General features: G+C 39.8%; 3 protein-coding genes across 4 annotated transcripts; 1 reads left to right on the top strand and 2 right to left on the bottom strand.

Annotated features, from left to right (window-relative positions):
• Positions 1 to 52976: 52976 nt before the first annotated feature.
• Positions 52977 to 82920, bottom strand: TMEM168 (transmembrane protein 168). Of its 2 annotated transcripts, XM_041002109.1 has the most exons (5): positions 82716 to 82920; positions 75467 to 76714; positions 60723 to 60865; positions 58105 to 58379; positions 52977 to 54957 (listed from the first exon to the last, which is right to left on the bottom strand). In XM_041002109.1, the coding sequence occupies exons 2-5, from the start codon at positions 76592 to 76594 to the stop codon at positions 54410 to 54412; spliced, it is 2094 nt and encodes a 697-aa protein (XP_040858043.1). In that variant the 5' UTR covers positions 76595 to 76714; positions 82716 to 82920; the 3' UTR covers positions 52977 to 54409. The 2 variants fall into 2 exon arrangements, with proteins under 2 accessions (XP_040858043.1, XP_040858044.1); XM_041002110.1 differs by lacking the exons at positions 75467 to 76714; positions 82716 to 82920 and adding an exon at positions 62096 to 62237.
• LOC121170676 (basic proline-rich protein-like) lies at positions 82059 to 83156 on the top strand. Its single transcript, XM_041001922.1, has 2 exons — positions 82059 to 82104; positions 82273 to 83156. The coding sequence occupies exons 1-2, from the start codon at positions 82059 to 82061 to the stop codon at positions 83154 to 83156; spliced, it is 930 nt and encodes a 309-aa protein (XP_040857856.1).
• Positions 83157 to 86634: 3478 nt separating this feature from the next.
• BMT2 (base methyltransferase of 25S rRNA 2 homolog) lies at positions 86635 to 117044 on the bottom strand. Its single transcript, XM_041002022.1, has 5 exons — positions 116772 to 117044; positions 104741 to 104882; positions 95063 to 95233; positions 92638 to 92752; positions 86635 to 89802 (listed from the first exon to the last, which is right to left on the bottom strand). The coding sequence occupies exons 1-5, from the start codon at positions 116929 to 116931 to the stop codon at positions 89173 to 89175; spliced, it is 1218 nt and encodes a 405-aa protein (XP_040857956.1). The 5' UTR covers positions 116932 to 117044; the 3' UTR covers positions 86635 to 89172.
• Between the last annotated feature and the right edge of the window lie 27135 nt (positions 117045 to 144179).

Genomic DNA, 144179 nt, shown 5'->3' with positions numbered 1-144179 from the left:
TCTTCCACATCTGCTCAATTGCATATATCATAATGCTGGTAAAAGAGTATGAAGTTATTAAAATGATAACTGAGTTGCTTTTTAAAGTCAGTATTTCATCAAATTTAGAATAGTCACGCACCACATAATTATGCTTTGGACATTTTAAAGGCTTATTTTTATTTGCAATATACATTTACACAGAGAAGGAAAGACAGATCTACCCAGTCGTTCACTTCTGAGATGGCTGCAATGGTCAGAGCTGAGCGAATCCAAAGCCAGGAGGCAGGAGGCTCTTCTGAGTTTCTCACATGGGTGTAGGGGTTTAAGGACCTTGAGTCATCCTCTGCTACTTTCTCAGTCTGTATGCGGGGAGCTAGATCAGAAGTGGAGTAGTTGGAACTAGAACCGGTGCCCACTTGAGATGGTAATGCTTCAAGTGAAGGATTAGTGTGTTTAGCCACCACCTTGGCCCTATTTCTGAATTTAAAAAATATTTAATTTATTTGAAGCAGGGTTACACAGAGAGAGAGAGAGAGAGAGAGAGAGAGAGAGAGATATTTATCTACTGGTTCACTTCTCAAGTGGCTACAACAGCCAGGACAAAGTCAGGAACCTAGAATTCCCTCCTCTATGTCTTCCATGTGGATGTTAGGGTCCCAAGCACTTGGAATGTCTTCCGTTGCTAGGAAGCATATCACCTGGGAGTTGGAAGTTGAGCAGCTGGGTCTCAAACTGGCACCTATATGAGATGCTAGTGTTCAGTGATGGTGGACAATTAGAACTCAAAATGCCTTCTCCAGGAATAAGGTGTTGTGGGAGCCTCATGCAACTAAGTGTTAGACTTGTGCAGCTTTCCAAGTAAGGGAGGGATAAAGTATTCCCAGGGGTGGGAGTTGTACGCAAGTTGTAATAATGAACTTGTGGTTCAGGTAAGTCTTGGGGTAATAAATCTACTGCTAAAAACATTTAGAGCTCAAAAAGAGACCATCTATACACGACAGTAAGTTGATAAGTGAAAAATCACTGCTTTATTCTCTTGCAGGAATTCGTTACCTGGTCTGGGTTTTCTGGAGAGAGAATCAATAACTTTCATTAAATTCTCAAAGTGGTATTTGACTCCCAGAGGAGTACCAATCATTGGCTTACATGATCAATCAAACATTGAGTTTCTTCTTTTCTGAGTTAATTGAAATGCAGACTGAATTTCCTGAGCTTTTTGTCATCCATGGGATACGAACCTTAATCTTTGTTTCATATAATTGAGTTTTCTGCGAGCTCTTATTACAGTGTAATGAGAAATAGTATACAGAAGAAATTTGGTAATTTTCCATAATTGCTAAGAGAGCCTTTGCAACATATTGCTCTCCATAAATCAGTGAGTAAATAAACAAGGAGACATGGCGAACAGACAAGGGCGCGCCATCCTTGTGAATACTCTGGACTGTATAAATACAAGGTAGTTATGAACTACAAGGGAAGTGCATTAATGGCTTGGCTAGCACTCTGCAGGGCAAGCAAACAGCTCATTAACAGGCTCCACTGGAAACACTGACAATTCTGACCTGCAGAAAGAGTTCATATTTGCATTAAGACAAATGCATTTGATATGAATATTAGTTCCTTATTTACTAAAGGAAGAAGATGACTCACTGAGCGAAATCCAACAGGCTGTTTCTAAGTGTCTGGAAAAACGATCTTTATAGCTTTTGAATAATACCAAGGCCTGTGTTAATGACAGAGCTTATTTGCTTATTGAAGAATCCATGAGCACTTTCCTTTATTTCTATTTGTTTACTCTTGAGCAATTCCTAAGGACCACAGCCCTGCCTCAGTGTCATGTCGGTCAGAGGCAGGAGGCCCAGATGTGCTTGCCCTTGCTGCAGTCATGACATGCTTTATACCAGCCAACCTTGCCCACCACTCACTTGGCCCTCAAATACACCAGTGGGAACTGCATCCTAATCAGAACAACCCCCAATAGCCTCTACCACACCTCCCCCAGCCTGGTTCCTGTGTATGCCAGCATATGCATCAGACTGGCCCAGTGTGTCCCATATGCCACTCAGCTCTCAGACATGTCAATGGGCACTGAAGCCTAGTCCAACCCAATTGACCCCACTATTTAGCTCACGCTTATGCCAGTGGGGGCCACTGCCTATCTACCTAGGCCCACCCTGTGGCCCTAACATACTCCATGGCAATAAATTTACCATTACACCATGCACATTGGCTTGGCTGGAAAAGGCAGGCTTTATGTAAATGCGGCAAATTTCTCACAGGTTGAACAACGTGATTGTTAGAAATGTCATTTTAGAAAAGAGGCTACTGAAAAGAAGGTTGCTGATGAATATGAAGGAGACATGGCTTGGACCAGGTAAGAAATATATTGATAAAAAAACAAAGGGTTGTGCAGTGTTGCTCCAGATAACTAAGGTGCAACAGAACTTGGGGTGAATCATGCAAGTCACAGTGACTGCTGGATACACAGAGACTGCTCTATCTGACCACACCTCAGACATGTTGCAGGTGTTCCTCTTCAATGCTTTGCAGACTTTTTAAAGGACAGTTTGTTTTTGAATGACATGAATTGTTGTGCAGTTTCAGAATAAGAAATAAAGCCAGTGTGGTGGTGTGGTGAGCTGATCCTCTACCTGTGGACACCAGCATCCCATGGGAGTGCTGGGTCAAGCTTTGGCTGCCCACTTCCAATCCAGCTCTGTGCTTACGGCCTAGGAAGGCACTGAAGGATGGCCAGAGTCCTTGGATATTTGAACCCATGTAGAAGGTCAGGGAGAGATTCCTGGATCCCAGCTTCAGATAAGTTCAGGCCTGGCCATTACAGGCCTGCAGAAGGTGTCTAGTACCACAGAGGGCAGAACAAATCAGTCAACTACCCCAGCCAAGCATTGACAGCAAATATCTAAATGAATCAAGATTCTAAGGTGGACTATATCAGCCAATGGAGCTTTGGGAAGATTTCCTAAACCTTGGAACAACAAAATCAACAGCATGTCAGAACTGTCAAACTACTTGAGCAGTATTCTCAAAACATGCTCTACATCAGGGACTCTTGGTTACTTTCGGGTAGTCTTCCTCTCATTCCTGGGCACTGATGCAGTTGGGTTGCTGGGAATGGCCCTCTCCCTTCTGCTCCACTTTCCCCAGATACCAGAAAAAAAAGAAGATTGGAGGCAGTTATCTCATCCACTTTCCTCCATTCCTAGACCCTCCCCACCCTAATTGGAGGACCACATGGGCCTACATCCATCTCAACTTTGCAAACATCATTAAAGAGAAAATAAATTTATTAAAAAAAAAAGAAATCTACTTGGTCAAAGTTAAAGCCTAGTCATGATAAAACTCTCAGTAAATTAAGAATAGGTGGGATTTTCCTGTGTTGGGTAAAGAGCATTTGTGAAAAGCCTCCAACAACTTGGCATTCACCACATCAGACAAATTAAAATTTTGAGATCACAGGCCTTATTTTACATACAAGTTCTATCCATGACTCCTTCTGAGAATAATTTTGTGATCGATAAGAAGAGAGGACAAGGTTTTTAATGCTGGGAGACAAAAGTTCACCATACTGAGAAAAAAGTAGCTAGAGTGAAACTCATAAATACAGTTTTTCTTCTTAATTTAGGTTAATTAGGTCTGTGACTTAGAGACATAGGCAATTGCTTAGAGATCAACTGTTCTTACAGAATTAATAGATGCTGGAAGAATTTATAATTTGTCCTATTTCCCCATGTTGGTAGAGTCTATATTCCTATAACTTTTATTCTTTTGTTTGCATGGATTTTGTTAACAAAAATGTATTTGAAAGACGCATGCAATATTATGTACTACATATTAAGTGAACAAATGAAGTACATGATTTTGTAACCACCTTGGATACTTGAGTGTTTAGGTTCGTTTATTTAGCAGTTATTCATTAAGTGTATACGCTGTGCTGGTTGTTATTCTGGAGACTGTGTTTACACACGGAAGCAACAGTGAGCAAGTTTCTGCCTTTGTGGTCCTCATATCCTGGAGTACTGGAGTATCCCTGATGGAGAGTTTAAGCAACTTCAGGCAAAGTTTTAGCACATCACACATACTAACTAGCTGAACTGTGCCAGGGGCTCTGTAAGATGGGTGTTCCTCTCTCCATCCTAGTTAATCAGAAGAGGAAGTAGAGCTCAGAGACATGAAAGCATGTGCCCTTTGTCACAGAGTTAACAAGAGTTGACAGGTTCAAAATCCGAAACTTGCAGTTCTAGAGCAGTGTTTGTAACTGGGAGAATGTAAGATAGGAATAAGGCTTGTGATTCCAAACAGTCAACTCTTATACTGATGGGTATAAGTTATATAGTTATTTAGTGCCCATTGGCAGTCAAAGATCTTTGAACGTGTCTCACTTGGACAACAGAGTGGCTTTTACTGCGTGTTAGGTAAAAGGTTTTGCACTAGTCAATAAGATTCTCAGACTGTAGTTTCTCTTTTTGGATTATTATGGCAAAAAATTATTACTGTTGCAATCACATTATTTTAAAACAGAAGCATTACCCCACATTCTGTGTACATCTTTTGCTTTCATATTTAAGGATTTAAAAACAAAGGGCTCAATAAACAGGAAAACTGAAGGCTATAAAATCATGGTAGATATTTCTGAGCAACAAGAGTGAGAGAGGTACCTTTCAGATTTATTTCCAAAGTAGCTACATATAAATTAATTTGTTAAAGCAAGCATCTGATACAACATTCCAGTTGCTGCTTGCAAAGCTTCCATTCCATGTTAGAATGCCTGGATTAGTCCTAGGTCCTCTGTTTCTGATCTAGCTTCCTTTTAATGTGTACCCTGGGAGGCATCAAATGATGTCCCAAATATTTGGGTTTCTAACACTCACACGTGTCCCAAATAATTGAGTTTCTTACACACACATGAGAGACTCAAATTGAATTCCAGGTTCCAGGCTGAGTCAGTTTTAGCTGCTGTGGGTATGTGAACCAGTAGATGGAAGCCCTCTCGCTCTCCCCCTTCCTCCTGACTTGCCCTTTAAATTATTTAAACTAAAAATAAATACAAATTTGAAATTTGAAAAATTAATTTGTTGTACTGTAATGCAAAGAAATCGGATTACTTGTTTATTTTTCACACCTTGACCTGAGCTTGAGATTGTTCATTCATGTAACTATAAATAAATTCTGTTTCAGAGCTAAAATGTGACACTAGTATTTGATTAGAGAAATGAGGATGGATGGGATTTGGCTCTTTTATTGATGTCTAGGTAGCCAATCCGAGCAGGTTAGGAGAGAAGAGAGGATTCTGATTATTTTGAAAAAGAATATGGAAACCTCGAAGGACCTTTGTGAAAATGTGTGAAATAAAGTATTGAGGAGTTAATATCACCTTAGCAACCTTTCAGAGCTGATGTCGCTGCAGTGAGAAGAGGGGACATATGATCAGGTTTTTTTTTCCTGGTTTCAAACTTTCAGATTATTCCCTGGTGAACAAAACATTGCTGTAGCAAGAAGACCCATGCCCTATTTATATCCTCACTGACCAGCAGAATGGATACTGACCAACCTCTTTCTCATGCTAGAGGCATTGGGACAGCTGGTAAATGGGTAGGAGGGCTCTAAATGGATTCACAGGAGCCCTGTCCAAATTGTATTTTTCTGTGAGTGTCTGGGATAGAATTCAAAGTCCTTCAGGTTGGACACTATTTAGCCTTGAGTAGATTTTCAACTGGATGACCTTTAAAGTGTCAGCCCTTCCTCTTGTTTTTCCATGATTGGGCATATTTATGAGGACAACTGCAACTTTAAATCTCCCACTTTCATTGCCAGGAAAAGCGGCAGAAATGACAGCAATAAAAAGTCTTGGCTTCTGTTACTGAGTCAGTGAACAATCTTTTCACATCCAAGTGAGTACATGTGACATTAAGCAATGGTCTGTAACATCATTATCACTAAGGGCCAGCCAGCAATTTTGTTATAAAATCTTCCAAGACAGCTTGTAATTTGGCTGTTTTAATTAAACCTTACCAACCCAAACTGCAGGAGGAAAGTTCTGGGAATTTTCCATTGAGCTGTCACTCTAAAACCATGTTCTACAATGAATTTAATGTCAGAATCATAACAATATTTAAAGCCAGATAATTGGCATATCAGTGAACTTGAGTGACAGCTTGAGCTTTTGGAAAGTTAAATCAAAATTGATATGCTTGTTTTGCTCTAAACTGTGCAGTCAATTCATGGACTTTTTTTTTGTTATAGTTACGTTTGTGGGGGGGCAGTTGGCTGCAATCTGTAGTTAGTTCTATACATTAGCAGGGATGTTAGATTTGATCCCATTTCTTTATTCTAAAAATTCTAGATGGGAATAATGAGAATAATGGTAATAGTAAATTTATAAATCCAAACTAAAGCCATAAAAACGCAAATGTCTAAAAGAAGGTGTGTGTTTGGGAGCTTAGGATGCAGCTCGTAATGCAACAGGCTACCCTGTGCTGATTATTCTCTGCTAGATCTTGGGCTGGAACTTTACCATTCCCTCAGCTAAATCTTAGTATCACCCTACAGAGGTGACACAGAGGTTTATGACAACATAAAACTCTGCTACAACCTGCTGCTTTTTTTTTTCAAATAAAAGTTTGAATTTTATGGTACAATTCAATAGGGTCTGGGATTCCCCCTCTCCCAAATTCCCACTCCTCCCACTGATTTTCCCTACATAATTATAGTAGAATAGTCCTTCATAAGGAGTCATGATTCTATCAGTCTGTTATTTAAGTGTGTCCTGATTTTCCTGGTACAATGTCAGACAGTCCAGCATCCCATTGTCTAGACCAACAGTTTCATTGGAAATTCATCTTTGTTTGGAAGTAGGGATGCACATTGCATTGTGTCTTCACCTCTGAATATGGTGTTGTGTACTACGCCCATCACTATACATTCCCTTAAATGAGAAGCCATGAAACAAAGTCAACAACAGGTATGAAGTTAAAACCACCACCACAACAGCATTTGGAGCTGCAAACCCAGGAGCGTCGAACCCAATTCAGATCTCCCACATGAATAATAGGAGCCCAACTACTTAGGCAATCATCTGCTATCTTCCAGGGTGTGCATTAGCACAAAGCTGGAATCATGTGGAGTCAGGACTCAAACCTGGGTACTCTGATGTGGAATGTGAGCACCCTGAATGGTGGTATAACTGTTGAAAGCCTGCCCCTAAGCTTCCTTCTAACTCTAGGTTCTGTCTGAACTATTCTCCCTTCCTGGAACACTCTCTTGTGTTTTTCTACTCTATCACTTACCATACTGCTTAATATTTGTGTATTAGTAACACTACTCTGCGGACATCATGAGAGCAAGGGCTGTTTCTTCTTTGTCATCAAATCCACAGGGTCTGATACAGTGCCTGGCACATGATAGATTCTCATGGGATAGCAATGGGAAGAACTCTACTCACTTGAGCTTATCCTAAAGTCTGTTCTAACTAGAATATGATTTCATTGGTAACCAAATAAGAAAACTGGGGACTGCTTGAATAATTCAGAAAGGCAAATTCAGCTCCTGAGTAAGCAGTGGCACAATATACAATTTGCTGCATTTCAAGAGCACCTGATTTGCTACAAAACTGTGAAGAAGCTACTAGTGCATTTTGGATTAGATGCCACTCAGAATCCCTTCAAATTACTTATCACAGTGATCAAAGCCAGATTTTTCATATCCAAGATCTATTGAGTCAGCACTCCTGGGACTGGGGGCTGAGGGTTGCCATGTTTTGAGATCCTGTCCCCTTCATCCCCAGGGTGTGGCTTTGGAGCACACTCGGGCAAGAGAGGTTTGCTTGACTCCGGCAAGGTCTCACAACTCCCTAGGGACTTGTGATTTTTGCCGTGGGGATGAGTCATCAACCTCCTTAAGTTGTAAATAATATTTGTAAATATTCACAGATTTGTGTTTTAATTTTTTGTGACTTGTAGGCTCTCTCCTGGGGAGATGTTTAATTTTCTTGTGCTGTTTTGTGTGGCAGGGTCTTATGCACTTGATTAATTTTTAATCGGTGACTCATGCTGAGCTATTTCCACACTGAATGGTGGCAGCTCTGTGCTGTATTCCCTCTGGATTTCTCATTAGTAGATTCCTCTGCAGCCCCAGTGGGCCACTAATTTCCCCATCCTCCAGTTATATTGAGTCTCTTCTCATGTTTATTCTGTTGAGAGGAAGGCAGAAAATTAGGGAAACACAAACACAACTGAGCAATGTTGAGATGTGTTCAGTGTCAAAGTGCTAAAAGCTACTTTGCCAGTAGATACGGATTTACATGTGTTCCTATGAAACCAACCAATGTAGTTCCATTTTTCTGTTTTAGTGATCAATTGATTTTATTGGAAAATTGTTTGCTTTCAAGGTAAGCATATGACTCCATCATAGAGCTCTGCTAAAGCTTTCTAATTTGCCAGCCGATCCAAGAAAAAGTCACTGCTGGTCATGTTTGTTACATGGTGCTGCTGATTCTTCTTTTTAGGCCTGCTACTCAGGGCAAGAAAATAATTTTTTTTCCTAAAACAAGTGATTGTAATTTAAAAAATATGGAATGGTCAGCAGATGTTCCTGCTGGTGACCTGATGGACTTGCTGCTTTTCCTTATGTGTCAAAAGTTGAATCTTTGCACAAGGGGCATGAAAATATGAGATATAAAGGAGGAGTGATACGTAAATTTCCAGAATAGTCTATTGCCTTTACTGATTGGTTTATGTTATGTTTAAAACTGTAAGCCTTAAGTGAAAAGAAGTTCCTTTCCCAATCATTTCAGTTGAGTACACTTGATCAAAGTACTTAAACTTCTTGTTAAATATGTACACATATATGCATACATGTACACGTGTATATATAGATACAGATACATACATTTATGTATTTTTTCCTTCATAACACTGAGTATGCTAAAGGGATTCATTTAGGATGATGTAATTTAAATTGAGAGAAAATAGTTCTTTGTTAATGAGTAAGAATACGACAACTGGGTCAAAGATTAGGCATGTCTAGTTGAACTTTGGAGTCACAGTTCTTGTTGGGACCTTGAATAAAAGTGCTAGCAAAGTGTGCAAAGAAGGGAATGAGACGCAGAGTGCCCAGGGGTTGATGAAGTAAGTTCTGCAAACTGGACAAGAAGAAATTGTCCTCCTGAACCTGGGTATACTGTGATTCCCAAATCTGAATCAGCCAAGGTGAAGGAGTCAGCCAGGTGATAATGGATACTTGAGACTGACCTGTGGTTCTTAAACTGTAGCAGAAGCTCCTGGTTTCCTTCCTCAGAAAACTGCACCTGCCAAGCTTTCTACTGAATTCTGGACTGTACAGGGACTGGGATTCCATGTAGATATTTAAAGCCACAGCCTCCCTATAGGGGCTCTGGGATTTGGAGGCAGAACCAGAATGAAGGAACCAGCTCTGAAACAGCTGAGAGAAACAGAAAGGGGCAGGAACCAGCAGCAGGCACTGGGAGCCTTGATTTTGAAGTAAACACCTTTCCACCAAGGACTTCCTTATATCCTGGGTGGTCAGAGACAACTCTTACAGGGTGACCTTAGAAACTTTAGAAAAAGGCTGTTTGAGGCAGTCCTTGTCCTTTTTGGTGCTATGCTATCTGCATTTCCAATAAAAAATAAAGAAATCATTTTAAAAGAAAGATCTTGTAGAACTCACTAGTAAAATAATCTGGGATTGATGCTTTTTGTTTGTGTGGTATTTTACTGGTCAATTTCTTTTGCTATTACAATGAAATACCTAAGACTAGCTGTTTATGATGGAAAGAGGATTCCTTTAAGTTATGGTATTGGAACTTCACACTTCAAGATTGGAAAGCCTCGCTAGTGCAGCATTGCTGATAATGTTGTTTCTAGCTCAGACTCCAGGCAGTATGGGCTGTCTCATGATTAGGAGGGTGGGTGCATGTATGGCTCCATCTCTATCAAGTCTGCATGACTTTATCATGAGTCCCAACAACCCAATCTAATCATCCCCGAAGCCCCATCCTCACACATCAGTCCTATTTCTGCCATCAACAAAAGATTGCGGATCGAGGCTTTAATACATGGGCCTATGAGGGACACACAAACTAATACCCAACTATAGCAGGTATATTTTTAAAATTATATCTTTTATTTATCTGTGGTTATGTGTCTATTTTGTTTTACATGTTCTCTAGCATTATTTTTAAAGATTTCTTTATTTGCATTTTATAGACAGATTACAGAGACAAAGAGAGACAGGGAGAGAAAGATCTTCCATTCTCTAGTTCACTTGTAAAATGGTCACAACAGCCAGAACAGAGCAGATCTGAAAGGCAGGAGCAGCCTCAGAGTTTCCTACACAGATGCAGGGTCCCAAAGCCTTGGGTCATCCTCCACTGCCCTCTCAGACAGCAGTGAGCTGGATAGGAAGTGGAGCACACAGAGAGACCTGTTCAAGCCACCATCTGCCTCTCTCAGGCATTTCCACAGTTGCCAGTCTTAGGAGTGCAACTGGCCTTTCATTGTGCTAACATTTGGACTTTTTCTAATCACTGGTGAAGTTGAGCATCTTTTGTATATGGCCTTCCAATCTCTCCTTTTTGCAAGTAGCTAATTCATACTACTTCACATTTTCCTATTCTGTTATTTATCTTTCTCTTAACACTTTGCAGTTCTGTATATTAATATGCATGTGCTAGGCACCACCCCTCTGCTGTCATATGTGTTACAGACTCTCAGTTGCTGACTTATCTGGGTTTTGTAGTGTCTGTTGTACAAAAGACTTCACTGTTAATCCACATTGTTTATATATCTGCATATATATATTATATGTATATTTTAGAAAGAAGTGAAATTGACTGAGGATGCCCTATCTTCGCTGCCTCCAATTCTAAAAAAAAAAAATGTTGAAAGGGGAAAATTGATGATTCACTTTTTTGACCATGATAATAAATAATAGGTGATACTAATAAGAAAAAACCTGGGCTGCCTTAACATTTTTATACCAAAGCTTTAAAAAGCTGCTTAAATGTCAATTTGTATTATATGGCAGGTTTTAAAAGAGGTCTGCAAAATTAACTGTCAAGGTTATAAATTCTCAGAAAAACCTGAGTGTTAGGCCACAGGAACGTCTGCCAGGACTAGGTAATTTTCACTTTAACCACTTTTCAGTTGACAGGAGTAATCTGTACATGTCAAAACTTTATTATTTGCAGGACAGAGTGGCTGAGTCATCTTGATGTTCCAAGGTGAGTGTGTGAATGCATTGTGGATCATCTTCAGGGAGAGAGACACAGGAGGAAAGGAGTTGAAAGCAATCATCCAGAAAATGACTACACCCACTGCGATGCTTAGACAGAGGGGCCCCTGGTCCCCGTGGGAACTGTTTTTGTATGAATGCTCATTAGTCACATCAGGATACCAGTAGATGATAAACAACGAGGATGCCAAATTTGACATTTCAGAAAACAAAAGAGAATCTGCTTGCACAAGACATATTTCCATGATTATACGCCCTCTGGTGCTTCCTCTTCACCCTAACCAGCATATTTAACCTCAGTTGGGAGCATGTGTGTGTTTCTGGCTAATTCATTTTGAAAACCTGCTGATGACATTTTAAATAATTTAACTTAGTAGCTTTTGGCAATTATTAGCATTCATTATTTTTTATGCCAAGGCATGACGGGCGGTGGGGAAGACTCATAATCAACTTCCAGATGAATAATTTAAGCAACTTATTTTGGTGATCTCTTAAAAGCAATCCTCTGCAAGTAAGTTTTTTCTTCTTCCCAATTGTCAAGGACAAGCTGAAGCCTACGTCATGAGACTGGGCTTTCTCACTCAGGCAGTGCTCTACGGGTCCCGGGCAGGAGGAGGCAGCAGAGTGGGCACCCTGGGCTTGCTTTGCCATCACCTGCAATGCTCCTGGATATTGATCTGGAATTTGATTCTGGTTGATTCTGATCGCAGTTTCAACTTCTAATGTTTGGATGAAACTCAGGCATTTGTTGGCTCTGTGAAATACTTGAATTGTGATTCAGACCCTGGGTGGAAACGTGGGTGAAGAGGTGGGAGTGGCGTCTTGGTTCATCTCCAGGTCTTTCTTGTTTTCTCAATATAGCCATAATTATAACCAGCTCTTAAACCTGTTTTAGATGGTTATTGACAGTAACTTTAACTCTTTAGATGGATGTTCTTCCTTGTAAGTGATTCTTTTTAATAATAATAATAAGCCAACCATAATAATAACAATAAAACCAATGTATTGATAGGAACAGCTGCGGCCAACAGGTGTCTGCCATTCCAGTTTTCTGTTTCCCTTGGGTGGCTGTTCTTACCTCCTTCAGTGCCAGAAGCTGTTTTCCCCAGATAGTCTAGCTCCGGGGGTCTCTGACTACAAGTCCAGTGCTCCTCATTCTCCCTGAGAGTGTGGGAAACTTGGAATTCTACATTAAGCCCAAGCTACTCTCTTAGGAGGGAAAAGAAAAAAGTCAACCTTTGAGAAGGGCCAGAATTAAAAGAAGTTGGAGTGAGGTACCCTTCGCAGAGTCCCTCAGTGGAACAAAAATATAGTCAGACTATTGTCAGTGATATAACTGGTAAAATTTTCTGATGACCAGCAAGAAAGGTGCTTTTCCTATTCAGAATGGTACTTTAGTTTCCAATAACACAGCAGTCCGTAGCTGTTACATTTCTAGGGACTTGAGCGGCAGGACCTTACTCATAACCACTCCGTGACCCATGAGTGGCTGCCATCACCATGCTCGTTTCATAGATAAAGGCGTCCAGGTTCAGAGAGGCTTCAGGATGGCTAATGTTGCTAGGAGCCGATGCCACTGTAGTTTAGTACAAGTCCCTCACAGAAGAATCCAGAGGCCATGTTCTCGCCCCAGGACCCTGCCTTACATTCTGCTGTGTGCTCTGTGTGGAACCCTCTTCCTTGCCAGCCGAATCTGGCCTGCTGGCACGTTCCTCCTTCTCCAAGGGAAATTGTTTCCTAAGAATCCACCTAGGGGCCCGGAACGGTAGCCTAGCAGCTAAAGTCCTCACCTTGTATGGCTCCAGGAGCCCATATGAGTGCCAATTCTAATCCTGGCTGCCCTGTTTCCCATCCAGCTTCCTGTTTGTGGTCTGGGAAAGCTGTGGAGGTCGGCCCAAGGCTTTGGGACACTGCACCCATGTAGGAGACCCAGAAGAAGACCCTTTCCCAGGTCTTGCAGTTCAATTGCAGATGTTCCTGGGAGGTAATGAGCTGGGAATTCATGTTTCAGAACTAGAGGATGCAGTGGAGCTCTTACCTAGCTCTCATAGTTCATATACACGTGATCTAGGGGTTTGTGTCCAGGAAAGCACGGGCATGGACCAGTGGAATGCAGGTGGGGTCCTTAGTACCGAGGGGTAACTCAGGTGAGGATGGGATAAAGCCACAACAATCACACCCTCTGCTTAGGGAGGACCCTGACTAGGTGATATGTGGTAATCACTGGTTGTCCTGCAAACTTCAGGCAAGCCCACACAGGACTGCAATAGAAGAATGCAGGTAGGGCCTCTCTCAAGCCCCCAGGGATGTACAGGTGTTCCCGGGCTTTACAGAATCAGCAGTCACAGTTCCCAGAGCTGCAAGAAGCAGTGAGGTCCTCACCTACCACTCATGGGTTAGTGCTGGCTGTGTGGGTGTTGGTGGACTGACAGCCATTGGCCTGAAGACGAGGAATGCTTTTAGGGCCTACCAAGTCCCACTGTTGCTATTTCTCCTGGGATTGGGTCACCAATATACAGACCCAGAAGTCACTATCCCTCAGTTCCACATGGCATACCAGGGTCATGCTGGGGCTTGGACTATGAGGTGCAGCAGAGGACTTGCTCACCTCTGGGCCTGTGTAATGGCTGCCACCAGTGCTGAGCCCTACTCTAGGTGTGTGGAGTGAGCAGACGTGGCACTGGGGTTTGTGCCTAGCAGTGCCACAGTTGCAGAAAGCAGAGGGGCATTCTCTCTGCCAGACGGGACTATTTTCTTAATGTCCACATGCCCTTTCTTCTTATCTTTTCCTTTCTGCTACACATTCGCTTCAAATTAGTGCATAATAAATGACTAAATTTGTTTAGATTACATCTCCAGACAGTCCATGGAAAATGCGCAATATGAAAAAAGGCTATACATGAAGATAAACTATTTCATAATAAAATAAACTCATCTTTTAATTTTATTAAATTGTGACCTTAATGCAATACCCTCCCATGTAATATTTCTTTTGTCAATATCCCTTGTTAAATGTTTTTAGCCTATCAGCTACCATACATTGGTTTGGAAACACATTTGGGATGTAAAATTGCAGTTTATCACAGATATAAATTTGGAAGATACATTTCAGAAATACAATGAGATTTTGCTATAGAGCACTTCCACACATTTACTTCCTTATCTGATGGCCAAATTGCCATTCTACTTACAACAAATTTCAGAGCGCCCCAAAACTATTCAATTCAGAATTGAAGATTTTCATCTTGACAAATCTGACGATTTAATTCTATTTTGGCATGTCTCTCATCCATCTTTTGTATTTTAAAATCACTGTAAAAAATGTCTAAATCACTACCAGCCTATACAAAGGAAGGCATTTCTCTCCTCTTCATCTGAGGAAATGGAAAATGAACAATGTGCATTGTGTAGCTGTAAGGTGAGATTGGCTGCTTCACAGAGAGAAGCCTGGAAAGCTTGTAAAAGTTGGAGGGATTGTGGTGTTGGGAAAGATGCTCCATTTTTCATTTCAAGGAAGGAGATAGTGTTAGACACTGTGATCTCAAATGTAAGCTTAATAACAAATTTAATAACCTGTGCACACTTCTCAAAGCTGCAATTATTCTGTGTGTTTTCTCATGCACCTGACATTGAGCTTCTGATGTGTGAGACGTCTTTATAAATTCCCAGTGACACAAGAGTAATAGCGAATGATACTCCATTGCACCTCAGGATATTGCTTCTGGTTTGGCAGAGATATACCTTGAGTAGTTTGTTTAAACCTCTTAGGTAAACATAAATACATGCTAGGTCATCATATCAATAGCCTTCCCTCTGTCTCTGCCAAGGGCAACACAAGACAATGTAAATGAGGATCCTAATTGTCACCTTCTTTAATAATTAGAACAAATGTTTATTTATTGAGTGCCCAAACCTTTTCAGATATCATTTCTGTTATCATTGCATTTTTTATCAATATAAAGGAATTTCATATAGTTTATAAGCACAATTCTGACAATAGAATAATACTTAGTTTTATATTTCTGTGGCAACTTTTAAAATCTACTTTAATAGTCAAAGACTGCTCCACTAAATAGAGTTCAACAAACAAAACATTGAACGACTATTGTTCAGTAGGGATTTGGACAAGAGCTCTGAGCAATAATCCAATCCCAAAATGTCAGCTACACTTATATCCACTAAAATTTTTTTGTACTCTGTATATTAGCTACCACAAATCAAAGAAAATATGTTAGATCGGTCTTTTTTTTTTTTTTTGGACCTGGTTTATTGCCCTAAGCCTAGTGATCTCTAACTGGTGCTGATGCCATTGCTTAGATTATGAAACTGTGGCCCCTTCAAACACCTAAGTTGAAGTTCTAAGTCCCAGTATCTCAGGGTAGTTGCAGATGCAATGAGTTGAGATTAGGCCACACCGGAGCAGGGTGGACCCTAGCTCCAATGTGACTGATATCCTGAAGAAACACCCCACATAGAGAACAAATGGCCCTGCGATGCCAGAGGCACAGGCTCCTGGGATGCATCTGCAAGCCAAGGAGCACCAAGGCTTGGCAATCTGCACAGGCTAGGAGATACAAGGGAAAGCTCTGCCTTACAGGGATCTGCCTGGCACAACCCCGTCGGTGACTTACTGAGTTCAGACTTTATATATACCATTTTTTTTAGTTCAGAAAAACTACCTAGGGGGAGGAAATTTCAGGATAGAGTGAATCTGTTACATGGGATGCCCATTGGGTTGATTTAGAACCATTTAGAGTGCTGGTTCAAGTCCCCGATACACCTCTCCCAACCCAGCTTCTTATTAACAATGCATGCTGGCAGGCACCAGATGATGGCTTAGTTGCCGGGGCCCCTACCACCCATGCAGCAGACTCCATGATGGAGCTCTACGCTCCAGGTTTTGGCCTGTCTTGCCTATTGAGGGACTCTGAGAAATGAATCAGAAGATGAACGGTCTCTCTCCATCTTTCTCTCGGCCTTTCTGTTGCTGGACTTTCAAACAGTTGGAGATACAAACTAAGCACTTAATAAAATCACTGGGGACTGCAGCCTATTTTTTTTAGGATGGAGGCCTAAAACGGAGGAAGTATGTCCCTTTTCACAACTCTGCCTCACTGATGACAACAAAGAGATCATTGGATTTGCAGTGTGAGGGTATCTAACTGGGCTTATAGGATTGCTCATGTGTTGAGTGTGATGGAGCAATGGCAGAGGGAGCCTGATGATTGGGGAGTTTATCTCTAGACTTTGTGAGAGCCTAGCTGGGTGGTTTATCTCTAGGTTTTATGAGAGAAGAACAGTTTCTCATGGTAATTATAATTCCACCTGACACAGGTACAGTGGAGACACCTTTTCACTCCTAGTGTGAGAGCAGTTCTTACCATATAACTGTCCACATCTTCTTCCCACCATCTCCATTAGTCTATCTGGTTTAACTTCTGCTACCCTCCCAGCAAATTAAATGTAGCTGTCTCTAAGTCTTTAGGATGACCAAGCCTTGGAATTGGTTCACACCTTACAGGAAGTACAAGGGCATTTTGTATAGGACAGGGAGGTTCTGACCTTAGTAAGAAGAGTTTGGTACTGATCTCCTGTGTCTATTGTGAAGTCATTTGGAGAGGGTGGCGGTCATAAGAGGATGCTCTCTGACTCACTTGCCTCTAGGGTGACTTTTACATTGAGATGACGATTTGTTTGCACTACTATTTTGAGTGCAAAAGGATGGCTGTGCCTTTTCCTTCGTGACGTCTTTTTGTGCTGAAGGTCCCTAGGCTTTCTGGCTTTTTGGCCTGATTCTGACTCTCCAGTTTTGCCCAGCCTTTTGACCCCATGATTTCTTATTTCTTCCATACAGTTTCCCCCTGTGGCACAGATATTCAGCATAGAGGGGATCTGTATATCCTTAAGACATAGTTTGAGGAAGCGAGAGGCTGTGAAACATGGAGTTTTTAATGGACATGTGCCTGGCCTCGTATTTTGTTAAGGTCTGAAGGGGATTTCATCACTATAAAAAGTTAAAATTTTTCAGTATGGAGAATCTTTATGGGACTAGCGTCATGGCTCAATGGGTTAAATCACTCCCTGCAACACTGGCATCCCATATTAAGTGCCATTCCATTCTTGGCTGCACCACTTCCCTTACAGCTCCCTGCTGATGTGCCTGTGGAAGGCAGTAGAAGACGACCCAGGTACTTGGGCCCCTGACACCTAAGAGGAAGCCTTCAATTGGCTCCTGGCTTCTGCCTGGTCTAGTCCCAGCCATGGTAGCTATTTGGGGAGTGAGTTGGCCCGTGGAAAATCTCTCTCTCTGCTTTTCAAATAAACAAACAAATCTTAAAACAAAACAAAGACCCTTCATGATCCTAAACACTTAGAGAGCTGTAAACATGGGCCATATTATTTGACATCATCTGGTCTATTTTAAATTGCTTTTGGACAATATACCATCTGTTTCCACTGAGCGGTGTTATAATCAATATCTGTAAGAAACATGCTATTGTATTTATTATAAGCAAATTCATTGTTTCCATCTCACACATTGACCTTTCCAAGATGCCCCATGGGAGAAATTATATGTCATTGTCTGTACCTGGAAAACTGCCAGCTCTCTTTGTCCTTAGTAGTGGATATACTTTATGATATACTCCATGACTTTGGTAACTTTAAATCTCTCTTTTTTGTTCACTGAAAGAAACTTAGCCAAAATTTGTGGTCCATCTCTGCCTTGCCTATGCTTTTATCTTAATTCTTTTCTGGCCCAATTTATAATGCCATTTTAAATCCCATGGGCCTTTATTAAGTAAATTGCCTCCAGTGTTTTTAAAGAAATATTTATGATAAAAATATATACTCACCATTTGTCTGAATGACTCATCACAACCATGTGTAAGAGGCTGTTATATCAACTATAGTCTTTGTTATCTATAAATGAACAGTTAATGTTCTCAGCTGTTTACAGGAATGTTTGGATGCACAGGGCTCCAGAATGATACGAGCAATGATCTGAGGTCTGCCTACTGGGGGTCCACTAAGTGGGAAGGCAATCCAGTCGACCTGGAAAAAGATAATAGTGGGATATAAGTGGGAAGTCCAGGTGCCCATATGGAATGCTGGGATTGCAGCAAGAGGCTTAGCCTGATGCACCAAGTCTGATGGGCGATGGTGCCAGCACTAGGAAGACCACTTTTTTTGGGCCATCTTTCACCACTTTCTCAGGCCACTGTGGGCAGGGAACTGGTTCTAGGAATGAGGAAAGTCTTGAGTAATCTTCATGAAGCATGCAGGGGCAGGGGGTAGTTTCGATATGAACAATCAGTAGGAAGTCAATGAAAGAGTCACCAAAAATAAGACCAAACAACATATACACACATAGAGTAAGGAAAAGGGTAATCAATCCAGTAGTTCTAGAAGTTTCCAGGAGCATTGATTATGTTGATATGCTATACTGCACACAGGACTGGAGAATATACAATCCCTTCCTCAGGGAACTTCCACTCAGTGGAAGAGCAGCTGTATGAACCAACTGAAAAGCAACTGAAAGAAGAATATTAGCACAATCAAGTTAGAAATCTTTGAAGTACTGGGGGGAGCTGAGGTTAAGCTTTGCTTGTGGCTGCCTGAGATAGTGTAGGATGAAATGAATCAGCAAAAGGAGCTGTGAAGATGTAATAAGGGTTTACACGTGTCATAATGTGGGCTACACTAAGTATATAAGCTTGGAGGGGCGTTGGGTCCCCACAAATCTGAGAGAGACTAAGGCATGAAAGGTGTCATTCACCCATGAATGTCTCTGAATACGTTAGTTCCAATACCTGCATTGACGGTGGCTTATCTTTCTTTGAGACAAGCTGTTGTTTCAGAGCTCCCTTGCCATGAAGATTCGTTACCTTGTCCTAGCTCTCCTCTTCTTTGGCTTGCTGTCGGTTGCAGGTAAGACTTGAGCGAAGGAGGGCCTGAAGCAAATCAGAGGACGTAGACTGTGTGAAAAGGACAACTGTCTGTGGACAAGGTTACTTAGTAGGTGCTCAATGAACACTGGAGGGATGAGTTTGTTGAATGGATGAATTCGCTTTTTTACGAGCAACTTGAGAACACAAACTTGGAGAATTTCAGGATTATCTTTGTATTTCGTATAAAATTTCTCAGCTATGGGGTAGAGTCTTAGATTATTTCCAAGAAAGGGAACTGTCTTGATGATTATTTTCTCTGTGTCCTCATTTTACAAGTAATGATTTTAAGACCTTAAGTTCAGGCCTTCTAGCCCTCAGTATGTTATGCAAATAGTATTTCTTCTCTCTGGCTGGCCTAACAAGGCACAAATCATATCCACTTCATTAGGTTCTACTGAGAGCTTTAGAAGTTTTAATTCATTTATGTAAAAGGCTTCTTAAAAGTACCTAACAAACAGTGACAGCTCAAGAAATATTAACTGTTATAATGGCCGTTGTTACTGATTTACTTTTTTGGTTTATCCCCTTTAGTTATAACTCTGCTCAGGTTAGGGTACCCTTCATCAGAATTGGCCTGGAGAAAAGCTAGCAAAATGTCAAGTTCTTGGAGTTTATCTTTAAAACCTCAGGCACCTTTCAAATAAAAATAAAATTAAATAAGTAAAAACAAAAACCTAAAACTTCAGGTGCCCATGAAGTGGTAAGGGCCTATATAAGACAACTTTCATGCAAAATATAGGAAAAAAAATTAATATATGGGTGAACAAGTATGTATATACTTAAGTTCTCACAGATGAACTGTATAATGGGGGTTGGCATAGCATCTCTACTCCTGAATAAAAGGAGAATTCCCAATGAAACTTAAATATACCTTGATAATATACTAGATTTTTTGCCTTTGTCTACAACTACAATGCCATGTAGCATTTATATAGCAGAATGTTAATTCTGTAAATGTTACTAAAGGACTATACTGTTAGCAATGGGAGAAAATCACAAAGGGATTTTGGGAAGGGGGAAAGGATAGACAAAGGGTGGGGATCCCTATACCTACAAAACTGTATCATGGAAAATAATAACTGTAAACAGTTTTTTAAAGAAAGGGATGGGGAGAGAGCTGTTAGTGAAGGAGAGGGAGAATTTGATGATGGAACGGGAAGGGTTGGGCTAAGTGACACAGGAAGTTGTGCCATAATTAGACATGAAAAACCAAAGGAAAGGAGCTAATCTAGGGGAGAAGCCAGTGAGTTTTAGAAACAGGTGCTCTGAAGGGACTGATGTCCAAGTGGAGATAGTCAACGGAGCTTTGAGAGTAGGAAAAAGCCGTGTGATGGTTGAAATTCTACCAGCCGACTACCACTCGCCCTCCCTCCTTTCTCTTTGTCTCTGGCATTTTAAGTCCTGCACATGGAGATGATAATAAGCACCCATTATCTTTTCTTCTTCTTTGTCCTTTCTTCCTATCTTCTTAGTCTTTTCCTTTTTACCTAAGTCTATTTACCTCTTGTTCCTGGACATAGAAGTAAGCTTATATTTATTAAAACAAAACAAAACAAAACAAAACAAAACTAACAGTAGAAGAATTCGGGGAGAAGAACATTGGTTTAGAAAACAGTAACTGGGACCAATGGTGGCTTATGTGCCGTAAGTGGAAGTAGGGGTACAGGATGAACTTGACATGGCTTTCAGGTAGTAATGGAGAGGTGCAGGTGACCTCCCAAGAAACTGCCCCTGAGCTTTAAGCACCTATGATCCTCAGCTGCCTACAATGGTAGGACATGAAGCTTTGATGATTCTCCCTGGACTGTCTATAATGCTGGGTTTATTCAGTTCCAAGGGAGACCAGTTAATGTTTTATGCCAAGTCAGGTACACCTGCAGTCCTTTCTTACTATATTTTGATATCTATTTAAGTGGGACACTCTTACAAATACCAAGCTTTGTATTTGAAATCTCAACTAGGACTCTATGAGTATATTCACAAATAAGTGTATTCATGTTTTTGTTTGATCACATTTCTGTCTATTTCTAGGAACTGAAGATGCTCATGAAATCAGGAGTGTCCCAGAGTGTAAAAATCAAACATTGTGTGTTTCTCAAAATGAAACTGGACGCTGCTCAGACTTGAAGGAGGTTGAAGTATGTGTCTTGCGTCTTAGGAAGAAACCAAAGGAAATAACCAGTATGAAATAGAAACGTAGGAAGACAGGATGCTTGACTCCTTTGTCTTATTAAGAAAATAAAATCTTCATTCTTTTCTCTCTCATTATTTCTCTTGTGCCATCTTCATTTATTTGGTGACCGCTGAGACTTTTGCTCAATAAATATAAATCACCGTAAGAATCAGCACACCCTCTTTAGGTCAGAGAACTGAAGATCTGAGAAATCAAGACTTGTTCTGTGTGGGAAGTGGAGGAACGTTTTTGGGACTGCGAGGTGGGAGAAAAGAGGACCTGGGAGAAACTGTTTTGTAGAGCTGAAAGCCAGGGCATTTGGGAGTGGAAACTTTGTTAACTACCAAGGGAATTTCTGCTCCGTAATTTACAGAAGAACTTGCCTAAATAAATAAATAAAACCTTTGGTTGCAAGATGTTTGTGTTTTCATCACAACTTGTTCTTTCCTTTCCCTGACTTTATACTACTCCCCACCTATTCCCCAGACCAGGCCTGGAACAGGAGGAATAGGTTTCTTGGAGCCGAGGTTTCTGTCTATTGCCCAGTATGGGTGATGAGCATCTGCACCTGCAACCAAGTGCTTTCTCCTCCAAGGGCCCCTGAAGCATCTACATCTGCTTCCCTCGGAATCCACTCTTGGCGTAATTTAAAGAAAACAAAGCATTGAACAATGCTGATTTGAGTAGAAAGGATTGTGAACACGGGCAGAAATACTTGTGTTTTAAGTGGGAAACTTAGTAGCTAGCAGATGAATTTCGGACTATAATTTTCGGAATATTCGTCCAGAGTGAAGAATGTCAGGCAAAAACTGTGTCCATCAGTCAGGACTGTGGAGGGAAACCGCCAGACTTTGGATCAAGTTCACAAGGCAGGGCAGGGCTGCGGGGTGGCTGACAAAAACGCCCTAATGGCAAAGCACTCAGCAAGGAGCTAGGCAGGGAAGGCTCGAAGGCCAGTGGCTACATCATGCTTGCACCAGAATGCAGGCAGGCTCTCAGTCCTGGGGAGACCCCGGCACTCCCACGAGGGAAACGCATAGCAGAAAGTCACAGTTTGTCTTTTGTTAGTAGAAGGAAGGGGCAGCTTGAAGCCAAGCAACGAACAAGGTTGACAACTGTTGTGCATAGAGTTCGCCTGTTTGAAGCATTCAGGATGGCAGTGGCGGGCCCTGCCTCTGGCCTGCCGCCCAGCCCCTTCCCTGGGCCCTGGCTGGTGCAGGTGAGCTGGGTCGGGTTGCTTTGTGATGCTGATGAAGCAGCAGGTAGTGGTTGAGGTAGTGTGGCCCTCTCAACCCACCAGGACTTCTCCACTCCAGCCCGGGGTTTTCCCTACTCCCAAACTCTGCGCTAGACCTAAGCTCCAAGGCCAAGCAATCAGAAGTTCGGTTCCAGCAGGCGGAGGGCTCCGGGTTGTAGACACGTGAACGTGGACCTCGTGTTGCTGAGCTGCTATGTCAGTGTGGCGACAGCAGCTTCTGGATGAAGGTGATCTGCTCAGGGACACTCAGTGCCCAGCTGGCTGGAGCGCCCATTCTAGGGATCCCAGAGCTCTGGTCTCTTCTTTTTTTTTTCTTTTTCTTCCTCTTCTTTGTTTCTTTCTTTCTCTCTCTCTCTCTCTCTCTCTCTCTCTCTCTCTCTCTCTCTCTCTTCCTTCCTTCCTTCCTTCCTCTCCCTCACATGTCACCTGGGATATGTGTATCCCAAATTGGAGTGTCTGACTTTGAGTCCTAGCTCCATTTCAGATTTTAGCTTTCTGCACATACACATTCTGTTAGCTAAAAGTTGCTGGGCCCATGGCACACACCAGATAGACCTGTAGTTCCTAGCTCCTGGTTTCTGCCTGGCCAAGCATCAATGGTTGTAGCCACTTGGATAGTAAACTAATGGATGGGAGTTATCTCTATGTGTGTCTACCTTTTGAATAAATAAGTAGATAGACAGGCAAATAAATAAAACTTTAAATATTAGCTATTGTGCTTAATGACCTCCATGTTTTCCAAGTTGTACACTGTCTTGGAGCACTTGGGTGCAATTCATGTAAAAGAAAAAGCTAAAAGAGCTATTTATGATATGAGTTGTAGCCTCAGGCTAAATCTTTCTCACATTTATACTTTGCTTTTAACAGGGGCCATCATCAAGTCTATCACAGATGAAAATGAGCAACTCAAAGAGAATGAAGATCAGGCAAAAGAAAAAGCAATTTTCAAAAAGTTTTTGACATAATGAATTTTAAATTAATGTGTGTTCTTTCTATTATATAAAGCTTTAACACTAATGAAAAATATGATGTGAAAGGTACTAAATTAGTCATAAATTCTGGAACTTAGAAGTCATTGTATTATGACAGTGCCAACCTAGCTAAAAAAAAATCATATGTAAAATAAGAATGCCTTTTGTAGGTGTATCCCATAACCATCCAAAGTCCCACCAGAGGCTGTTCCCAGACACCCTCCCATCCTACTGGAGCACTAGAGTCAAAGGGTGAAGGGAAAGAGGGGATAGCAGCGTTTTGTGGTATATTTCAACGGAAACCTTTTAACTGTACTTTGTTGCTTCCTTATCTGCACACAAGAGCTTGAGCTAAGTGACCAGCTGGACCCTCTAAAGTAGAACTTTCCTCTCAACTGCCTTATATTTCTAAGGTCAGTCCCAGCTTCTTCCCAAAGCAGGCACCTGCCTGCCTCTTTTCTGGGCAGAGGTGGGATACTGTCCTTCTGCTCTCAGCCAGCAGCTGAGAATTCAGGAGGAGTATTGAAGGGGCGCAGTTAGTAATCCCCTTGCCCAGTCCATCCTTGTGACTGTTGCTGCTCGAGGCTCTGTACCTCTTAGAGGTGACAGCGGAGAGCTCAGTCTTCAGATCTGCAGAATCTCACCTCTGGGACCTTCCAGGGGTGGGGCATGGCACAAGGTCATGACCTTCTGCAGGAAGAGTCCCAAGAGTCACCTTAGCATCCTCTGTTCCTCTTCCTCACATGAACATGTCAACTGTCTTTTCTGTCCCTTAGAGTGAGAGACTACCACACTGGCATGCTTAATCTGTTCAGAAGCTGGATTTTTTCACTTCAACATAGTGTGTATAAATAATTTAGCTAATTAAAATAAGTCTTGGCAGTTTATTAAAGAACTGGAAGAACATCTGTTGGGAAATATTCCACTTTGGAGGGGTGAAAGATTGCAGCTCCCATACCTTCTCTGGAGAAATAAAGAATATTAAATTGTATTTATTACTTTTCATGTATCGAGACTGGAGTCTTGTCTCAGATAGAACACATTATTTTGCATTGTAAGACTTTTATTAGAGACTTGATGCCTGTAGTCACCTTGTGTTTGCCTAGCATCAGCTAAGGATTGGCAGAATGTATATACCCTAAATACTCATAATATGTATAATAGACTTCATTTCCCACATATCAAATGGCCTTTTGGATTACAGACTGGATTCTCAAGTACCTGCAAAGATAAGCATGATTGTCCAGAGAGGCCTGGGAATTAGAAGCTTATCTTCCTATATTTACATTTTGGTAGGGTTGGTTTTCTTAATCCCCAGAATTGCAAAGGAAGAGATTTATGAACTTGATGGCCTCCCAATGCATGCTGTATGTTAAATGTTATATAATTACATATAATTCCACACTAAGAGATGTAGAAAAGACTTCTCCTAAATTACACAGTTTTTCTTGACATGAAGAACTCACTTGTATGTGAGGAGACCACAAAGGTCCTGGCCCTGCGGAGTACCTGTCCTTGACTACAGGGCACCTGTCCTTGACTACAGGACACCTGTCCTTGACTATGGGGCACCTGTCCTTGACTATGGGGCATAATCGTAGCCACAAATGATCCCTGTGCGCTGGTGGCTCGTGGTCCACTGAGAGGAGACAGAAAAGGCAGTTATATGCATCTGCAGTCATGTCAATGAACTGAGTGGAAAATTTTCAAATTGCTTCATTTTCTAGGATTCAGCAATGGTGAGAGTGGAAAGAGAGGTTCATAAAAACTTTATATTTTCCCCCTACAGATGAAGGGAACAGATTGATAATTATTTTTTTCTTAGAAACAACAAAATAAAATGTGTTTTAAATTTTGCCTGAAATTTAAATGAAAATTTCTCTTGGGGTTTCTAGGCTTCAGAGACAAAAAAACAGATATAATCATTTGGCAGCCTAAATGTCTTTCGTGTGATTAGACATCTTTTGATGTCTCATAGGTAAAAGACATTAAGGTAAAAGATTCTCCCCATTTGTCCAAAAGGAAAAGTTTCATTGAATTCAACAGCTATATTTTCTGTTTTGGGCCACTTTTTTTATTTTCCCTTGATTCTTTGAAAACAAATGTGTGGAAAAACTACTAGATCTGTGTGCTAAGGTATGTTCATAGAGGTACAGTGTCAAATTGTTAAAATGTGTTCTACCTAAATAGCTCTCCCATCAGCAAAAAAAAAAAAAAAGTAAATTCTGCCATTTTATTTACTAAGCCAAGAAAATGGCTATGTTTACTTAGACTCAATTTCTTCTGGAGTTATATTCCTAATATCAAGATTTTTGCAAAAGAAAATTCAAGTTCTGTGTTGTTTTTAAGGCCAGTGTTCTCCATTTCTGTTTTTATTGCATTCTATTTTCAGTTCATGCACCTGCTCATCCCACTTTATGTGAAAGTACAGGTTCATATTGAAATTAATGGCGGTTTTTGTTCTTCGTTGCTTGCTTGAAATGTGCTGTGCACCCATATTTCTAGATACGTGCTCTGGCATGTAGTGAAGTTAGCGGAGTTTTGACTTGGTAAAATTATATTTTGGATTGCAGAGTACTCTCTGCTTGCTTTGATTTCTGCCAATGACCTATTGATCACAGTTCTAGTTGCTGTTTGATAATGAGCATGTAATGTTAGAGAATTGATGAGTTCTAAGCTAACTGTATGGATGTAAGAGTTATGTGGAAAGGAGTCCTAGATTATATGAGCGCTGTGGGTAGGAACTAGAGGCGCCTTCTTGTTTTAGAATCTCACCTACTCAATGATCACTTCTTGATATTAGCCTGTAAAGCGAAGCAGAGCCTTGTGACCTTGGCAGGCAACTGTTAGACATATAATGGAGATGGCAGGTGCCGCCTGGCATTGTGCAGTGCCTGATCCACAGCCCCGGGCCTCAAGCACCTATTAAAATAATTCTGTCCCTGCTTCCCCTTTTGTGAATGGAGGAAATTACTGCCTAACTTCTAGGATTGGTAAGAGTTCAAAATTACTCCATATTCAGGACCTATTGGGAACAAAAGTTGGCAAAAGCTGAATATCCCCGGAATGCCATATTGTTAAGTTTTCTTTGTAATGAAAACAAAGAGGTAGTAGAGATTTCCACAAAAGAGGCTTTTTTTTTTTTGTAGCTGTGGGAAGAGCTATGGATTAAAAGAGATTTACAGAGGAAAAAAACCAGTGAAATACACCCTATCACAAACACAGCTCTGCTCCTAAGTAGGGCATTCCGTGGATAATGATGATGAGTTGACAATGTGCAGGTGTGATTCTCAGCCTCTGTGGTCCTCAGAAAGCTCCTTTCTTTGGAAAAGGCTTCTCAGAGTTATGACTTACTACTGTGCTCCTAGAATGTTTTTGGCCATGGATCAATGAGCTGGATGTGTGAAGGGGTTTAAGGAACACTTGCTAATCCCATCTCTGTCACTTTATCCTGCTTAGTGAAGATGGGTGTCTTTGTTCTTGAATGCACTGCTGGGCAGGTGATGGACCCTGGCAGATGGGGCTACAGTGCTCAAGCTACTGCTTCACCTTTGAGGGGATTCAGAGCTACAGTGACTACTTAGAAGGTGCTTCCCTCCCTGCCTCCTCTTTCTCTACTAATTCATGTATTTGTCTGAATGTGATTTCCGTGTATATATGCCTTTCTGTAAGAACAGGTTCCTTTATGAAAAAGGAAAGGCGCACGTTGTACATTGAGGTTTAAAATCATAGTGTTTGTCAACCTCTCTACCATTTTTCACTTTTTCTAGGTGTAAACCTTATAGTCCTCTTTTCCCCTCCTTGCATTCTTGAATTCTTTGTAACTGTTCCCTTCTCTCCTTTGTCCCCGGTACTTCCCCTATGGTCTAAGCTTCTACCTTATGGGCTTAGATTCCAATGATATGTTTTTTTTTTAAGACTTACTTGTTTTTATTGAAGGGCGGATATACAGAGAGGAGGAGAGACAGAGAAGACAGAGAATGTGAAGTGGACCCCAGGGCTATCAACTGTAAGTGACTTGGTCACATCATATGAGAGAGTATCTCCAGTGCATGGGATCCCCTAATCCCAGATCTCAAGAAGAGTTAGAAATTCTGTTTCAATTCAATTGAGTCCTTAGCTATAGACCTATTTGCATCCTTTTAAGACCTAGTGTTGAAGGTCTCAAAATTTATCTACATTAAATGTATATAACATCCTTCAGCTTGCTGCCTGGTGGCGTGAAGAACATTGCATCAGCTTTTAAGCCAATATTCAGAAAAATGTTTTGACTGCAGGCTGAAAATCATGCAAGGTTATGATTTTCTTACATAAATCCCTGGAGTTAATGCTTTAGTTGTCAGTAGAAGAAATTCATAATACACCGTTCCCTGTAAGCTTTTCTGAAGCCCAGAAACGCTGGAGTCTAATTCATATACTTGTACCCAGCAAACTTTTATTTTGCATTTCCCCCCCACGAGGGGTCATTTAGCTCTAAAACTCTCATTAACTGTTTTCATAAAGGTATCATACTATTCTGAAGGGATGCTCAAAAGATTTAAATCATCCTGATAACTCATTTTATGTTGATTGTACCCCTGACTCACTATGTTTATAACATATTCCATTCTAAATTAGTCCAGAAGGCATTAGAAACATATAAGGAAAGACAGAAAAAGAATAATGATGTGAGGAAAATGGAAACACACTACAGTAAATCGATGGAAAATGGGCATAGGTATCGCTCCAAACAAATGCAGATACGTTGGGTCCCTCGGTAAAACTAAATGGGGCGTGACTCCCCGCCCAATGGTCTCCCTGTCAGTATGGTTTGACTGTTGCTCTGTTGAGTTGTTTTTGGAAAAGATATCCATTTCCCCCTAGTTTTAGCATTTTTTAAACCTTTTGAATGGCATTTATTCCTTCTGTGTTGAACCAAAATATAAGGAATTTGTATCATACTAGAAATAGCCAAGAAAATATAGAAATGTTTGAGAATAGAGTTAGATTGGTTTACTAAAAATGTCTCCCTGGCTGTGGTCCTTTGGGGCAGTAGTTAAGTCACTGCCTAGGACACTAACATACCTTATCAGAGTTCTTGGGTTTGAATTCTAACTGCACTCCCCCATTCCAGCTTCCTGCTTGTGCTAGGAACCTAGGAGGTAAAAAGTACTCAGTCAAGTACTTGGGTCCTTGCCATCCAGGTGGCTGACCTGAATGGAATCCTGGGCTCCTGGCTTTGACCTGGTACAGGCTTGGCTATTGAAGGTGTTTGAAGAGTGAACCAGCAAACGGGAGATTCCTTTCTTTTAAGTAAAACAAAATACATTTAAACATTTTTAAAGAGAAAACATATTTAAAGTAAAAAATATCTTTCTTCTAGATACTTGTGGTCTCTGGATGCTCGTCACTTTATAGCAGTGGTGGGAACTTTGAAGAATGTGCTCCTTATCATGCCTCAAGCCAGAGGCAAATGTGCTGATTTTTAAAGCACTAAAATGTACGATGCCTAAATTACAAAAACTACAAACATTCAGAACAAGCTTGAGTTCTAGCTGAGTATAAGGGCAATGATTAGTGTCAGATGATTTTTGAAAATTAAGTCAAGTCATAAAAGTAAGTGAAGCTATAATTTGATAGGAACACTTTTTTTTTTACCTTGTTCCTAGTTAATTTTATGTTGCTTCTATGTAACACTTGTGTTGGTAAATGACACAATAATTGGAAGTATAGCATGATGATTGTTAAGTTGGTGGGAAGGAAGGCATTCCCATCTTGATATCTGGGAATAATTTGCTATCACACCACTACCACATGCAATATCCAATCTCTAGACTGTAGTGGCTGCAAAATTCATTCATCCTGACACAGACATTTAGTGTAGCAGTTAAGGTGCCTGTTCATGTTCCACATTGTAGTGCCTAGATTCCAAGTCTGGCTCCAGACTCCAGCTTCTTGCTAATGCAACCCTGAGAGGCAGCTGATGTGCCATTGGAGGCCTGAATGGTGTTCCTGGATCCCAGCTTCAGCTCACCCATGTCCACCGGTGGCACTTAAGGAAGTAAACCAGCAGATGAGAGCTCTCTCAGTAGGTCTTCTTCCTCTATTAAATACATAAATGGATGGATGGATGGATGCATCTGGTAATGGTGGGTTAAAGGCAAGACCAAATACTTAAGACAGCAAGCCATATTTTATCTCCAGGGTGTTGGATTCATTTCCTGGAGGGCTGGTAAGCAGTAAACTAGTGGTCCTATCTTAGGCGACGGGACCCACTGGATGGCTAGCTCCCATTACCAGCACTGTTAGTGCAAATACCAAAAGGAGCTCCCCAGCTGTTCCAAGAATACAAAGCTGGAGAACAAGAAGGAGACAAAGAAGGAGAACAAGTTACCGTGAGTCTAACAGAGGAGGAAAGGTACCTTGTCTAAAGGAAGAACTGCATGTTCAGACTGAAATGTTTACCAAGTTCCTGGATGAATTCTAAGGATTAATAGAAAAATATTCAAAGCCACCTTTCAAAAAGATCCAGATAACAATAAAAGGAAAAATATATATATATAGTGAGTTTGAATTTCTCATTGTGAATGCTAGTCAGAAGTCTAGAGGATGATCGAGGGAAAAGAATTTTATTTTGACAATCTTACATAAAGCCAAGAAATTACTCAAATGTCAGAGCACAATAAAGATATTTGAGGATGTGCAAGTATTCAGAGAGGAATATTTTCAGAAAAGGATTAAAGAAAGCCAATGGTAAATGCCACAAATCACAAAAGAGTCTTTAGGATGGAAGAATTGAAGACATGAGAGAACAACAATGAGCAAATGTTTCTATATTAAATATACGCATTAAATCAATACCACTGATTCAGCTGACACCCAAGTGGACAGGAACACAGCATATATACAGAAAGTACTGAGCAAAAACCCTAGAAACATAGGATCCAATAAAAGAAAAATGGGGGGGGGGTAACTACTTTTTGACTGATAGGCTGAGTCACGATTTTTTGATATAAATCTGTCTAGGGTTATAATCAGTCCAGCATAATTTCCAAGCGGAAATATTAACATATGCAAAGGTCTTATGGCAGGGAACTGGATAAGGCATGGAGTAGCTGGGACTAGAACTGGCACCCGCATGGGATGTCAATGCCACCGACAGAAGCTTAGCCTATTGCACTACAGTGCTGGCCCCCACATATTTATGTTCAAACTTCACAATGTACAAATGAAAAGACATTTGTGATTTCTGTATAAATGATAAGAAATCTGAGCCTAACTTAGAGAGGCTGAATAATTTGTGCAACAGCATACAGTTTGCAAGTACAGTACCATGACCTAGATTACAAGTTGTCTCTGAAGTCTTTACATCTAAATTTTCTCTCTCCCTTCCTTTCTCTCTCAAAGCAAACAGACCTTAGTTTAGTGAGAATACAGATGACAGCTATAAACAATAATTAATTAGAAATACAAATTATAAGCACAGCTTATTAAAAATGTAGTAGTATAATATTCTTTTTTTAAAAAAGATTTATTTGGGCCCGGCGCGGTGGCGCAAGTGGTTAAAGGTCCTCGCCTTGCACGCCCGGGATCCCATATGGGCGCCGGTTCTAATCCCGGCAGCCCCGCTTCCCTTCCAGCTCCCTGCCTTTCCAATAAAAAAATAATAAAAATAAATCTTTAAAAAATAAATAAATAAAAAAGATTTATTTTATTTATTGGAAAGTCAGCTATACAGAGAGGAGGAGAGACAGAGAGGAAGATCTTCCGTCCGATGATTCACTCCCCAAGTGAGCGCAACGGCCGGTGCTATGCCGATCTGAAGCCAGGAGCCAGGAACTTCTTCTGGGTATCCCGCACAGGTGCAGGGTCCCAATAATTAGTTTTTAAATAAACTTCATATTCCCCCAAACAATATAAATAAAATTTACAAACTATTTAGAAAGCAATGAACAAAGTCACTTATTTTTTACACGCATTTCTAACCTGTTCTTCGTATTAGTACTGGCTTTATGTAGTCTTTTCTTCAAGTCCAGTTTTAATAAATTAATAACTGGTTGTTTCCTTCCAGAGCACTGATAGATTTTCTTCTTTGCCTTCTTCAATCTTTGCCTGAAACTAAAATCCTACTCAAAACAAATACACTTTTTGGTCTGACTTCTCCTGTTATCCAACTTACAAAACTTTACAAGATGTAATTAGAGACTGGTGAATCAGTGGGTGCTCGCCTTTCTGTCCTGATTTTTTATCAGCTGTCTTCTTTTTGCCCTTCTTATTTTGTGGATGTTATGTTTGTCCATTAAATTATGCTTCAATTTGAGAAAAGTTGTCTTTCCTGTTACTCAAGTTCTCAGTGCTATCTCGTCTTCATTTTATTTTTGGAAAATAGTAGCAAGATGGTAATATCTTTAGTGTGAAAGACTAATGAATGTTCTGCAATTGAGAAATAAAATTAGACATATGAGGAATAACATAGCTTTTGCTTAAATTAAAGCAGTATCTAGAAATTCAACCTGTCAAATCCATATTATATAACCATCAGGAAGAAAAAAGAATCTTAAATAGAAATGCTATGACCTCATTTTTTCTGTAGGAATTTCAGCTAAATGTTAAACATCAAATGCATAAATGCAAGTTTGAAACTGTTTAAATGATTCTTCTAAAATTTGTCTCTAAAAATCAAGTCACTTTGTTACACGATAACAGCAAATGTGTGCTAATGACGTAATGAGTTAGCTGACTGATTCAAATGGCCAGGAACATATCTCTGTAGAGGGACCAAAACAATAAAAAAAAATCCCAAAACAAATTTCTTCAAAACGTGAAAGATTTCAACATCTGGCCTTTTTATACCCATTTTTAACATTCAAAAATATTCAGGAGTTGGGTATGGAAATGAACAAATTGCTCTAATCAGAATATCATAACGTCCTTGTCTGCTATGACTTACCAGGGAACTAGTTTATTTATTATATGATGTAAAATGAATCTCAAGCTGTAAATCTTGGCTCAGGCTTTTCAGTCTGTCTTACAATGACAAATGAGAGAAATTAACCATTACTGAATGTTCCTAAAAAAAAGCATGACGGGGCCCGGCGCGGTGGCGCAGTGGTTAAGGTCCTCGCCTTGCACGCCCGGGATCCCATATGGGCGCCGGTTCTAATCCCGGCAGCCCCGCTTCCCTTCCAGCTCCCTGCCTGTGGCCTGGGAAAGCAGTCGAGGACGGCCCAAAGCTTTGGGACCCTGCACCCGCGTGGGAGACCCGGAAGAGGCTCCTGGCTTCAGATCGGCATAGTATCGGCCCGTTGCGCTCACTTGGGGAGTGAATCATCGGATGGAAGATCTTCCTCTCTGTCTCTCCTCTCTGTATATCTGCCTTTCCAATGAAAAAAATAATAAAAATAAATCTTTAAAAAAAAAAAAAGCATGACGCCTAATTCCCAAGCGTTCAGAGTGTTTTAAGGGGCTACATTTCACCCTCAAACTTCCACATTGGTTCACTGTATCCTGCTTTCCGAATAGTCCCGGTTCCTTTCTTTTCAGTTTCCTCTCTTTTCTTCCTTCCTTGAATTCATTGTCAAAACAGAATTCTATCCTCATTAAAAAATCTGCTTTACAAGTAAAGTAGGAGCAGGTACTTGGCCTAGTGGCTAATACAACCACATGATGGGGGCACAGTGGCTCAACAGGCTAATCCTCCACCCTGTATTGCTGACATCCCATATGGCTACCGGCTCATGTTCAGGCTGCTCCATTTCCCATCCAGCTCCCTGCTTATAGCCTAGAAAAGCATTAGAGGATGACCCAAGGCCTTAGGACCCTGCACCCACATGGAAGACCTGGAAAAAGTTCCTGGCTATAGATCAGCTCAGCAATGGCCATTGAGGCCATTCGGGGCATAAACTAGCAGATGGAAGATTTTCTCTGTCTCTCCTTCTTTCTGTAAAATCTGCCTTTCAAATAAAAATAAAATAATTAAACAAAAATATCCATGTCACCTAGGTTTGAGTCCTGGCTCTGACTCTTAACTTGAACTGCCTGCTCTAGCGGCCCTGTGGAGGCTTTCACAATGGCTCAAGTAATTGAGTTTCTGCCAAATAAGTGGATAATTTGGAGTGAATTTCTGGCTTCTGGATTTTGGACCCAGCCTACCCCTGCACACTGCAAACATTTGGGGAGTGAATTATATCTAGAAGATATTTCTCTCTTTCTCTCGCTCTCTCTTTCTCTTTCACTGTCTCTGCCACCCCTACTCCCTCCCTTCCTTCATCTCCCCCTCTCTAAAATAAAACAATTTTTAAAAGAAAATCCCACAAAATATGGTAAGAATACAAACATTTCCAAAGGTTGCACACTGAATCTGCTACAATATAAAGTGTGCTAAAGAATGTTCTTCAGGATACAAGAATGTGGAGCAGACAGAAAATCAAATTTTGTAAGGGAATAAATGCAACAGAAATTTAAAGAAAACTAAAAATGGATAAGTTTCTTCTCACAGTGTTTCATAAAATGACAAATTGTTGGAAGTCAAACAAATGCTAAAAAGTAAAAATGACAAAAGTAATGAAAGTAAAAATATATATGTACATATATATATTTATATAAATAAATAAAAGCTGGCATTTATAATGAGAGTGAGTGAGATCTAGTGCCTTTCCTGACCTGTAAAGAACTTGGCGGCCACTAATCTTGCCTTTATTCCAGGGGGCAGAACAGACGAACAGCCTGGACATCAGACATTTGGAGTCACAAAGAAAACCGTTGTCTGCAAAACAGGAAAGACAGGTCAACACAGAGTCTGAATTGACAGACTGAGAAACTTGCTCCTGGGTCTTGGTAGTATCACACATGGCAGTTAAATAATGGCTAGCAAGGGAACATGGACTAGCTTGAAACATTATAATTCCTAGGGACCCAACCCAGTCTTCTCAGAGCTCCCACATACAAAGAAGCTTCATGAAGGTTTTAGGAAATGGCTTTATGAAAAACACTAAGCTTGGATTCCAAGATTGTTTGGCACCAAAATAAATGTATTTCTCAATTCCATTTAATTCCATGAGCAGGAATCTCGTCCAGAGGTAGAGGAGCTAACCCTTCAACCAGCATCTTGATATGGTAGGTTGGCATCACAAGTCATGCCTTCACAAACAACACTACAGAGCTTTCCCCTGTAAAGTGTTTAAGATTGTCTAATTCCTTGAGCTTTATGAAGGTATAACTGGCATCTTAAAAAAAAATATCATGTATGATTCTGCGAGTTTGGCTCTCCACGTATAGCCCTGTGACTGTCAGCCCAATCAAGGTAATAGATTGGTACGTAAATTTTCCTTGTGTGCCTCTGTGCTGTTGTTTGACGCTAAGAGCACTTCACACGGGACCTGCCCTATCTACAAAAGGGTGAGCTCATGGTGCTTCCCATTGGCTTTGAACTACGCTGCAGATCTCCTGACCGCAGTCACTCTGTTGATCTGTGACTGTACAGCCTGGGAGCTTCTTTAAGGTGGAGAAGTAGGCGGGACTAGTGCTTTTCCAGGGGGGGATGGAGGGAGATGCGGGCAGTTGTACAGTGCAAAGTTGTGGAGGTCACATACACCTCTAGGACCCCTAAGCCTCCTTACTCTTTTTTTTTAACCTTGTTCTGTTCCTCTCCCCGTCCCTTTTCTCCTCTCCCTGCTGCTTCTTGGCAGGGAGTTTGTCCCCTTGTGATCTGCTTTCTCCTATGCTTGGCTGCCTCTCTTAACTCCACCCTCTCTAAATATGTATGCCAATCTCCTAAGTCAAAAAAACAGCACCTTGAAGGAGGGGCAGGGGAGGAAGCCCTGACAGTCCTGGTTATATTCTAGTCTTGGTTCATCCGTTGTGTCCTAAACAGGTTTCCTGCAATTTGTGCTCACAGCGGCTTCATGTATGCCCCCTGGTATCCCACTCCGAGGATTGGCAAGTGTTGGTGGAGGACGGCCTAGCTCAGAAAAGACCATGCCAGCTGGCCCGAGGGATTTCGCATGCTTATCACTCCCGCATCACATACTGAAAACTTCATAATGAAACCCAAAAATCACAGAAGCATAAACACAGCTGCCTCTGCCTATAAAGTAAGTGGTTTACAAGGGAAAGCATAATCAGGAGAATCGAGTGTTTGGTCAATTACATTAACAACAGACAAATAGCAATCATATGAATTTGACAGGAGGCCATTTGCAGAAACTTTATATGCTGCAAATGCAATGAGATCTCTTAAAGGAGATGTCATCCATTATTCATGAATTTGGATAAAATACAAAGGGCTCTTCTGAAAAAAAATTCAGAAAATTAAAATTCTCTTAATGATGTGAGGGATTTGATTTTAGTAGCTGATTTTATTTTGTAAATCGGCTGAGATTTTTTTTGGTCTATAAGAAGCAAATTCCATTGTGATGACAACCAAAAAGGAGATAATATATTTTAAGTATGTGGACAGTTTCAGGAAATGCTGTATATTTGCAAATTCTCCTTGATGTAAAAAACTCAATTTTCATCAGAACCTGAGTTGGGTTGGGCAAATAGTACAGAGAATACTTAGACCCAGACAAGTGGGGCAAGTCATTCTCAACACCTGAGAAGTTCATCAGTGGAAACAGGTGGACCGGGGCTGGCTCCTGTAGCAGGCAGAGGTCAGAGGTCAAGCCAGGAGCTCAAAAAGCCTGTGGCCGGCTCGGCTCCTTGCCTGAGTTTTGGCTCTTATGATTCTAGAATGCAGGATGATGACTGGTGACCTTGGAAGGAAATCTGGAAAGCCCTCTGAGCCTGGAACAGGCCACCAGGATCCTGCCCCTGGAGCTTGGTGTGCGACTCTCTCCAGGACTGCTAGAACCGAGGTATTTGTTTCTAAAATGCTTTTTGTTTGGGCCTCGTTCGTTCAGAGAGCCTGAAGGGGGCCTGTGTGTTCTGGAGCCCTGTCCTGGTGAGAAGGTCGGTGGGGGAGGGCGGAAGGTGAACACAAATCATGTCTTGCTAATCCACAGCAACTGCAGTGGTGACAAATCTGCAAGATTCCAGTGTGAACAGCTAGAAATTACAAACTGCACAGGCATTCTGACAGCGTTTCTACCTCGCACGTATTGTGAAACTAGAAGCCTGCATTAGCAGATAAGGCATTGGTTGTGTACTTAGCATATCAACAGATGCCCAGGCCACTCAGCAGCATCCACTTCCAGGAGACTCACCTGGTGGGGCTTTAAGACTGATACGTCTAGGGAGGGCCTCAGTTGGTCTCAGGAATCCAGTGTAAGCTTTCCAGGGAGCCCCTGGCAGCCATGACCACCCCCCCACCCCCCGACAGCCCTATCTGATTTAATCCACAGGGAACGCATTAAGTGTACAGGATCTAAGACTGTGAGGCCTCTGTTCTGTCCATTTCTCTGTTTCTTTCCCATCATGTGGATAAACACAGCTCCTTGTTATGCCCTCAAATGCAGATTTAGCTCAGGACTCCCTTGAGTGATTAAGTCTTTTTATTTATTAAATCTGAATTAATGAAGCTTTCATTCCACGAAACTATCTCCCTAAAGTCTTCCTGTGCAACTATAACCCCCACCAATCGAGAAATCTCTTCTTGCAGAAACAAGGGCCTTGGAACAGTTTCCACTGGATAGCTGGGGTATGTTTAAGTTCTCTGCTCTAGGCTGTGAGGCTGGAGTTGATTTTTGCCTGTTGTAGAAGTCATAATCTGGATCAGAACAGCACGTGTAAAGACTCTGCATCACCCTAATTGTTGCCAGGTGGGAGAGAGAGCGAGTAAGAGGGAGAAAGACAAGTCTTTGACTCCTGAGTGTATTTCCTACCTAAGTGTTTGTCTAGGCTACTCCTTTTATGCAGTTGAGAACACTGCTTTGTCTATAAATCCTTGTCACGGTTTCGGCATGCGAGGTGGGCCTTCTGGAGAACTGAATTTGGGTTTTGCTTCCACTAGTGTGGCTTCAGCAAAGCGTGTGGGCAGGTGTGAGGCCTTGAGCAAACAGCCTCCTCACTCTGGGTTCGATGTGCTTGTGCAGTGGTAAGAGCCATGGTTTGTCTTAAACTCCTACTGTTGATGTCATGGTAGGTGATTCCTTGATGTCTGGGGTTTCAGGCTCCTCGTTTAGAAAGCAAAGGGAATAGAAGGACTCAGACCTGTTGTGACCGTTTACTTAAATGTCATATATTAAGTACTTAACACAGTGCCCCACACAAAATGAGTTTCTGTAAAGGTCAGCAATGATTATATTTAGGGAGAAGCGGAATAATAGACGTGAAATGTGAGAATATTTTGATGTGGCTCGAAGTCAGATGTATGTGTTAAAGGGGGATAAAGATATCATATTGGGCATGAACAAATTGTCCCAAGACACAGCAGTTAAAAATGCCAGGTGCTTCACATGATGTCTGAATTGGAGTGATTTGGGCTTGGAGTCTGTCACCGATGTAGGAGCTCGGGAGAGCCAGAGGTGTCAGAGCAGGTGGTGGACGGAAGAAGACGAGCCTGGAGGAAGCAGGGTCCTTTCCTCACCTGTCACAAAGAGGAGACTGTGATGGGAGAAAGCTGGTCCACTTTTCCCCACGCCGTAGTGCTACTCCAAGGCCAGGTGACTGCTGCTCTGGTGAGGGAGCCCTAGGCAAAAGAAGACTGCATTCTTCCAGTGAGGAAGAGGTTAAGACTAGAAAACCACTGGGGACTCATTCCAGGCTCCTCCATCTGCCAGGGGGAGGACTTGGCCAAGGACTTGTGGAAGACCCTAGCCAAATGCTTCCAGGGCATAGAGATTTAAGCATCCCCAAGAGGCTGGCTGGCAGAGGTGCCTCACTTCTTGACTACAATTTCCCTACACATTGGCGAGGCACCAGGTCTGCTAGGGTTTGGGGAGAGGCAGCTCTCCTGTAGCATTTGCCAAGTGAGGCATGCATAACTGACTAGGGTTGAGCCTGCAAAACTCATGTGCAAGGATTTGGTTACAAGCCAAGCCCCTAGGCGGCCACAGCTGTGATTTGCTGGGGCGAAGGAGGAGGGTGGGTGTATAAGTTAGGCCTCAGGGATGTAGCAGCTGAAGCCAGGACCTGTGGCCAAGTTAGACGAAGGCTTGCAGGCAAATGGGGAGCAGGGCCAAACAGATCAGTGCCAAGAGAGGTGCATGTGGTAGGAGGTGAAGCAGGGGAGCCAGCAGAACCCACAGTCAGCCAGAACACACAATGCTGAGTTGTCATATGAGTAGCTTCCCACATGCCACGTATCTATTTGTATTCTCACTCATTTTTAAAAGACTTATTTATTTTTATTGGAAAGATAGATTTACAGGGAGAAGGAGAGTCAGAGAGAAAGATCTTCCATTTGATGGTTCATTCCCCAAATGGCCACAATGACCAGAGCTGAACTGATCTGAAGCCAGGAGCCAGGAGCGCCTTCCAGCTCTCCCATGCAGGTATAGGGGCCCAAGGCTTTGGGCTATCCTCGACTGCTTTCCTAGGCCACAAGCAGGGAGCTGGATGGGAAGTGGAGCAGCCAAGACACGAACTGGCACTCACAAGGGACCCCAGCGCATACAAGGCTAGGATTTACCCACTAGGCTATTGCACCGAAGCCCCTCACTCGTTTTAAGGTGGAGGCAGGATATTATTAAACATCCTGAGTATGTCCTGCTCCAATACATTTCCATATGCAACCACTTGGGAGCCAATATACAGAAAGATGAAAATGGAGTGATGGAAATGACCAGAGAGGCCTGACAGCGGCTGGGTCGGGTGTCAATCACCGAGAACCAATGCATGCTCTACTTGTTGTTCTCTTCCCTACACAGAATTTAATGTTTGCCTAGGCTTCCCTGGAAACACACAGGGGAAAGTAATTAGGAACAGCTTCACACAGTATCATGGCTTCGTAATTAAAAACAGGTGTGGCAATTGACGATGGTGCTATTGCTAGCACTGCTATTGCTAGCACTGCTCCCAAGTACCAGGGCTGAACTTGGCTGTCGTGGATTCTCACACATCATTGGCATCCCTTGTGGAAAGCAGAGAATTATTTAGTGTGACTTAATGTATCTGGTTCCACCTCAATAGGGATATTCAAGTAGCACCTGTGTGCTGTGAAGGTTGTATGTGGCGATGGTAACCACCAGCTGAATTTCAGTGTTCCTCGCATGGAGGTCTTTGTTTCAGCGAGGCAGTGATTGTAACCACTGATACTGATGATGAACTGTGTGTAGCTAATAAAGCATGCAACTCGGACTGAGCAGTGGCTCTCTGAGCAAGATGTCTACATCTGGAGCCTACTGGGGAGAATTACAGAGCTGGGAAATTTATGCCTCTTGTTATGGGTAACACGCTACAGCATCACAATCTTTGGTTGTCTGTCACCTACACTGGCTGCAATCAACGGTCAAGAAATACCTGGAAAGAGTATATACAAATTTGTAGATATTCTTAGGTTATGCCTTTGGGATTTTTAAGATCCTAAGAAGTATGTGTGAATTTTCTATCTCTACCAATGGCTTTCAGACCTATTGTTGGCCCTCTGGGGCTCTAGTTTAGTGAGGAGAAATGTCTCCTTCATAAGACTTAGTAATTCCGAGTACTGTAAGTCACATATTTTGTGAAGCCTTGCTGCCTAAGATCCTGAACAAGAAGCCCTTAAAAAGTGGCTGAGGGGCCAGCAAGTGGCTCAGCATGTTAAGTTACCACCTGCAAAGCCAGCTTTGCACATGGACACGCCAGCTTCTCTGCTTCTAGTCAGCTGCCTGCTAATGCACCCAGAAAGGCAGAAGTGTCTTTCCTGCCATCTGTACGGGAGACCCGGAACAGAGTTCCTGGGTCCAGCGTGGCACAGTCCTAATGGTGTGGCCATGAGGCAAGTGACCCAGCAGGTGGAAATTCTCCTTGAACTCTAAAAGAAAGTTAGCAACAGCCAAAAGATGAAGCTGAACAGAGAGCAGGGCTGGGAGTGAACGGAGAAGCCCAGCTACCCCAGAGCAAACACAGATACCTTGAGTCTGGAACCCGGGGCTGATTGTGGCTAAGGCAATGAAAGGGGGAAATGTACCAGGCCTCTCCAGGACTAGGAACTATGTAGGATACAACTGCAAGGTCAGGACCCTTGACGGGTTTGACCTCAGGAATATATCAGAAAAATCGATAACTCTAAAGGTAGCTGGTGGGGAGGGGAATCTGGCTGTAGCACTGGGAGAGAAACAGCAACAGCAGTGAAAAATCACAGTATTGGTCCCCTCTGAATGTTTAACTTCCTCACTCCTTTGTGATTTTGAAGGTTTAATTTATGCCGTTCACAGATTCAGAAACATTCCACATTGAGAAAATAAAATAGTCCCAGGTTGGCAGTACTTCTGGTGTCTGGCAAGAGCAAATAAAATCCTGGAGACAGCATCTCCAGCCTGAGCCCTTTGGGCTTCCTATGTTAAAGCAAATACAAATCCAATGCAAAATTACTAAACAGGAAAATAAACTATGATGATGGCAGGCTAGCACATACAACAAACAATACAGTTGGACCCTATGGAATTCAGATAATGAAATCTTCCCGTATTGAATATAAAGTAACTAGAGAAGATGAACATTTAGAAAGACCTACAGTACAAAAATAAAATGTTAGCAAATACATTCGAATGCCACATTAAGAAAACAATAATGACCAAGCAAGAATTATTCTTAGAATGCAGAACTGGATTAATATTAGAAAATTGAGAAAGATTGCATCGTTAAAAATGTTTGGAACCAGGTGTTCATTTTTTAACAGCTTGACTGCGATGGTACTAAGTACATATTTAAAATGGACAGTGAGCTTTTTTAAAAAAAATAAATCTTTCTTTGAAAAGCACAGTGATGGAGGGACGAAGATATTCCATCTCCTAGTTCACTCCCTAAATGGCTGTAAACAGCCAGTGGTAGGCCAGAGGTGATTCCAGGAGCTAACAACTCCATCACTGGGGGGCCGGGCAAGGGTCCAGATACTTGACTCATCATCAACCCGCCTTCCTAGGTGCATTGGTAGGGACTTAGACTGGAAGCAGAGTAAACCAAGACTCTAACAAGTACTCATTTGGGATGCTGGCATTGTTGATGCTGGTTTAACCTGGCACACCCCTGCACGGGTTCCTCTCTTTGATAGCATCTGTGTACAGCTGGCTTCCAATCTCTGTTTTGAGCTAACCTCATTTCACTGCTTATTCAGTTTCTCCATTCAAGCCTCTCCCAAAACAAGGATGCAGCAGTGCGCAGGCTGAGAAAACCTGTGTCTGTGTCAAACACACACACTAGTCATATATGGCTCACACTGAATTCATACATCCCGAGTCTGTCCTTCCACCCAATTGTTTTGGTTGGAAACCACATCTTCGTAGCTTTAATTCTCAGGTTTTGTCTTTGTCCCTTGGTGCTAACACAATAATTCTTGAAATCCATCATTTCTCTCTTGCACATTTATGATTGAAGACTCCTAATTTCCTTTTCTTCACATTCTCTAATTTGAGTCTAAAGCATTACTTTATTTAGTTTTCAAAGAGTGGTCTTTAAAAAACAAAAATTGTTTAAAAGGCAGCATGACAGAGAATTTCCAACCCATTGGTTCACTCCCCAAATGCCTTCTGGAGATCTTGTGTCAGTCTAAAGCCAGGTATCTTTGGGGTGCAGGGGCCCAAGCATATGAGCCTTCCTCAGCTGCTTTCCCAGGCCATGAGCAGGGAGCTCCATCAGAAGTGGTGTGTCCTAGTGGCTTTGCCCACTAAGCCACAGTGCCAGCCCCAAGAGTGATCCTTTTGAAGTGCAGGCCTGAGAATGACATACCCTGCTTAAACATTCTTCAGCTCGAAAGAAACTCGGTGCCCACTGTGCCAGCATGAGCCTCCCCTCACTCTGCATTCCTGTCAGTGACATTCAGAGAGTCCGTAACTGTGCCAAACCTCACACGGGTGAAATTTGACCCCAAGTTACATTCAGAGTTCAACCTGAGTGTTTTTTTTCTAGCCTACAATTCTTGCCAGTGCATATTGGGTTCCTTATTCATTCCTGTTATATTCGTGGGTATTTTAATACATATGTAGAGCATACAATGTAAAAATGCTTATTAGTACAATAATTTTTTGAAAAACTGAGAGGTCTTTAAAAAGTTCACGAAAAAATATAAACTGTTTTACTCCCCAGGTGCCTGTAACATCTGGGATGAGGCTGGGCCCATGTGAGTGAAGTATCATGGCAAGGATTTCCCATCACTAGTTCAGGCAGATTGCGTGGCTGTACTAGGCAGCATCTTGCTTTTTCATGTAAGTGAACGTAATGAGAGGCATAGCTATGTCCATTGTGGCCACTAAGCTCATGCCAGGATATAGCACTGACCCTAGTTATCTAACCCGGAGGATGTAAGAGAGTCATCCATTCGGTATGAAGCTGTCAATTAGATGTCTAGAAAGGCAGGGAACAGGAGACAGCAGCCTCAGGAAGCTGCTATCCTCCTCCGGCTGGGAGAACAAAAGGAAGAGGTTGGCCAGATGAAATTTTAGAGGTTCTGCAGAGAAGTCCCAGAGAGCTGAATGTCAGGTGTGGGCAGGGGCATCAGCAGGCAGCTGGTGCTGGAGTCTGAGGAGATGTAGCAGGCTGGTTCTGTCAGTGCTGTGCTGGGGTGTCAGAGGAGGGCAGCATCACAAGCTGATGTTCCCAGGAATGGAGCACAGACAGAAGAAGAAGAAGGCAGGTATTCCTTTCTCCTTCCACCAGGTGCCCCAGGGCTAAACCACACCACCTAAATACACACAAACACAGTGGCAGAATTTAGGAGGGAGCCGTCGTGCCAAGTGGAAGTGTGGTTTGCCAAGCCCCAGCTCCAGCAGTAGGAGGAAGGGTGGATTTGGGCAGAGATATCAAAAACAGAACTTCCATTTAGTTCTAAATCAAACAGGAAAAGAATGGGTATTTTGTGTAGACACCTGTGTCTATATGACAGAATCCAGTTTGTTCCCAGCTCTGGCTCCCGATTCTAATCTCCTGTGAAGACTCGGGCATCAGGGGGAGGTTAGTGGTGATGTCAGGTGGTTGGATTCTTACTCCCAACATGGGAGAGCTGTTAGGGTTTTCCAGCTCCTGGATTTTGCCTCCAATCCAGTCTAATTTCAATAGTGACACTAGATGATGGGAATGCTTGCTCCCACGCATTCTCTCTCTCTCTTAAATAACTTTCCCCCTCACCTTTCTTGCCACACTGCTTCCTATGTTGCTTGAGATATTCAGACCCTTTCATATAAAATATTGTGATTTTTCTATCATTTTTAACCAGAGTTTAATCAAACCTTTTACTTTTCTTTCTAGTTTAGTAGGGTTTGGAAGAAGACACACAGGAATCAGCAGGTACAAGGATAAATACTAGTTTTATAAAAAAATTCATTTGACAGGGAAGAGGGGTGGAGGTGAGAGAGAGGCCTCCCATCTGCTGGTTCAAGTTTCAAATACCTACAGCTGCCAGGAGGGGGCTGGATCAAGCTGGAGCCACGCAACAAACTCAATCTAGGTGTCCTATTGATCACAGGCCATCACCATTGCTTCTCAAGGTCTATACTAACACTAAGGTACAGTTAAGAGCTAGAACTGGATTCTAACTCAGGTCCTCTGGTATAGAATGTGGACTTCTTATTAAAAAAAAAAAATACCAGAGTTACAGAGAGAAAGGAAGAGACAGAGAAGAGCTTTCATCCTGTGATTTATTCCCCAAATGGTGGCAACAGCCAGAGCTGGGTCAGGTCAAAGCCAGGAGCCTGGAACTTCATCCAGTTCTCCCAGTGGGTGGCAGGGCCAAAGTACATGAGCTATCATCCACAGATTTTTCAGGTGCATTAGCAGGAAGCTGGATCCTAAGTGGGAACAGCTGGGACAGGAATCGGCACCCCGATACAGGATCCCCTTATTGCAAGCAATGGCTTTACCCATGAGTCACACGGACGTGTTAACCACTAGACTAACCTGCCCTTAGCGCTCCTATTTTAACTGTTGACTACCTCAAGAATACTGAGCCTGTGCGCAATATAAATTATGAAAAGATTAAAGTCAGCCGTACTAACAACTAACCCAAGTGACACACCACGGTTCTTAGTGATTGAAATTGGAGGAGAAGGAAGTCTGACTGCTGGGTATTCCAAGTCTGAGCACAGGGGATGCAGGTAGAAGGATGTAGCTTTAAGTGAGATGCAGTACTTGCTCAGAATCTGCTGCACTTCTCATTCATCCGACGCTTACCAACCCACGGGGAGTACCTCCTTCTGAATAAAAACGCTTCATAGGAGATGAAGAACAAAGGATAAGCATGTTCAAAGTAAAATCCTAGCTAAGATTCTCTTAAAAGCAAGATGGAAATAGTTTTATTTTGAGAACATTAAGAAAAGCCTATGGAGCATCTATGGCATGTGAACAGGAGGAATCTTCGTTTCTGTTCCTTAACTGCTATCTAAAAACTAATGATATCCTTGTCAATTTAGGTAGGAAAATAACTTTAAAATGACTGAAAAAAAAAATACTGATGATGCTTAGTATAAAACAGGATGTATTACCCAGGCCAAGAAAATGTTAGACAAGTGCTTTCAATCACACATATATCCTCTGTGTTTTTTTTTTTTTTCTTGTTCCTAAGAGTTTTGAAATATTGACTAGGAATTTTAAGGAATTGGGGAAATTTAGGTTGTATGGTGATTTTCAATGTAGCATAATCTTGAGAAGGATAGGTGGGGGTCTGAGTCAGTTAGAAACTGTTCTAAGGGTGTCATGGTGTAGCAGGTTGGGCAGCTGGCACCTTTAAGCCCAGCATCCTATGTAATTGCTGACTTGAATCTCAGCTGCTTCATTACTGATCCAGCTTGAAAAGCTGTGAGAAGATGGCCCAAGTGGCAGGTGCTTACCACCTCTGTGGAAGACCTGGATAGAGTTCCAGGCTCCTGGCTTCAACCTGGCCCCGCTCTGGATGTTGTGGTCAATTGAGGGGTGAACCAGCAGACGACATTTCTCTGTCTCCTCTTACTCCCCCTCCATTTCTCTCTGACTCTGCCTTTCATATAAATAACTTTGAAAAAAACTTTTGTAGAAAGGGCATAAGCTAGCTGTTAAGATGCCATGTCCACACACATCACATTCCACAGGTGCAGGTCCTGGCTCTGGTTCCCAATTCCAGCTTCCTGTTCACGTGTGCCCTGGGAGATGGCAGTGATAGCTCAAGTGATTGGGTTTCTCCTCCCTTTGTGGGAAACCTGGTTTCAGTTCCAGACTCCTGGCTCTGGCTAAATTTTTTGATGTATTTATTTATTTGAAAGGCATATTTACAGAGAGGAGAGATGGAGATATCTTCCATCTGCTGGCTCACTCCCCAAATGGTCATAATGGCCAAAGCTCAGATCAACTGAAGCCAGGATCCAGAGTTTCATACATGAATGCAGGGGGCCCAAGGGCTTGAGCCTTTCTCCATTGCTTTCCCAGGCTATATATAGGAAGCTGAATTGGAAGTGGAGCAGCTGAGACTAGAATTGGTGTCCATATAGGATGCTGGGATTACAAGATAGAGGATTAGTCTATTGAATCACCACTTTGGTCTCTGGCTAATTCTGTCATGGGTATTTGGAGGAGTGAACTAATGGATGGGAACTCTTTCTCTCGTTGTTAAAGTCCGTATCATGTTAGCTTAAGTGACAAAGTTGAGATTCACTTTGTCTAGGAGAACATAAGTGTTCAGAGAAAGCACAGTGCACTGAGCATCAGTTTAAATGTCAGGGGCTGAGAGGTTGCAGGTGCAGGGTGAGTCTTGTTGTCAGGGACAGAAGAACCCAGTGAAAGCCCATTAAAGCTAATGAATGATTTGCTCAATTTTGAAGTTTGTTCATGGCTTTCAGTATATGCTAAAATTCCTCCGAATATTCTGTGATTTTAATGAAAACTGACCTTTTATAGTCAATTTTGAATTTTAGTTGGGGGAGACAGTTTAGCCTAATGGTTGGAGTTGGGCTTCAGAACAGACTGCCAGGGTCTGCACGTCCCTCTCCTACATACAACCTTCTGTGAGTTAATTTTCACTTCATTTTACATCTCTGCCTCTTTTTTTTTTTCATCCTTGAAACTGGGATAATAATAGCACCTCTCTCATAGGTTTATTAAGAAGATTAAATGAGTTAACTCAATGTCAAGTGCTTACAACAAAGTTGGCTGTTAGCTGAGGTTAACTAAATCCCTAGTGCTCAATTTAAAAACATTTCTCAAACTATTCCAATTTCTGAAAATCTCTTTTTAACCACGTTCCAGGAACAATGTAGCTAACTGTCATGGTTTTGCTCCCCACTATTTATTCAAATGTTTATAAATCTGTATTTGAAACTGAACTATACTTCAGTTTTAAATAACCTTCCTATTTTATTACAGAAGCATTTTTAGCAGGCAACCCTACAAATGCCGATGCGTTGTTTGCTGATGGAGCTGTCACTTCCAGAACCAACTCTGAAAACTAATGTGTTGGGTTCACTTCAGTCTTCTTGGCTTTGACAGGGCGCCGTTTCCAGCTCTGTGATGCAGATGGCCTAACTCCATATGACTCCGAACCTGGGCTCAAAATCCCATAGAAATACAATAAGAGAAAACATTGTGGTCTTGATTTTCCAGAATCATACCTCAGAATATGTTGGCAATTTTTAGGTAACTTCAGACAAAGTGGCAATTATAGCTGCCACATTTTACATTTAATAATTAGTCATTTGCATCACAAAGCAACACTGGCTCATCAGCTGCCTGGTTCTGTGAATTAGTGGTTGAGATGCTTTATATAGAAGATGCACTAAGCATCATTCATCTTAAAAAGCTTAATTTAAAATGCACGTAAAGAGTACTAGAAGCCACAAAATGATGAACATAGGCATTAAAAATCATTTACTGATAGAAATTGAGTATAAAGTTAATGAAGCAATTCATGTTTCCTGATAACTTTTCATCTCTTGCATGGGATTTTCCATTAAAAACACCATTTAAGGACCATTGTGTCATCTATTTATCTTCTATCGTGATCATTTTTTTTAATTCTCCAACTTGCTATCTTGTAATGGTCTTGGGACAAACTCTGCTTCAGCATCGTGTTTAATAACACTGAGATACAGTTAACAAAACAGTAGAGAAGGCATTGGGATTCAAGCAATAGAAAGTAAAGGAAATAAAAGCAAATGTACCTGGAAATACGTAATCTTCAAGGATGAAATGCAAGTGCTCTATTTTTATAGTTTGGATAGCAAAGCTTCTCATTTTGTGGTAAATAGATAATGCAACCCTCATTTCTGAAAATGTAGAAATAGACTGAAGAATTTTAAAAGGCAATATGATAACTGCTGGATGGAGAATAAATCAACACCAGTTTTCTTCCTGAAAGAAATTAAAACAGAACTGATTAGCAGGTTCACTATTCTTTAGCATAAATTAGATTTTATTTTGCACAAATCTTGGTTGGAAATGAATTTTCAAATTGAAATGTCTTCTAACATAATTATATTGTCTTGTATTATAAATCACTTCAGAAAGGAAAACTCTACTTTTGCCCAGAAATGAATTCAAGTTTTTAGCAGAATTAAAATTAAGCTTGAAGTACATATGCAGGGTGGGTGACAATAGGGAAAATTGGATGCTTGGTACCTCCATAAAACATTTGAGTGCATTCAGAATTGCAGGCTAAGTTTAGTGCATCTGTTTTGGAGATCTATTTTGTAACTTGAAAAATCTCAGGAACCTTACTATTTTTTTTAATGAAGAATGTAATTTTGTTGGAAAATGTTTGCCCATCTGTTTCTTCTAGATAATTAAGAACTTGGGATATATTTGAACACTATGACTAAACTACATGTTGTTAAGTGCATAGTTTTCATGGTGGGGAGTGTGTTGGAGATGGGATGAGTTAAGACTTGATCCAAATCCTGTTGGTAACATTATCTAAATGGCATTGGGTGATGCTCACCTCAAAGATGGCGACACAAACCTACCTTGAAGATTCATCACTGAGACCAAGGTGCCTTTCTGGTGCTCTTGGCACCTCAATGAAGTGTCCAAGAAATAGCAATTAGTAAACTTTCATTTATGTAAATTTCTCCAAGAGGAACTCTTTGCACAGAACAATTTGATTCATAAATTGGTTCAACTCTTGTCTATCTTGCTGCCTTATACTGCCTGTGAAAGTTCTGAAATGGTGAAAGTAGAATTAATTCTCCCTCCTCACTATGCCTTTTATCTTTAATTTTCAAGGGCCTTTTTTGGCTTCTTATGAGGTTATTCTTTTAAATTCTGCTTTTTCCTCTTTTGGTCTGAAAGCAATGAAAGTTTTTGCTTCCAAAATGACAATTCAAACTGTAACCTTCCCCCCCGCACCCCCTCGGGAAATAAAATTCATAGACTGTGATTTAACATATGCTCTTTTAAAAAATATTTTTATTTTAAATTTTGAATTATGTAGTACAATTTCATATAGGCTGGGATTTCCCCCCCCCAAACTCCCACCCCCTCAACAAATTCTCCCCATTTTACTACAATGGTGTAGTCCTGCATAAGGAATCATAATTCTATCATTCTCTTATTTAAGTGTACCCTGACATTGTTGGTACAGACAATGTCAGGCAGTCCAGCATCCCATTGTCTACACGTGTCCAACAGTTTCATTAAATCCATCTTTTATCTGGAAATAGGGATGCATGTTCCATTATACCCCCACATCTTATATGACAGACCCCAGTACTCCATCACTATACATTTCCATAATTAAGAAGCCATGAAAAAACACGCCACTGAGTAACCAACACATGAGGGACAAAAAGGAAACACAAAAGTCTTTTGGGAAAAATGATGCCACTGTGTAATCCATGAGCCAATGATGAATTCAAGAGAAAAATTATTTGGAATAAACAAAACTGAAATAAAAAAAAAATCAAAACACATGGGATACAGCCAAACAAACAAACAAACAAAAAAAAACCCAGCATGGATTGGATTGTTTCCTTATATGAGAGAACATATGTATTTGTTATTTTGTGATTGACTCATTTCACTGAGCGTAATGGTCTTTAGGTTGGGACCACCTAGTTATAAATAGTATAATTTCATTCTTCTTAATAGCTGAATAATATTCCATGGAGTAGATGTGTCAGTTTTATTAACCACTCTTCTTTGGACTCACATCTGGATCTTTTCCATGTCTTTGCTATTGTAGATTGTGCTGCTGCAAATATAGGATTACAGATTCCTTCTCATATGCAGATTTCACTTCTATTGGGTCTATTCCTAGGAGCGGGATAGCTGGGTCATATGGCAGATTTGCAATTCTCCAAGCACTCTCCATACTGATTTTTCACAGTGGTTGTACTAGCTTACACTCCCACCAGCAGTGAAAGAGGGTGCCTTTCTCCCCACATCCAGGCCAGCAGGTGTTGTTAGTTGAGTTCTGAATGTAGGCAGTCTCACTGTAGTTAGGTGGTACCTCAACGTGGCTTTCATTTGTATCTCTCTGATGGCTAGGGAGCCTGAGCATTTTCTATGTTTGTTAGCCATTTGAATCTGTTTGTTTCAAAAAATGTCTGTTCATCTCCTTTGCCCATTTTGTTACAGGGTTCTTGTTTGTTTGGTTGGTTTTTTTTTCTGTCCCAGGGTTTCTGAAGCTCTTTGTAAATCCTGGATATTAGTCCCCTATCACTTGTGTATTGTGCAAAAATTTCCCCCCATTCTGTTGGTTGCTTCTTCACTTTGTTAATTGTTTCCTTTGCTGTACACAAGCTTTTTAGTTTGATGTAGTCCCATTTGTTCATTTTGGCTTTGACTGCCTGTGCAGTCAAAAGATATTAAGATATTAGCATCCAAATATAAAGAGGAATGTGCAGTATCTGTATTTCTGTGTATCATTCATGTCATTCAACATGCTATCCTCCAGCTGTCTCCATTCTAATGCAAATGGAGGAAATGCAAATGTCTTGTTGATCTCATCTTTTTACATTATCTCCAGGAATTTATTCATGTCTGCAAGGTTTTACTGTAAGTTTTTTCACAGCAGTTGTTTTTCTGATCTTTTGTATTTTAGGAGCATCGGGTGTAATTTCTCATTTACCATCTCCAATTCTATTTATCAAAGGCTTTTCTCTTTTTTCCCCTTGCTTTCTGGGTAGAGGGTTATCAACTTCATCTTCTCCAAGAACAAACTGTTTTGCTGATACTGTGTATTTATTTTTATGCTCAATTTCCCTTATTTCTGCTGTAATCCTTAACATTTCTCCCCTCTGGCTGATTTTGGGTTTTGTCCTTGTTTTTCTGAGTTTTCAGTATGCCTCATTAGTTCTTTAATTTGAAACATTTATCTTTTTAAGTATAAACCTCCCTCCTACTTTTGCTGTATCCCACAAGTTTCGATATATTGTGATTTCATTTTCATGTATTTCAAGAACTGTATTTTCTTTTTAGTTGATTTATTTTCTGGGTTTTTTTTCTTTTACTTTTGATGATGTTTACATAGTTGATCAAGGTGGAAAGGGTCGAGGATCAGGGCATAGTGGATGAGACCATTGTTTACACATTTTCTTTTTCTTCTTCTTGTATATGTGGGAGGGGGAGATATAAAAGGAGAAGCTACACCCAGCCTGCCACTGATGTCAGCCAGGGTCCCCTCTACGGAGCATTTTCTGAGGGTTCTGCTCATGTGCTTTCGATAGTTCTGAGATGCTGCCGTTATCACTGCTCCAGGATGAGGAAATCCTTCCAGGGTTGATTGGCTGTCTTAGTCTACCTCCAAGTCTTCCTCCACCCGATACTTGCTGTCAAGCTTCATTGGGATAGTTGATCAGTTTTTTTTCTGCTCTCCATCCTCAGCCAACCAATGGGTGCTGCAAAGAACCACTCACTACTATGTTGTTCAATTTCCAAGTATTTACAGATTTCTATTAATTATTTTTGTAGTTTTATTCCTTTGTGATCCAAGAAGAAACATGGTATAATTTCAATATTTTTAAATTTGCGGCCCAATATAGGGTCTATTCTATAGTAAAGTTCCATGTGCCATTGAGAAGAATGTATATTCTATAGCTTTGTGGTAAAATGTCCTGCAAATGTGTGTTAAGCCCATTTATTTGGCAATATATTTTAACTCTGTTGAATATATATTTTTTTTCTCTTTTGAGTGAGTCTGTTGGTGAGATTGGAGTACTGAAATCACTCAGTATTAATACGTTAGGGTTTATCTCTTTAAGTCTAACAGCTTCTGCTGTATGTATTTGGATGGTCCTGTGTTAGGTTTATATAATCTATACGCTAGGTCTTGTCACTGAACCAAACCTTTTCTCAAAATATGTCTTTATCTCTTTTTATAGTATTGACTTAGTCTATTTTAGCTGGGGCCCAGCACGGTGGCGCAGTGGTTAAGGTCCTCACCTTGCACGCCCAGGATCCCATATGGGCGCCGGTTCTATCCTGGCAGCCCCGCTTCCCTTCCAGCTCCCTGCCTGTGGCCCGGGAAAGCAGTCAAAATTTTTGATTTTTGATAATTTGGGGGCAGTATGTATTGGAGACCTTTTTTTGGTTGAGTCTGCTTGGGGTCCTTTGAGCTTGTTATATCTAGATGCCCAAGTCTCTTTCAAGACCTGGAAAACTTTCACTCTTGTCTTTTGGCTGCAAATACATGTTATGAATGTAATTTTTGGTGCTGATTTAGGTTATATAAAGAATTTAGATGTAATATTTTTTATTTGGCTTTCTCAGAGTGAAGACATTTGCTTTAGTTAAGGCAAATTTGTTCAACTCTAGCCAAGAAACTGAAGATTCTACTTAACAGGAGTTTGACTGGTTTTTGAAGCTATAAAGTCATATTTTGAGCATTTGGCTTATCCACTGTGCAATGTCTGAATATACCTGTAAGAAAACATACTACTGCAGTCAGGCTATGCTAATATAAATACTTAAAATTTAAAATCAACCTGCACCAAATGTGAACTCTTAAAACATGGGCATTTTTGTAACTTCTGCATTAAAAAAAATTTGTTCAGTTTTATTACAAAGTCAGATATACAGAGAAGAGGAGAGACAGAGAGGAAGATCTTCCATCCACTGATTTACTCCCCAAGTGACCACAATGGCTGAGCTGAGCTGGTCCAAAGCCAGGAGGTAGGAGCCTCTTCCGAGTCTCCCACTTTGATGCAGGATCCCAAGGCCTTGGACCATCCTTGACTGCTTTCCCAGGCCGCAAGCAGGAAGCTAGATGGGAAGTGGGGCTGCGCCAATTAGAACCAGCACCCATATGGGATCCTGGTGCGTGTAAGGGGAGAACTTTAGCCACTAGGTTATCATGCTGGGGTCCAACTTGCACTTTTAATATTCTAAACTAACAGAAGCTATAATTTACACATTAAATGGAAAACTAATTTTTAACAAAATTTTATTCAAAACATTAGGAAAGTCATATTCGATTACATAGAAATACCAGACTCTAACAATGATGCACAGATAGTGTATAGAAGTTCCCTGACCCTAAGTGACTTCCAGCTAAAAGTTGAATTTTCAAGTCACCAGGTAGAAAATAGTGGAGGGATTATTTCCTTTCTTTGAAGATAGAAAATGGCTTCCATGGTGAGAAGCTACACCATTTTAATAACAAAGATTAGATTATCTCTCAATTTAATTGTTCCCCTCTTGTTAATTCTCAAAGATAATAACTTAGAATGTAAGGATTATTGGAAGGGAATATGAAATGAATTACCACTTGAGAGATACCCTGAACAGTACCTGCCTTAAACAGAACACTGAATTAAGTTTAAAAAATTACAACACCATTATGCTGAACTAAAATTACCAACGTGAATCCTTTTTTTTTTTTTTTTTTTACATAATACAACACACGTACACTAGAAAGAAACTGACCAGTTTCCTATCTTTTGGCCTTCAGTAGAAAAAATGTCAATCAAGAAAAGGGAACTTGAAAAATACTTTTCCTATTAGAGCATTAACTCTGATATCAAAATCTTTTCTGAATATTTAAAATTAAAATGGACTGTTACTGAGATATTGCTAAGTTTCCTTTATCAGTACTTTTTGCAAAAAAGAATCTATTTAAAAGCAATTTCTGGCTGAAAACATTGTTCTTTAGTAAAACATCATTACCTGAGACTCCCCGGATTGCCAGCGTTCCTAGAGGCCCCCACCAATGGCGTGAGGGAGAAACCCACAGGGGTTAGCCCCTTAGGAGTCAGCTGCATGAAGACCGCTCTGACTTGAAAAATAATCTTGGCTTCCCAGCTGCATTGGTACCAGGTCACGCCAAGGCCCTGGAATGTGATGAGTGTAAGGGAAGCCTACGGTTGTTTTGCTTGCAGGCTTCCTCCTTTTGCTAGAAAGTTTGTTGTTCTTCCAATGGTCTTGAAAATTCAAACCTATTATTCATGAAAATCTTCTGCAAATAAACTGATACTTTTCCTAAAGTGGCAAATTTGTTGGTCTACATTCTTTATGCCTAGAAAATAAGGCATTAGTACTTTTTCATTGGCCATTGAAGTGTATAGAAAACGGGCGTCTTTCCATGAGAGGCATATGAAAACATTCCTGAAAGTGCAGTTATTTTTAACATCTCTTATGCATTTACATAGTTAGCATTTGACTCCCAATCTACTTTTAGTACAAAATAATGCTTATTCCCAATACCTTACATATACTATAATTACTTGAGAAAAGATAAAGTGAGGGCAGCTACTGAAATAGGACGGTATTTTCCACAAATAAAAATAATAGCATAGAAAAAAATGGTAAGTTAGTGATACTGGTACTATGAATTCAGCAACGTCCCATGTTGGGGTCCAAACTAAGACTTGACAAGTTTGAAGCCTTGTCCCGTGTCCAGCACAGTAGGAAGAAACCAACTCATTTTTAATCTTTTCAAGCACCTAAAACAAGTTTTGCAGATCCAAAAGAGGTTCAGACCACATAACCAATTGGCCAGATGCACAAGTGGATATGTAATGCGAGGAAAGTGAAGCATCCAGTGCTTGGCCACGTCACTTCCTGTTGGCAAGTGCAGAGTGTAGTCACTCCAGCGTTTGGACACACCATAAACTGCCCTCACGGTGCGGCCCTTTTCTGTCCAGCAGACGTTATGACCAGAGTTGCAGTTGTATTCCACCCAGTCTTTTGTAAAGTCACCCAGTTGTGGCGGGTCAGCTTCTTCAATATCAATGGTCTTTGTCATCTCTGCTCCTTGCACAGCAATATACAGGTCATTGATTTTTCTCACTTCTTTCACCCAAGGAGCTGAATTCTCACAGTCCAAGACGATAATCAGCCGAGAACAGAAGGAACCATTCTTTTCTCTCCACCACTCTAAAAGTGTCTCGAGCCGTAGGATGTCTCCACCTGGAACAAAAGAAAGTTCCACAGTACAATTTCTGAAGCCGCTCAAGTGGTTTTTTAATTCTTAGAATTAAATATGTAAGCAAAAAAAAGTCAATGTGCCGCTTTCAAAATATTTTTGAAAGATAGAAGATATTTTTAAACAGATTTTTAATTTCAGTTTAAAAAGTCAAACTTACATTAAAAAGGGATAGGCTATGATAAGTTAAAAATTGTATTATATTGTTAAACTTGCAGATAAAATAGGGAAGCTAATATTCTACATCTGAGGTAACAAACAGACTTGTGAGCCAAATGCACCTGTTACTTGCTTCTGAATGCCCTGCAAGCTAAGAGTTAGGTTTTGTATTTTAGATAGTTGAAAGAAAAAAAAACAAGTTTGTGAAGTAAAAATTACAGAAATTTTACATTTCATATAATTATTTCCATCAGTAACATTTTATTACAGCTCAACCACATTCATCCATTTACATTCTATAATTACTTTCAGTTTGCGACAGAAGTGAGGCATTCTGCAAGAACTATCTGTCAACCTCTGTTCCACTCGCTGATGACAGTTTTCCACCCTCACACACAGGTACCCATTAAAAGAAAAAGAAACACTATCTAACTAAGATGAAAGAACAGACTTAGAGTTAAATGAATTTTATACATGAAGCACAAAAGAAATGCACACATACACACACAAGGAAGGTCTAAGGTAATAATTTTCTAGGCATTTTTACATAGCTAGTATGTGTTACATTTGTTGAGGATTTCTGGGGGGAGCACCAATTGCGATAATTCAGCATATTACACTGAAATCTTTGGTCAATGAGTCTCTGGTGCTCCCCTCAGTTTATGCTGCTCTCACCTAACCTCAGTCTCAATACTGCACAGGTACAGTGATCCCAACACTAGAAATCTACCATATGGGAAGCAAAAAATGGGGCAAAAAAATGACATATAATGATCTTCCTCCCACTGACAGGTTAGGGAGCACAGAATCTGAAAGGAATGAAAATGAATTAAGATTTTAGTGGTGAGAAAATGTCCTTATACTGGCAGGAAAAACGAGATATAGAAGCATATCTACAAAAGTTTACATAACTACAGTGGGGCACTTGGATGTCTGGTTGTTTTATATTTTCTAAAATGTTCACACTTAGCTATGTTGTTTTTATAATTAAAGATTTAATACACGACAATTTACTAGCAAAATGTTCAACAATCAAACTTCAGAATGTATATCTGTATGCAAAGAAGCCATGTTTTTGGCTAATGCCACGGAAGTAAAACTAGCCTTCAGATAGTAACATGATCTCTTCAGCCAGACCACATCCCATTTTTTAATGAATTTTGGGTTTGTTTTTTTTTTTTTGCATCAGCATGCTACATTTTAGACTCTATGAAATATGTTTGTGACCTGCTTTAACATGCACGAACATCATCTCAGAGGCATGGTTTCAAATACGTGGTTTCCCACATGGCGTGTTGCTTCAGTGGTACTTTCAGAAGATACTGTTTTTTTTTTTTTAAAGTGGCTAGATGTTAATTTTTCATTAAAGCTTTCCCAGTTAAATTTCTCTAAGCAATTAGAGGATATTAATAATAAGAATCAGTATATAAATTCCATTAGCCACAAAACATCATTGCCTAACATTTTTCACAATAATTTCAATAAATGTTGTTTAGCACATTCTACCCTAATTCTCTTTTACAAATCGACAAGCTATCAACAAGAGAGAAAAAGGAGCATTAAAGCCTTTTAATGTTTCTCATTTTCTTTTGTTTGGTCTTTCTCTTGGCTTTGGCCCAGATGCAAAACACCGGAGTCCATTTCAGACAAAAAGCCCTCTGATGCATTTCAAGCAGACGAGACTGCTTTTTAAAGGCTTTATCTATGATAAACTGCATTATAGATTACATTTTTTTTTTCATTTATTTCTCTTTCTCTTGCAGCTACTGCAATTGCTTTTTACCCTCAAGCAAAGAAGCAAAAATACCAGGTTCCTTATTCCAAAACACCATAAGTGTAAGAAGACTACATATTCTAAGAAGTACTATGAGTAAAGGCATGTGATGAAGGATAATTGGTTTCCCTGATTGGCATTTAGTTCTGGAGTGATGATGACTTGCTAACCCAAGTAAAAGGCAGTCCTGTTTCTTATTTCGAAGGTTGCCGGACTATTAATAAATTCCTGGGGTTTAAAGTTCTTTGCCATTTAGTTGGGAATAAATGAAGAATTTCCTTGGAGTAGGAACGTTTCATGTTATTTTTGAGGCAAATGGGCCATTGAGGCTCTGTGTGAAAGAAGCCAGGGTAAGAACTGAAAAGGGAGCTTCTGGGCCAACTTCAACACCAGTAAGTGCAGCAGGCCTGCTGCTCCAGGGCAGGCCTCACACCTGCTGATTTAGACATAAGGGAGGGCCCTGTCAGGCTAGGCTTCCTCCACTATCTCTTTTTACTGAAGATAAACACTCCAGCAAAGACAGTAACACAGGAACAGGTCCTCCTGCCTAACAGAGAAATGCCATAAAGTCGATTTAATGGTAGCACCCTTCAAAAAATGTTACATGTTATTCCAGAATGTATCTGTTAGACATTTATCTAAAATGCAGCTTTATTGTAGAGTTAAGATTTCATAAATTATTTCCAACAAATCATGAAGGAAAATTAATAATGAATTTCAGAGTAAGTTTCTGACTTCCTAGGAAAGGAAAAAGCTGACGTAAGTCTACCTCTTTCATAGTATGTACATTACTTAGCATGACATAGCTGATGCTTCGAGGTGCCCAAGAGAAAATGTCCACCTTTACCCCTAGAAAGTGAGTTATTCAACATTCTAACAATATGTTCCTTAAAATAAAGTCCCAGTTACAAATATGGCATAGAATTAGTGGAAGGTATTAGGGAAACCAATTTTAAGTCTCAAACAGAATTTCTTTTTTACAAATATTTCAAGGCATAGTTCTCATAACCAAGTCATTAGAGATTATTAAAATTATTCTAAGTAGATATGACAGAGAAAAAGAAAAACAGACTTGTATGTATGCCTGGAAAACCGTGAAGAGAAAAATGGAGAAATCTAATGTCTGTGTGAAGAACAGGTTACACAAATACTTGTACGCATATCTTCATGACAGTGAACCTGCTACAGGTGGATTTACCTGCTAGGGCCCACTCTCCTGATCCATGGGTGTGCCCACTGTAATACAAAACGTATGTGTCATGTCTAGGTCCATCTACAGTTCGTAGTTCCAGGAAAGATTTCAGTTTGGAATGCAGAGTATCAAAAGACAGTCCACTTGTGGAATAGTCACATCCATATGTCTCAATCATATGATACGCAAAAAACCTTTGGATGGCGTTGAGCATGCCAGTAGATCTCAGATTTAACTCCTGCACGTGTTCTGGTGGGAGCAGTGTTGGCTGACCGTCAGGGCTAAAGGAGAAAGAAAGAGGCATTTGGGTGTTTAAGAACCTTCCATGTTCCGTGGCATCCATCACTTAGTCATCGATCACCTCAGAATTCTAACAGTTGCTACTAACTACTATGGGGGAAGCATTTTGAGAAATCTGTTTTTCTAAAATTCCTATGGTGCTAAAAATTAACAGTAGAAACTCAAAACCTGGTTTCTAAAAAGCTTAGTTCTTATAAAACAACCAACCTTAGTGCTAGGAGAATACCTCCAAATTCATATATTTTTGTTCTTTATTTATGACTTCTTACCAAATAGCAGATATTGGATAGCATTTTTAAAGATTTATTTATTTTCATTGGAAAGTCAGATTTACAAAGAGGAGGGACAGAAAGATCTTCACCCACTGGTTTACTTCCCAAATGCCCACAATGGCCAAAACTGAGCCAATCTGAGGCAAGGAGCTAGGAGCCAGGAGCCTCGTACGGGTCTCCGACGTAGGTGCAGGTTCGCAAGGCTTTGGGCCATTATCTACTGCTTTCCCAGGTCACAAATTGGGAGCTGGATGGGAAGTGGAGCAACTGAGACAAGAACCAATATGCATATGGGATCGGGGCTCATGCAACGTGAGGACTTTAGCCACGAGGCTACCATGCTGGGCCTCAGGACAACATTTTTTAAACACGAGATTATGGCAAGCATTTCAAAAACACCTGGGTGGAATTTAAACATTTTATTATTTTTTTTAAAGACATTTATTTTTATTGGAAAGGCGGATATACAGAGAGGAGGAGAGAGAGAGAGGAAGATCTTCCACCCAATGATTCACTCCCCAAGTGGCCATCATGGCTGGAGCTGAGCCAATCCGAGGCCAGGAGCCAGTAGCTCTTCCAGGCCTCCCACATTGGTGCATGGTCCCAAGGCTTTGGGCCGTCCTCAACTGCTTTCCCAGGCCACAAGCAGGGAGCTGGATGGGAAGTGGGGCAGCCGGTTCTAATCCCAGTGCCCATATGGTATCCCAGCATGTGCAAGGCCCTAAACATTTTATTCTTAAGGAAAAAAATCTAATTGGTAAAATGAAATATTTTAAAATTACACAAATAGTATTTGCACTAAAAATACAAATTATAAAGCTGTATTCAAGTTTAATGACTTGGGGTATATAAATAACAGAAAAATTATTAATGGCATTTAAAAACAATTACTGAAAATTAGACCAGCTGCCTATATAATACAGAACATTAATTGGAGATTTAGATGTAATCTTAAAACAAATGCAAAAAAACCAGTACAGTAAAAATATTAAACCAAGCCTTATAAAAACACAACTGATAATGCAAGGGTTATCACAGCTATCCAGAAAAAAATTTTCCTATAAGGGATCTGAAATGTTTAAATTTTACTTCTTGTGTTATCAATACTGCCCTAGTAATAGCTTAGTTTTTGCTTAAAATAATATGTTCCACATTTGTAATCTGTAGCAGTAACCAAACTATATGTGTGTGTATACATATATATAAAACATATGGAGTAATATATATATTCTGATTTCTGGTTAACATGTAAGGTAATCAAACATCAAAATACTTAAATTGAATATTAAATATTCCTCTTTAAGGCCTTTTAAAAATTTGGGATAAAGAAATGCAACAGGCTATATCTTGAAAACAGCTTTGAAAAAAACCAAGTTATTTTGTTTAATTCATATGTATGGAAATACTAAGAAATGTTGGGCTCAGCATTGGTAACCTAGTGGCTAAAGTCCTCACCTTGAACGTGCCGCGATGGAATTGGCATATGGATACCAATTCTAATCCCACTGATGTCACTTCTCATCCAGCTCCCTATTTGTTTTTTGTTTTTTTTTGACAATCTTTACCTAGTTAATTTGGGTAAAAAGGGTCAAGGGCTACAGGAATGTGGGTAAGACTATTATTATTTCCATATTGTTTCCCTCATATATCTGAGGTAGAGGGGGATATTGAGGGAGAAGCCCCACCCAGTTTCCCACCCACCCCAAGTCCCGCATGTGGGGCATGCTCTGAGATACTCGCTGAAGTGGTTTCAATAGGTCACCAGTTTTGAAATTGCTGCCAATCTCGCCTCAGCTCCCTATTTGCGACCTGGGAAAGCAGTAGAGGATGGCCCAAAGCCTTGGGACCCTGCACCCATGTGGGAGATCCGGAAGAGGCTCGTGGCTTCTGGCTTGGGATTGGCTCAGTTTCAGCCATGGCAGCCACTTGGGGAGTGAGTCAGCGGATGCAAGATCTTCCTCTCTGTATATCTGACTTCCCAATAAAAATACATAAATCCTTAAAAGAAACTTACAACAAGAAGTCATTATTAGCCATCTCACATTACTGTACCTGCAGAAGTTGGTGGGAATCACAATGGCGTATCCAACAGACGTTCCTCCCAAACAGTTGCCCAGTTCATGGAAGAGCCCATGGGCCATAGATTCCAACGGCAGAACAATTAAAAACATGCTCAAGAAGATGCCATTTGTTTGCTAAAAGAAATTGAAAACAATGTCTTATAGTAAATGTCAGTATCCAATTGTAACTTGTATATAGACTCATACTTTTACCTCTTCATCCAAAAAGAATAAAAATAATAATAATTAATTTAAAACCAACTGTATGCTAAAGCAGATAAGTCGGCTCAATGAACTGTTTCATTCTTACAGTTTATCTTCAAAAACCCTTAATTCCTACAAAGCACGAAAGAAAATCAATGAGCAGCAGTCAGGCACCCTAAAAGCACAGAGGGAAATAGGGAAGCAGAAATCCCATCAGGGAAAGATTAGGCATTAACTGCAACTTAAAAACAGAAAAAAAATAAAGGTCCCATTTAAGAGTGTGAAGCCCTGAACTATAGCTTTAGAATTCCAACACAGTTCCACATTTTTCTTTCTGTTGCACATAATATAAAACCTAAATGCAGGAACTTTTTTTAACACCAAGGCATGGCTCACCTCATCAAAAATTTTAAAGAAATAAAAAACTGATTAAAAATGGAAAACTGACTTGTATAATGAAAAAATGGATATTGTGCCTTATTCTGGCATATTCAAGTTTATAAACTATCAGTAACACAGTCCATGTCTCATTTATAAACAGAACAGAACATGATTAAAATGATTTCAAGTGCCATCACCATATAATATGAACTTCTGAAATATTTCCAGACTTAATGCAATATTTATTTCTACAATTACATATTCATGTGTATGCACATTACTGTAGGATTTTCCCTTCAAAATGGAATTATATTCTGTGAATTTAGCATATTGTCAGCTTATTAACATTATTCTAAATCGCCTGTAAAGCCATTCCAACATTAGGTCTAATTTTAGCTGAACCTGTACCACTGATTTTTCGCTTGCTTAAACTTTGCCATTATTATAAACAAAACTAGAATAAATATGTTCTCTGGTTACTCATGAAATATCTTCACTCATCTGGGTCTCATCCTTGGCTGTTAAATATTTTGTTTGCTTTTCCACAGGCTGGAACGTTTTCTCACTGGCTTATATAGCTTTGATTTGTTCTTACATGTGTCAGCTTAGTCTTTTGCTGTACTGAAAACATGTTTTCCCTTCTCTGAGTCCCTTAAGTGCTTCTGCTTAAGTTCTTAATTGTAATGCAGTCATTTTGTGTCTTGTTAAGTCTCCTTCTACCCACATTATTGAGCCACTACTTAAGGGATGGGCATCTGACGGAGCATTTGGGCTGCCTACCTCCTGCATCAGAGCCCTGGGTTTGACTCCAGTCTCCACTCCGTCATCAGTTCCTCGCTAACTGCGTATCCCGGAGGCAGCGGCTTGGGTCCTCACCACTTGCATGCAAGACAGCACCTGCCGGATCAGCCTGATCCAGCCTCAGCTGCTGCAGGCATCTGGGGAGTGAACCAACCGAGGATGATGCTTCCAATCAAATCAAAATCAAAATAATCTTTTCAAACAAAGCTAAATAAAAAACCATATTTTATATTATCCTCTACAGGCTTTGTTTTGCCCTTCAGGTTTAGGTCTGCTGTCTAAATTTAGCTGACTGTTGCTTATGAAAATGACCCAATTTAATTGTCCAAGAACCAGCTACTGAAAATACCATTCTACCTGACTGAATGGTCAAACTTTTCCCATAAATCAAGGATTTTCTTGTCTGTCTGGGGATTTCCTTCTCTTTCTCTTCTCTTGCTCCGCTCTCCCCCACCCCTTTTCTGGGACTCTTCGACACACAGATCTTCTCTCTGTATCATCTGGTAAGTCTTACCCATTTCTTCTGTTTGGTACTTTCCACATCCCCACCCTCCTGTTCTTCACATCTTCCACCTCACTAATATTCACTTCAGCCGGCTGTAATCTATTACAGTTTGCTTCTAGCACTGTCTGAGACTCTTTATTTCATTTTTTAATTCTGCCTTGTCACTGGTTAGTTTCCTAACATAAGTTACCATTAATTTTTCCAACTTAGTATGTATGTGGTTTTATGTTTGATCATTTTAATTGCTCCAAGATTCTTATCTACCTTTTGTTGGTTCTGCTGCTTCTTACTGCTGGTGCTATGTCAGTACACCTGATCATTTCATGAACTGAATATTACATGTTAAAAACTTGGATCTCATATGGTTTATTTTAGGCCTAGAAAAATGACACTTTCTCCAAGAGGAGATTCTGCTTTTCCTTCCAGAGAGTACATCATGTAAAATAAACACATATTAATCCAGGTTTTATCATTAACTGTCCTAAAAGGGTACTTCAAAAAAATATTCCTGGAGAATGAATTAGAAGATAAGGGCATTGGATTGTGCCCACACACAAAATAAATCCATGTATACAGGACATCTTCAAGGAATTCATGAAAATGCAGATTTGAAAATTTCTTTGCACTAAAATAAGCATGTTTCAATTCATTTTTCCAGTTTTTTCAAGTACCCTAATATATGTGGCACCACCTTTTCCTTCAATATGTTTGGTTAAAGCAGAAGATATTTCCCAGTGAGCCCATTTTAGAAGTCTTCATTTTTGCTCCCGAGGAGGGCGAGAAGATGTAGCAGAGCTGTGAAAGTCATTTCCAATACACTGACAAATATCTGCCAGGAACAGCACTGAGGTTTCTTATCCTGGAACGTACAACATGTTTTCCCATTTATTCAAGTCGTCTTTCATAATCTTCAGCAGAATTTTTTTTTAATGCTTATTATTTATCTATTGAAAAGCAGGGAAGGGCAAAGAGAAATCAGTCTTTTCTGTTCAACCCAAATGCCATTTTTAAAAGTAGGACAAAGTTGTGTACAAACTAAAATTGAAATGTCAATGAAGTAGTCACAGGATGTGGTTAAGAACTTGCATTTTCCAACGTACTGGTCACTCAATACCATGTCAATTACCTCCATAATGCTGTAAATTGTTGTTGATATTATGTTGTGGCTTTTCATTGAAAGGGATGATATTCTGCCAGTTCTACTTTCAGACCAGGGATGGTCTCCCAAGGAAATTGCTGAAACTATCTGGACAATAAGAAGCTGAACTCTATGCATGGTACATGCTCGCAATGAAGGAGTCAGGACTGGATATGAAGTGTACCACAGCAACAACGTGGAGGAATCCACCATGGGGGGAGGGGATGGGGGATTGGGGGAATCCGAGAACCTATGAAATCGAGTCATAAAAATTAAAAAAAAAAAAGCAGGGCTAAAATATTTATTTTTAAACACGACCCTATTTATCTAAATATGTTCCATGTAGAACTTGGTCTTTCTGATTCTCAAATATAAAGAATTTTCAAGCTACTGAGATTTTATCATGAAATACATGTTTTTTAACCAGTTTAAGAAGGTATTAAGAGTTTCATTTATAGTAAACTAAGTAAAACATAGTTTGACTAATTTGTAGATAAAGCAAGTGAGAATAATTTAAAACTCTAATGAAAATGGTAATATTATTCATTATCTTGTCAGTGATATAGCAACAAAGATAATATTTAACACAGAACAGTAGGTATTTAGGGGGTTACTAGCTACAATTTATAGATGACAGGCAATCTATCATTACTTCATTTTTATATTAACAAACCCTTGTAAAATCAAATTTTATGCTGTCATAAATTTGCAAAAAGAAAAATTCTTAGGAGAAAATCATTACTTTCATTAGGTATTTTGCATAAGCAAGCTTAGAGAAACAATATTAAGTATTAATGCAACACATGCAAAAACATGAATGTAGTTGGCAATTAAAAACAAACTACCACTTTAACAGAACAGATGGTGAACATGTTCAGGGAAAGCCAGAACAAACTTAGGTTGTTTTATTTACTTGCCACGCCCAGAAAGCATCAATTACCCTGGCTTGCCGGCCTTTACTCCACAGCTTCAACTCAGAGGCCGCTCGTTACTCTCAAGTACTCACTATACTTTCACCAGCTCTTCTGATGAAAGCCACCAAGTCTAGGTACTTTCCCTTCTTCGCTTCTCTAAACCAGCCTCAGCTCACTGTCCAATCAGAAGACAGGGCTGGAATTTTGGAACAAATATAAACTGCACATTGTAGCGAACAACAAACAAGTGTAAGCAGTATCCTTTGGAAAAAAGTAGGTTAAGGCCACTGATGACCTTTTCAGCTGCATCTGCACGTTAAGGTCACATAAGCAACACTGTATCCTAAGATTTTTCTAGCAATAGGGACAACATCATTATGCAACATGTGAATACCAGTGTCACAATTTCATGTAGCAAATATGGCATTTGCATCAAGCACTATCTAATTCTTATTTAGAAGTATTTTTCCTAAGTGCTATAGTAAATCACCCAGATTTAGAAAACATATAAAGTGAAGCCAAAGAAACAGAAATGTATATGACAAGGCAATACGTGGAGGGACATACTACACCATTCAGTGTGAGAAACCTAGAGTTAAGAAACCACGGACAACTTGCACAGCTTTGTTTGGTTCCAGCACTTAAACATTCCAAAGCTGCTTGTAGTTTTATAATGGAAGTGACTTTTTATGTAGAAGCGGTAGGCTGTAATGGAAAGGATTCAAGTTTTGCTGTTAGACTTTGGTTCAATCTAGCTCAGCCACTTACCATCTGTGTGTATGTGAACAAGTTAATTAACCTTTATAGTCTTGATTTCCTGAATCCATAAAAAGGGTGTACTTCTTTTATGAGCTATAGATTAGACATACATGAAATATGCCTAGCACGATAAATGTTGCTATGCAATGAAGCATCTGACAACCAAAATGAGGTCATTATGAACAAAACAAAACTCAATAGTTGTTACTTTTTAACCTTGATGACTACTGTCGTTGAGATCTTTACCTGTAGTTGTTAAGACCCCCAGGGATATATTAGCAATCTATCTTCTAGCTGCACATCCTTAAAGGTAAACGGGACAGGCACCAGGAATAGTGTTTAAGATGCCTGTTGCGGCACCTGCAACCCCCATGAGAGTGCCTGGGTTCAAGTCCCAGCCCCAGCTCTGCTTTCTGCTAATGCACAGCCCTGGGAGACAGCTAAAGCTCCAGTAATCACATTCCTACATTCCTGCCACCCATGCAGGAGTCCCAGGGGGAGTGTTCCAATCATGGCTTCAGCCTGACTGAGTCCTGACCCTCAGAGGCAATTTGGGCAATATGTAGGCAGATGGGAGTTCTCTGAAGCTCTGCCTTTCAAATAATCAAAAATATCTAATAAAATTTCAGAACGCAAAAGTGAAATAGCAATGTCTGAATAAAATTCAATCTATTGATTTGTCCAAATATAGAATAAAGACATTAACTACTCTGTGCTCATTTCCAACTCTAAAGTCCATGAAACCAAGTAGGCAGCAGTAAAGGTGGGGAAGGTACTAAGTGTGGCTTCCCACCTGCCGAGCCTGCTTCCTCAAGGCGGGCACACGTTCCTCTTGGGAACAGTAACAGGGTACCTATCTCAGAGTCGTGAGGATATGTGAATGAAGGCCAATCCAGAACACACACAGAAAGGCGCTCAGCACACATGTAGCCATGAACAAATGTCATTAGTAAAATGGCAAAAATGGAAAACCTGTAATCATTTTAAACTGTTATTATAAGCTGGAAGACTAGTTGAATGTCAGAGGTAATGACACCATACACCATCTGGGTATAAAGAAGTCACCTGTTAGGTGCTCTTGTAAGATTGTAACAGCTGAAAAGTGCTGCCTAGCGACCACAGCCCTTGCAATATGGCAGTGCAACCCATTACTCAGCAACTTGGGTTGAGGCTGACATAAACAGTTTAACTTTCCTGCCAGGCCCAATTACATGTAACAGATAGCACTTCATAATGATAAACTACACTGCTGGCTTATTTATTTACTACATTATACTTTGATTTTAGGGTACACTCATTTAAAAAAAAAGTTTACTGAAAAACCATATATTGTATCAAGCTGGCAGAATCCTCATGCACTTTGTGTTTAGACCATCTCTGATTTCAACAAGAGGTCACATGGAATGACTGACCAAACCACATGTTTGTGTAAGCACGCTTTGTGTAAAAATGAACTTGTCTGGGGTTGCATTTCTCAGAACTCATTCTAGTTGTTGAGTGATGAAAGACTGTATCATGTTCTTTCCTCGTGAAGAAAACAATATTCAGGTATGAGTTGGGGGCAGGAGAGGAGCCTCTCCTGTGCTCTGCTCTGAATGTAGCCCCAAAAGCATGCATTGGAAACAATCCCCTGCACGGCAGTGTGCAGCCCAGCCGGAGGTGTTGGGGCCTTGAGAAGAGAGCTCAGCAGTGGATTCCTGCCCAACAGGAGGCTTGAGGCTGTGAGTTAGATCTTTTGGCCTTCCCAGCCCTCTCTCTGCATCCCAGGTGACACAACGAAACGGCCCTCACCAGACGATGGCACTCTGACACCGGACATTCTAGTTTCCACAGCTGTGATGAAGACTTTCTCTATACTTTACTCATTCTGTAGTATTCTGTTACAGGAACATAAAGCAGACCAAGACATGCTATTTCATAGTGTTCTAGCACAAGTGATAAAACATAAAATTTTAGCTACAGGCTAAGAGTTAGTGTCCTCTCATCTAGATGAAAACAGTTCAAAGTGTTAGGAAGAGAAATGAAACAAATTTATAAAAAATAAACCCTTGTAGTTTGGCTGCCTTTAAGCCTCCTGTTCCTCCTGCCCACTGAACCGAGATGGCTGATCCTGCCGTCTTCCTAGAAACACAGCTGTGCTGCCTCTGTGCAACCCGTCAGCGCCACAGGCAGGCCCTCTCTGCCAAGGGCCATACGAAGTTATCAACTGAAATACCAGTCCTGCACACAATTGCCCTGCCAGGCCTGGACTGACTGATTTTGTGGCCTTGCCGGGTCTGGGGGCTGGGTGTTTGCCAGCCCCGCCTTACACAGATAAGAGGCTGACCTCAAAGACATCTGTCAGACACAGTGACTGCACTGCTGCCCTTTGAAGAAATCAACAGTAATGGTTCTTCCGGTTTGCGTGGAAAGGGCTCCTATGAAAATCTGTATCAAGTCCCATTCAATCTGCAAACGACAATGGCTCGGCAAGGGAAGGCATATAAAGTCTCACGTGAAAGATCACATGGAGAATTCCTAAATGTGAGAGTGAGCCATGAGGCTCTTCAACATCTACACACTTTTCCCAGTTTCATCCTTCTGTGAATTATCGATTATAACAGCCTATGGCTGAGCAATAAAACCAGCACCAAATGCTATGGTACTGCCTTTCTAATGGACTTATTTGAGGAAAAAAGTTTAAAAGAGGAAAGCAAATAGCACATTCAATGAGTGTAATACAAATTGCAAGAAACGACAGCTGTGATGTTGCATTTTAGAGGATTATAAAGAAACACAACAGAAGTTAATGGCGAAATTCTAGCTTTTTAATGTAAATGACTATTGACTCATTCTGAAAATATTACGTTCAGGAAAACTAACAAAAAAACAAAGCTATTCTGATGGGGTTAGAAAAATAATCCTTCAAATGAGATCAGGCAAAGATTTTTTAGTTATGACATCAACATGTGATTCATTCGAGAAAAGAATGATGACCTGAAGTATACCAAAATTAAGAACTTTTGCTATGTAAACATGGTAAGATAATGAAAAAGTAAATCACAGTGAGATAAAATATATACAAGACATATGAGAGTACTTGAAGTTTGCAGGGAAATGGAAATAAAAGTTTATTTTGGTGCAAAAAATGCTGAAATCCAAGAATAAATTTTTCATAATGAGCATGTCTCATGAACTTTTCAAGAGTCCTTGTATATAGCTGATGTGAGGCCTGTGTATAAAACAAAGCACTCTCAGAACTCAGTGCGAAGCAAATAACCCACTGTTACATGGCCAAGAGATACTGACAGGTGCCTTAATAAGGATGGCATACAGTTGGCCAGGAAGCACATGAAAACATTTTAACATCATTCGTCACTGAGTAAATTGAAAATAAAACCACAACAAATTGCTATTGGCCAGCTTACAGAATGGTTAAAAACCAAATAGAAAATATTAAGCACTGGTGGCTATGTGGAGCACCTGGAACTCCCACACACTGCTGTTAAGAATGCAAAACAGTGCAGCTCGCAGCTTCTTAAGCATAAAACATGAACACTAACCCCAAGCTACTCTAACATATAAGCTTCTGATAACATAAAATCCTATATACAAATGTTTGCAGCAGCTTTGTTCATAATTACCCAAACCTGTCAATCATTTCAATCTCCCTCAACTGTGAGTCACAGATAAACTGCCCAGCAATAAAGATGAAAAATGTACTGATACGCACAGTAACAAAGATGAATCTCACATGATTTATGCTAAGAAACTGATTCAAGAGGCCACATACCATATGTTTTCATGTGTGTATTATTCTGGAGTATGAAATGGGCAATTAACATAAATCAGGGATTTCTACCTAGCAGGGGCCTGGGAGGACTTCTGAGAGGTAACAACTGCCCTGCATCTCGACAGTGGTAGTGGTTGCCATAACTATGTATGTACGTTGGTTTAAGTCACAACTTTGTGGACTGAAATGGATGTATTACTATGAAGTTTTTTCCTTAATGCAAATTACTTGCATGTCAAGCTATCGATTAATTTTACTAACAACTGAAGTTTTTCTATACGTAAATAGTTAAAGATAAGGAAAAGTGGCCAAGCTCACTTCTTGGGAATAAGGTCCAGGTTACGACTACGCTCTGTAAGACATAGAAACCTCATGCATTTGTTCTACTGTCCTTCTCTAACAGTAAGAAAAAGACATCTGACTCCCTAAAAATATGTTTAAAAAGTAAATAAACTTCCCCCAAACAGTAAGTAAACCAAATTGAAGAGGTTTTGTAAATTACCAATGTCCACTAGGTGATTAACTCCATGGAATTCTTATTTTCTCCTGGTACACATTCCCACTGCTCCTTTCAGTTCTTCACCATCTGCTTGACTAGCTACCATGTAAGACTATGCATCCCTAGGATGCTGGGTGTGGCTTCCCTCTCTGCCTCCCCCAGAAACAGGAAGAAGAAAAGGAAGAGTAGGAACAAATCATCCACTTTCCCCTACTCTTCGACCCTTCTCACCCTCATCAGTGGTCGACATGGGCATGTATCCTGCTCAACTATGCAAACATCATCAAAAATAAAAATTTTTAAAATGTACACATTATCAACCAAATTTTCTGAAAAATGTTACTCCACATTAGAACCTGGTTTTCCTTGGATAATAATCTATCTTGTTCTTTTCAGAGCATGTTTGCTGCAACACCAGAATATAGATCTTCATCATCCCTTGCACCTAGCTAGCCTCCAGTCCCATCAGCATCGCCGACAAGCTGACCCAATCAAGATGACTGTGTAATTGCCTGGATTTTTGTTTTGTTTGTTTCTCTTTTTTTCTTGTCAAACTGGCTGTGTCCCTTCCAGTAGAAAGATACTCAGGATGTTTTAATTGGACAGTGAGAACAAATGAGTTTAGGATTTTAGTATCATTCCTACAGAAATGTGACAAATGGGATTAAACTATTTAAAAGTTATTCACTATCAACAGCACCGGGAATGTTTAAAAAAATTTCCAATTCAAATTTCAATTAAAATCCAATTTAAAGATTGAGATAGCCCTTACAATGTACTTGGATTAACAATGATATTATTACTCCCAGGACAGTCTTGTCCTAACAAAGATCTTAATTATTTGTCTTTCATATAGAATTTGCTGATTCTTTCATCATGGAAGTTGACTGAACATGCACTAATCCAGCAGGTGTTTCCACATTCTGTTTCACACAAAGGTTAAATGTTGTCTGGACAGTAAGCAACATGAGTAATGAAGGGTAGAAGCAAAGATTTCGTGGTCAAGTAGATTTGGAAATGTCTCCTTTGGTATTTCCTCAAATACCACTTCTCTGAGTACAGTCATTAACAGCTCACAGAACACTGAGCAGAGCAGTTTGCAGGGAACGCTTTCTGTATAATGTTAGGTTCAATTAAAATTAAGTTTAAAACTGCCTCCAAGGCCCAATGCCTATACCAGAGATAACAGTTCCCAAACAGCAACAAATGGAGAATGTAGAGTTAACTCGAGTAGATTAGTCTTGAACAAATTAGTAGCACTCAGCAAGTGTGCAGCTCACCAGGACTCTCTACAACATCTGAAAAACTTTTACGAAGGCAAAACAGCTGGCTGTTCTTCAAAAGTAATGAAATCCAATCTTCAGTCTTAGTAAGATTTCCATATGATTCACACATATATTTATATATTATATTCTTATATAGTATATATTTCCATGATTCATATATGTTGAAAAACTTTATTTTAATTACATTATAAACTTTTATATTTATTATAAATTTTATAATATATTTTATATATATATATATATGAATGATCCAACGCAATAGCATAGTGGCTAAATCCTTGCCTTACATCTGCCAGGTTTTCCATATAGGCACTGGTTTGTGTCCCAGCTGCTCCACTTCCCATCCAGCTCCTTGTTTGTGGCCTGGGAAAGCAGTCAAGGACACACCAAAGCCTAGGGATCCTGTAACTGCATGGGAAACCAAGAAGGTCCTGGCTTCGCATAGACTCAACCCCGGCCACTGGAGCCACTGGGGGAGTGAACCAACAGATGGAAGATTTATCTTCATCTCCTTCTCTCTCTAAACCTGCCTTTGCCTAAAAATTAGTAAATCTTTTTTAAAAAGTGGTTTGAGAGGCATTGATTTAAAACAAAGGTTGACAAAATTTTTCTGTAAAAAGCCATTTAATTCTCATATTTATATATATATTCACCTAGAGGAACTGTATAATGGAGACTAGCATAGAAGATACACTGCAGTGTGCACTGCTACTCCCAAATCAAAGATGGACTCCCAATGAAATTGTTAAATATAGCTTGACAACAAAATACTAGATTTCCTACCACTGTCTATACCTACAAAATCATGATGCACTTAAATAGCAGAATGCAGTGACTATTACCGAAGCACTATACTATCGTAATAATATGGGGAAACAGGTGGTGGAAAGAAAAATCTCTGAGCCTAGGGAACTGTATCATAAAAAACAAACAAAAAAATTTTTAAACAGCTAGTTAATTCTGTAAAGTTTAAAGGTTATATAATTTCGGTTGTAATTTCTCAACTATATTGATATGATTAAAAAGTCACTATATTAAGATACGTGACAACTAAAGGTGCATTTGCATGGAAGCAAAGAACATCAGAGGCTATAAGGTGAAATGAGGAAGCCTCTATGGTTGAATATGGTTTGTCTCCTACAAAAGTCATGCTGGAATTTGGTCCCCAGTGTAGCAAGGCTGAGAGGTAGGACTTCGTGAGGAGTGTTTCAGGATCACAAGGACAGGGCCTTCATGAAAGGATTAACTCTTGGCTGAAGAGTATGGATTAACCATTTGAGAGCTTTGTGCCCCTCTTCCTTTCATAAGTGCTCCCTCTGTTGACCTTCTCTGCCAGGAGCTGAAGCAGAATAAAGCCCTTACCAGATAACAGCCACTCCATCTGGGATTTCCCAGCTTCCACAACCATGCGTCAAAATTAACCTCTTTTTTTTGACTAAATTACACAGTCTCATGCATTCTGTTATAGGAACAGAAAATGTGCCAATACAGAAATAGAATTTACCAGTTATAATGTAGATTTTAACTCACTCTCAATATTGACAGAACTAGACAGATAAACAACACACGTTAGCAACATTCTCAATCACCTCAACCAGCTGATATTTACAGTGTTCTCCACCCAACAACACTGTACTTATTCCTCTCAAAGAAACACGAACTAAAATATGATGCCAGGCCATAAAGCAAGTCTAAAAAGACTAAAATCATAGAAATTATGTTCTCCACCCATATAGTCAGGTAGCAACCACAGAAATAAAGGGAAGAAATCCCTAGTACTGGTATAACACATGAAAAACACAATTAACTCATGGATCCAGAAGGAAATTTCAAAGGAAACTAGAAGACATCTCATGACACAGCAAAGCACCAGCAACAGACATGTAGATCAATATAACAAGAATAAGAAGAAAAACAAAGCTTTAATTTTTTTTCATTGATTCTAGGCAAAGGTACTAAGGTAATTCAATAGGGAAAAACTTGAGTCTTTTCAACAAATAAGTGCAGGACAATCCAAAATTCATCTTTTAAAAACCCTATATCCTTACCTCAAACTATAAGCAAATATTAATTCAAAATTGATCAGTCATTTAAATGTAAATCAAGAAATCTTCTGGAAGAGAAATCATTATGAATTAGGGTTGAGCAAATGTTTTGTAGATAAGATAATAAAAGAAAAAGTTAGTTGGATTTTGTAAAATTTTTTTAAAAATTAAAATTTTTTACTCTTTAGCTAAGCTGCACCTGAGATGCCAGGATCCCATACAGGTGCTGGTTCATGTCCCCCATGTTCCACTTTCATTTCTTCCTCTTTCCTTCCTTCCTTCCTTTCTTTAAGGTTTATTTTATTAACTTGAAAAGCAGAGTTACAGAGCAAGAAGGAGACAGAAACCTTCCATCCTTTGGTTCACTTCCCAAATGGCTGCAGCAGCAAGAGCTGGGGCAGACCAAAGCCAGGAGCTTCTTCCAGGTCTCCCACGTGGGTGCCTGGCCCAAGGTCTTGGCTGTCCCTCTGCCACTCTCCCAGATATACCAGCAGAGAGATGGATGGAGTAGCTGGGACATGAACCAGTGCCCATGTGGGATGCCAGCATCTCAGGCAGCAGCATTCATTAGCTGCTTTGCTACAATGTTAGCCTCTTTGCTGCCAGAGAAAACAACAGAAGTTAGCCCAAATGTCTGGGTTCCTGCATTCACTACATCAAGAAAGATAACTAAATGTAAAACTGGGGAAAAGATTTGGATGGATAATTCAAAAATAAATAAATAGCTAGCATGCATATTATAATCAACATCACTAGTAATTAGAGATAATTAAAACCAGGTGGGAGGGGCTGACACTATAGCTTAATCTTCCAACAGTGGCATCTGTATGCCAGCTTAAGACCTGGCTGCTCCATTTCTGATCCAGTTCCTTGCTAATGCACCTGGCAACAACAGTGGAGGACGGCCCAAGAACTCAGGCCGTTGCATCCAGAGACCCAGCAAAACCTCCTGGATCCTGGCTTCAGCCACTACAGCCATTTGGGAGACTGAAACAGCAGATGGAAGATCTCTCTTTCCAATTCTACCTTTCAAATAAATACATAAATCTTTAAAACAAACAAACAAACATGGGATACCACCCCATGCCTATGTTGAGAGGCATTCTCAATCATATCAACTTTAGGAAAATGCAGAATGGAAGATGAGAACCTAGAAATTGACTCTTAAATTACCTTAGCTCATATTCTCTTGAAAGCTTTTGTGTACTCCTAGGCATACACATCCTCCATCTTAAGATAACTGCTGCATAAAGACACACACACACTCAGATTTGATAACCAAGAAAGCATTTGGCTGACAGGATTTGATACCTTAGAAAGGCACTCTGCCTGAATGAGGCTGACTCAGCTGAGAAAAAGTAGTTAGAGCTGGGAAAGAAGCTAACAGTGTTAGGAGGAGGGAGGAGAGCTCTTCTGAGTCCCTGGTGCTGACAAGGAGCACAGTAACGAGGATGCCCTCAGGCAACACCCAACACCACGTCATCATTTGGCCTGCCTTCCACAGAGGCTCCTTCCCCAGCTCACACTGACTAGACAGCACCAGGCCCAGGCAAGTCTGCCTTCAAACACCCATATCAGGAGAGCACTCTGCAGCAACAAACTGGTGCAGAGCAGAGAGCTGACCTTCCTTTATGGTCCACATTCCAACCTGATGTGCTCAAGTCAGAGCGTTTATCACACTGGAATCACAATTGTTTGTTTATATGCCAGGCTCTTGCCCGTGCATTAGAGACTCTGCCAGCCTAGAATTTCAGCACCTAGTGTATGCCAGCACAAAGTTTACAGTCAACAAACATTAATAAAGGCAAATCATTAATAATCCAACTGTACAACTGCCATTCTTATCTAACAAAAACATGAAACATTTCTGGGCAGTAGATGTACTATAAAATTTGCTTCTCTTTCTTAAAGAAAATCTAGTCTATAATTAAGAACATAGTATCTTATTGTGAATCTAATCACTTCTAAATGAAATCTTCAGGGAAACGGCTCTCTGAAAGAAATGTGCCATTGTGCTAAGACCAGGGACTAGAGAGAAGATGAGCAACTTGGTTCTGGCTAGCACTGTGACCTACCTTTTCTGGCTTTTAGTTTCCCCATGGGTAATATAAAAACATTAAGCTACAATCTCTAAGTATTCTCCAAATGTTGATGTTCTAGGGCTTTTCAATCTGTGTTTCAGTAATGAACAATTAAGAAGTAAAAGGCAAGTCACGTACTGAGTATTTCTACATTTTGGTACTTTTTTTGCTAGAGAACAAAATAAATTATCCAGTCAGAATGTACTTGGGGCTTCAATCCCATCAACTATATAAAATTACATAGCCACTGGAAAAAATCTCCTTTTTAATTCAGCAATTTGATTTTATAATTTCAGTTCAACTCGTAAAGTTACCACTTTATTATACATCACAGCAAAACAATCAGCTTACCTGCCAGGACACGGCTCCCAAAATTGCTGTTGCAAGAAGACTGAAAAAAACCAGCCGTTCTGAAATTAAGCAAAAGTGACGCATCCCTTTGGAGGCCATGATTCTGTCGAGACTATTGTTATCTGTCCTGTGGGTAAAATAGACCTTATGACAGTCATTCAGTTTGGTATGAAATCCCCAAAGAGTTAAAAGAAAAATAATATGACAGATCATCCAGAAAATCCCAAAAATGGAAAAGCCTGGTATTACAAAATACCAGAGATGAGTGTCTCTAAGTTTAAATGCTGAAAGAATAAAAAACATCAGCTCAATCATTCCAGTAAAAACCACTGAAAGTCTCCTGCAGATTCTTCCACGGTGCAAAAAGGGTTTCCATCGTTCAGTTACTGAAAGTCCACTGAAGTAAATGTCAAGGAAAGGGTCGGTTATCAGGCAGATAAAAAAACACGCAAAAGCAACTGGATTTTGGGGAGTTTCCAACGAGGAGAAAAACAGCAAAGCTGTGAAAATCACTAAGTTTGGAATAGCTAGAAAAGACTTCATTCTCAGATCAATAATGAGCATGGCCAGAGCTACGACGAGTAAAATGACACCCAGAGACTTCTCTACCAGCATGGTTGTGCTAGCGATGGCAAATCCAACAAGTTCCAGAAATTCGACTGAGGTTAGTAAAGTGGGTCGGTGACGGACGTAACCAGAAATTCTCTCCACCAGAGCACATAATATCCTTAATACGATGGAAGCTAGGAGTAAATATTCAGTTGACTCTTCCTTCACATCATTTTTAAAAGACGAATTATCGAGAAAACAGAGGAGGCCAAGCAAGAATCCAAACCAAAGATTGGAGAGACTTAAACTTGCTGCTTCCATTGAAAAATAATAATAGAGTATGCTGGCAATTCCAAGAACAAAAAGACCGAGAATAAAAATGACCAAAATTAAAGAATTGGCTGTTTTTTCCCATCTTACATAAAGACCTAAGCATATAGCAACTAGTAAATTGATCCTGGCTAAATAGCCAAGGTACCGCACTGAAGAATGCATGTTCACTTCTCTGTTGACTTCCTCCAGTCTTGTCATTGCTAAATACAGACAATGACTAAAGCAGTAACGCAGTGATTTACACATGTACCCTGGTTTCTTCCCCACGTCACAAAAATTAACAGTCTATATTTCATCCGGCAACTCCGATGTGTCCCGTCACTCTTATTTCAACATTTTCTCATGTGGAAACTTGTTTCTAATGATCTAAAAAAAAAAAAAAAAAAGGAGAAAAGAAAATCAGGTTAGTTTTAATATAGCTTTGATATGCATCTTCTTTATGCAAAGTAAGTTTTAAAATTTCTTCTGCCATCCCATTTCAGAAGAAAAACCTGATTGGCATTCTCTTAATGATAATTGAAAAGCTGGACAGTTTTTCAGATGAGAATGACTATGCTTTCAACACATCACATGCTGAGTTTGCACGGCTGAGGCACCATCAAGGAAAGTGTTCTTGCCGACAAGGCAGAGAAGTCCTCTCATTCATTGTTATTCAATGTTACACAAACATGAGATGTTCAATTTAGCTTCAACTATAGCCAACAGCCTTGGCACCAGGGAAAGCTATTCACCTGTTGCAACGACCACTACTTTGAAAAGTGCCAGCACACAGTAGTAGCAATCATTACTACCCACCTAAAATCCTCTATTTCTTATCAAAGGCAGTTCTGAAATGCTTTGGTATATTTTAGTTTATCTTTGATTACTTAAGAGAAACTGATCAAATCTGGAATACACTGAGGTTTTCAAAATATTAATCTTGTGTGTTATATGACATTGTGTGTCATAATATACATCTAAAAGGGCTGATGGTACAGTCTTGTCTTAGATTATCGAACAATGCTGAAGGAGAAAAAGAAAACCACACATTGGGGGTAAATGGTGCCACTCCAAATCATGAACTCTCTTTCTCTGTATCTCCCTTGTCAATAAGCTTTCCCATTCTGAGACTATCCACGACCTCTCTTACCTCAGCTCACATCTCTGGAACCCACTGTCCACCCTACTGTCACCAGAAGATTGTCCTCAACAGAGGCTGTCAGATCGAAGTTCACTTGAGTTCCCAACATTACAAAGGCCTACCTCCCTCTAGCTCCTCCATGCAAAGGGTGCCCTTTCCCTAGCTGAGTCCAAATGTCCAGCACACTTTGTATCTCTTCCCTTCTGCCTCTTTCAAAATGTCACTTCGCATACATTCTCTCTCAGCGTTGTTCTTATTTGCTAGCAGTTAAACACTTGTAAATCTTGTCTAAATGTTACTGTCATCCTCCCCCAAAATACAAAACCCAAACTAGCTTATCTGCATCTCTTCTATCAAATTCAACCTTATTCTTGATACAGTATTTGGCTGCTTCATCTCTTATCCATTCACTTTTAAAATTGCTAAGTCATGATTGCCACCACACGTCTGCTCTGCTGAGCTCTGAAATGACCTGTAAACTCCAAATCCAGTGGGTACTGACCCCGAGTCTTATACAATCTGTACATACCCTGTGGTGCTGCTGACACCTCTCAGCTTCCCTTCCCTTGGTATTCAAAGACCAAGTCTCCAGCTTCCCTTCTGGCTCGTTAGTGTCTCCTGTCTCCCTGAAAGCTCTTTTATTCTCAACTCACTCCTCCAATGTTCAATCCCAAGCCTGGAGGATTGGCATTGTGGCATGGCAGGTAAAGCCACCTTTGCTGCCAGCACCTTGTAACAGTGGCAGTTCAAGTCTCAGCTGCTCCACTTCCAATCAAGCTCCCTTTACTGGGGAAAAGCAGCAAGAGATGGGCCCACAAGTTGGGCCCTGGCCAGCCCCTCTGGAAGAAGTTCCTGGTTGCTGGCGCTTTGGCCTATGCAGCCATCTAGGGAATGGACGAGAAGATGGAATTCCTCTGTCCCTTCCTCTCCCTGACTTTTTAAAAATAAACACATCTTAAAAGCAAACAAATGAAAGCATAGCTGAGACTTTTCATTCTACGTGCTCCTTTCATTATAATCCCAGCTATTTCCAAGTCTACAATCATCACCTCTCACCTAACTGTCCACATATGTGAATCTACTCAACAGAAGCAAAAGCACTGGCTGTTATCAATTTACAGAGGCTGTTATCAATTTATTTGGAAATAAATGTAAACAATACCATAATACTTTTAAAGTGCAATGTATCAACATCATTGAAAATGTGCAGCTAAATTCTTGTGTGTCAAAAGCAACATGACAGTTAGGCACTTTTAGATGGATAACTTAAAAAATCTTCCCCAGACTGGAATTTTTTTCACCAAGATCTGGAACTAGTTAAGGATGTCTACTTTCACCACTGCTAGCCAACACAGTGTTGGAAGTCCTGGCTAGAGCTATTAGGCAAGAAAAAGACATACACAGAATTCCAATCAGAAATGAAGAATTAAAATTATCCCTGATCACCTATGACATAATTCTTTACATAGGAAAATTAAAAGGCTCAATAAAGAGACTACTGGAATTCATAAGAGAGTTTGACAGGGTAGCAGTGTACAAAATCAATGAATCTAAATTGGTATCCTACTATACACACAAATAATTCCGTGGCTGAGAAAGAACTTGTAAGTGCAGTCCCCCTTAAAATAGCACAGAAGAATCTGAAATACCTTGAAATAAACCTAACCAATGACATGCAAGACTTCTATGATGAATATTACAAGACCTAATAAAAAGAATTAGGGGCCCGGCCTGGTGGCGCAGTGGTTAAGGTCCTCACCTTGCACCCCCGGGATCCCATATGGGCACCGGTTCTAATCCCGGCAGCCCTGCTTCCCATCCAGGTCCCTGCCTGTGGCCCAAGAAAGCAGTCGAGGACAGCCCAAAGCTTTGGGACCCTGCACCCGCGTGGGAGACCTGGAAGAGGCTCCTGGCTTCGGATTGGCATAGCATTGGCCATTGCGCTCACTTGGGGAGTGAATCATGGGACAGAAGATCTTCCCCTCTGTCTCTCCTCCTCTCTGTATATCCGCCTTTCCAATTAAAAAAAAAAAAAAAGAATTAGAAGCAGACATTAACAGATGGGAAATTTACCATGTTCCTGGATCAGAAGAATCAGCACCATCAATGTGTCCATATTACCAAAAGTAATACATAGATCAAAGACAATCCCAATCAAACTCCCAACAACATTCTTCTTAGAAACATACAAAAATTCATCTGGGAGCGCAAGAGACCATGAATAGCCAAAGTTATCCTGAAGAATAAAAATCAGGCAAGAGAAATCACAATTCCGGACCTCAAGACGTACTACAGGGCAGTGGGCACAGTCCAGAGCTGGTACAGAAACAGGAAAGCTCAATGGAACCGAACAGAAAGCCTAGAAGTGAGCCCAAGCATGCACAACCAACTAATCTTTGAGAAGAAAGCTGAAAATAACTCAGGGAAAGTTTGATCTCTTCAACAAATACCACTGGGACAATTAGCAGCCTGCAGAAGCAAGGAACAAAAACTCCACCTTTCACCTCATACAAAAATTGGCTCTAAACGGATCAAGGATCTAAATCTGCACCAGAGAGCATCCGACTATTGGAAGAAAACATAGGAAGCACTTTACAAGTTATAGGCACTGGGAAGGATTTCTCAGAAAAGTCACCAAGAGCAAAAGCAGTCAAAGCCAAAATAAACAAGCAGGACTGCGTCAAACTAAACAGCTTCTATACAGCAAAGGAAATGATCGACAAAGAAGTAACCAACAGAATGGGATAAAACCTTCGCACACTACACAACCGACAGACGACTAACATCCAGATTTACAAAGAGCTCAGAAATTCAACGACAGCAAAGCAAACAACGCTGTGAAGAAATGGGCAAAGGAGATGAACAGACATTTTTCAAAAGCACAAATTCAAATGGCTATTAGACCTATGAAAAATGCTCAGGCTCCCTAGCTGTCAGGAAAATACAAATAAAAAACACACTGAGGTTCCACTCAACTCCAGTGAAATTGGCCAATATTTAGAACTCTACCAACAACATCTACTGGCGTGGAAATGGGAAAAAAGGAACTCTAGTCCACTGATGGTGGGAATGCAGGCTAGTGCAGCCGCTATGGAAGCCAGTATAGAGAATGCTAAGACAACTGAAAACCTACCATGTGACTCAGCTTTCATACTCAAAAGGAAGTGACATCTGTATATGGAAAAGCAAGCTAAAATCTTATAGATATATAGTAACACAGTCCACAATAGCAGCGACATAGAAACAACCCAGATGCCCATCAAAAGAGGAATGGATAAAGAAACCAGGTACATCTACTCTGTGGAATACTACTCAGCCATTAAAAAGAACGAAGTTACACCATGTGCAACAAAATGTTCCAAACTGGAGACCATTACGCACAGTAAATAAGCCAATCCCAAAGGGACAACTGTCATATGTTCTTTCTGATACAGGGGAACCTCCATGCCAAATACAAGATAAACAGATACACAGACTTCTATGCATATATTTTCAGATATTTGTATAATGGAGATTTGCATACCGAGAAGTGAAGATACATTGCGGTAGGCATCTTTATTGCCGCATAAAAGACGGACTCGCAATGAAACTGCTAAAATACCCTGACAACAGGATACCTGACTTTTTACCATTGCCTACACCTACAATGCCACAATACACTTAAACAGAATGATGGAGTTGTGATTGCTGAAGGACTATACTATTGTAATAATATGGGGGAAACAGCTGGGGGATGGGGAGGAAACATCTGTGCTCTAGAAATCGTATCATGAAAAAAAAAGGCTTTCCATATTCTGATATTCTTCAAAAGACAAAGATACTGGGCCAAACAGTAAAGCAGAAAACGTCATTATAATCCTTCTCAATTTGTCTGCAATCATTCGATTCAATGTAACAAGACTTCAAAGGCAGATTAAAAGAATGCACAGGGGAGAGTCAATGGAAGTCCATTTTATAAGACCCCCGTGTGTCACTGTAACCCTCCCGTCCTTCACCACTCTCCTGCAGGTCCCACCTATGCTTCCTAACCATTTCTCATTGCACGGACTTGGCATCCCTGAGGCCCCCAGCCCTGCCTTGGATATAATCTCACACTGCAACCTCTGCTTGTGTCCTTCTATACAAAGTGTCTTTTTTTTGATACAAAATTTATCAAGTCACTCTTGGGTAAAAATCTTGCAGCAGTTCCCCTCTCTCCCAGCCAGAAAGCCTGACCTCCTGCAGCTGCCTTATAAAGTGCTTTCACTCACGCCCTGGCCCCTTCCCTTCCCTCTCACAGCTCATGTTGCAGCCAGGCCTGCCTGTCAATTCTGAACTGCACAAATAGGACTCCACATCCACGTGCACTCCGTTCCTTCCCAGGGGATCCACCCCAGTCCTCAGACTCGCTTATTCCTATTTCTCTCAGGCCTCATCCAAAAATAGTTCTCTTAGGGAGATCTCCCCGACCCCATTTTATAGTGCCGGCGGCTCTAGAACAGAAAATTCGACACGCATACAATTTCCATTAGATCAGTGTCTCTGCAGCTGTGTCTTCAGCACAACAAAGTCGGCCACCAAGTGCAAAGTCAGCAAACACTTGTTGAAAAAATGAAGAGCAATCAGAAAGAGCGACACTTGGAAGTAACGGGAAGCCGTGAGTGGTCACTTATGCATGCACACACAGAGTAAGTTAACTTGTCTAAATATCAGTGTGAGTAGCTAGAGCCACGGGAGATCCCATGGATTCTTGGTTTCTTTCTTGAATTCACCCGAATCCTGCCAAATAAGTAAGTTACTGTGTGTGTGTCCGTCCCATCTGTAGGGAAGGTTTCAAGGCAAACTGACAGTTGCCCCATCTTCCACCGAGACTACTTCTGCCCCCCAGTAGAGGAAGTGCCAAAGTCTGAGAGAAACCCCGGGCAGAAGCTGGGATCACCGGGGAATTTCAAGGTTTGGGTTCCTGGTAAGATCTCCCCGGACCCCTCTCAGGAACCAGAAGAACGGCATCTCCAACTCGTAACTTCTCAGCCACGGGCTCTCCACTGCAACTTCTGTCCCACCAGGCCTCCTCCTAGCGAGCTGTGCGGAGGCCCGAGGAGGAGGAGCCCGGCGAGGGGCCCACGAGGCGGCCGTCACCTCGAGGCGTGCGCTCGGCCCCCATCCCTCCGGGCCCGGGAGGCCGAAGGGCGGAGCGCTCCGCCCCACGCGGGGCCCTGGGCGGTGTCTGCGCCCGGGTCTCGCCGCTCACCCGCCTCGTCCCCCTACCTGACTCGGCCGCCGCCGCCGCCGCCAGCGCGCTCCCAGCCCTCGGGGTCGGAGGAGGTGGAGGATGCGATTCGGGACCGGGAGACGGCAGGCCAGGGGAGAGGAGGGCCCGAGGCTGCACGCACTAGTACACGCCGGGCTCGGGAGAAACTTTCTCCGTTACCGGCCCCGCCACGGCCGCCATGCTTCCGCCGCGGGGGCCGCGACGGTACGGAGCGCCGCCGGGGACACACGGCGCAGAGCGCTTCGTTCCCGAGGTCCGGCCCTCCTCCCTGCCCAGAGCCGCGCGCAGGGCCCGGGCCGCAGGTGCTGCAGCTCCGGCTCCGGGGACAGCCGCCCCACCTCCGGCCCAAGATCCCCCAGGACCTGGAACCGGCGGAGGCAAATAGGGAATCGGAAAGGCCACCAAGAATCAGACCGAAATGTCCAGCCGGCATCTAGGCCACCGCCTCGGACTGAAGCATAACTGGGGCAGGATAGGTGGCCAGGGGCTCACGTGGACTATAAATGCTGCCAGAGACTTTGGCTCTCTTGGAGTCGGGGTCGTGGTCTACGGCTCTGTGCCCCCACTGGACAGCTAACGCCCTTCTGGGCCCTTCTCAACTCCAAATGGTTGCATGAACATGTGGGAATTGATGGCCAGGAAGCAATGGGAGACGGATGTGTCAGTGGGTGGGAAACTTTCAAGAGAAATATCGCAATTACGGGAGGGGTGGGGGGTGGTGCTGGTGGAAGAGAACAGAATTCTCTTCCTGCGAAGACAAGCCAGGGGGTTGTAACAGCACCTGGTGTAGGTCACTGGGTAGCGCAGTAAGGGACTTGACCGGATTAGTTAAACACGGGGAGGTCTCGCTAAACTGACTTAAGCAGAATTCTTTTGGGAAAACTGTGTGTTTACAAAGAAGCGCACAGATGGACGCAGAAGGTGGTTTAGATGCCCTCAGAAAGTCTGGTCACGCGAAGAATCTGGCAGTAGGTCCTCAAATAGTGTGAATTTTTTTCCAATCCCCCCCACACTCAGTTGATAGGCCCCCTCTTGCTTTCATTTCCTCAAATGCACGGGTTTCTGGTCTTGTTCACCCGTAGTCCAATGCCTCGCATGTATTTGGTATTTAAACATTTGTAAAAATAATAGGACACTATGGGCCACACATCTGTAGGAGTCAGCTACTCTCAGATTCAGATTCCAAACGTGTAGATGAGATGTTTGAGCTAGATTCTCAATGGATTGCAGTGTAAGTCTTTGACATGTAAAATGCATTATGTTTGTGGGCAATGCATGCATTTATGGGTACCATGTGATGTTCTGGTTCAGTCTGTCCCACTTCCCATTTAGCTCTCATACATGTCGATGGGCACTGAAGCCTTGTTCAACCCAACTAGCCCGACTATCCAGCCCAGGCTGGTGCCAGCAGGCGCCATTCCTGTCCCTATCCTGGTTCTCATGCTCACCAGTGGGAGTGGCAACCCAAGAGGCAGCTGCTCGCTGTTTCCCTAATGGGCCCACTCCTACTCCCACAGGTCTAGCCAATAGAGAAATAAAGCAAGCCTGCATCTCTTCCTTCTTTTTTTCACTTTATTTGTCCTAATGGCTTTCAAAACACTGCTTCCCAACACATTTCCCTACAGAGATGCCCCACCCCTTCCTGCCCCGGAAGTTCATTTGGAATGTCTATTTCAGTCCCTCGCCAAACTCCCCAGCTGTTAGCTCTCGACCTGAACATGGATTTTCATTTCAATGCGACTGGTTCTGAATTCCACCTTGCCTACCTGAGACTCTCCAGAAACCCAGATCACATTTTTAGCTTGTCTTGGGCGGAGCGTCTCCCAAACGGACCCTCGCCTTCCTTGCCTCCCTCAACACCCCCTGTCCTCGGAGCCGCAGCCCTGACCCCTACCCCCTCACCGCCTACCGCTTTCCACGATCTCCACCAGGTTCACTGTCTTGGGAAAGGCATACAGCTTCCCTTGAGGGGGGCAGTCTTCAGGGCCTCTGGTATCATGACCTTCTTCAGATCTTGTTCCATGACCCTGAGGTCAAATATCTTTCAGCAATCGCTCATTGCTTATAAAGTTCAGAAGCTTTCCCCAAAACATTGCAGGAACTGTTGTTACACTCATTGTTTCAAATATTTCTGTTCAGTTTGTTGTGCGGCCAGGTGGAATTGCCCTCTACGGAGTTTCATTTGCCTCTTCTCTATCTTTACCTCATTTGTTTTTCTAGAATACTTTTTTCTTGGTTTTACTTCTACCAACTTCAGTTTTTCCTTCAAATCTTACTACAAAACTATCTTTTTTTTAAGATTTGCTTATTTTTGTTGGAAAGGTAGATTTACCAAGAAGAGGAAGAGGAGAGACAGAAACAAAGATCTATTCCCTGGTTCCAAAGCCAGGAACCAGGAGCTTTTTCTGGCTCTCTCACATGGATGCAGAGTCCCAAGGCTTTGAACCATTCTCCATTGATTTCCCAGGCCATAACCAGGGAGCTGGAAGGGAACTGGAGCTTCTGGGAATGAGTTGGCATTCATACGAAGTGCTGCTACTTACAGTGGGAGGATTAGCACGTTGAGCCACCATGCTAGCACTTCAAAACTTACTTCAAATGCCACTTCTTCCAGGCACCTGAGTGCCACAGGTGAAAAAATTTTTGTTAATTCTCATGTATGTGTAAGATGACTAACCACATTGACATTTTGTCATACTTTCCTATTTTGCTGTTTTAGTTACCTGGAAAACCTACAAGCCTATACCGGTTCACAAATTCAATCAGCACAAACTCCACAGAGTATAAAGCTCGAGTCCTGAAATAGCTGTTGTGGAGTGGATTAAGTTGCTGCTCTGTATAACCTCCTGTATTGGAGAGGCTTTTTTGAGTTCTTGATTATTTTTTAAAGATTTATTTTAGTTTTGTTCAAAAGTCAGATATATAGAGAGGAGGAGAGACAAAGATCTTCCTTCCAGTGATTCACACCCCAAGTGGCTGCAACAGCCAGAGCTGAGCCAATCCGAAGCCAGGAGCCCGGAACCTCTTCTGAGTCTACCACATGTGTGCAGTTCCCAAGACTTTGAACCATCCTGGACTGCGTTCCCAGGCCACAAACAGGGAGCTGGATGAGAAGCAGGGCTGCTGGGATTGGAACCGGCACCCTACAAGGCCTCCATTACACTAGGCTCAGGGTGTTGACCCTCATGCAGCAGCACTGTAAGCATATAAGAGCTTGGATTCATTTTTTGATTTTTTGCTGCTTTTATATTAAGAATTTATATTTATATTTAGCCTGCACTTTTTTAAAAGAGGGATGACAATAAATACCTGTTATTAGTTGGTTTTTTTGGGGGGTGGGGGTGTTGTTTTCCCCTGTCTATGTTTAAGTTCTTCTCAACCTTCTGTTACTGCAAGAAAATGAAAGGACTTTGAAGCAGGGGTGAAAGTGCAGGATGAGTGGGCCGTCATTCCTGGATGCGGATGGTAAGAGCATGTGGAACGCCTGTCTTCTCTGGCGGAGTTTAAACTCTATGAATCAGGGCATTGTAATCGCTCTGCTACCTGTCAGCTTTTCAGCAGATTGCACATGGAAAAATTTAAATATGTGTTTACTGAATTAAAAACCACATAAGCTCATTTGCTTCTTTAAAACAAGATATACTTAGCTCCCCAGACACTATCAGATAATACACTACATAAGGTTGACAAACAACGAACTAGAATTTACACTATTGTCTTAGTTCTGTCTTCATAAAAATATCCCAATCATTTGAGTTCTCTGTGTCTCAGTGAATTAATTTATGAAAATAAAGGGATTTTACTAGATGAAACTCAAAAGAAAAACTCTACACGTCACTCCAATTGCTTTCCTATCCTGAAGCACTCAGGGTATTGGACACCTTGACATTTTGTTTATAAGCAATAGACAAAGAGTATTAGAAAATTTAAAATTTTTAATAAATGTGCTTTGTTCACAAAATGTGAAAAAATACAACAACACAAACATACATTTTCAGGAATGCTACCTTCCACCACTTGGCAACCACGGGAAAACCACATAACTGAGTCGTGATCCCAAAGAATCCAACCGGATGATTATTTGTTTTTGAAATGCCAAATTATTTTGAAGAATCTGTTGTGAATGTGCCAGGAGGCCCCTTTTTTACATTCAAATGAAATCATTTTTAAGAGTACCCATACAGTTTCCGAAGGCTTCTCTTGTCACTACACTGTGATTCGGCATCATGCCATCATGACTGCTTACATCTCAACACTTACACACTGAATTGGCATTGGTGGAACACACGCACTGTTTTAAAGTTCTGTGACATCCTAATTTGAAGGAGCTGAATTTACAGTAACAAATGATATAGGTTCAAATAAATTCATAGTAAGCGGTAGGTTTTACAAAGAATTTTCTTTGAAGTACTACTTAACATACATCATGCACACTTTGGAGCATAAGCAGAACGAACACCTGTAAACAATCAGATTTATAGCACCAACATTGTAGCTGTAACACAAAGATCAACTGACTCCAAGGAATACACTTAATCAAGCCTTTCAAAAGCACTGTTTTCATTTACTTTCAAAAGCAATTTCATTTGGTACACTTTTTTTTTTTGCTCTTAAGATTAAATCTCACCAAAAAAGAGAAACTAGTGTAAGAAGTACTACCAAAATAGTTATTTATTGTGAACACTCTGCTCTTTAATTTTTTTTTTTCTTTTTAAAGTTAAAAGTCATGATCCTTCAGTGCTTAACTGGAAAGAAAAAAAAAGTCTAAGAAATCTTATGCTGTTGAAAGTAAATGAAAACTGCAGGTTACTTGTGGATTATTTGAACAACTAGTATTTGTTGAATTTAGTCAACTGACTCTTTCTGGGTTAGTTAACAATTTCAAAACTTTTAATTAGCATGTGAAATTTAATTTGAAATATCAGGTAAATACTCATTTATATCTTGAAAAGTAAGCTTTATATTTCTAAATAAAAGTTCTGACACTGAAACTACAGCAATTCACAATAAAGCACAAAAACATCAGCCTTACCAGAATAAAGAAGTGCAGAGTATGAAATTTAGGATCAACTATTGAAAACGCAGGTCTCCTTTAAAAACACACACACACATACACACAACAGTAACCATGAAGTCTGAAACTGTGATAGTTCAGTGCAAAAACCTCAGTATGAGGCAATTTTAATGTAACAACCACTTGAAAAAAAAAATCCACACAGTGGCACTCTTAAAAATGAGAGTTGACATGACAATTGCTGGCTGACAAGACAATGTGGACAAAATGTTCTTAACGGATTAAAACTACTCTCGTCTTGTTTGGACATATATTTCTCCTTAATCATTTGCTTCTGATCCAGAAACACAGCATTTATCAACGTGGAAAGGGAAAATTCCCACAGTCAACGAATGGTTTACATATTCAAAGAAAATTTTCTGCTCGGGTTTAGACAAAAGTAAGGATACAAAAAGGTCGAAATTATTTTGAGATTCCCAGCAAACGGTTAATTTTAAATTGTCTAAATACTTTCAAACTTGTAGTGCAGCACCTCCATAATGGAAAGGTGAGGACCCTCTCAAAGTTGGTTGAGACAGAACAAATTCTTAACAAGTGCAAACCCTTTCATGAAGGTGTTTCAGGTCAGTATTGAGTACTATATAGTTTCTTGCTTAAGTAGAAAATTTTGTAAATGAAACCTATGTTTAAAAAGGTATAAGTGAACTTTTATAGATAAATATATTTCACACCAAGGCTCAAATCAATAAGGGAGTTATGGAAATACTACTTTGGCAATGGTGTTTATTGTGCTAATGAAATCGGATATACATTTTGGGGGAAATATTTTCCCCATTGTCTGATGTTATCAAATGAGATTTCAATAGAATTAAAAAAAATTCATCAATTTAAAAAAAATTCAAGAAATACCAGATCATCAGACAAAACAGAACACAAGATGGCTTTCTGTGATCGGTAACAATTTAGGAAAAGGTAAGTGCATCACAAAAGAACTAAGCCGATCTGTGTCTGTATCACATTTAAGTTGTGAGTTGTCAAAGTGCAATCTAGAGCTTTCTACAGATCCTCAAGTTTCCCACTGCAATGCTTTAAAGTCAACATGGAAAAGCCGAAAAGGAAAACTGATAGCAACTTGTTTCACTTTTCACAGCAGCACTAAAGAGGAAAAAATAAAAAGGTACCTTTCTAGAATAGTGCTAACTGCTATAAAGTAACAGTGGTTTTTGCTATGACAGGAATCACTCTGCATGAAACTTCAAGCTTTCCATATAAGAATAAATTTAAAAATCCGGAAGTAGAGAAAAATAGCAAACTCTGTGTAAACCTTTGCATTTCTTCTATGCAAACCAGGTTTTAAGTACTGAGTTCATGTTAGTATTTTCAATTAGTGTAAGCAATTAGTTTAGGAGTCTGGACTGAACAAGCCTTCTGTTTTTATACTAACTTAAAAGTAATATGGGATCCTCTAACTCATAGAAAGGAACAGAGCTGGCTTGACTTTCTCCTGAATCTGAGTCATACGGAGCATCGGGGAGCTCTGTGAAACCACACGCTAATTGTTCATCTTCTATATCTGAGCGGACATAGCTGGGAGGGTTAGAATATTCCTCATCTTCTACACTGTTGAAATCTTGAGGAATGTACAACATCCCTGGATAGTTCCTACTAACCAAGTCACTTGTGGTTTTTAGGGAGATTTTCCTAAATGCCATCAGATGCATATGGGAAAATTTTGAATACTTGAAGCGTTTAAAACCCAGAGATTCTATAGCAATCTTCCAGCTTTTCATCATCATAGCATGTCGGTTCTGGTGGGAGGAATCAGGCGTGATGATAAGTAATAAGCCATTTAAAACTAACAGTTCATGGGCTTTCTTGCAGCAAATCCATCGCTGATAAGGTGATGGAAAATATGAAAGAAGAAGAGAGAAAACAACTACGTGGAAAAGTTCTCCAGGAAGAGAATCAATAGGGTTCTTCAGTTGTTTCAAAAAAGCATCTATAGCATCCTGTGCAAGCTGGAGTGGTTGCTGAAGCTGTAAATTCAGGAAGTCACATTTATAAACACTCTGCAGAAAGAGGAAAAACAAGGGATATTATTAACAACTCCAGATCGCATCCACCTTTCATACTGACACACTCGTTCAATGAAATTGTTTCACTTCAACACTTCATATAACTCCAGCTCCAATGACATACCTTCGTACCTATGCCTTCTAAATGTTCAAGCATGCAGATGTATGTAACCAAAGCTGTTTAATTTCAAAAATCTCAAGAGTAATTAGTTTTAGTGAATTTCTGGGCATCATCTAACATATATACATAGCTCTGATTAACAATTTGAAATTAGAAGTAATTAGAAGTAATTTTTAAATACTTTTTTTTAAAAAAATCAAATTTAATTTTGTTTAAGTGTTTACTTAATAATGTATTATTAAGCTTTGTCCTACTTATATTCACTTTAACATTCAATGTTAGGGGCCCGGCGGTGTGGCCTAGTAGCTAAGTCTTCACCTTGAACGCCTTGGGATCCCATATGGATGCCTGTTCTAATTCTGGTGGCCCTGCTTCTCATCCAGCTCACTATCGCATCTTTGGGTCTGCATTAGGAAAAAGCAGGCCTCGGGAGCCAGAGGTGGGTAACAGAATCCAGGTTACTAACACGGGATAGATGTTGTGATTGTGAGTCCAGATGACCACCCTAGCAACAGGTATTAACACAAATGAGCTAGTCTCTCACTCTTGTTAGTGGACAGACAGGCAGGTCACATAATCATCTGGACTGTCTGTTGAGGAAAGGGATATCCTATTTCAGGAAAAAGAGTCTTGTTTTATTACTTTTTTTTTTCTTAAAGAAAGCTTTCTTGGTGTGTAACTGACATCAACATTAATATTTATTAAAATACTTTTCTGCAAAAAACTTTATCAAGGTACTAGTTCCCATGTGCCAGTTGACTCAAATGTCGACAAAAAAGAGAAGATGAGGCCTCAGCCCAGCTCTCCCGTGTGTGCTTTAGCAGAGAGCTGGGAAATGGTGAAGGGAGCAGGCAGACAGAGCTGCGCCCCACCGGGGAGCAATTCAAGTGCCTGAAATGGCCAGGACTGGGCCGGACCAAAGCTGGGCACTCAACCGGGTCTCCTGTTTGACGGGAACTAAACTCCTTTTCATTACTGCCGACTCCTCGGATGTGCATTCACAGGAAGCTGCAGGTAGGAACTTCAGCACTTCATGAAAGGATGCAGGTGTCTTTACCGCTAGGTCAAATGCTCGCCCCAAATCCACACTGTCCTGATTACTATCATTTTTATTTTTTAATGCTATTCAATTTTAATTTATATAAAGCAAGTAGATTTCACATTTTTGGTCACTACAGTTTTATATGTTTTGAAGTAAGATAATATTACTCTCTAGTACTGTCTTTTGTCAACATTCTTTTGAGCTACTCTATGTACTATGAATTTCCACACAAACTTCCAATAAACTTTCCAATAAAATTTCAAATTCCTACAAAAATCTAATAAGATCTGGACTGAAGACTGCATTGAATCTATAAATTAATAAAGACAGAAATGACATGTGAACAATGTTGAATCTCTACCAATAAACCGAGTGTATGGATCATATCTTGAGATTCTTTCAATTTTCGGTTTTCAGTGTAGAGGTTTCTCTGCATATTTTGTCAGACATTTGATAAACACATACTAAATATATGTTTGCATCTGAAAGCTTATCTTAAATCAGGAGCCAGGAGCTTCTTCCAGGTCTTCACGCAGGTGCAGCAGCCAAGACACAAACTAGTACCCATGTTGGATCCCAGTGCTTGCAAGATGAGGATTTAGCCACTGAGCCATTGGGCTGTGTCATGAAAGCTTATCTTTAATGTACTACTAATAATACTGTTTCAAACTTCAGTATCTGATTGCTGTTGGTAAATATAAATCAACTGATTTCTGTACATTAATCATGCATATTGCAACCCTGCTAAGTCACTACTTCTATTATCTTCGATGTAATAACCTAGTATACGGTCAGGAACAAGGACAGATTTAGTTCTTCCTTTCAAATCTGGATGCCTTTCATCAGCTTTTTCTTAAGCTACTATAAGAACTTCAACTATAATACTGAATAGAAGTGGCAAGAACACACATCCTGGGCCCGTCACGGTGGTTTAGTGGCTAAATACTAGCCTTGCATGTGCCAACATCCCATTTGGGCGACAGTTCATGTCCTGGCTGCTCCACTTCCTATCCAGCTTCCTGCTTGTGCCCTGAGAAAGCAATGGAGGATGTCGCAAAGCCTTGGAACCCTGCACCTGTGTGGGAGACCCAGAAGAAGTCCTGACTCCTGACTTCGGATTGGCTCAGCTCCGGCTATTGCAGCCACTTGGGGAGTGAACCAGTAAACAGATCTTTCTCTATCTTCTTCTCTTTGTAAATGTGCCTTTCCAATGGAGAAGGGTACATCTTAAAAACAAACAAACAAAACGAATACATGTCCTTATTTTGATCTTAAGGAAAATTATTTTTTCTTTCACTAAGGATGATATTAAGCAAGTTTACTGTATATTTCAGAAAGAGATACATTAGTAAAAGAATCTAAATCAAATCTTAAAGCCTAACCCTGCAGTCTTATGGATATTTTTGCAATCCACTGAAGTTTCTGACTCACAATGGTTTTATTATAGCACAGTTACAGATTTTTGTTATTTAGATGATAAATAAATAGAAGCATGGTACTGGTCACATTAATTAAAAGCTCAAATTTTTACAGGATACTGATTTTGAAAGAAAATAATCTTATCAAATGTCACACAGGAAGTCTGCCATTTGAGGCACATGAGCATACTGGTCTTGCTCTCTAACTATGCATGTTAATACTCAAGCATGAAATCAAACTTGCATACCTCTACCGCAGGCACAATGTCTATGCCAACAGTTAGAAATTCTTCAAATTTCAGAAATGGGTTAAAGCAGCTGCCAACATCAAGTAATCGAATCTTTCCTGAGGCTTGTAGCAACCTGGAAGCAGAAATTTGTTATAAAAGGCAAAATAAAGAAAACTGGCAAAACTAAAGAGAAAATTCATAATTTTGAATGAAAAAGGCAATGCAGATTGCTAGTGCTTACGCTTTTTACTCCCAGGACCACTTTACACATTCAAAAATTACTGAGGGTACCACACAATTTTTGTTCTTGACCATATTTGCTGTTAAAACGTGAAAGATAAAAGAATATTCATTCATTAAAAATCTGTATATTGTTTTAAAAATACTACATCTGAAAAAGTAAAAAGGGAGAGATTATATATATTTTTGAAGTTTCTTTATGTCTGGCTTAGTGAAAGATCAATGATTCTAATATCCGCTTTTGCATTCACCTGCTCCAACCGCACCTACCGTGCAGGATCTGGAGAACTCCATCCTGTACTCATGACATGAGAGGTACAAAGTGGGAAAATGTGTCTTTTTATGAATAATTCGTAAGGACCTAAAAAGTATCTCAAATCCCCAGGAGGCATTTTGAGAACTCCAATAGTCAACCCCCAGAAGGTCTATCTTACTCATATTTACTCTTTTAGTACTATGTGCACTAATAATCACAGATCTGGGAAAACAACTGACATTTGTCTTTCGAGGACTGGTTTGTTTCACTAAATATAATGGTTTCCAACTGAATTTATCTAGTTCACTTTTTATGGCTGAGTAGTATTTTACAGTATATATATATCACATTTCCTTGATCTAGTCATCAGTAAATGGACACCCACAGCTGCCACTCTCACTACTGCACAAGCCTCTCTGAAAGGCAATGACTCCTTAATCTGGACCCTTTGCTGACCAGCCTTCTCAACTCCGATCTTCACTGTGGCTTCCTCTTCATCCCGGACATTCCTCTCCATCTAAACAACTGAAGTTTTTCTCTCCTTTATCATCTTCCTCTAAATTGATTCAGTTGACATTTTCTATATCTTGATCATATCACGTAGTTCCACAAAACCGTATAATCCAAAAATGCAGCAGACACTTCCTTTTTTCTTTTTTAAAGGTTTATTTATTTAATTGAAAGACAATCAACAAAGAGGATAAAACAGATCTTCCATTAGCTGGCTCACTCAATATAGCTACAGTGTCCAGGAATGGCCAGCATGAAGCCAATAGCGTGGGCTCCGTGTGGATGGGTCTCCTGGGGAGTGGCAGGAGGCCAGGCGCTGGAGCTCCCTAGGATCTGAACTGGCACACTCATGGGACGCTGGCATCACAGAAAACAGTTTCACCCTTCGTGCCACAAACAATGCCAGTCCTGGCAACTGAGAATTATACATCTATTTTCTGATATTTCAACTTGTTTCTTAGCTCCAGACTCATCTTTTCAATAATATATAATATTTTGGCAGAAGGCTGGAAGTACTTTTAAATTCAATTTATAGAATAGTTCCAATTATCTTCTCATTTCTTAAAACTCTTCTTCAAGAATCCTACCCATAAATCATTTACTTCACAAGATAAAGGTCAATAGAGACTTCTTGCTTGCATCTCTCCCAACAGGTACTATTACTTATTTTTTGATTGTATTCTGATTCACAGTCCCATCTATTATACCTTGCAACTGGTCTCTATTTATTAGAGTATTCTCCAGCCTATAAAGTGTATACAGATGGATCTACATCTATTGCATCCCTTATTGGACACCAGTTTGTGTCCAAGCTGCTCCACTTCCTATCCAGCTCCCTACTTATGCCCTGGGAAAGCAATGGAGGATGGCCCAAAGCCTTGGGACCCCGCACCCACGTGGGAGCTCTGGAAGAGGTTCCTGCCTTCATTCAGATTGGTTCAGCTCCAGCTGCTGGCAGCCATTTAGGGAGTGAACTAGTGGATGAGAGATCTTTAAGTCTCTCCTCTCTATAAATCTGCCTTTCCAATTAAAAAAAAATCTTAAACAAACAAAAAACACACTAAGAACACAGCATTGGCCCGGTGTGATAGCGTAGTGGTTAAAACCCTCGCCTTGCACGCCCGGGATCCCATATGGATGTCGGTTCTAATCCCAGCAGCCCTGCTTCCCATCCAGTTCCCTGCTTATAGCCTGGGAAAGCAGTCAAGAATGGTCCAAAGCTTTGGGACCCTGCACCTGTGTGGAAGACCCGGAAGAAGCTCCTGGCTCCTAGCTTCAGATTGGCTCAGCTCCAGCCGTTGTGGCTGCTTGGGGAGTGAATCACTGGACGGAAGATCTTTCAGTCTCTCCTCCTCTCTGTATATCTGACTTTGTAATGAAAATAAAATAAATCTTAAATAAATAAATAAATAAATGAAGTAGAAAAAATGTACTTACTCAGTTATAAATTCAGGATTTGTAAAGCTGAGGTTGGTTAAATGACCTTCAAGTTTAGAAGATTCACGGGTATTTAAGGCTGGAGTGGTCTTAGTAGCAAGTATAGCTCTTTTTTCATCTTTTTCAAGTGCTTTTCTCTTCCCACCATTTTGGAAATATTCTCTGCATACACTAAAAGTCAAAATAAAGTTATATATTTTAGAACAAAAGGTATGATTATTGAACAAAATGGAAAAACATTAATCTTTTAAAGAAATGTAGGAAGCTTTCAAATTAAGATTTCTACTTTGAAATGTTTAACAGGGTGTATTTGAGCTCTTAGTAACAAAGAACAGTAAGAGAATATTTTCAATAAAAAAAATTTCAAAAATACAGGTATGCCTATATGTATTTCACTCATCTGTGTTTGTAACTAAGACATAAACTGCCCACCACTGCTTGGATAACACCACTATTCAGAGACAGCATCAACACAGAACACTAGCCACAGTTAGCCTTGAGTCAGCTTGGCAAATAGTAGACAGATAACCCAACAGTTGTTGGTGAGATCACTCAGGGTGTCAACAGATTGAAGAGGCTTTTTAAGTTGCTCTGAGAGAAGAACATAAAAATCTCATGCTGGGAAGAAAGAAAGGTATCATTACCAAAAGGCATAAATTCAAACAGACCAGAAACTTGAACATAGGAATTCTTTTTTCTTTATTACAGTACTTGGAAACTATTCTTGCTCTCATCAAGAGACCACTCTTCATATACCAATTCCTACACCATTTAAACAGATTTATTTTTGAGATATATCATTTTCAGTTGAGATAAGATACTGTTCAAACTTAAACTGATAATTGACACATAAGCAATTTTAAAATTTATAATGCATCTAATATAAATATAGGATGAACACAGTAAGGCATCATACCAGAGTATGTAATAAGAAAATCAAATGGACCCAAAAAATCAAGTCTGGCTGGCACTAGGCACAGCAATTTGAATTGCTTTCTGAGACATTAGCACCCCATAAGGCTGATAGTTCGAGTCTGTGCTGCTTCATTTCTGATCCAGCTTGTTGCTAATGTGTCTGGAAAAGCAGTGCAAATGTTCTAAGTGTTTGCGCCCCTATTGCCACATGGAAGACCTTTGTGGGAGATCACTCCTGGATCTCTTCCTGCTTGGCCTATGTGGGAGGTCATAGACATACAGCATACTGTGTCCCCAGGGCAACCCCTGACTAAGGTTTCGGCTAACTGAGATCTCAACCTGGCCTGTTTATTGGCTATATAGGTGAGAGCAGTGGGTTTCATCCAGTCTCTCTTCTCTGTCCTTGGATGAGCTGTGCTGTGATGCCTTGATAAGCAACGTTGAGAAGTGCGAGTGGTCCACATTACCTGCCAGCCATGTATGTTGTACTCGACCTTTTATATGATTGGAGGGACCAAAGACATAGACATACCTTCTAGCCAATTACAATGCTGTTGCTGCGTGGAAGGACCGTCTGGAGATGCCCTTCTGCTTCCTTTTTCTTAGACTACATAAGTTTGTGCTTGCATTACAATAAGGGGACATGCTCGATCAGACTCTCTCCCTTGGTTCTTGCTGCCTCACCCCCTCGGTTGGAGCAGGGGACCTAATGAACTGGAAACTTACAGGAGACCTTGAAAAAGCTTGTCTCTTGGATCCAGTCTGGCTCAGCTCTGGCCATTGTGGCCACTAGGAAGTGAATCTAGGGATGGAAGATCTATCTGTCTCTCAAATAAATAATTTTTTTTTAAAAAAGAATCAAGTCAATATTAGCTACAAAATCAAGAAAGTTAAAGGGGAAAAAAAATCTGAAAATTATCTGAGCTGTGATCCTTGTATTCAAAATGTCACAAGACACACACTTGAAAACAATTGATGAGCTTATCCAAAATTACTTAACGTGAAAGTGGATGGATCTGAATAGTTCTTTTTTTCTTTTCAGATTTTTAATATACACCACATTATCATTACAGATAACTCTTACTTTAAAACAAACTAGGCTACTTTTCTCCAGGCATTGCTTTGTAAAGGTCTAAAAATACATGGCAGCAAAAAATTTCTTTTGCAACTGTTTTATGCAAACAGAAATAAGTTTTGAACATGTAACCCTCACTTCTCTCTCACAATTATAGGATACCATTAACTCAACTTCTGTTTTCCTTAGTCCTAATTTTAATTTACTTCTGTAACTTATTCTCTGCACATTCAGTTTTCACTCTGAATGAAGAAATTGAAATTCATTCATCATGAAGCACTTACTAGGTTTTTATCACATGTGAAGGCACACAGGTGATGGCAAATCAAATGGACAATGATAAGGATGCTATCCTCACGGGGATCAGAGTAGTGAAGGAAATAATTCTATTGGAAATCTGAGAGACGATGGAATTAAGACAATGTGCATCTTTTACAAACTATTTTAAGGTACTCTTATATATTTATATAAATGAAATACCTAAGCCAATCTAACATTGATATTATATAAGCGGATTTCAGAAAGCTCAACAGAAATAAACCAGGCAAGGAAGAATGTTAGGTATGGAGGAAGGTGCTTTCCAGGCAGAGACGGACATGCAGAGGAATGGGGGAGAACAGCAAGATGGACCCTGCAGGGAATGACCTCAGCTGAAGGGACATGACGTTTACCAGGGAAAAATGTATAGAAAGACTCAGACATGACAACGTCCTGGTACCAGCACACACAGAAAGGAATGATAACCAGGTTAACAATGATAACAGGTTAACCTGGGGAGTAAGTAATCTTCCAGGTGTACAAGGAAATTTTCTGAAGTGACAGAAATGTCCTACATTTTGATGGTCGTGGTGGTTACACAAGCATAATGAATTATTAACACCCATTGAACAATACTAACCTATATACATTGCATTGTACATAAATTGTACCGGAAGTTGAAAAACGTACAGCTTTTTATCAACCTGGAACTGAAATAACTCCTAAACTATACACATTATATTTATACTAAAAATGATTTGTCTATGATACAGTGTTTCACTAAGTTATGAATTACAAGATACGCTCTTCTCCCTATTGATTTACTTCCCAAATGTCCACAACTGCTGGGCTGCACAAGCTGAAGGCAACAGCTGGCACCTCATCCAGGTCTCCACCCAATGCAACAATTATGCTTCTTGTTGTCTTTACAGGAGTTGAAAATTTATGTCTATACATAAACTTATAAATAAAAACGTAACTGTTTATAGTCAAAGATGCTTTAATAATTCATAACTGCCAAAATTTAGAAGCAAGCAAAATATTCTTCCAAAGATAAACAGAATATAGTGGTAAAAAGAAAAGAGCTATCAAGTCATGAAAACATGTTACTAACTAAAAAAAAAAAAGACATGTTACTAATTAAAAGAGGCCAATCTGAAAATGCTAGAGTGTAGCATAGCTGTTATATGCCATTGGTAAGGCCAGCTTCAGAGATTGCTTTCCCAGGCCACAGAGGGGAGCCAGATGGAAAGTGGAGCAGCTGAGACACAAACCAGTGCCCATATGGGATCCTGGCACAAGCAAGCTGAGGACTTCAGTTACTGAGCCATCATGCAGAGTTCCTGACTTTGGACCAGCCCAGCTCTATCCATTGCAGCATTTGGAGGGTGAATCAGCAGGTGCAAGATCTCTGTTTTGTCTTTCTCACTTTGTACCACTCTGTGTCCAAAATCCTGCCTTTCAAATAAATACATAAACCTTAGAAAGAAGGAAAAAAATGGAATAGATAACATGTACGTCTGGTATATTACACTTAGAAGGACAAAACACTACATACGTAATATCCATTCCAATAATGTTTAATTTGAATGCAATCACAGAAAACTGCATAGGAATACAAAATGAGAAACATTTTATGAAATACTGACTTTGAAGAAAACAGTGTGTGTCAAGAATTTTATATCTAGTCAAGCTGAGCATTTTATAACAAAATTACATAAAACTAGTTGTTCTTATACAAAGATTTAGGGAACATTATAATTACTAACTTTTTTAAAGGAATCTACTGGAAGATGAATAACCATGAGGTAGTTGACAAATACTGCTGAAGAGGCTAGTAACAAACAAAAAGCATTAAATGAATTCAAAAGGATATTTTATAATGCCGAAGCCCACAACTGCCAAGAAAGACATAATAGCTATGAATATTTATGTGCTATTTATCATAAAAGCCATCTTACAAAACAAAATTCTATGAGATGCATGGTGAAACAGACATAATACAATATGAAACAGACATGAATGAAAAATAATTAAGGTTACAGAAGCCTGGAAGAATATACTAAGGTTACTTTATTGTTAAAAAGATGAATTTAGCACTCAAATTAGAGTAGAGCTTCTTTGCAAGTTCTCATGAAATTTCACAAACATTATCATACATATAGTAAGTCATAAAGGAAAAATAATACAGGAAATTACATAATCACTACATAATAAAATTAGAATATTAATAACTGAAATAAATAATAACTGAAAACAAAAAAAAAATTATTCTACCTGAAAACTAACTAAAGAACCCTTGAGCCAAAGAGGAAATACTAATAAAAATACTATGAGGAAATACTAATAAAATCAGGTTCCTAAAAACATACAATGGAAGTATTTCACATCAGAATCTAAGGAATTCAACTAAAATAAGTGACCTGAGGAAAATTCAGACCCCTTTAAAGTAATATCAGCACAGAGGAACAAAGGCAAATAGAAGTTCAATTCCAAGGGTTGGAGAAGAGAGTAAAGCCAAAGAAAGGGGGAAGAAATACTGTTTAGGACAGAACAAGACCAACAAATATACAGTTTATTTAATCTTCATAATGTTCTTTTTCTAGGAAAATATCCTAACACAGCACACAGAAATACAGGATAATCTGCTAAATTTGACTCTAGTAAAAATAAAAAGTTTAAATAAAACCCAAATCCAAACACGAACTAGAGAGTGACGGGAATATCTCACCAAAAAGGCAGTCCAATGAGGAATTCTAAAGTCTACAAGAAAAACAGACAATCCTTCAATTACTGAATTTTTTTAAAGCTTTTTGTATTTTATGCTTTGACATCTGAGGAGAATGGGAGAGGCAGGTCAATTACAGATATCCTTCCCCTCTTAAAACAGCAACAATAATAACAACAACAATAAAAAACACTATGCCACCTAGGGTTATTTCTTAGTAAACAACTTGATCTGAGAGCAGCTCCTCACACACAAACCAGCCACTTTTGTAATTCTTGTGGACCAACCCAACAATCCCTTTGCCCTAAATCAATACAGGACCATATATCAAATAGCAGAGAACAGCCCCATTTGCACCAATCCCTGCTGACATTATTCAAAACTACTACAGCCTGAGCTGTTCACTCAGCCCTTCCAACCTTTCCCACAGAAACGCCAATGAGGCTCCGTTCCGGCTGTCACCAAGCTCTGGCTCTACTGCCTCTTGTGTTCCCTTATGGCTCTGCATGGTGTGGTAAGCAACCTTCTTCAGCAAATGTAGTAACTTCCTTTCTGAGGTATTGACCTCTCCACATTGTCAGTCACCTCTACAAATTAAAATCTCATGATACAAATGAGACAATCTTGAGACTACATAAAAATTTCATAACCATAGATGTAAACTTTCTAATCTCATTTTTAGAGAGCAAAATAACAATTATAATTAACTCTGATAAAAACTATAAAAAACATACACTTTGTATGACTTATAAATACCAATGTGAAACATGAAATAAATGTTAACAAACAGAATCATACTTAACCATCTGGTATATATTTCAGAAATACAAAGATGTTTCACTATTAAAAAATCCATTAATAAGACTCAGTATATTCATAAATCCAAGGAGAAAATGTATTCATCTTCACAGATGCTGAAAGATTATTCAACAAAATTTAACACTGATTCTTCATTTCATCTTAGCAGAAAGGCCAAGAAGTGATAACACAAACTTTTAGACAAAAATGTTAAACAAAACACAATTGATTATAACAGTAAAATTGTTTTTATATGCCCAAATCACACCAACTTACCCAATAGGAACACACCATAAATTACTGTGATTCAACAGATTCATCTGAATAAAGGACAGCTATGTAGCATACAAAAGGATTTTGTTAAATGAAGTAGATAAGAAGAAATAAAGCTGTGTATTCAAAGACGACTGATGGATACACATATAGACAACCCAAAAAAATCAACCACAATCTAAGGCAAACAAGAGAAGTCATTAAAATGACAAGATATAAAACAGAAGAATCTAAGGATTCTAGGAATTGTCATATATAATGAAAGGGAAAACCACATTTATAACAACCAAAAAAATGATACTATCAATAAACACAAGAAATGTATCCAACCATTACATAATGAGTTCCCAACAAGTTCATGGAAAATTTTGTAATCTGAAAACAATGCATGGATTTCAAAATTGATTTTGTACCAAACTAAATTTATCTTTAAATTCCGTTTCACCATCAACTTTCTTTCACTGTCATACAGAAACCCATACAATACCACTGACTAAAAAGTATAGCAAATATAAAACTATACGTTTTTCTTGGATGATGATTCAATATTACAAAAAAAATCTATTTTTTTTTCAGTTTGTAATAAAACTAATGTAATCCCAGTAATAATACGATTAGCTGGATCAGTGGGCAGGCATTTGGTCTGGTAGCTGCAGGTTGGGATGTCCACTCTCCCACCAGGGTACATGGGGTTGAGTACTGACCCTGCTGCATTTCAGCCTGTTGTTGAAATATGCCCTAGAGGCACCAGATGACACCTCAAGTGGTTTGGTCCCTGCCAGCCATACGGGAGATCTGGAGTGACTGAGTTCCTAGCTGTTGGGTTTAGGCCCAGCCATCACAGGCATTTGGGGAGAGAACTAGCACACACGATAAAGGCACATGCTTTCTCTTGCTGTGTCTCTCAAAAAAGTGCAAATGGAGAAACCCTAACCATGAATAAGAGTACCTGGAGAGAGAAGAGTGTGCTAGCCACAAAAAACTACTAGGACATTCATAGAAAGACTGCATTTATGGACAACCAATTAAGAGAAAATTTCAGTAAAGAAGTGATGGAACAGCACAGAGATTCCATAAACCACCAAAGACAGAGAACAAACACCACTACCACGGCTTCTACACTGTCAGCTACTGGACAGTGGATGCCATCTTACAAAAAAAAGCCAGAAGAAAATACCACAGCTACTATAGACTGGCTGCCCTAACTACAGTAGAATTCTGCAGTCCTCAATGAATTTAAATCCAGTTGATAGAGATGACTAGGGTATAAGTGATTGTTTTCCCCTGGAAAGAAAGAAACAAGGAACTCACACTGCCTTCCTCACCCAAAGTATCAGACTCCAATCTGTCGGGGTAGGGTTGCTACTAAACTCTGTCCTAACTTAAGAGAGAGCAAGCAGCCCTGTTGCTATCACAAGGACCTGTGACGAGGCATCTTTCAAAGCAAAGAGCAGATTAACTGCATCCTGCAGGTGTGTGAATTCTGGCCACAAGCCCCATAGCCACATTTGCTCACATTGTAAGAACCAGCAAAGTTCCCTTTTGCTTCTTGGGGATACAGCAAGCCAAAACCAACCCAAGAAGATGAGACCCGAAGAAGGCCTTCCTGTATCTTCAGCTCACGGTCCTGGGTGGGAGCTAGGCCCAGTTCCTCCTGTGCCTTGCAGATCTGAGACTGCTGGTTTCATTTCTACAATCTCTGGAGTAACTTTGACTGATCTGCAGTACCCAGGGAATTTTTTAGGGTGGTGGCTGCTTTAGGCTCATGACTGCCAACCCACTACCCCAAAACCAAGTGGCTTTAAATGTGAAGGACCTCAATACAAAACCACTCCATCCTGCAGCACCAGCACTGTCACTATTAGTAGCAGATTCTTTCCACTCACCAGACTCTACCCCTATGGGATCTAGGAAAGAACCTATTCGTATTCCACCTCTCTTGACTCAGACCTGGGAAAACAGGAGAGAATGGCCTAAAGCCTTGGGATCCTGCACCTGCACAGGAGACCTGGAAGAGGCTCTGGGCTCCTGGCTGAAGATCAGATCAGCTCCAGCCATTGCGGCCACTTGGGGAGTGAATCAGTGGACAGAGGATCTTCCTCTCTGTCTCTCCTCTCTCTGTGTATCTGCCTTTCCAATAAAAATAAATAAATCTTTTTAAAAAATTACCTACATAAGGCAGGGGTAAATGAAAAAAAAATGGAGCCTTTTACGAATATACAAAGGGCAGGCCTATTGGGGATTATTGGGAGTCACTCCGACTAGGCTGCAGTTTCCACAGGTGTATGTGGGGGCCAAGTGTGTGTGGGCAGGGCTGTGCTGAACTGCAGCATCCATTGGTTTATTTAAGAGACGGGGCTGGAACCAGAACTGAGCCAACAATTGCAACTACCAATGTGTGCATAGGCTGACGTGGATGATGGACAGAGTTGGACCAAATACTGGCAGGTACATACAAGATTCAGGTACGTACAAGCAACAGCCAGTGCTGTCAATCCAGAGCCAGGAGCAAGGAACTTCTTCCAGGTCTCCCACATGGGGCAGGATCCCAAGGTCTTAGGCCATCCTCAACTGCTTTCCCAGGTCACAGCCAGGGAGCTGGATGGGAAGTGGAGCTGCCGGGGTTAGAACCAGCACCCACATGGGATCCTGGCGCATTCAAGACGAGGACTTCCAGCCGCTAGGCTACCGTGCTGGGCCACAGAATGTTTTCAACATAAGAAAATAATAAATGTTCAAGTAGCTTTGTTTACACTGATTTGAATATTTTAAAATGTGTATATGCAGGCTCAGCATGATGGCTCAGTGGCTAAACCCTCACCTTGCATATGCCAGGTATATGGGATGGATTTGTATCCTGACTGCTCCACTCCCCATCCAATTCCCTGCTTATGGCCTAGGAAAGCAGTATAGGACAGCCCAAAGCCTTGAGACCTGCACCTTCTTGGAAGTCCCGGAAGAGGCTCCTGGCTCCTGGCTCCTAGCTTCGGATCAATTTAGCTCTGGCCATTACGGCCATTTGGGGAGTGAACCAGCAGATGGAAGATTTTTCTCTGTCTCTCCTCTTCTCTGTAAATCTGCCTTTCCACTAAAAATAAAAATAAAATTGAAAATATATATATATGGATCAATTCATGACATGGTACCTCAGAAATGTGTGTTTTTAAATATCAGCTACATTGCTTTTATCACGTTATACCACAGCACCAGCCAGAGTAGCAGCCAAATTGCTTTCAAAATTCAAGAGTTAAAACTTAAGATATTTTAAACTTCAAAGTTTAAATAAGTAATTTTATTTGATTATAGATACTGAAATTTCTCTAGCTTACTGCTGATGAGTCAAGAATTAAATCTTTTGCATTCTAAATGTACTACTGTTCAAATGTAATAAAATTAAATAAAAAAATTAAAAATAGGAAATTCAATGTCAAAGAAAAACAACTTGATTTATCAAAAAAATAGGTAAATGAAAGAAACTGAGGAAAAGTGAAGCAAAAGGGACAAAGAGGTCATTTGAGATATCTGTTCTAAAATATCTCTGGGCTTCAATTTTACACGTGTGCATTACCAGGGAGCTTTAGAGAGTTTAGGCAGTCCATTAAAAATTGAAATTGTTTGTAAATATACTCACCTACAACACCATTCAATACGACCTTCACCTTCACAAGTTTTTGCCCAATGATTATCTGCCAGATTTTTCATCGCGACAGCATATTCACAAAGTGTCTCCTCATCTTCACAGTGTTCTCGCCAAATCTTATCAAAATCTCCCACTAAAAACAAGGGGGGAAAATCAGCTTTACTTAAAAAGATGTCAAGCTCTTCAAAGTCTCAACACACTTAAAATTATTTAAAGATTAAATAAACAAAATCGTAGTAAAAGTTTATGAGGTCTTCAACACTTAAGAGCTCCTTTGAGCAAACAGGATGTAAGCCATCCTTTTAATTATCACTTCATAATCAAGTAAATTTGAAGCGAAAAAAAAACTATTAAAAGTAAATCGAAATGTATGAGTTACTTCTTCATCAGACACAAATGTGCTGGTAGCAGACAACTGTGATTGGTACCTAACCTTCATTTTCCTGCTCCCAGTGGACAATACGGCCTTGCGGCAGCAGAATGAAACCACAGCCTGTTTCTTGCCTGCTATTTTTTTTTTAATTTCTACATACTTACACACTTCTTATGTTAAAAAAGAAGCTGGTAGGTGAAATGAAAATGTTAAATAAATGTTGATACACTTGAATTTGCTCCAGTGATACTGTAACCTTGGAAAAACTATACGTTTGGACAAAAACGCTGTATGGAAGAAATTTCTTTGGAAGCCTCTCCAAAATTTTAGATTTTCATAGAATGCTCTAAATAAAAAATAATTATAAGCTGACTACATTGTCTGGCTGGCTATTGCCTTTTCAGAATTACATCATTCATCACATTTAATATGAAATCAGGAATACCACTGAGAAGAATGATCGAGGGTAAAACAAAACCATCAGGGTAATTTCATTCAATGTCCTTAGATACAGGAATTAGGTTCTTTTGTTCCCTGTTGAAATGCAGGCAATAACCTGATCACAGAATAAACTTAAAAACATATGGTAGAGCCAAATTTCATCAACAACTTTCTCCAAGTAAATTACCAAGTTTTAACATTTAAGAGTTTCCTTTTTTCCACAGAAAAGGAATTACAATACTTTACATGTAACAATCACTTATTATTCAAGTTTGAAATATTTGGTCATTTTTGTTTTATTGTTTATTTTGTGTTCCCAATCTAATGAGTGATAAGCAAAAAGCCAACTATTAGTTTTTAAAAAAGAGGAGTAAGGGAACAAACACAGCCTCAAATACATACATACACGCCTGGTGGCGTGGCCTAGTGGCTAGTCCTCGCCTTGAACACGCCAGGATCCCATACATACATAACATACATACATAAACACACACACTTCCCTTCCAGCTCCCTGCTTGTGGCCTGGGAAAGCAGTCAAGGATGGCCCAAAGCCTTGGGACCCTGCACCCGTGTGGGAAACCTGGAAGAAGTTCCTGGCTCCTGGCTTCGGATCGGCCGTTGCGCTCACTTGCGAAGTGAATCTTCCTCTCTATCTCTCCTCCTCTCTGTATATCTGACTTTCCAATAAAAGTAAATAAATCTTTAAAAAAAAAACCTAAATACATAAAAAATCTGCTCATAGGAAACAATTAAATATATTCCCTCAAACTTAATTAATATTTTATGGCTAATATAGTTAAACTAAAATACTAAATTTAAAGATGGAATCAGAAACCATTTGTTCAAATACATAGTTTAAAAAGCAACTCAAAGTCTAACTAGTATAAAAGATAATGGTATTTGGCTTAAAAAAATCTAGAACACAGTTTACATTAACATGCCTTCTTACAGACTCCTTATATTTAAAATTCCCCAAGTCATTTAATATTTAAAAATGATACAAAATTCTTTAAAAAAAAAAAAACTTCACCCATTAGGATGAAGTGTCATCAGAAAGACAAAAACCAAGTATCAGATTTTCTAGGTTGTAGCCCCAGCTCGGCTAATGCGTGCCAGGGAAGGCAGCAGCAGGCTGAGAACTGAGAACAGCAGGGGAGAAGCGGGGTGTGCTCCAGGGTATTGGCTGCAGCCTGGCCTGGCCTGGCCCAGCCCTGACTCACATTTGGGGACTGAACTAGGAGGTGTGCAAAAGAGATAGCAGTACTTGTAAAAGCTCATTTCCCCTAGAAACTCACCATTAGGTGAAAGCAAGATCACCTGCTACGCAGAGACAACCAGGTCATACTTTCAGTGGTTATGACACCTGGCCTCTCTTCACAAGGTTTTTTTTTTAATTGATGAACTTTCACAGATATAGTTTTGCACTAGAGCAAAGAATAATGACTACTACAAACAAATGGGCTTTTGTCAGCCAAATCATTATTTAGCTCCTGTAACTGCATTATTTATTAGATTTCTGGCAATAGTTCTATCCTCTGGCTGCCACTCTGGCTGCATTTTAGAATCACTTGGAAGTTTCATTTAACAGGACTGGTGTGAAAAGTAGTTATTTATTTTAATGCATCTTAGACGAATCAACTGTGCAGCCAATGGCCTAAGAGTTGGTTGTAACTTAAATGCCTGGTGAGACAACCTCAATGGATTGGAGTAGTCTGAAGAACCCAATTTAATTTTTTTTAAAGATGTATTATTTTTTTTTTACTTGAAAAACACAGCTACAGAGACAGCAAGGGAGACACAGAGATCTTCCAACCACTGGTTCAACTCAGAGCTGAGCAGATCTGAGTCCAGGAGCTTCTTAGTGGGTGCAGGGGACCAAGGCTTTGAGCCATCCTCTGTGTTCTCGCAGGCCATACATAGGCAGGAAGCTGGATCAGAAGTGGAGCAGCCAGGACTAGAATGAGCCCAAAAGGGTTGCCATGCCACAGACAGAGGATCAGCCTGCAACATACTACGTTGGTTCCCCAAATTTAATTCTAAAAAACCATGGATCACACTTTTTCTAAAATTCAAATTTGGTTTATGGCATTATTGTCTCTGGAGCAGCTTCTAAATTATGATGTATTTATGATTAAAAATGCTTAGTCCAAAATGTGAAAGTATTTCAGTAAAGAAGATAATATCAAGACGTTAAAGGCAATACTACCAACACCTGTTTTAGTGAAAATTGACTTTATAGATGTGTGTATGATCGACACAGATCACTTGGTAAGCATAACTTTGAATTCTCAAGCAAAGGACTTATGAACAAACTTCTGGAATTTAATTTTAATTAGGTAGAAAATTTCTATATAAATGGAAGTAGGGAATATTCAGATGTACCTTAAAAGGAAGCTGTATTAGCCATCTATTTTAAAATAATCATGCAATGAGTATCAATAAACACTGTATAGTAAATCAGGACAGTTTAGATCAATGCGTCTCAGATGTTAAACGTTGAAACCAATATAAAGTCTACCTACAAAATTTAGAAGAGTGATAATGGGATTGTACATTTGTTTGTGTGTGAAGTTAGTTATGTAAATTTAAGTAAATATACACAAATACACAAAACTACTACCATCTCTGGGGGCAGTTTTGTGACATAGTAGGTTAAATTGCCACTTGCTATGTGAGCAGTTCCATCTGCTCCACTTTGAATCCAGCTCCCTGCTAATGTGCCCGGGAAAGCACCTGCAGGCCCAAGAACCTGGAGCCCTACTACTACCCACTTGGGAGTCCCGGCCAGAGATCCACGTGCCAAGCTTTGCTGTGACCTAGTCCCAGCCAATAGCCCTTGTAGCCATCTTGGGAGTGACGTAGCATATGGAAGCTATCTCTCTCTGCTTCCCTCCCTCTCTCCCTTACAGCCTCCTAAATAAATAAATCTAAAAAAAATTTAAATTGTTACAATCTTCTAATATCGAAACAAGCAGTTTTACATCTATTACAGTATCTTATTCTCACTTCTATGTACTCACAAGAATCTTAACAAAAAACCCTGTCTGGCACTGCCATGCAGGAACTAACATATAAAAAACCAGAATCCACTGTTACACTAGAGTAACTGGATTTGACAATATCTGTTTACAGTGTCACTTATAGAAAAAATTAATTTAAAAATGACAATTTGGGCATTTAATTAAGGATAAGATTAATGTAAGAAAACATGTAAATTTGAAGATATCTATATACAAAAGTTGCAATTTAAAAGAGTAACAAAATGATAAAACAAAATTCTTGCAAGGAGAGATGGTTGTCATAGTGACTATGAGACAGATTTGCCTTGGATACTGAGGTAATCATGGAAGTGTGCCATTTCCTCCATGGAAGTAGCAACAAAATAAAAATCTAATATAAGAAATCAATGTGTCAAAATTATTAACAAAGAAACTTAAAGTCAACTTCTTGAGATGGCAACTAGTCATACAATTTATCTTAATACAAGTAACTCTTTACAAAGTAGCACATACAATATCTACTATTTAAAAATCACTAGTTACTGCAATTGGTGCTTTGCTTTGTACACTATGCTTTTATTACATATACAAAATATTTCAAAGTATAAATAAGGAATGTGAAAAACAATGACAGCTCTCAGGGCAAGCACAGTCTTATTTGTGGTTTTCAAAAAGGGATCAATCATCTGCATTAACCCAGTGAACTGCTTTTTGAAGCCTAAGGATGAACATTTTAAAAACTCAGCAGAGGACTCTGGAGTACACTGAAGCTTAAGAATCACTGCCTGAAAAACAAAATCTAGAGGATGGAGCAATGGCTCAACAGGCCAATCTTCTATCTGCAAGTGCCTATATCCTTTATCTATCTCCCATTCAGCTCCCTGCTTGTGGCCTAGGAAAGCAGCAGAGGACGGCTTAAGGCCTTGGGGCTTTGTATCCATATGGAGGTTCCTGGCTCCTGGCAACTGGTTTGGGATCCTCTCAGTTCTAGCCAACACAGCCATCTGAAAGTGAACCAGCGGATGAAACATAGCTTCTCTCTCTCCTCCTTTCTCCAATTCTTCCTTTCCAACAAAAATGAATAACTCTTTAACAACAACAACAAAACCCTAAAAACCATCGCCTTCGCCTTAAACCCGTAAGTACAATACACCTATATAAGAAAACAAAGACATCACACCTAAACCAACAGAAACTGAGGATCTTCCAAGATCAAAACAAAACACTGTGCTCTTCAACAGAATTTCAATGAACAATTCTATTTTTTCTTGAGTATCATAGGCTGTCACTATGAAGTATAAATGGCAGCGGACAGTTCTAGCTTGTTAGCCCCAGCACAGTAGAAACACAGTCCCTAGAGTACCACTTGTGTTCTGTGATGCTTTCATTTTTTCCTTCCAAACCCTAACCGCAAGTATTGTCAAAAGGTCTGTACTGCCACACATTACAATCACCCCACTGGGCAATTCATCCGCCCTCCACAGCTAACCTGCACAGAGAGCGATTCTAATTGTAAACATCCAAAGGATATGTTCAAAGTGAAATCATAGCTCCCAGCCCTGTAATAAACCAACCTGTCTAGCTACCCTGTTTTCCCATCTCCTACCTCTGCCCAAGCACACACATTTCCAAGCTGGATGCTAAAGGCTCCTACCCTCATTTTCTCAGGCAACAAATCTTGGCATCATCTTTCACTTCCTCTTATATCTACTCAACCTGCTTACTCTCTCACCTCCACAAAGTCTTTGCCTTTTGTTAGTTCCATGATCACTGCTATTTATGTCCCTGTCAATTTTAAATCAGGTTAGTAATAATAGACAGAATTTCCTTTCTTTCAGGCTCCGTCCTATTGCAATCTACAGTTTTAGTTCAGTGTTCCTCAACCTCTTATCCATTGTATGTTCTCTGGAATTTTCAAAACACTAAGCATATATATTATTTGCTTTTTCTATAAAACCAAAGATGTGCATCTACACTTTTGGTTTTCACTGTATCTTTTTAAATGTAGTAAGTCCTTGCAAAGATACCCTTCCACAAAGATGGTTCCAACGGTAAGAAAAATCAAATATTTAACATCACTGCATGCTATTATTTACCCTTCACTGAATTTACAAAATGAATACTACCATTCTGTTTCAGTTTACTAATTATTAAACCCCTTACCCTCTCCTTCCCTTTCTTTTAACCTACTGGAATAAAAACTGAAGCTCTCCTAGACAAAGCTAAATGAAATTGTTGTGGAGTCTTTTCCTTACTTATTTTTGCCAATCAAGCAAAGACTGTATCACAAAAAGCTTTCTGATCTTTCTGATTATATATCTCGATGGTAACTGGAAAAAATACAAAAAGAAAATAGGGGGAAATCTCACTTGAAAACAGGAGAAAACATAGGAGCCAGTTCAGTTTTTCCAGGTAATAGAATTGGTATTTTAAAGTAGTTGTATGGAAGGGACACTGAAGAAAATAAACTCAATTTTTAAAAAGTCTGTTATCCTAACTTTTCAAACACTTTCAAAACTTTGTTTTAGGAAGAATATCACCATTCACACTCATTTTTTTCATATTTGGACTTCCTGATTTCAATTTACAGTTATATCTATTTCATAATTTCTCTCGTTTATGCAGTTTCTGGTAAGTGCATACTAAAGAATTATCATTCACAAATCTACTTTTCTGTTCACCCTACACTACAATGTCACAGTGTAAAGAAGGATTAACATCTTGGTTATTTAACCTTTGTTTTACACTATGATATTCACGACTGTTAACTTTTATAACATCATGTTTCTTTCTGAACTTACAATCTAGAAAGCCAACCTATTCTGTGTTCTTTTCTTCTTCAGAATCATTCACCTTGCTAACATTAACTGCATTTGAATTATTATCATTACTAGAACAACAAGGATTTTTAACATAGAAAAATATAATGAAGATCACCCATAATTCCATGACCCTGAGAATAACACTGTAAAACAGATTAGTACTACTTTTATTCTGACTTATGAGTTTCATGCATTTATGTAATAAAATGCTTTAATTTGGACATATTTGATGAGTAAATTTAGTGACTGAATGAATCAATGGAACTTGCTAGGATAGTCTCAAAATAGGTTTGAAAATCAAAACCAGGGCCCTGTGCGATGGCATAGTCCTCCATTTGCAGCACTGGTATCTCATATGGGCACTGGTTAATGTCCAGGCTTCTCCACTTCCAATCCAGCTCCCAGCTTAGAGCTATGGGAAAGCAACTGAGGATGGCTTAAGTCCTGTGACCCCTGTGCCCACATGGGAGACCCAGGAGAAGTTCCTCATCCTGGCTTTGGATCAGCTCAGCTCTGGCTGCTGTGGTCATCTGCTGAGTGTACTAGCAGATTGAAGATCTCTGTCTTATCTCTAAAACCTGCCTTTCAAATAAAATTAAAAAGTAAATCTTTAAAAAAAAAAAAAGAAACAAAAAGAAATAGGGATCTTTCATTCCAAAGAACTGCAGCTTTTTACACTTTCTTGGAATATTTACATGACTACATTAAGTCGGGAAAAGGAAATGTCGAGACTAGTAACAATCATTTTTGGAACGGGTTCAGGTGATTTGCAGGAAAAAAAAAATCATATAAAAAAACCCTGAAAATACACATGGCTCAATTTCAATTCCCAATCTGACTTGTACTCATCAAATATCATATCCGATTAAGTAATAAAGCTGTGTCTGGAAAGCAAAACGAGCTGTTTCTTATTATAAAGCTGTCTACAAATCTTACGATACTTATAAGGTATTTGTGGTTTACACAAAAGTCCGACTTTAAGAATAATGCACAATACAAACAGAAAACATCTATATGAGGAAATATACTTCCATTTACATAAACTCAGTCTAAATACTAGGTGGACACTGCAGCACAGGTTAAGCCTTCACTTGGGGTATAATCCATCCAAACGGGGGTGACAGCTCCAGCTCTCGTTCCTTTGCACTTCTTGTCCACCTACAATGGCTCAAGTATGTGGGTTGCTGTCTCCCATGTGGGAGATCCAGATGGGCTTCCTGGATCTAATTCCGTCTGTTTTAATCTTGGCTATTGCAGGCATTTACAGAGTGGATGGAAGCTGTCACTCTGCCTTCCATATAAATATATATATTTTTAAATTTTAATTACTGTCTCTTCACTACAAATGGCTAAGACCAGAAACACACCTTCTCATCTACTGCTACTACTTCTCATTTACTACTGCTAAACATTTCTCTATCATTTCCTTTATGTAACTACTCCAGATACAACTACTGCCAAGAAAACACTGTGAATTCTCTTTACTCTTATCCACACTGACACTGAATTTCTCTGTGGTGGTAGACTATTGGCAAAAAAATGGAGTACAGGGCCCGGCATGGTGGTTCAGTGGGTAAGGTCCTCGCCTTGCATGCCCGGGATCCCATATGGGCGCTTGTTCTATCCCGGCGGCCTCACTTCCCATCCAGCTCCCTGCCTGTGGCCCGGGAAAGCAGTCGAGGACGGCCCAAGGCTTTGGGACCCTACACCCATGTGGGAGACCTGGAAGAGGCTCCTGGCTTCGGATCGGCATAGTATCGGCTGTTGTGCTCACTAATCATCGGACAGAAGATCTTCCTCTCTGTCTCTCCTCTCTGTATATCTGCCTTTCCAATAAAAAATAAAATAAATCTTTTTAAAAAAAAATGGAATACAAAAAGGAAAAGTAGTTTTAGACTGGGATTTGTGGTATAACCAGTTAAGCCACCGTCTGAAATACTGGGATCCATATGAGCACAGGTTGGGAGTTCCAACTGCTCTACTTCTCATCCAGCTACCTGCTAATGTACCTGGGAAAGCAGCAGAAGACAGCTCAAATGCCTGGGCCTCACTACCCCTATGTGAGACCTGGCTGGGGTTCGAGATTCCTGGCTTCAGCTTGCCCCAGTCCCAGCCAACAAGCTCATTTGGGGAATGAAACAGTAGATGGAAAATACTGTCTCTCTCTCTCTGTAACTCTTCAAATAAACAAAATAAAATGAATATTTAAAAAAGAGAGAGAGAAAATGAATACTTTTTTAAAAAATATTTATTTTATTGGAAAGGCAGATATACATAGAGGAGCAGAGACAGAGAGGAAGATCTTCCATCCGATGATTCACTCCCCAAGTAAGCACAACAGCTGGTGCTGTGCCGATCCGAAGCCAGGCTCCAGGAACTTCTTCCGGGTATCCCATGTGGGTGCAGGATCCCAAAGTTCTGGGCCATCCTGGACTGCTTTCCCGGGCCACAAGCAGGAAGCTGGATGGGAAGTGGAGAAGCCAGGACACCAACTGGCATCTATTTGGGATCCCAGCACTTGAAGGGGGAGATTTAGCTAACTGAGCCATTGTGCCAGGCCCTTATTTTTCTTCCTTGTTTTTTCCACCCTATTTTAGTTCCTTCCCTACCATCTCTCCCTTAAAAACCCATAACCTCAACGTAGTTAAGCATATCTTTGTCAGGTTTCACTCACTCTCATCAACTCAAAATCTTTCATACTGAAAATGTTAGGGCTACTTCCTGTTTCCCATCTTTCCACTCATTCAAAAATTTGAGTCATTTAAGCTTAACATTGGGATAGGAGGTATTATTCTCCTATAATATGTACAACGATAATGACAAACTATTCAAAGTTCTAGCACATTCATCTTTTGGGGACTTGCTTATTCATCTATAAAACAAAGGGGATAGATTCTCACTCCAAAGTCTGGATGACAAAATTGCTAAGTGTGAATGACAAGGAAACTAAATTTGAGGTGCAAGGCAGGAATTGTCCAAAGGCTTCCCCATGACTGTATTGTTAGGCCACGTTTGTGATTCACTGATCAATGTGAATGTTCCTTTTGGTCTAATACTCTTAAGAGATGAAACCAAAATTTTGTCATATTGTTCTGGTAGACAATTACAAAAGCATGACAGTTTCCATAGTTACTGGTGCTACAGTTCAAGTATGTTTCTCATTCAATAGGTCCTTGTCCGCTGACCTAGCACCTAAGCACTCCCTCTATTATTACCTTAACAGCTTACTTGCAAATACATTTGTAAACTATGATACAGACTGAAGGCCATCAATATTACAATGTTAAGGCTCCCCAGTGTAAAACACTAACCATTACTCTGAGCGCAGATTTTTCATGGATGCCTTTTATACAGCTAAACTTTGACCCATTTGTCAGAAATAAAGGTAGAAAAAGAACATTCATGAGGATCATTTATACTGCTGGTTTGTTGCTGGAGCTTTGTGTATCACTGAACAAAGCCTAGAGAAGTCCAGATTGTTGGGGGAACTCAGGGTACTCAAATGCCTAAAGAAGAGTCTCATGTAGACGTTTTGCTCACTAGGACTCTACCTTCTGGGAAAGCACCACATGCAGTTATTCTAGCTCGGGCAACTTGCAACTGCCAATTGCCACGATAAACAAGTGCTCCTGTGGCTAACAGTCAGGGTAAAGACATGCCATGTGGAAAATCATCTAGACAAAAAAATTTTTGGAAAAGATGATGGTATATTAGTTATGTTAACCTATTCATTTATGAATGAGATTATAATAAACATGTAAAAATGAAAACTGAATTATTATGCTAACCATTTTCTTTAAAAGGATGCACCTAAATTTTTACAGTATAGCATGACAAATTATAGGGAAGTGTGTCCATTTATTTCTTCATTTCTCCAAATAAGAAACATCTACCCTGAATGCCATTATGTAAGTGTATTCTTTAATATCAAGAATGATGCAACTGTTGCTACGGTAACTACTCATTTTATTGAATAAGTTCTGGGTTGGCATTTAAAGCATTCTTTAACAAAAGGTGGGGGGGGGGGAGTGCAAATTTCAACATCCTAACTATGTAACTCTTTCTATTGCTACCTCTTAAAAAAAAATAACCATAAGCCATCCTTGGGAAAGTCTCCATTTAAAAACTAGCCTTGAGTTGCCAAGGGGAAGAAACTTTGAACAGACTGAAAAATGTAACATCAACTTTGTTTCAAAGCAGCAAAAGATACTTAGTTTGAACTCCAGAGTAACTGAGGTGCATAACTCAAAAGTAACAGGGCCTTTCAATTCGGTGCCTCTTCACTGTCCTAAATTTGTTTCCAGTCCTAAACTCAGAACTCAGACGAATACTAGAAGACTGCTGACGTTTCAGTTTGCAGCTAAGCCAAGTGAGAACGATCGAAATGATGCCCCGTTTTTTGAGATTCACTGCTGAGCATACCCAACAGATTTTCCACTGCCAGAAATGATGTCAAATTGCTCTAAGAGCCTATGTTTAAAAATACCCAGGGTAGCTGTGGGTTCCATCTAGAATCACGGCTCAGGCAGATGCAAAAGCTGGCCCTGAGGCATTCATTCCCCCTCACTCCAGATCTCCCATGGAGGGGGCTCCCACTGATGGCGGCTTCTTAGGCAACTGTGCCTCTAGAAGCTTCGGTGGTTTAGACTCTTCCAACCAAGCCGCATTTGGAGAACCTGCCCCAGATTTCTCTCTCCCGCCTAAATAAACAGCAAGATCAAGTATTTGAAGCATAGGTTTCGGGGCTTGGAGGGGTACGGGAAGGGGGGGGGGGGCGTGGATGGAGCCTGCCCTCCTTTTTTTTTTTTTTAACCAAGGTGAAGTCCAGTCAGCGAAAAGGCCTGCTGACTTCGCAGCCCTGCAAACCAGGGTGAGGAGGCTCGCACGGCCCAGCGACGAGGTAGGAGAAAACGGGAGGGGAGGGAGATCTGGCCGCCAGAGCCCGGGAACAACAGGCTGGTGGGAGCCCGGCGGTGAGGGGTAGGACCTGTCTCCCCGTTTCACCTTCGCGTCCCTCGCGATCGGCGACCCCCACCCCCTCCCCAGACCCGACCGGTGACAATCTCAGCACCCCAGCTGGGGACAGGGGACTGCAGAGCAGGGAAACAGGGGTGGGCACTCCGTTCCTCCACAGGCCTCAAACTCCCGAAGGGCCCACGTAGGGAAGAAATTAAAAAAAAAAAAAATGAGGATGGGGGCGGGAGGAGCGGCGCCCGACGCCGAGGGAGGACTCGGACCCGGGCCGGGAGAGCGGCCCCGGCCGCGGCAGACGTGCAGCTCCTTGAGGTTTCAATGGTGGCCTCTTTGGGGGGAGGGGAGAAGTGACCCGGGAGTTGGGGGGGGGGGATGCGGCCGCCCCTCCCCCCCGCGCCCAGCTCCCTGTTTACCTTCTCGGTACTTCTTGCGGAGCCGCCGGTGGACGCTCTTCACCACTCCCGAGAGCTTCTCCTGCTCCAGCTTCCGTTCCTGTTCCCGGGGCGGCGGAGGGCTCCGGGGCCCGGCCCCCTGCCCGCGAGCAGCGCCTCGGCCGCCGGCCCCCGGCTCCATCTCGCCGCCACCGCCGCCGCCGCCCCTCAGGCCCCCGCAGACGCTTCCCTGACGGAGGAGGTGGGGAAGGAGAAGGCAGCAGCAGCCGAGGCAGTCACCGGAGGCGGCTAAGGAGCTGGAGTGACAGCTTCGGAGGTGGCCCTTTTCCCGCACGCGCAAGTTGATTGGTGGGCCGTGGAGGGCTGGGCGGAAACGGAAAGGCCGAGGGCCAATGGTCGCAGAGCGCCGGCGGCGCACCGGGTTGTTTGGGAAGGCGAGCAGCTGGAGGAGGCGGGGCTTGAGGGCGATGGGCGGGCCAGGCCTAGGGCTCCCTGTCCCGCCCCCGGATTCAGTGCGCAGGCGCTCTGTGCGGGCCTTGGCCGACGCGGGGAGAACCGCAAGCTTGCACATCCGAGTTTGCTTAGTGTGGGACTTGGTTCCGCGGTCGAGGCTCCCTCACGTCTCGCCGTCTGCCTGGGGCCTTTACCCGAGTCTCCCCGCTGTACCTTGTCACGGGCGCGTTCAGGCATTTTGAGATGATTTGGTGGCGCCGGAATTTTACACTTTGAGATGGAGGTCTGGCTGCCAACAGTGGATTGAATTCACTTGCCTACAGTGATAGCCAATAGGAGTCTGAGGTGCTGTGGCTGAGGCTGAACTAAGCAAGGATAGAAGAAATGGAGATAGAAGAGGGCCAAGAAGGGCAATAGGAGGTGCGGGAGAGCAGAGAAGAAAAGATGGAAAATCGTGCCACAAAGACCTTCGAGAATGTTGCCAGCACTCACGATGATGGAGAGAGCCTGCCCTGAACCTAGTCGCTTCAAGACTCAGCGCTGTTAAAGGCAGCTGGGGGTGAACTCCTGTCTTTAATCTGGAGGGTTACTCCACTCAGAGGATGCCGTAGCTCCACTAGCAACCTACTCGGCCCAGCTGCCCTGCTATCCTGCACTTGGGAAGCCCTTGGGCAAATGTGGTAACTAACTTGGTCTGCTTTCCTGGGCCTCTCCCACTCTGCAGGAATACCTTAAGTTGTACCTGGGCTGCAGCAGAGCCGGAAATCCACCCAGCAGGGAGCTCCCAATTCTCAAAGGGATTGTTAGAGAGTGGATTGCTTCCTGTTCGAAGTTGTTGGTTGCATGACATATGAACATTGTTGCAAAGAGACCTTTGCGGTCAATGATTTCATTCATAAGGGTAAAGCTCGCTTTGCGTAACTCTTTCAAATGATACTTTCTGACTAAATGAAGACCCTGAAGAAACAAAGTCTTCAACACTGGAAAAGTTGGAGAGGCGGAAGGGAAAAGGAGAACGTGAGCGGAATTTAAAGGTGGAAAATATGTCCCTACCAGTTCAAGTGCAGAGGGGAAGGTCAAGCAGAGACACGGACACATGATCTCTGGAAGATTTTTGATGTGGACTGCCAAATTTTCCTTGAACCTGCAATGCATATGGAAGCTTATTTCAGTTCAATCTTACCAAATAGAGATATTAAAATTTTGTAGTCATAAAAATTTTTGTAGCCATGAGTTTTTGAATTCTTATTTATTGAAGCAGAGATGGTTCCATTGGTTCACTCCCCAGGTCTGTGCAACAGCCTCAGCTAGGCATCTCAACTTGCGCTTTAATGGCTGCTCTAAGCTCCAGTGTTGACACTTTTTAAAGGCCTTTTGCTAAGCAGGATATCACATCATGAATCAGAATGACATTTTTAGAGTTCCTTAAAATAAGGAATAAAAAAAAAAAGAATAAAAAGGAGGTAGGTTTTTGATGCAGTGGTCTACAAATGCTTACAGCCTGCACTGGAATGAGCTCTATTTCCAATTCTAGCTTCCTCCTAGTGTGCTCTGGAGAACAACAGGGGATGCCTCAAGTTCTTGGGATCCTGCTACCCCAACGTGGGAGATTCAGATTTTCTGGTCTTCTACCTGACTCAGTACTTCTAATGTGAGGTTCTGGGAAGAGAACCAGCGGGTGGAAACTTTCCATCTTTGTACCTTTCAGGTAAGATGCCAAAAAAGGGGGGGAGGGGAAGGAAGAGGAAGAGAAGAAGAAAGAGAAGGAAAGATAGAAAGAGGGAGAAGGGGAAGTCAAAGAAGAACAAGACTAGAAGAAGAAAAAGAACCAGAAAAAGTAGTCAGCCAAGCCTGTACAGTGGTGCAGCAAGCTAATCCTCCACCTCAAAGTACCAACATCCCATGTAAATGTCAGTTGCAGTCCTGGATACACCACTTCCTACCCAGCTCCCTTCAATGGACTGGGAAACCAATAGAAGAGGCTCAAGTCCTTGGGTCCCTGCATCCGTGTAGGAGACGTAGAATAATCTCCTGGCTGCTGGCTTCAGATGGGCTCAGCTCTGGCCATGGTGGCCATTTGGGAACAAACCAGCTAATGGAGGATTCTTTCTCTCTCTTGTCTCTCTGTCTCTCTGTCTCTCTCTCTCTGTTTTTCTCCTCTGTAAATTCACTTTTCAAGTAAAAATAAATAAATCTTTAAAAACCAGAGCATGCTGCACCTATGTAAAAATAGAACAAAGTCACTTATGTAAGACTGTGTACTCACCATTTTCAAGTAAATTGAACAGCCCACATTTTCCATTTGTTTTTTACTTCCCACTTTTCCTAAGAAGCAACTCAAGCAGTAACAACTAGGCAGCAGATTTCATTTTAAATCTGCGTGAATTCAAATGGGGCATAGAATGACAAATCCTGAGAAATACTAGCATTTAGTTTTCTTAATAGGATTTGGCAGCTGGCCGAAGTTCACAGTGTCAAAGGAAATTTATAATCATATTCCTCCAAAGAGATTAGCAAAACAAGAAGAAGGAAAAAAGACTTTGTTAAAGAAGCACAGAAAGGAGTGCTAGTGGTATTTTCCACTTAAGTGAACTAACTACTAATTACTGGCAAATGTGATTCGGTTAAGGGAAGATGTTTATGCCATATTCAACAAACATTCTCGATACCCAAGTTGCTATCAAAACATTTCTTCCCTTGTGGTGATGTTTATTTACTATAAACAGCTTCTTAAAAAAAAAGCTCTATTATTTCAGATGACTCGTGGGGCAAAGGAAAATATAAAACATTCTTCACTAAACAGGAAAAACCAGTCTGGGGGAAGGAGGCATTTCTCAGCACTGCACTAAGCCCTGATAACTAGATTTCCCATCCTCATGCTTTGCCAGCTTCTGCGCCTTTCTCCGTGTTCATGTACGATTTTCATTAACATCCTGTGTCAAAGAACCACCAGGATGACATGCTCTTGGTAAGAAAAAAAAAATACCTTGTTCTGTTTATTTACATTTCATCATGAGGAAAAGAGATTTCGACAGACGATATAAAGTCACCACATTTTAATGATACGATGTGTACTCTTTCCAATGGGAATTATCAAAAATAGCAATCAGTGATGAAAAGTAAAGTTTAGGAATACCAAATCGAAATTTGAGATGTGGCACTGAATTGACCAATAGATTCTGGGAAACCAATGCAAAATTGTCGTCCATTTCATTGGGGGTATTCTTGCTTCATGTAGAAGAGAAGAGGCTGTATAAAGAGTTCTTCGAATTATCTACAGCATTACTTATTTATTCTTATTATTCACTAATTTTTGGTATGATTTACTTCATTGTGGCTTTTTTTGGCATCAGAATCCTAATAATAATTAAATTTTAATGTTGCAAGTCATCTGGTATGGAATTTAGGTACCCAAAATGACATCTTACCAGTTTACAGAGACCTGAAATATTAACTCTGAAACAACAAGGCTTTCTAAGACAAAATATCAAAGAATCATCATATATATCCTAAGGTCCACTGTTATTTCTGGTCAAATATTCTTGTAATATGATTAAAATTAATTATTTTTTGTGAATTCCAATGAAAATTCACTAATTGTAATAATTATATATTGCATATTATAATTACATATTTTGTATATGTTATAGTTATATTTTGCATATTATAATTAATATTCTTCCAATTCACCTAGAGCTTCTGAAAAATTTTCATTCCAAAATCAATATTCCAAAAATTCTTCATATACTCAACAAAAATATATTGGGCCATAACCCAGTAGACTTAGTATTTTCAAAGATGATCTAATTTCTGTTGCCAGTAACACAAAAGTTTAGGTATGTTATCATGAAAATAAGTTTATTGAGGCTCTTGGATCTGGTCAGAAGCTAAGGAGCTATATCTGGTAATTACCTTCTTGTTGGAAGATTCCCTAGATAGTGCAAAGCATCACATAGTGAGACAGAGAACACACTTGGGACCTATTCAAACTGCCTTTTATTGGGCACCACCACTCAGGGTAACCTTTTCTTTCATATAGATGCTTCTGTGGCCTCCTCAACTCATTGTATGATCCTCAAGTACAAAATCCAAGGCCTCTGCCTGTGTTCCAGTGACCACCTTGCCTGGGTGCTAAATAAATGCCTGGCAGCCAGGACAATTGGTTGTGAAGGAGCACATTTTTATTCATTTTAGGTGATTTTTTTTTTTTCGCTTTAAGTGGTATAAACTTTAAGGGCACATAGATACGTTGAAAAAAAAATCTGCTTGAGAACATGCTTAACTAAGCTATCAGGAAGAACTGAAATTACTCACTAGGTATGCTGAGTTAAGATCACTTATCTTATCAGTATTTTTTTTAACTTCATATCTGTTGGTCTTTCTCACTTATCCAAAGAAGCAAAAGCTTTTTTAGGATCTATAATGTTCCTGAGGTAGGCCTAGGAAATGCAAAGACAAAACTAGTTATCATGGAAATTATGAGTAGAAATGTTTATTAGCCTAATTATCTTCAGCTGGAGAGAGAGCGCGCTAGTGTCATTATATTTCTTTTTTGAATCACATTGTTTCTACCAACAGAGAGCTGTGATCTACATATCCACTGATTTTGTGCTCCATTACTCTATATGTTTGCTACTGTTATGAGCTAGAGAATAATGAATATGCCATTATAATGAGACAGGAAAACTGATGCAAGTAGCAATGCAACAAGGAACAGGTTGGATCCATAAGTGAGTGAATCCAAGTTTTAAAAACGTCTTGGAGAGAAAAAAAAAAAAAGTCTTGGCTTCTGGATGTGTCAGCAACTTCAAAAGTGGTTTCTTTTCAGGACACTGCAATGATTTCAGTTTGAAGAAGTTTCTGAACTTTTCTCTCAAGGTAATGAGCCAGTTAATAGAAGTCTGGGTTTTTTGTGTGGGAAGCAATTACCCCAAGTGATAGGAAAACCTGAGAAAATGAGCACAAGCTTTAATGAAATTGGCAAAAAAGGTCACATGTCTGAAGATGGAGTTTAAAAAAAAAAAAAAGAAATGATGCAGTGAAAACCAGTGAAAATAACGAGGAAAATATAATTGGACTTCCATGTACAAAAGATCGGAAAATTAATTTGCCTAAAAATAAGGAAACTGGTAAAGAATGAAGCATTTGGTTATGTTGTTTCATTGGTCCTGTATCAGTAATTTAGTTTTAATTCAACTGATCCAGTGTTAAGTTTTAATATTATAAATCATTCAAGTTCCATGTGTGTTAGTTTGTGTGCAACTATGGAAAGTGCATGCCATAGACATTGCTTCCACTCCTTCTCCTGATTGCTTCTCAACCCATTGCCATCTGGCTTCTACCCCTACCACTCTACTGAGTCTGCTCTGAGAAAGGTCAACAAGGATACAGTTGTCGCATCCTTTCACCTCCTTTGAGCTCTAGTCCTACTTTTATTGCTAGCAGAATTTGACATTGTTGATAAGTATTTTCCCTCTTAAAGCTCCTGTTTGGATTCTAAAATGCAGCTCTCTCATATTCTTCCATAGGTCTGTCTGCTCTTTTGCATTTCTCATTTCATCTCTTGGACTAGAATTTTCTGAGAGCGATATTATCTTTTCATTATTCCTTCCCATAGTAGAGTGCCTAGATTTGGGACCTAGCTCTATTTCTAACTGAGCTTTCCACAAAGGTGCACCCTTGCAGGCAATAGATGATGGCTCAAGTACGTGGGTGCCTACCATCCACAGGCTCAGGGTTTTTGCCTAGCCCAGCCTAAACTGTCTTGCACATTTGGGGAATAAGCCAGTAGATGGAAGATCTCTATTTGTCCCTCCATCTCGCTCATTCTCTCGAATAAAAAATGGCAATAAATAGAAATGTGAATTTTCAGAAATTAAAGAGCAGGTACACAGTGGCAACCTGGGAATGGACTGGAATGATAGAATTATTTTGTGGCTCATTTCACCCTTTCCTTCTCAGTCTGTTTCCTGCTCCATTCTATCTAAACATACTGGCTTCATAGTTCAGAGTGCCCACTTAGGTACCCACTCCTGTTTCAAATCAACTGTGCCTTGATAGTGGCAGTTTTTGGAATAAACACAGCTTCTACAGGCACATTTCTGTGGATAAGCATCAGGGCTCGTAGAAGAAAATATTCTTAGAAATGTGGGCAGGAGGTCCTGAAACTATGAAGACAGGAAGATTTTTTTTTCAAAAGTATAGAATCAAGATGGACAATTTTTTTTTTAATTTGCACTTAAAAATAATACTTTATTTTGAAGGATAGATTGGAGCATAAATTAGACAGATTCAGGGAGGTGAATCCAATTAGGAAGCCAAAAGCAAAAATTACAAGCAAAAAAATCATAATAACATGGGTTGGGACAGCTGGGACATGAACCTGTGCCCATATGGGATGCCAATGCTTGCAGGTAGAGGATTGGCCAATTGAGCTATTGCTCCAGCTCTAAAGGTATATGTCTTGGAAAGGCAGAGTTACACAGCAAGGAGAGACAGAGTTCTAGAGCCAGAAGTTTCTTCCAAGTCTCCCACAGAGGTATAGGAACCCAAGGACTTGGACCAGGACAGAAGCTAGGAGCTGGATGGGAAGTGGAATAACTGGAACTCTAACTGATACCCAAATGAGATGCTGGTACCACAGGCAGAGGTTTAGCTTACTATACTGTGAGATAGCCCCTCGAGTACATACTGTATTTATACTTTGAAGAATCTTAATAATCTTAATTATCAACAGATTAAGTTCAAGCTCTTTGATAGGACATGCAATTCCCTTCCCAGTCTTTCAAGCTTGAAGTTGCATTTCTTTTCACTACTTTTACTCTTTATTGTAATCTCAAAAAACAACACAACATTCTTTCATCCTTGTGTCTCTGTTTAAGCTGATTGGTGCCACTATAACAAAATATCACAGTGAGCAATGTATAATGAATGGAAATAAGTTTCTCACAGTTCAGAAGGCTCAAATATCCAAGATCAAGTATGTCTAGTGATGACCTTCTTACTGTGTCCCAAAGCAAAAGGGCAAGAAAGAGAGTGGAAGAGAGTGGGGAGGGAGTGGGAAAGAAGGGTGGGGAGAACAACAAAGTTCAGGAGGGGTGAGAGGGTAGAGAGAAAAGGTAAGAAGAGTAGAGAAAGGAAGGTGAGTTTCATCCTTCTGTAAGGAACCCACTCCTGCCACAGTGCAATTAGCCCATTCATAAGGGCAGATCCCTTAGGGCCTAAACACTTCTTAGAAGTTCCACTATTAAAAAAGTGAGTATGTCTCCAAAGCATGCTATTATGATACACACTTGAACTACAGCTGTCTTCATGGGCTCATCCTCTTTTCCCGAGTGTGCCTCCTGTTCAGGCGCTTAGGTATGCCTTGTTCATCCCAGCTTTCAAAGCTCTCATCTTTGGCTTTCATTACAGGGTAATCCTCTACTTCATCCTCTCCCATCCTTCAGCTTAGACTGCTCTGGCCATTATCCTCTTCAAAGCATCCTGCTTTATCAGGCATCTATCTTTCTTTCTTTCTTTCTTTCTTTCTTTCTTTCTTTCTTTCTTTCTTTCTTTCTTTCTTTCTTTCTTCCTTCCTTCCTTCCTTCCTTCCTTCCTTCCTTCCTTCCTTCCTTCCTTCTTCCTTCCTTCCTTCCTTCCTTTTTTAATTAATGCACTCTCTTTACCTGAATCATCAATGTGTTGGTCTATGCTACTGAAGCATAACATTGGTGCCCAAATATTTTCTGAGATCTTTTGTTGATCTATGAATTCCCTCTGGTTCTTTCCAACTTTTTTTTCCCTTCAATTTTAAGTTTGGAATGATTGTCTGTTTCCAGTGTGTAATTTCTCATTTGCTCTTCCATTTCACTCCAATCTGAATTTTATCCCCCGCACTCTGTAGATACTGCTGTATTTAAGGAATAAACTTCATTTTTTCAGATCTAGTGGCCACTTTTATGCTTATTTTAAGACACTTAGAACCATTTAATCCATTTGATTATATATTTCTTTCTCCTCTTTAAGAGATTTTGAGATTCCTCATTCTCTAATGGTTTCTCTATCTTTCCTAGTCGCACTTACTCATTCTCCATAATTCCTTTTCTATCTGAACTTTAAAGGTCCTTCTTGACCTATATATTTTTTTCTCTTCTAGGTAAGCATTTCCTTAATCCTCCCACCCTATAAACCAGAAACTGGGAGTTTTTGCTGAGCTTTTTTTCTTTCCCTCATCCACATCTAACCCTCCAGAATATACTGTGTGTGTCCCCAATCAAACAAAGCTGTTCGTGTTCCTTAGTCTCTGTTGTGGCTTCTCAAATGCACTGTCCATTCTCTTTCTCCTGAACTTCCAAAAGGGTTTTCTGACTCGGTTGCACACCTCTGTCTTTGTCTACCTTCTAACACCTTTTTCTTTTTGATTTATTTATTTTTATTGCAAAGTCAGATATATAGAGAGGAGAAACTATATATAGAGAAAGAAAGGAAGATCTTCCATCTACTGATTCACTCCCCAAGCAGCTACAACAGCTGGAGCTGAGCCAATCTGAAGCCAGGAGCCTAGAGCCTCTTCTGAGTCTCCCATGTGGGTGCAGAGTCCCAAGGCTTTGGGCCATCCTCAACTGCTTTCCCAGGCCACAAGCAGATAGCTGAATGGGAAGTGGGGCTGCTGGGATTACAACAGGCGTCCATATGGGATCCTGGCACATTCAAGGCGAGGACTTTTAGCCAATAGCTACCATGCTAGGCCCACTGCAGTGCTTTTTAAAAAATTAGTTAATTTTATTTGAAAGGCAGATTTACAGAGAGGAAAGACAAAGAAAGATGTTCTGTCCACTGGTTCACTCCTCAAATAGCCACAGCGACCAGAGCTGGGTGGATCTGAAGCCAGGTACTTCTTTAAGGTCTCCCACACTAATACAGAATCCCAACGCTTTGGACCATCCTGTGCTGCTTACCCAGGCTGTAAGCAGGGAGCTGGATGGGAAGTGAAGTAGCCAGGACACTGCCGAGGATTACACAATTGAGCCATAGCATAGACACCTAAGCAGTTTTTATATTTGCAAAAAGCAATAGACATGCATACAAACTGCATCATGCCATTTTCTTGCATAAGATTATTAAATGGTTTATTACATTTAGAGTAAACATTTAAAATCTCTTTCATAGCTTACCAGGTTGTGAATTTACAACAGCTCCTGTTTTATTTCAGGTCGTTACACTTTGCATTTGAATTCCAGCCATTGGCTTCTCTTAGCACCCAAAGCTGCAGAGTGCTTTCCCACCTTAAGCTTTTTGGACACGTTGTGTCCTTTGTTGGAAACCCTAGTGTCAACAGTTTGTATTCCTGCCTACTTTTCCTTATTATAATCTCAACACAAATAGTGCTGCATGAGCTGGGTATTTCCAAGCCAGTACATAGAAAATAATGCCCTCTTATTAACCAAAAGTCTCTTTCATAGCATTATTGCCCTTCATTCACATCATTTATCATGAATTGTAATGATTTGCTTATTATCTTTTTCCTTCTATATACAGTAAACTCCTGGTGACAGGAATCATATTTGCTTTGTTTGCTACAATATATCCTTGGCATCTATGTGCATGGTACATAATAAGCATTTAATAATATACACCATATCTGTTTGTGATCTCCTCACCTTTTAATAAACTCAAAAATGTTTGATATGTATGTTGACTTGGTGGATAAATGGAAGAAGGTTGATACGACAGATTCTTTTTGAAGATATGATCATTTGAAAGGCAGAGAGAGCAAGAGAGAGAGTTCTATCTGCTGATTCACTCCATGTGTGGACACAATGGTCAGGAGCAGATCAGGCCAAAGTCAGGTGCCAGGGCTTCATCCCTGTCTCCCACGTGGGTGCAGGGAGCCAAGCTTGGGCTATTCTCGATGCTTTCCCAGGCACATTGGCAGGAGCTGGGTCAAAGCGGAGTAGCCTAGACTCCAACTAGAGCCCATACTCACGTCATGCCAGCACTGGAGCAGCGGCCTCAATTTAACTCCACAGTGCTTTTTCTTTGCCATTAATCCCCAATAGACTGGGAGCTTCTCAAAAGCAGAGGTATGTCTTATTTGCATTTGTGAATAAGGTATTCCTATTCTGAGGACAATGCTTGAATCACAGAAAATTCTTCATAAGAACATAGCAATTTTCAACTAAAATAGATACAAATTATCAAATATTTTAAAAACTAACTGCTTGGCACTACCATATTCTATACTATCTAGAGAAATTTTTTCTGTGTAAAACCAAAATGATTCCTTGGCTTCTAATAACAAAATTCATTGCTTTTTCACGTTTCAAAGATTTATTTTCATCTATCTGGAATGCAGAGTGATACACAGAGAGAAAGGGAGAGACAGGGAAAAGTGATGTTTTACCTGCTGGTTCACACTTTGAATGTCCATAACAGCCAAGAAAGGCCAGAGTGGAACCAGAACTCTATCCAGGTGTGTGGCAGAAGCAAAGCACCTGGCCCACCTGCTGCTTTCCCAGATGCTGCAGCAGGGAGCCAGATGCTGTAGCAGGGAGCCAGATGCATTCTAATGGGAGCAGCCAGGACTCAGATTGATACCTCAATATGAAATGCCAATACTGCCAGTGATGGCTTTAACTCACTGTGTCACAATGTTGGCTCTAAATCATTCATTCATTCATTCATTAAATGTTCATTGATAGTATACCATGTGCCAGACACTGTATCAAACACTGGAGATACAGCACTGAATAAAGTAGAGAAACAGAAACAGTAGCAACAGCAACAATTTCCCTTTTGATGTTTATATTTCCGTAACAGTATCACCTCAAAGATTGTGCTTTAACTAATGAAGGCCAAATGCTGGCATAAAACTTTAAAAATCTGACTTTAATGTCCACCTCAAACTGAGCATCTTTTTGCCAGGGGACACTCATGGTCTTAATTGCATCTTTGTCTTCCTCCCCTCCTCCCTCACTCTCTCTCTTTCTTCCTTCTTTCCCCCACATGTTTTTGCCCTTTATGAATGTGTTATCTTCCAGAGTTACTATTTAACTTTTAACTCATAAGATATCAGAAGAAAATGAACATGTAATAGAAAATTCTATGTTAATGATTTACTCTGCTTAGCAAGACAGAGTCCATTCTTTTTGCAACAAAATGGATGCATCTGGGAACCACTGTTCTCGGTTCAGTTAATCAATTACAAAAAACAAACATGATTTGCAACAATATATGGAGTATAAGAAATGTAATATATGTCAGCCAAATTGACATTCTGAGATTTGATTATTATTCACAGCCCTTACTCTACTTACTGTTTGTTGAATTCTCTATTTAGTGGAGGATTAAGCTTGTGATTATAAAGATAATTGAAAATATGCTATTGTTAAAATTAAAAGAAAAATAAGGAAAGAAGGAAGGTGGGGAGGGAAGGAAGTATCATTGTGCTCTTATATGCATACATATTTATACGAAACACATGACATTTATTCACCTTGTAGTAATAAAAGTTAAATTAAAAAATAAGAAAACAGTTCTGTTATAATGCTTTACTCTGCCTCGTTATACATGGAGTCCATTCTAAAGGAGTGAACCAGTTTGGGTTCTTTCTTTCTCCCTTAATATGTAGATTTAAATTCTAAAGGAAAAGAGAATTTTAAGAGGGAACAGAAAATATCTTTGTAGCTTCCCTTTTCCTAGTCTGTACTATTTTGTAAGACTGGAATATTTCAGTATTTCTTCTTCCCTCTTTTCACATTCTCATTGTTTTCTATATTTAGTATTTGTATTTGATTGCATAGGGAACCAAATGCAATCATGACTTTTCATAGAAAAGTATATGTAATGAGTTCACGTTTTCCAATTATGCTGAGAAATTTAAACCTGATAATATATATGGATTACTTCTGTATGATTTTTATTGAGATAAAATAGGAAACAATTTGATACATCTCAATAAATGAATATAGCCACATAAACATCAATTCAAACAAGAGAGGGAATGTTTTAAACATTCCAGAAGTTGTATTATGCCCTTTCTAGCTAATGTCTTTTACTCTATGCAGTCAATGTTCAAATTTTATTACTGTAGAAATATTTGACTTGTTCTTAGGTTTTTATAAAAGCAGTTATATAGTGTATTCCCTTTCTTGTTGACTTCTTCCAAATGACATATTAGTTTTCATGTTTTTTGATGTTGTGTAAGAGTAAATACTCTTTTTCTATCACTGAATGATATTTCACAATAAAAAGAAGTCATCAATAATTGATTCATTTATCTGTTGGTAAACAATTGAGATGTTTCTGCTATTAACATTTCTTGAAAGTATGTATGGGACATAGCCTCATTAAAAAAAATGTCTAAGAATCAAAGTGGGTCTAAGGAGAAATATGTGTTTTAATTTAGAGGAAATGTGAAAACTTCTTTTTTTCAAAATGACTTCATCATTTTCTGATCCTCCTGATAATGTATAAAATTTCCAGTTGGTCTTTATCCATGCTAGCACGTGGTGCTGTCAGCTTTTAAATTTTATGTATCCAAATAATGAAAAGTTATGTTTCACTCTGTTCTTAATTTATATTTTCTTGATGACTAATATTCATATCCTCATTTTATTCTTCAGTTCTAGAATTTTCATTATGTCATTTGCACAATAGCATTTCTGTGCTGAAATTTGCATATGTGTTTGTTCAATTTAGTCATTATTTTAGGTCAAGAATATCTTTATAATGATTTCTTTTAAAGTCATTGCCTGGAGATTTTAGCACTCAGGTCAGTTTGCAATCTTTTTCTATTGACTCTTGATTCTTTTGACAAGAGATTACACTTTTTTGTTTCTTGATATGTCTATCAATGTACGACTTCACACTAGAAGCTGTAGATGGTGCCTTGAGACTCTAGACTTTTAAACTTCTCTATGAGAAGTGTTGAATTGTTTTGTGACCAACTAACTGTTACTAGCTGATTATTTTGAACTTGGGCAGATTTAGTTATTTTTCACTTTGTTACAGAATCTTTTCGCCACAATCTTAGAGTTTAATCTTGCCCTTGGTCTTTTGGCACGTGATTCAGTCTTGGGAAGCAACTTTTATTTTCTTCCTTCCCTCTTCCTTTCCTTCCTTCCTTTTTTTTTAAAAGGTCAACAATCATGATTATTCTGATATTTCAATGGGAACCTTGAAGCATGTGCCACGATTTTCCAACTAAACTTAATACTTTCCAAACTGTTCTTTCTGAGTATCCAGCAACTGGATTACTAGACAGGTTTGTTGTTGTGTGGTTTTAACATTTCTGCTGTTGCTGTTCATCTCCCAAACACCCATGAAGCCTGCCCTGGCTGTGTAGTTTCTTTCAAGATTTTAGAGCTTGCGTCTGAAAGACACTCTTATTTCTGAATTTATTCCTTAAAGTCCTAGTTAAGTTTGATTTCACTAATTCTGTCATACATATTTATGATGATATATTTTGTTTTTCTTGGTTTTTTTTTTGTTCTAATTATATCACAGCCTCAAGGGCAAAGATGTCCATATGGATCTCATTGAGTACAGTTTTTTTTTCAATGATGGAATTCCTCTTCAGTTCCTGCCTGCTTTGAGATAGGCTGCCTACACATGTATCTTTTTCCAAGAATCTGTACTTCATACCCATAAAATATTAGCTGCTTTGCTATTTCCACATTGTTACCATTGTAAGTTCCTCTTTTTATGAACTCTTTTGATAATATATCAGGAATTATAGACAGTGTGATGCCAGTTTGAGAACTAAATTTACATTAAAATTTTGCTTAAAGGCAGAAGTGGCTGAATTCTCATTTCAGCATACTTTGTGTGTGTGTGTGTTTGTGAGTGTGTGTGTGTGTGTGTGTGTGTGTGTGTGTGTGAGTGTGTGTGCGTTTTCCTTGACTAAATTGTGCTACCATCCTGCTGCACTATTCTTCCTTGGGGTAAGGGTCAATCCTAGCAAAATAAGGACGCTGAGGCAGTCTTGATAATTGAGAATAAACTTCCTATGGTGATCTCAATTAGAAAACATAATAGTTATCCCTGGCTTCAGTAGAGGTAGAGAAACAAATATTTTGAAGTATTTTAGTAAATCCAAATAGTATGGAATGTATTGGCTCTCTCTAATTGTAACTTCATACTGTGATATCCCAAGGCTAATGTAAATTTATTTGGAAAAGGTCCTTTAAGAAGGTAATTAAGGTAAAATGAGGTTTTAAGAGTGGAACCCTAATTCTACAGCAATAATGTCTCTAAAGGAAGATGAAGAGATGACAAAGCTCTCTCTCTCTCTCTTTTTCTCTCCCTTGTTACATATATGAAGGAAAGACCAAGTGAGGCCATGTTGAAAAGGTGGTCATCTGAAAAACAGGAGGGGAATCCTCACCAGAAACTGAATATTCTTGTTTGTATGATTCACATGTAAGAAAATGCATTTCCATTCTTAAGTCATCTAGTTTGTTTTTCCTTGTTACGATAGTTTGATGAGATTAATATGCCCCACTTTAAATCTTCTTGTTTACTATTACACTCATAATGTTTATAACTATAATTTAAAACTAGTAATTAAAAACTTTTTGAGTGTGCAATGTCCTTTCTTATTTTTTTCTTTTACCTTTTTTTTTAAGATCTATTTAATTTTTATTGAAAAGACAGATATACAGAGAGAAGGCACTGGACCAAGTGCCTTCCACTATTGAATGTGTGTATTCTTGTGATAAGATGTATACTTTCCTTAGTCTTAATAGTGTCTGGTAACAGGTCATGAATAGGAAGGAAAACTGACTCTTTGACAAAATACGACAGGAATTAAAATGAAAAACTACTTGTTTTGTCAAATGTTTGGATTTCAGAGATGCCTACTTCTAAAAATTACCTTGAGGTAGAATATTTAACATTACCCAAAGCCAAAGTAAATTTGAAATGTGATGACTGAGGCATTTCATTTGATCTACAGGCTACTTTTCTAGAGTATTTGAAAATCAGTTTAAAAATGCTAAGAATCAGGCCCTTTTAAATGCAACTCCAAAGATACTTGTCTTTTCACTCATGGATGCAGATGATGTTAAAAAAAAAAGTGGGACAGCACTGTGGCCTAGCAGCTAAGATCCCATATGGGTGCTGTTTCTAATCCTGGCAGCCACACTTCCAGTCCAGCTTCCTGTTTGTGACCTGGGAAGGCAGTCAAAGATGGTCCAAAGCTTGAGACTCTGCACATGTATGGGAAACCCTGAAGAGGCTCTTGGCTCCTGGCTTTGGATTGGCTCAGCTCCAACCATTGTGGCCGCTTGGGGAGTGAATCAATGGATGGAAGATTTTCTCTCTGTCCCTCTGTCTCTCCTCCTCTCTGTCTCTATTGAAACAAGGCAATTCAAATTTTCCACTTAGGTTTTATTTTAGCTTTATCATATGTGACATTTCTAATGTTCAAAGGTTGACTTTTCCATTCCATAGTGAGTCAGATAATGACAGAGAAAGTGCTCTGGTATCCCTGGGGGAAATGGCCTCAGGCCAGGAGATTTGAGTTCTGATTCCTACTTTGTCACTGACCTGCTGGATATCTCTGAACAACCTGCTAAACCTCTCTGAAACACAATTCTAAAATCCCAGTTATCTCAGATCTTTATCAGATTTTGCTTCTAGTCAATTTTAGAATCCCTCCCTGTTTGAAAAACAGATGATCTGAGGACAGAATGTAAAATTAGTGATAAGACATAAACTTGATTCTGATGAGAAGCAACAACAACCAAAAACAACAACAATAAAACCCAAAAATCCACCCCCCTAAAACAAGGACCAATTAAATTTCCCAAACAGTTAAACTGTGATATAAATGACTGCATCAGTGATGAAGTCTGAACATAATTTAAATTTGTAATGCCAGGGTGATGCATCAAAAACAAAGCCAATCATAAAATACACCAAAGATTCACATTTGTAAAGGCAAGGCATTCAAATTAATGTGAACTATTTTTTTAAAATATTTATTTTATTTTCATCAGAAAGGCAGATTTACAGAAAGAAACCCTGCATCCTCTGATTCACTTCTGAAATGGCCAAAAAGGCTGGAGCTGAGCCCTTCTGAAGCCAGGAACCAGGAGCTTCTTCCAAGTCTCCCACATGGATGCTAGGTCCCAAGTATTTGTGCCAAAGAATTAGATGGCCTAAAATTTTTAGGGGAAATTGAAAGGTGAAACCCGCCCCCAAGAGTAAAACCAGTGAGAAAATTAACTTTGTCTAAATATATAGGTGATATTTCAAGTAGTGACGGAAACCTGGCAGTGCACAATGAAGATGACTAAACTGGAAGTAGAAATTTGTTATGAAGGACACTGTTTTTACTGCTAATGTGGTCTTGTTTTTTCTTTTTTTTTATTTCTTTTCTTTTCTTTTCTTTTCTTTTCTTTTCTTTTCTTTTCTTTTCTTTTCTTTTCTTTTCTTTTCTTTTCTTTTCTTTTCACAGTCAGCAGATTTTGTCAGGGCTTTTAGCAGGATGACTGGAAGTCCCTAAACCAGCTCTGGGGCATTGCAAATTGAGAACAGTGGGGAATGCTTTGCATATCTCCGGAGGAAAGTTGATAGCAGGCCTGCCAAAGAAGCCCCAGAGGAGAAAGCCTTAGGAAAATGATAGTGATCTCAAATGGCAGGGGAAAGGGGAAGACAGACAACTTTAACTGTAATGAAGAAATGCCAAGATCCTTCTCAACACCATTGTTAAATTCTAAAGTTCTAATTGGTGTCTGCATTTCTAGAAACCAGCTGTGATAGAGACCAGCAGTTGAAAGAGAACCAGGCTGGAGGCAGTTTGCAAGCTCTCTTTGCAAACTCCTGTCCTTAACTCTTTTCTAAATTTGTTGCTAGCTGACCTAAGGAAAGTTGGTGATTCACAATTTTACATTTTAGGGCCTTTTTTTGGCACTGTAATTTAGTAATTTTGGGGGACATCTGCATCTCATGTTGACATGCAAGGTTGGAGCTTGTGGCTAACAGGTTCCTCTGGTCTCTGCCACCTGTGTTTGAGACCCAGTTTGAGTCCTGAGCTTGCCTGCTGCCTGACTCAGCTTAGGCCGTTCCAGGCGTTAGGGTAGTGAGCCAACAAATGGATGGTCTCCCTCCATCTGTTGCTTTGTGTCTCTCTGGTTTTCAAATAAAATAAAATATTAGAAATGTTAAAAATAGCATTTTAAGAAAATAGAATTTTATATTTTAGAATTTTATTTTTGCTAGTATATGTCATTTTCCCTGTTCCTTATGTACATTGCATTGTATGATTGTATTATAATATTTTAGACCCATCTCCTCAGATACTATGAATATCTTGTTGCATTTTTACCAACATTCCATTGGGAAAATTCCAAACAGATTTCTTGAGCTAAAGAATGTGTGATTTTAAAAATCAGATGTTGTCAAATGTCCTTTTGAAAGCTTGAGTCAGTTTGTACATCCACAGCCAATATGTAAAAATATCCTTTTTCCTCAACTTCACTAGTGTTAGAGATCACTAGACTTCTGCATTCTTATTGTTCTTATTTGTTAATCATTGTTTAGATCTGTATTTCTTAAATTATTGAGACTGAAATTTATATTTGATAATTGATCATTTATATTTTTCTATTTACATATCTAAGTAGATCTTTGACTTTTTTGGTTTTTCATCTTTTCCTTATTGATTTATATGAATTCTTTTAAACTAAAGACATTAATCATGTTTTACATGTTAAAGCACTTTTTCTTTGTATGTTGGTTGATCTTGTGGTTATAATTTTACCTTTTGTCAAACAGGAGTTTTTCCATGTCAACTTGAAATAAATAACACTGACACGGGGCATTTATATTCTGATCCATTTTATGACTTTGTTCTGCTCCATTGATTTAGCTATTTCTTCCAAGAGTCAATATACTTGATTATTGACACTATTTGAAATCTTATGATCTGGAAGAGCTGTCCCATTTTACTTATCACTTTCCAAACTTTTTTAAACTACTTATTCTTGTTTATGTTTCTAGTTGATCCTTAGTATAATTTTGCACAATTTAAAAAAAAACCTTTTGAAGTTTTATTTGAGTTTGCTTTTAACTTACCAAGTAACTTAGGAAAGAACTGAAATCTTTATAATATTATCTTCATGATATATAAAGCATATAGTGCGCATTCTATAATGTCTTTAATTTTATGTATCTTGGTATGGTGAGTTTTAGAGATTTTGTTTTGTATATTTCCTAGAAAGGTATAGCTACATATTTTATCTTTTAATTTTTCATATAGATTGGATTTTATACATTTTCTACATAGCTACTGATTGAATAGTAGAAAGCTATTGATTCAAAATTTTTGTTGTACAACCCATGGATTTTAATTTTTTGTTATTATTTCTAATAGTTTCTACTTAACCTTAAATACCCCAATATACATACCCATGCAATTTTAGGAGCCAAAAATGTTACTAAAAAGCCTTTAGTAACGTGTGCTATAAATTGTTCTAATTGGAAATTGCCAGCAAAAATATGAACACATGTATTTCTTACTGAGTCATCAAAAAATTCGCTGCCCAGAGGGTAAACTATCTTGTAAAAGTTTGTGACTCAGATTGAATGGACATACTGGATATGTATTTGCTATATAGTCAGGCAGTTACTGTATTGTGTAAAGAGAAAAGAATCGGTACTATTTATAGCACCATTGCTGTGGTTGAACTTATTGTCTGAATAGCCCAGGATTTATAACTGTGATTGAATGCTGCAATTTCACTGACAGTTTGTGGAAGAGAGATTGGATGGACCAATTCTCCAGATTTCGGCCTGACAACAGAACTTAATTGGGTCACTTGTCTTTTTCTAGGCTTTTGATTGAGCTTTTTTTTTCTTGACCTTTCTGCTTTTATGATGAGCAAAGGAAAAGAACAAAACAAAAACGAAGAGAAGCAAGCAGAAACCTCAAATGCCAGTCTGGAATGCAAAGAGAGCAGAGGTAACTCCACTAACCTAAACTAACTAGTCCTATAGTTGGGAGAAGTCACTTTCGGATCTGTGGCACTGAGCTCAAAGCAGGAGTTGTTGTGTTAGGAATGTACATGGGGTCCTGGATTAGGGCTAAGGTTAGGGAATCAGGAACTATACCTTGTAAGCATGATCCCCCAATGGGATGTGGAAAGGTTGTCATGTAAATACTTTCTGGAAAATTTCCTCATAGGATTTCTGAGATGTGTCGTTTGCTCCCTTCCCAAACATAAAGTGGTGCCTAGAACAAAACTTAACACTAGTAGGTATTTACACATAAGTGGGGCAACAATATTTGAGGAAAACATAAGTGTTATTTTATCTGGGTGAACCTAACCTGATTCAGGATATTTAATGTGTGGCTTGTATGCTTAATTAGACTGTAAGATCCTATTTTTGATTTTTGAAAGCAGTTGAGTTTAAATACTTTAATGAATCTTTTATTTACAATTGAAAGCTTTAACGTGCTGATTGTAGTAATCAAATGCAATCATTATTATATTCGCTTTCTCACTGGTGAATTATTTATAGAATACTTTCAGTATTGGAAAAAGACAAGGAACGAAGCCTTTGCTGTAGTGTTTGAAAAGCCTCGGTCAGACTTCAGAATATGTGGGTCTCATTCCCAGCTCCATCTACTGGCTCTAGTTTCCTGCCAAGCCCGTATTTACAACTTTCTTTTCTTGTTTTAGAGGAAGCATTTGGCTTCTCTTCTGGGTCTCAGTGTAGTGATTGTGTTTCTAATCTTCATATTGATTTTTTCATTAAATGTGTATATCGCTTTTGCACCCAGTGGTCTGCCAGATCCTGCACTACACAGATAAAGAAGAGATTATTCTTGTCTCCGAGGATCTCACAGTCTAAAAGGAGATACTGACCCAGGTGAGCTAAAATGTAAGAAAATATGCCCGGAACAGTTGCGATGAACAAGACTGTTAATTATGTTGCTATGCTTTTGTGATCCTTGCTTCTCTATTCTTTACACAAGGCCCTTAAATGTAATGACGTGTTGCAAGAAACATAATTAAACTGGTGTCCTGAAGTGACTTGCCCACTCACTTGACTGAGAGTGTATCAAGTCCACTGGTCCCTGCTCTCAATCCTTTTTTTTCTAATTCTTTATTTTTAATGTAGAGTTCCTTAGGTTCAGGGCTTTCCCCTTCTACCTTCCCTTGCCACTTCTTTCACCCTGTTTTCCCCTATATTTTAATAACAATTTAGTCCTTCGATGATAGTCACAAGTCCACCATTCTTCTATGTAAGTGTATCATGACATTGTAGGTATAGACAATGAATGATACAAACCCCAGCATCCCATTGTCAAAATGTATGTAACAGTTTCATTGAAGGTCCATCTTTTACTCAGAAGTAGAGATGTATACTGCAATGTATCTCCACTTCATGGTATACTTGTCTACACTATACAGAGCCGCTAGATAAATAAATGTATATACAAGCTTACTTATTTATCTATTGTAGAAGCTTATCTTTATCTATCAATCTTGTATTTTGCATGAAGTTTGCTGTATATCAGAGAGAACAACAATGCTTGTCCTTTTGGGTTTGACTTATTTCACTGAGCATAATGATCTCTAATTGGGGCTATTTGGTTGCCAATGGTAGAATTTCATTCTTCTGAAAGGTTATTTCATAGAATAGATGTGCCACAATTTCTTTTCCCACTCCTTTTTAGACAGACATCTGGGTTGTTTCCATGTCTTTGCTATTATAGATTGTGTCGCTGTAAAAATAGGATTAAAGATCCCTTCCTTCTATGTAGATTTCATTTCCTTTGGATATATTCTGAGAAGTGTAATAGCTGGGTCATACGACGGGTCTATTTCTCAGTTCTCTCAGCACTCTCCATACTGACTTCCATAGTAATCGTACTTGCCTGCGTTCCTACAAGCAGTGAAGTAGTAACCCTTATCTTCACATCCACACCCCCATCATCAATCCTAACTCTTGTATCTCCAAGTCTTTCAGCTCCTGTGTTCAGCCTTGCTTCCTGCAGGATTGTTGCATGCTGGCACATAACAGCTGTGAATGTCTTCACAAAGGACTCTGGGTTGGTCTTAAAATGTGACTAAGAATCTGTCGAATGCAAAGAAAATAGCCAACAGTCTTTAAAAAATGCTTGTAATAGTGGATGTGGAAAGGCTATAAGGAAATAAGTCTAGAGAAGTAAGTTTTCTCCCATTTTAACAAAATTAAAATTGTTATTGTTGATGGAATTTCTTCAGGGAACCATGGAAATAAAAGTATTTAATTTAAAGATGTAAAGGAATGTAAGCTTATTTGCTATTGTTCAATCTTGCATTTTATTTTTACAAATGTGGTGTATTTGAGTTTAGGATTATAAAATATTTTGTTTATAAAAATGCAGCATTATTGTCTTGTCAGAAGTTTAATGATATCATTAAGAAATATGTTAACAAGAAGTTGGTGAATATTGTCATTCTAGGAGTACTGGATTGGGAAAATGTGGTTAAATCTGTGTTGAGCAACTGTGAAGGTGATTTAGTTGGTCTATAAGGGGGATAATTTTATGTTTCTGTTTAAATGTGTGTTACAGTCTGTTTTAAACTGAGGAAGACACCTCTTCTTAACAAGATAGATTCCTAAGCCAGCCAGCACGTGCTCTTCCAAGTACCAAGGAAAAGTGTAGTATTAGCCCAAGTACTCAGGACCGTGAGGTTTAAATGAGCCCTGGCTTCAAAATGGGAGAAGAGTGAGCATGAAAAAAATAACTGGTCAGAAGACATTTTTTGGATGATTTGAAAAATTCTGACCCATAGAAATTATACTGGGAACTATAGGACATTGTCAGGCCTGAACTCTTTCTGTCAAATCCCAGCAGGAAGGGAAACATAGAACCTGAAGACAAAGGAGTTAATCCTCGGAAGAACCACTTCATTAGTCAGTTCAAGATAAGCAGAGGCCGTGGATAACTATTAGTATGAGAAAGGGTGCAGAACATTCTAATTGCGGCAACTGAGGGATTATGGACTTCCAAAACTGAAGGAAAAAACGATCCTATTTAAATCTATAGGACATGAAAAAATTGGATCAAGAGTCTTAATTGTTACAAGTTTATAAAAAGGATGTAAAATTTTTACTCTTTTAAACTTAGCTATTAATTTGGAAAATATCTCATATACATTTTATCATTTTCTCTAAATTTTATAGTGCTTCCAATGTGTCTTTAGCTATTGAGGGAAATTTAATCACAGCATGCTAAAATGTAAGCTCATTTTATTTTGCATATTTGAATTTTGGTGGGGGTCACATTTTCTCAGCCATCACCTTTTGGGATCCATTAATTCATTCAAGCCATTTTTCAACTGTTTGTGGTTTTTATATTCTTTTTAAATAACTGATTTGATAAAAACATTAATATATATCAAATGTCCTAATGTGAATATTATTTTTACAGAAATAATATTATTGACTGAAATAGTACTGATCATAAATAAATGATGTATATTTATATCTATATTTCTGTCAATACATCATATAATTTGAAAGTACTTTAATAATTCAGGGAACAAATCTATGCCTGTGGAGGATCATTACAATATTCACAGAAATTAGTAAGTGCTGTTGAAAACTAAGCAAATTTCTAAATTATTTACCTCAAAATAGGCTTACTTTTATTCTATTTTTCCACTAATTGAGATACCCTCACATATTAAATATATGCATATATTTAAGTATAAATAACTGCTGTGTTTTCATCATATGATAGCTGTGCCCATGGAAATTCAGCGCTCCAATTAAAGTTGGAAATAATAGAAATTTTAAGTCTGTAACAAAGAGAAAATAACCCCTAGATGGGTTACCTTCCAATGAAAACTTGCATAGTGACAACTAATGTTATGTCATTAAAAAAGGCAATGAAGTTAAAAAAATAAAAAGAAAAAAAAAAAAGAAAAACTTTCCATGTATGTAACCTAAAATAAGAACATCAGACTCTCAGGGAAATTAAACAATTCTCTGAGATTTGTTATATATATATATTTTGAGTTTGATACTTGTCAAGCTGTTGTTATTATGTGTGATAAGCCATTTGAAGATGAAATTCATTCTTTCAGTGAAGTTTCTGAGCATAGAGTCTAGAATCAAAGGCGAGAAGTACTGTGTTCCACAACCCATTCGGCAACTACTAAAATTGCAAGTCAAATCCTAATATAAAAGACTGATGTCACCAATGACATTTTATATTTACATTGAAACATATTTTCCCCTCTGCTTAAAAATACCAACACCGTCATGCTTGAAGAGTGAATTGCATATTTCAACCATCAAAGAAAGAAAGTTTGGCACTGGGGAACACTTCAGTGCCCACGTAAGCACATCTTTCAATCTAACTGATAAGACCCAGTCCATCCTCTTAATAGTTTGGGTGTTTCTTTTATCTGTAACACTGTTGTGTGGGTAGCTTTTGGCAGAAGTATTCTGTAGGTGTTAAAGTACATTGGGTTCTGGATAGCTTCTGACCCCAAGTGCACGAATGGAACTTTACTGTTTTTAAATACAAGCTGATCTCTAGCCAAGTAAATCTGTAATTCTGGGCATCCTGGCCCAAAAGGAAAACCCGGTGATGTTCCCATAGACTTTAGTGAGCTTGGCTCTGACCTTTGTAAGACACAGTTGTTTATTTTAAATGGTTGGCTTCCTGGGGTTGCTGGACAATCTGCCTTTATTTTGGCCTTTTTATCTCCAGTTCATCCTTTCCTAGGCAGAGAACATAATCCTTCCCTGTGGCTGGAGATTATTGCTAGTGAGATGTTTGCAAAAAACAAAATACAAAAAGGAAAGCAGGTATCTCTCATGTTCTTATTTTAGAAGATAAATTACTGGGAGTAAATTATGGAATTTTTTTCTATCAGTGCTTCTCACCTCTAGATCCCCTCAAGTGCACACTGTTTGATAACTGTTTCACACTTCCTAATGAGTTCAACCACAGGGTCAATCACACCTCCATCTGTAGTATAAAAACAATTCAAACCCATGCTCTTTCTCCTTTTATTACCTAGCAAATTTATGTTGCAAAAGGAAGAGGAAAAAATCTTTAATTCATCAAAAAGTAAGTTATTCAACTCTTTCTGTGTTGTTTATGTAAATAAAAAACAGTAATTACCTTATTTTCAGAAGGCATAATTCTTATATTTCTTCCAATATAATATGCATTTTCCTTAAGGTGTATATTTTTGTGTTTTAATTTGGAAACAGGATAAACGTACGTTTAAGGTGACTCGGTTACCACTTATGGCTGAATGTCAGAACACAGGGAGATTTCCAGCAATGATGTTTCTACTTGTGATATGAAATGTGGAAAGAGGCAGAAACATTTAAAAAGCAACCATTTTCTTTATGCCTTATAGTAGCAGGTAAGAAGTCAATTATTACTGGTTTTTTTTTTTCCAAAACAAAGCACCAGTGAAAATTGCAATGAAAACATCAGTGAGAAACATTTATCCAAGGTAGGAAGAACTGATAAAATAGATTTGTCCACTACACAGATGTACTGAAGTATCAAAGCACTTTCTGTACCGCAGAGATGTATTTATTATTTGAAAAGGTGATCTACTAATGGGTCCACTGCTACTAGAATTTGCCACACAACTCAGATGAATAGAATGGGCTGATATTTTGAAATCAATATTAAGGTAGGAAAAAGGATACTGTCATTAGATAATGCCAATATTTTTCTATATATCTATTTTTCCTGCTGTGTATTAATAGCTCCTGAAATGAGCTTATGATACTGACTTTAGGTATTTTGTGTGTGTGTGTGTGTGCCGATACTCATCTTCATGGGAGTTTAAACCAGAATCTAATTTCCGTCTCTTACTGGCTTTTACAGGCTGTTGCTATAGTGATGACCAATAAGAGGAAAAGATTTCACAGGTTTTTTTCTCAGAATATGTGGCTCAGTCATCTCTTTTTATGTCCTCCTGTTTGTTCCCAATACACCATTACTGCCTGCCTCCATGGCAACGGCCTATGAGCTATTCCACATACATCACTGCACTCTGCATATGTTCTGTGTGTGCCCTTGTGCACTCAGTGTTATCATAAAGCATCTCAGAACCATACGTGCCCAGTCAGTTGGTTTTGTGTGCCTGGCAACCTCCTTTCCCTCTCATATTCTCAGGCGAGTGCTGATAACAGTTGTTCTAAAAATTGCACCTGCTTAAGTTGTCCATCTGCATCCAGTACATATTGATTTTCTCCAACCCATGTCTCCTGCATGTAATGTGTTTATATATTTGGACGTGGGCATCTATGGTTACAGAGCTCTGAGGGTCTCAACTCATAAAATATTGGTGTTGGATAGTTTTTTTTAATAACTAGAATGACTACCTCATAAATGGATATGTTCTGTTCGTACTGAGAGACAGAGAGACCTAGAGCACACACAGCCTATCATTTGTTGGTTCACTTCTCAAATATCCACGATAGGAATAGCTGACGTTGGGAGCTACAAACATTATCCAGGTTTCCTATTTGAGTTGTGGAGACCCAGCCACCTGAGCCATCATTGCTGTCTCCCAAGGTTTGCAGTAACAGTAACTGGAGTCAGGAGCCTGAGCACTGATTCAAACCAAGGCAGTTGGATATGGAACATGTGCATCTTAACCAACATCTTAATTTCAAGGCTAACTTGACATTTTAGGATTTAAAATGCCTTAGCTCTGAATCTTATGAAATTGTGAACAATTGTGATTTAAGTAATTCCTTAGTTCCACATGTGGCATTTAATTTTCCCCCGGGGATAAAAAAAAGCACAAAAGAAGAACGCTACGTCCAAGAACCTTGATTATTTTGGCAGCCGTCTGCTCTATGCAGTTTGGTGAGATAATTGTCTAGTGAAAAAGAACTGAAGGGATCTCAAGCAATATATGAACTTGTCAATTAGCTGGCTTGTTTTAAAAAATCCGGCTATGAGTACAGGCAACCGCGTGTTCATATTGATCCAGCCCCACTTTTTGGGAGCTCGAAAAAAGAATAAAAATGAATAACATTTACATAACGTTACTATGAATTATATGCTATAACCTTATTTATGTAATTACAAAACAGTGTTAGAATAGTGAACAGGTACACAATTTCTTTTTTTTTGTAAGATTTAATTTATTTTTATCGCAGTCAGATATATAGAGAGGAGAGAGACAGAGAGGAAGATCTTCCGTCCGTCAATTCACTCCCCAAGTGAGTGCTATAGCTGGTGCTGTACTGATCCCAAGCCAGGGTCCAGGAACTTCTTCCAGGATTCCCATGCAGGTGCAGGGTCCCAAGGCATTGGACTATCCTCAGCTGCTCTCCCAAACTTGCATGTTCTTTGCTGTACAAATCATTCCCAGGTTAATCTCTGGGTCTCCCATCAAGATTACCAGCTTGCAAATGGTTGGCCTTTTTGCCCTTCAACAAGATTAATTTCAGCTGGCTGTTATGAGGACATGAAACTAACTTTTCCTTACTTGTGTTTAGTGAATAATGGGAGATATTCAGTTTTTAAAAATATATATTTATGTATGTATTTGGAAGTTAGAATGACAGAGTGAGACTAGAAGAGACACAGAGAGAAATCTCCCACCTGCTACTTTCCTACTCACATTGCTGCGATGGAAGGTTCTGGGCCAGCCAGAAACTCCACCTGTCTCCTATATGATACAAGAGGCCCAAGTATCTGAGCTATCTTCCACTGCATTCGTAGATGCATTAATATGGAGATAGACTGGAAACAGAGCAGCTGGGACTAAAACTTACGCTCAGTATGAGATGCCAGTGTTGCAAGCAGTGACTGCTGTAGCACAACCCTGGCCTCAGTATCCACATTTTAAAGTCAGGTGTAAATGAAAATATGACCTTTTTGGTGGAATTTTATGCAGTATACAATTGAAGCACAAAAACAAAACAAAAAAAGAAGAAGAATTTGTAGAATTTATTAGGCCTGGAGCCCTGCTTGGAAATTGTGATTTAGTGTTGTCT

Source organism: Ochotona curzoniae, unplaced genomic scaffold (assembly GCF_017591425.1).
Source record: "Ochotona curzoniae isolate NIBS_2020 unplaced genomic scaffold, NIBS_Ocur_1.0 scaffold_2476, whole genome shotgun sequence".
Classification (NCBI taxonomy): domain Eukaryota; kingdom Metazoa; phylum Chordata; class Mammalia; order Lagomorpha; family Ochotonidae; genus Ochotona; species Ochotona curzoniae.
The sequence above is the reverse complement of the archived record's forward strand: the minus strand, read 5'-3'. Positions and strand labels throughout refer to the sequence as shown.

Coding starts and splice junctions, on each gene's coding strand:
- BMT2 (XM_041002022.1), bottom strand. CDS start 116,931: ATGGAGCCGGGGGCCGGCGGCCGAGGCGCTGCTCGCGGGCAGGGGGCC. Junction 104,883..116,771: donor CCGCAAGAAGTACCGAGAAG/GTAAACAGGGAG, acceptor CCTTGTTTTTAG/TGGGAGATTTTGATAAGATT. Junction 89,803..92,637: donor ACATTGTGCCTGCGGTAGAG/GTATGCAAGTTT, acceptor CTCTTTCTGCAG/AGTGTTTATAAATGTGACTT.
- LOC121170676 (XM_041001922.1), top strand. CDS start 82,059: ATGAAGAGCAATCAGAAAGAGCGACACTTGGAAGTAACGGGAAGCC. Junction 82,105..82,272: donor CTTGGAAGTAACGGGAAGCC/GTGAGTGGTCAC, acceptor TCCCATCTGTAG/GGAAGGTTTCAAGGCAAACT.
- TMEM168 (XM_041002109.1), bottom strand. CDS start 76,594: ATGTGTAAATCACTGCGTTACTGCTTTAGTCATTGTCTGTATTTAGCA. Junction 60,866..75,466: donor TGGGAGCCGTGTCCTGGCAG/GTAAGCTGATTG, acceptor AATTTCTTTTAG/CAAACAAATGGCATCTTCTT. Junction 54,958..58,104: donor AGGAGAGTGGGCCCTAGCAG/GTAAATCCACCT, acceptor CTTTTGTTCCAG/GTGGAGACATCCTACGGCTC.